Genomic DNA, 144,179 nt, shown 5'->3' on the forward strand with positions numbered 1-144,179 from the left:
CTCTCTAGTCAAAGGCCTCCTTCTACCTTTAATTAATTGATTCAAAAAACCTGCTCAGCTTTCTTATACATTTAGAAATGTCTCAAGGATCTGTAGTATTGTTTTGCCAATCATGTGCACGATATTTTCTTTCTTGTGTTAACCGCATTGGTTACCAATGCCCATATTTTTTGTAAGGCACATGTGCCACTGTCCTTTGAAATTAATATGTTGTTATGGTATAAAGTAGCCTAGCCATGTGCATAATGGAAGAATGGAGAAGTCCCATGAGTTTAGTTGTAACATTATGCATAGTGTGAAAATAGATCCTTTATATAAGTAATTTTGTAAAGTTTTTGTACGCACTTTCAGATTCAGAAAAGCACTCCCCATTTGAATAAGCTCGTTAGCTTAGTTCTTCTCCTTGTTTCTTGCTATCTATTTTGTTGGAATGCGTGTATGTCTAGAATGGGACTTGAAATATAGTGTGTGTGTGTGTGTGGATTGTGTATGAAGTTAGTCTTCAAACTAGGGATTTTTTTCTCCTTATGTTAATCTTTAGACTAGGGAATTTTCTTTCTCCTTAGTAGCCAGATTAACATTAAGTTAGATGATCTATATTTACCTTATCTTATACTACAACACGTCAGGGGCACAACACCATTTCAGCAGCGCTTTTTTTGTTGGGATGTTCGGGATTTCGTTCACTGCTCCGTATAATAGCGAAATGTTAATAGCGAAATTTTGCTACTCCATAGCATTTATAGCAACACAATTTTGTTGTATAGCAGTAAAATTTCACTGCTATATTGTGATTTTGCTGCTGAACATTGAAAATAGCAGCGAAATTACGCTGATATTTTCGCTACATGAAATTCTAGAGAGTTATTGGGTGCTGAATTCTAAAAATACATGTCACATACATACAAAAAATGATATATAGTTTTAAAAAAACATCCATTAAAACCCTTGGAGCCATGTTTCGAGCCAAAAAAAAGATAGTTGAAAACTTTTGAGAATCAAAACAATGTCAAGATCATGAATCTATCCCATCTTATAATAAACCCATATGTGCTCCACCTGATGTCTATATCTATTGGAAGCTCAATGAAAAGATGGGGTTCCATATCAATATCAATATCACTATCATGATCCAATGAAGCATTGTCCATGATTGATAGGTAACTCATCGTCTTCTTCCGATTGATGTTCCTCATGCTCTTCATTGCCCCATCCAAAATGTTTTCTTCATCGTCTTCTTCCAATGAGCTGATTTGAGGTAGTACTTGCACCTCATCCATAGATTCGGCCTCCATATCTTGATCTTGAAAGATTTGTTTTGAATGAAGGGAAACTTGTATAACATACCACCACTTTGGATCAATTCGCTTGGCGTGAAACACAACCTAATATCACAAAGCAAAGGGGTTACACTTTTATTATACAACATCAATATTTAATTTGGGGGGGATTGGTTGGGTTACTAACCTATTGACACTGTTGAGGTAGTATGAAGGTATCTTTCTCATCATTACAAAACTTGGTGGAATCAATTTCAAAGAACCCATTTGGATGTTTCATCACAGTTGCTTGAGCACCTCTATATATCACCTTGAACCATTTGACATCAAAGATGAATAGATTAAATGCTCTAAATCCAACCTCAAGAATATCATGAATAGTTTCACAACACTAAAAATTTTCCTCTATGACATTGGTATCACCTTTACTGGCTCGAATTTCTTTCTCAAAAGTTGGCATCACACCACAATCAAATGTGTTTCTTTTAGAATCCACACATTCCATGCAAAAGTACCTTCCCTTTGACCATATTGCATTATATAGTTTGTACTAACATCAAACAAAAGCATGACATTAGAATAGTACATTAAACAAGGTATATACGTGAGATAGAGATGAAGAATCTACTTACTTGAGGGTCACATCCTCTTGCATACTCACGCTTTTCTCTTGTGATCATCTCTCCATTTTGTGATACCATTTATATTGCCATACTACGAAGCCATTCTATATTGATCACATTTGGTAGAGATTCCAACCTAGGTGGGAATGGCAAGCATCTATTTGCTCTTCTGAAAGCTCTTCTCTCATCCTTTCATCTATTGATTGCATCCTTGTATCTCCCAATCCACTTCTCCATGATGGGACTATTTAGAATGCAGAATGTATTCACCTTGTGGCAGCGTAATGCTTCATTCAGTCTTTGTTGCCTTCCTTTTTCCTAAGGCACACGAGTGATTAGTCGGTCGTCCTCCTCATTTCTCCACAATTGTGGCATGAAAGGATCTATGTGAGGTAGATGTTTTGAGATATACACAAGAGACTCTTGCTTTAACCATCTCTCTGCCATGCTTGCTTTTGGCCTTGCTCTTTGTCTCACAAATTCCTTTAAGGTTTTCATAAACCTTTCAAGGAAAAACATCCATCGAACGTGAAAAACACCACACAGTGCCACTTCATCAACCAAATGCACCATTAGATGCAATTGTCTAATGAGAATTGTTCTAGGAAAGTTGTCCTCGATCATACACACTTCCTTAATAGCATTAACACGAGCCATCTCAATGGATTTAGGATCCATCTCCTTTAAGGATATGTACCTACATACATAGAAATTATGTATACTATTTACCAATACATAACTTGTGAGTGCATGAGTTTCCAAATAAGCAATATAACTTAGTGAATTGAAGAGAGGATTCATAGCCTCTCTCACCTTCTTATCTCCACAACCAACTATAGCAATTGGAAGAATAAACTATCCATAGAAAAAAATGGAAGTTAGTATATAAGCTTACAAATTATGTACCACAAAGAGAAAATGAATAAGCAAATATTTATATACTTGTAATATCTTGTGCCATTAATAGGCCATATAATTGTTCCTCTCCTTTCTTTTTGGTCTTTGTGAAGACACCCTTGAATGAATGCATTACTCTCATTGGTTTACGAAAAGAGGCAATCACACTTTTCACCTTATTGTGCTCCCTCTTGGTTAATACCCATGGTGCCTTTGGTAGGACTATTTTTCCACTCTCACTTTCAATTGGCCATTCACTTTGAAGGCATCCAATGTTTTGTATTTCATCCTTTGCACCCTTTTTATCTCTTTTACCAATTAAATGGTCCCAAATATTTGTTGCAACATTCTTGAAGATATGCATGGGATCTAACAGATGATTGATCTTCATGTCACACCAATATGGAAGTCGAAAGAAGATTGAATGTCTAGACATCCCATTTGGTGGTGGATTGGAAGTGCTTCTCCATGACTCAAACCAATCTCTACCTCTCATCACAAGTGGTGAGACATCATGTGGCAAATACTTGGGATGTGAAGGAGGGAGAAATCGATCATGTTTGTCATACACCAACTTCTTAAATGTAGAGGGTCTTTCTGAAACAAGTGATGGTCTGTAAATCAGGCATGCATGATGGTCTAGAGGTTGCCAAACCTATTTTGAAATTGAGATGATTGAGATAGAGATGTAAACTCAAAGTTTAAAGGCTAAATCCTTATGAATATAAGGTTCAAGTAGGTACCTGATCACTTCGAGAACCCGGGATAGCCATGCATCGTCCAAAGTAAAACTCCTTTCACCTCTGCCTCCTCATGCCTATTTATTAGCCTTGAAATGTCATGTTCTTTAATACCTTGCCAAAGTGTCTCAAGCTCCTCAAATCAAAGGCTCAAAGTACACATCCATGTTTGCCACCTTATACTTGCCTGGTAAAAGGAGAGCAAGCATGATATGACCATTCTTGATTGCCACCCATCAAGGGAGGTTGTAATTCACCAATACAATAGGCCAAGTAGACCATGATGTGGACTTGAAGCCAATACAATAGTCTAAGTAGACCATGATGTGGACTTGAAGCCAAATGGGTTAACAACATCCATGCCCAAGCCAAGACATAAGTGACATCGAGGCTCATCTTTAAACTCTAGCCCTCATTAATGCTCCACATGTTGCCATCAGTCGAGCGATGATCCTCATGATGCCATCGGTCGAGCGAGTAGCATGCCACATCATGAGTTCTACAATCCCCTATCATTTAAACATGTGTTGGATGCGAGGAATGATAGGGAAGTGTCTCAAATGCTTTCCGGGAACTTTATCTCCTTGCAAATCATCCCTATAGTGGCTCTCCCCACATTGTAGACATTGTGTTGCATCTTTATTAACCCCTCTAAATAGCATGCAATCATTGGGACATGCATGTATTTCTGTATAATCCATACCTAGCATAGAGAGCATTTTACGACACCCATCTTGTGAGTTCGGTAATATATTTGAGGGGGAAGAATCTTCTTGAGAAGCCACCCTATACCAAGTTTCCCTCTTACTTGGCATGTGACCAGTGCCTCAAGTCTCTAACTCATAGTCCTTGACACTCTCTCTCTATGTGTGCAAGGCTACTACAAGTGCCCGTGACCTTGACCAATGTGCTCACACATACATCTACCACATGATGGCCTACATCATCGGTGGCTTTACTCAATTGGGACAGGTTACATTGGGTTGTGGGTTTCTCTCTCTTTCTCTCTTAGAAAAGATGTCCTGAATCCTCTACCTTAGGAGTCTCCCATGAAGTTTGCCGATGTCGATCCTTCTTCATTTGGTTTGCTATGGAAGTCTCTAGCCATGTGTCTTGGCTTCCCAAATTTGTGGAGGTCCTTCCTCCTCTAGTCGTGCCTCTTCCTTGTCCTCTTCCTTGTCCTTGTTGAGATTCAAGCTCGATGTCAGTGTGAGCCAACTATGCTATGTGCTGGCACATTAGGTAGGAACATGTGTGAGACATAAATGACCGCGTGTCCATCTGGTCATAGTGTGTGGACATTAGCTAGGGTTAGTAGAGTGTAAACACAACTTATTGTGTGTTGTGTGGATTATGGATTAGTGCATTATGCTTTGTGTGAGAGTGGACATGGCTTCCCTCTATGGTTAGGGTTTGCAATATACATTAGGGTTTGCTCCTGTGTGTGTGTCTCCTCCTCCTCTACCATTCTTTCAACATGGTATCAGAGCCTTGTGCTGTTTATTAGGGTTTACGAGTGAGTGAGTGAAGAGGGAAAAGAAGCTGTGAAAAGAAGCTGTGAAGCTGGCCATTGGAGCTGTGAAGCTTGGAGCACACCAAATACTATCAGATCTGAGAGCTTGGCCTACCGGGTAAGGTCTTCTAAACATCCTTGAGCGGATTGCAGGTGATACAGGCAAAAACAAAGCAAAATAGAGCAAATCAAAGCAAAGAAAAATTCTGGTTTTTGAAGCTTTCCATAAAAGCTTGGGAACATCGATGTATGGTGGAAATACGTGTGATTTTGGCAAAAGACATATGTATTTGACAAAGAGGGATGTATTGGCAACCCATATACAAGCCTTGAACAAAATTTGGAGCAATTTACATGCATTTGATTGAGTGAAATTACTGGTTTTTTGAGCTCTCACAAAACAGAGAAAAGGAAGCCAAAAATTGATGAAATTGGAGCATGTATTTGGTAAAAATCAAAGCATTGATGGGTCATACACTTTCCTAGGTGTGTTGGGGACTTCATTAAATCATCAAATAGCACTTCAATCACTCCCAAAGGGCCCTACAGCAGGCGGCGCAGCCAGCAACAGAGAAACAGGGCAGTTTTTTGGCATTTTTCACACGGGGAGGTCAAATTTCACTTATGTGCTTGATTACTTCCACAATTGCTTTAGCAATTGGATGCTTTACACTTTGGAGAAGAGGGCTATGTGATTTGTTTGGTCAATGATGCTTAATTGAGCTGGGAATGAGCTGATTAAAACAGGCTGTCCATGGTTGCAGAGAAACAGGGTCATTTTAATTGAGCAATTAATCCTTGGTGTTTTACAATTGGACAAATTCCTCTTACATGGAGTTGATGGACACTAATGCTAAGCTAATGAATGCCTGGTTGCCCAATTTGGACAAATATTGAAGGAATTAGAGAAAATTTTCTACTGGTTTTTCTGGTTTTTCCAAAAACAGAGAAAGGGGTTTTCAAAAATTGATATGTACACATGTCAGATGGTGTTGATACTCAACATTGAGGCTGATTAGGTGTCAATGCAAGTTGCCCATACTTGATTGCATCATTACATTGTGATTTGGAGCCTTGGAAGGCGTGTCAATTCAGGGTATCCCGCACTGAGTGAGTCAGTATACAGGTTGATTATCTACATCAAATTTGGAGTTTGTTGGCTACCTTGGAGTATCTGGAACATTCATTGGAGTGTGGTTGAGCTGAGGAAGGCTCATTTACAGATTTGAAGTGTGCAGAAGATGTACGCATTGAGCAACATGTCGGACAATCCAGTTCAGATTGTTGGTGAAAAGCTGGATAGGAAGAACTTCCAGGCATGGAAGTACAGGATAAAGAGTTTCTTGAAAGGGAAAGGATTTTGGAATCTCATTATAGGTGCTGAGCCAGAGCCTGAGCTACCTCGGCAACCTACACAACAGCAGCTTATTGCTCATAAGCAATGGTCAGAGAGAGCATTCAAAGTGCTGCATTATTTGTCTATATGTATTTCTGATGCTATGCTCATACACATACAGGATGCTGAGAATCCCAAAGATGCATGGGATACTTTGGTCAAGATGTTTGATACAGATACGAGTGCTCGCAAGTCTCAATTGCGACAGCAGATACACAATGTGAAAAGGAATAAAAGGAGTATACATGATTATGTACAAGAAATCAAGAAGTTTGCAGATGCATTGGCCACAATAAATGCCCCCATGCCTGATGATGATTTAGTGGATATTACCTTGCGTGGTCTTGGCAAGGAATACAAATCTTTTGATACATCTATCTCAGTGAGGAGTACAGGTCTACCCGACTTCGATGAGTTGGTTTCACTCTTGTTGGTTGAGGAAATCAAGCTCAGTGATTCATTTCTGGATGCATCTACTAGCCATGATGATGGCAGAAATCAGGCTTTCTACTCGCAGAGAGGCTTTAGAGGCAGGGGGAGATTTGCATCACGTGGACGTGGTGGTAATGGTCATGGATGGCATGTAAGATTCCTCCCCCAACCCCTTTTTGATGTCTAGTATCTTCCCCTGTAATCAACCCTCTTCAGAAATATAAAGACCTTGTTTCTATCTGTTTTAGCCTAGAGAGAGAAAAATATTCTAGAGAGAGAATATTCAGATTTTGAATATTTTTGGATAGAAAAATATCTCTTATAATTCAGATGAGTTTCCCTGAAATAGAAATTCAAAAAGAATTTTCCAATGTGCAATTGGAATTAATTGGAAATAGGTATAAAGAACCTTAGTCTAAGGGTCTAGATTTTCAGAAATCTTTAGACTATGGTCCAATTAAGGTTCCTATGGGCCAATAGCATCAATCCATGTGTAGGGAAGAGATAAATCCAAATTTGTAAAAAAGAAGATACCCAAAAATGAGTAAATGCTCACATAAGGTGAAGAGTTGAAAATGTACAAGGTTTATTAGTAAAAAACTATGAGCAATATTAAAAATATGAGATATTTTGGGTATCCAAAAATGAGTAAATGCTCACATAAGATGAAGAGTTGAAAATGTACAAGGTTTATTAGTAAAAAACTATGAGCAATATTAAAATGATGCCATTATGACACATATGTAAGGAAGGGGAATTCTTTAAAGGAGGTGCATATTTCACATAAGATGAAGAGTTGAAAATGTACAAGGTTTATTAGTAAAAAACTATGAGCAATATTAAAATGATTCCATTATGACACATATGTAAGGAAGGGGAATTCTTTAAAGGAGGTGCATATTTCACATAAGATGAAGAGTTGAAAATGTACAAGGTTTATTAGTAAAAAAAACTATGAGCAATATTAAAATGATTCCATTATGACACATATGTAAGGAAGGGGAGTTCTTTAAAGGAGGTGCATATTTCACATGCTTGAATGAGTTTTAAACTCATAAAAATTGAGATATTTCATCTCTCCTCTCTCCTCATTCAAGTCTAGTTCCAAAAAGTTAGCTTAACTGACCTAAAAATGGTCAAATATTGACCAAACTGATTTAGAAAATTTTAGAATCAGTTTGTTTGGTTAGGAGCTCAATTTTTCCTATAAATAGAAGCCTCCCCCTTGTTGAAAAATAGTTAGTGTTCATGCATCGTTACTCTACTCCACCTAAGCCAAGAACTGTGAATTCATTTGATAATTCACTAGTTTTTGGAGCTTCCCTCTTTCTTCAATCCCCATTAGTGGCTCCATCAACATACTTAACCAATTGATTGGTTGGGGGCCTCTACCGTGAACAAAGAATCAAGCAAGTTGTAAGGTAATTAGTGAATATTGATCTTTCTATAATTTCTCAATGTTTCTCTCTTCTCAACCCCTCTCAAGCTTGAGAAGTTTAATTGGTATGGTTTTTTTTTAATGCTATTGAAGTTTGAATAGTAGTGAAGAGTTACATAATTTAATAAATGCTATTGAAGTTAATTTTCATTTATGATTAAATTCTAATGATTCTTATGTAAATTCTCTCTCTCACTCAAGAAATGGTCATACTCATGACCCGTTCTCAATCCAAATCAAGCTTTTCATAAAGCTTTTCCTTAACCCAAGATTAAGTTATGCTTGAGGCCAAATTAATGGCTTTTTTCTATGCTTTTAGTTTATGAATATTGATGATTCAATCCATTATGGATTAATAATCCAATTAGAGATCATTTTAATTATTTCCTTAATGATAAGCATTATCCCTTAGAAAAATTGAGATTTATCAGTCATAGCAGCGGAGCTATGGCAAAATTTTTATAAAAATTATGCATAAAATAATCTCATTCAAAGCATAAAAAGAGGACTTCCTACCATATTCTAGGAATTATCATCCTAGATTAATTGAAAGAATTTCATTACAATCATGGAGAAATTGAATTTTAATATTAGGCATAATGGATAAATTTTTATATTAAAAGTGTTATTTTTACCATTTTTATTTCGTGGATGTATAAATGAGGATGTGAAAATGGAGATAAGCATGTAGATGTGGATGCATGAATGTGGATGTATGGATGTGAATGAGGATATAGATGTGGATGTATGGATGTGAATGTGCATGTAGATATGGATGTATATATGTGAATGGGAATGTGGATGTGGATGTATGTATGCATGTGGATGTGGATATGGATGTGTATGTATGAATGTGGATATGGGATGTGGATGTATAAATGAGGATGTGAAAATGGAGATAAGCATGTAGATGTGGATGCATGAATTTGGATGTATGAATGTGAATGAGGATATAGATGTGGATGTATGGATGTGAATGTGCATGTAGATATGGATGTATATATGTGAATGGAAATGTGGATGTGGATGTATGTATGCATGTGGATGTGGATATGGATGTGTATGTATGAATGTGGATATGGGATGTGGATGTATAAATGAGGATGTGAAAATGGAGATAAGCATGTAGATGTGGATGTATGGATGTGAATGTGGATGTGGATGTGGATGTATGAATGTGGATGTATGGATGTGAATGAGGATGTGGATGTGGATGCATGGATGTAAATGTGGATGTGTATGTATGGATGTAGGCATGTAGATGTGGATGCATGAATGTGGATGTATGGATGTGAATGAGGATATAGATGTGGATGTATGGATGTGAATGTGCATGTAGATATGGATGTATAGATGTGAATGAGAATGTGGATGTGGATGTGGATGTATGTATGTATGTATGTGGATGTGGATGTATGAATGAGGACGTGATAATGAATGTATGCATGTGGATGTGGATATGGATGTGTATGTATGAATGCGGATATGGTGTGGATATGGATGTGTATGTATGAATGTGGATATGGGATGTGGATGTATAAATGAGGATGTGAAAATGGAGATAAGCATGTAGATGTGGATGTATGGATGTGAATGTGGATGTGGATGTGGATGTATGGATGTGGATATGGATGTGAATATATGATATGTGATGTGAAGGAATCTGAAGTGAAGAGATGGAAAATGATATGATTGGATGAGTACACATATAAATGAAATGTGGAATAAGTAATGTGGATTGCATGAGGGATAATGTGGAAAAATGAGAGTTAATATAGAAATTGTATTTGTAAACTGTTTGTAAATGCTGTTTGTAAATGGCTGTTTTATGTCAAGAATGCTGGGAAAGCATTTTGACCGTCTTGTGATTAAGGTCGTGGAGACCTAACTGATAAAGTTGCAACTGCTGGACGGAGAGTCAATGGAGGACGTCTCGCGTAGCAAGGTCGGCCGAGGTCTTGACCAGCCTCGGTTCGATTAAAATGGTGAGCTTCCGGTACGGTGGATGAGGGACCAAGGAAGCGGCCTATGAGTGAAGCGCTAGGTCACCTGCGAAGGATCCTAGAGGGTGCTGACCATACGGTGCTCGGGCTCTGGGTCGCCCAGGATACCCACGCGTGCGTCGAGGAAGATATTGGAACAAGGAGTAAGAGTTGTTTTCTGGAACCGGGCATGGATCTGGTTGACTGACCTTGCTGGTCCTCAACGGATGAGTCCATGGCTCTTTTATATGGATCTGTTGGTTGATCTTGCTGATCTTCAACGAGAGTCCATCTTGATAAGTGATTATATTGTTGAGTATTATGGGCTAGGAACTATTGAAACGGCCCCTGTGTGGACAGGTGGTGAGCGTTCTAGTTGCCAATGATGCCATAGATACTCTGATGAAGGAATGATGGGAAATTATGAATCAACTGGATAATTTGGGAGATTGTGATCAGTGGTACTATGGTTTCATTAAAGGATTGTTTTAAAGTTAGCTGATGCTAAGAAAAAGGCAATTTTCATATTGGGTGTGTAAGTGGTGTGGCTAGTTTTATGTTTGCATGAAATTCCGGCTAGGGGGCCTTGGAACTCTTTTCCTTGGTACCCGGGACAAAACCTAACCAAATTCCAAATTGGATCCCATCACTACAGTGGTTGGGCGGTTGGCTAACCCATGGGATCGGATGGGGTTAGGCTGGACTGATGGATCCGTAAATCGAGACTCAATTTCTGTTATTACGATAGATAAAGTAAATCTCGGATAGTAATTGTTCTATGGATAGGAATCAACGGCTGTGCCTCCTTGGTGGGGAAAAAAGCGTTGATCCCAATGATCCAAGTGCAAGTTTCTTCCTTGATCTGACCAAGTATCTTTATAGATGCAGTCGGATCTGTTTGATCAGTAAGAGTTTTGACTACGTTAGAGTAAAAATTATCCTGGTGGAATCGCCCGTGCTTTCCGGATAAGGGAAGTTTTTCCGGGTCTGGTTTTGGAAAAACCGACGGATTAGTCTTTTGTCCGGATATCCGTGGACGAGGCCCCGAGTGTGGGACCCTGCCTCGCACAAGAAGTGCTACTTCCGCTGCTAGTACCCCAAATCCGTTGCGCGGTGGGAACAGGGATCTCACATGGCAGGACAGGCCTCCACAACAGAATTTTCAGCCTTCATATGGTGCTCGAGGTGGTCGTGGATATGCACCTCAGCGAGGCAAAGGCAACCCCCGTGGTAGAGGACGTTGGCAAGGCCAACAAAATTCTATGCAAGATGTGGAATGCCATTATTGTGGCAAATATGGTCATATGGCGAGAGATTGTTTTCGCAAACAGAATGATTTGAGAGGGGGAAGAGCACAACGTGGTGGTCATTATGGTGGAAACTATGCACAACATGGTGGTAACTATGCATCAAGTAGCAATGATGGAACTGCAAATCATTTGTTTGCCATGAAGCATGTTGTGGGTTCTATGACAACAAATGCTGAGAATGATGACACATGGTATATGGACTCAGGAGCATCAAACCATATGACATGTCATGGTGAATGGTTTGAGCATATGAAGCCTATGGAAGTAAAAGGCTATGTGGAGATAGGTGATGATACCCAGCATGTCATTACACATGTTGGAAGTGTACCATTGGTCATGCACAATGGTCAGACAAAGTCTATGTCAGATGTGCTGTATGTGCCTTCGATCACTAAAAGCTTGGCCTCAGTTGGTCAAATGGTAGAACAGGGATTACAGGTTCGTTTCAACGAGCATGGATGCTTCGTTGAAGATTTCAAACATGGATGTAGAGTGATTGCTAAAGGCAAGAAAGAAGAAAGATTGTTTAAGCTGGATGCTGGAATTCCTGAGCTAAAATCAGCCATGTTCTCAAAGAGCAAGAATAAGGTACAGGACATTGATATGTGGCATAAGAGGATTGGCCATGTCAATATACAGAGATTAAAGAACATGCAAACAAGAGGCATTGTCAATGGATTGCCTAGGTTCAAATATGATGGACATATGCATGTTTGTGAAGCCTGTCAGTTTGGGAAGCAGGCAAGGTTGAGGTTTCCTAGAGAAGGAAATATGAGTAACAGGCCACTTGAGATAGTACACAGTGATGTATGGGGTCCTGCACAAAACCCATCTATCAAAGGCAGTTTATACTATGTTACATTCATAGATGATTTTAGCAGGATGACATGGATATACTTTCTCAAAGAGAAGAGTGAAGTGTTGGAAAAATTCATGGATTTCAAAGCTTTTGCAGAAAAGCAGTATGGCTGTTGGATTAAATGTCTGAGGACAGATGGAGGTGGTGAATACACCTCAAAAGCTTTTGAGCATTTCTTGAGGAAGCATGGAATAAGAAGACAATTGACTTGCAGGTATACACCTCAGCAGAATGGTGTGGCTGAGAGAAAGAATAGAGTCATATGTGAAGTGGCAAGGGCAATGCTTAATGAAAAGAGCATGCCAGATTACTATTGGGCAGAAGCATGTGCTACTGCAGTGTATATATTGAACAAAACACCTACAGCAGCCATTCATGGAAGCACGCCAGAGATGCGGCTTACAGGTTACAGGCCAGACATTGGACATCTTAAAGTTTTTGGATGCATAGCTTATGTACATGTGCCTGATGAAAGAAGAAGGAAGTTGGACCCTAAGGCAGAGAAATGTGTATTTGTTGGATATGCACAGGATCGAAAGGCATACAAATGTTATAATCCACAAACTAGACAAGTGGTCATCTCACGAGATGTGGTGTTTGATGAGCTTGCTAGTTGGTACAAAGCAAAAGATGAGGGAGTCATTGAGTCACTTGAGGCAGATGTGCCTATGAACTTGCCATCACAAGCAAGTTCTAGTTCTACTACTATGTCTAGGCCAGCAGAAGCTGAGAGTAGCAGTGTACGTCCATGGTCAGGACGTTTGAGGCATGAGAGTGTGAGCACTGGGAGTAGTGCTATGGATAAAGGCAAAAATAAAGTCGAAGGAATTGGAATCATAGGTTATGAGTCATCTAGTTCAGAGAGTTTGGATGAGGAGCTTGGCATACCTGTTTTACGCACACCTGGTGCTAGACAGGATAGATATGTGCCACCACATGCTAGAGTTACAGGTGTACAGAGTGACCCGCAGGCATTGCAGAGATCCCAGAGAGTCAGATATCCTGTTGACAGATTGACATATAGAGATTTTGCTATGCACTATGCATATATGACATCTATGGTGAAGCATGTGGAACCTACATGCTATACAGAGGCTATTGGAGAGCATGTATGGGAACAAACAATGGATGTTGAGATGGACGCATTGGTCCATAATGATACATGGGACTTGGTTGCACTACCAAAGGACAAGAATGTTATTGGATGTAAATGGGTTTACAAAGTGAAGTGCAAATCTGACGGTTCTATTGAGAGACATAAAGCAAGATTGGTAGCAAAGGGTTATGCACAGACCCAAGGTTTGGATTATGATGAGACGTTTAGTCCAGTGGCTAAGATGGGCACAGTGAGAGTAGTCATTGCTATGGCTGCAGCTAATGGCTGGGAAATGCATCAGATGGATGTCAAGAATGCATCAGATGGATGTCAAGAATGCATTTCTGAATGGAGATCTACAAGAGGAAGTGTACATGGCACAGCCAGAAGGGTATGTACACCCTAGATATCCCACTCACGTATGCAGGTTGAAAAAGGCATTGTATGGTCTAAAGCAAGCACCTCGTGCTTGGAGTGATAAGATGAGCAGATATCTTATCTCACTTGGTTTTCAGATTTCTACAGCAGATTCTTCACTCTATGTGAAGAAGACAGAGCATGGGATTGTTTTACTAGTCATCTATGTGGATGACTTGATTATCACAGGTGATCATGGTGCAGATGTGATGCATGTCAAGAAAGCTTTGAGTGGGCAATTTGACATGAAAGATCTTGGTGAGTTGAGATACTTCCTTGGAATTGAAGTGGTGAAAGATCATGCAGGTACTTGGTTAGTACAGTGCCTATGAGTACACCATTGGAGCAAAATGTGAAGTTGCGGGCTGATTATGGTGAGGAATTGGATGATCCTTCTATGTACAGAAAGATGGTTGGTAGTCTCATATATATGACTATCACACGCCCGGATTTGAGTTATGCTGTGGGGCTAGTCAGCCGTTTATGCAGAGCCCCAGGAAACCACATTTGGATGCAGTGAGACGCATCATGAGATATGTGAAGACCACAGCACATTATGGTTTATTTTATGAGAGTGGTAAAAGCTTAGACATACATGGCTACACAGATGCTGATTGGGCAGGTAGCGCATATGACAGGAGGTCCACTAGTGGATATGCTTTTACACTTGGAAGTGCCGTGGTGAGTTGGAGTAGCAAGAAGCAACCTACAGTTGCTTTATCTAGTACAAAGGCTGAGTACAGAGGAGCAGCCATTGCTACTTGTGAGGCTATATGGTTAAAGAGTCTCTTGGCAGATTTATGTGAGCCTCTTGATGGCAAAGTTGTCATTCATTGTGACAACATGAGCAGTATACAGTTGGCAAAGAATCCAGTGTTTCATGCGAGGACCAAACACATAGAGGTCCATTATCACTTTTGTCAGAGAGAAGGTGCTGGATGGTACAGTTGATCTTCAGTATGTGAAGACTGATGAGCAGGTGGCTGATATCTTTACGAAGCCACTTAGCAGGGAGAAGTTTGAGTACTTCCGGACTATGTTGGGAGTACATGGGATGAGCTTGAGGGGAAGTGTTGAGAGCCTTGATATCCCAAGCTCATCTACATCTTCATCGGCAGTACATCATGAGCTTGAGAGGGGCTGTTGAGATTCAAGCTCGATGTCAGTGTGAGCCAGCTATGCTATGTGCTGGCAGATTAGGTAGGAACATGTGTGAGACATAAATGACCGCGTGTCCAGCTGGTCATAGTGTGTGGACATTAGCTAGGGTTAGTAGAGTGTGGACACAACTTATTGTGTGTTGTGTGGATTATGGATTAGTGCATTATGCTTTGTGTGAGAGTGGACATGGCTTCCCTCTATGGTTAGGGTTTGCAATATACATTAGGGTTTGCAATATACATTAGGGTTTGCTCCTGTGTGTGAGAGTGGACATGGCTTCCCTCTATGGTTAGGGTTTGCAATATACATTAGGGTTTGCTCCTGTGTGTGTGTCTCCTCCTCCTCTACCGTTCTTTCAACAGTCCTCATCCTCGTCCTCGTGCGAGGCCTCCTCGGGTGTAGAATGCTTTCTCCTCTCCAGTTGTTGGTTCCAATCCTTTCTTCTCTGACCTTATTCTCTTGCTCGAGTAGAGCTCCTTCTATCTCATGTAGCTTCAAATATGGCATATTCTTTAAGGTTTCCACAATGTTCTCATACTCTCCCTTGTCCACACTCTTTAGAAGCACTGCTAGTGCCTCGTCATCTTCTACTTTCTTCCCAATGGCTGCAAGTTGTTGCTTAATGCTTTTGTATTTGTTCAAGTGTGTAGTTAGAGGTTCACTTTTCTTCATGTCAAGTTTGTAGAATTGCATTAACATATTTATCTTTGAATTCTTTGCTTGAGTGCCAAATAATTTGTTAATTTCATCCCATGCATCTTTAGCTTGTTGTATCCCTGCAATGTGGTGAATGATTTTATCATTTAAGCTAAGTGAAATGAGTCCTAATGCTTTCTCATTTCTATTCTTCCACTCATTCTCCCCACTCTTCATTAGACATTCATCTCTTCCCTCAATTAGCCCCCATAGATTCTTCCTCCTCATGAGCAAATAAATGGTCATGTATGGAACTTCTCCCCATTGAAACTTAGCCTATTTCTTATGCACTGCTCATGTATGGAACTGCTCCCCATTGAACTTAGCCTCTTGATCCAACTAAAGATTCAAGGGTAGTGTCTATCCTTTTACAACTCCATTTTGGTGTTAAATGATGATTATAACATATTTACAAGCATGAATACACAAACATTTGCATAAAGCCAAGGATAATTGATTTATACTAGATGGTTGGGATATCAAACCAAATTCAAATTGCAATCTAAAGTGATCAAGATCTGTATCAGATACCCAATGGTTAGTTTGAACCATCAATCGCACCAAAATATAGTGATTAGTGTTACTTAATCATTGATTAGTGAAATTAATTCCCTTGTTTTGCATGTAGAAAATAGAGTGTACAGGGAGACCAGATCTGGTGCCTTAGAGTTCAAATGAGCTCAAATATTTTTGAAGGGCATAAATAGAAGTTATTCTAGTAGAGGATCAATCCCAAAAATAAAATATTTGACCAACCATTGAATGCTTAATCTCTATTTTACCAAAGTCACTTCAGATTTGATGTAGGGCTTGATGTAGCTTCTCCTTGATGAATTTCAAGATTCTGTAAAAGAGAGTCCTAGGCTCAACTAAAGCATAAGACTTGAGCGGTCCACATAGGTGAATTATGGGGGTTGTGTTGTGGTTTCTAAGATATGGAAGGCTGATGGTAAAGGAGGTAGGCTCTGGATTGTGTTGTGTTCCATAATGACTACTCTATCGGTAGGTAAGACTTGCATTACTTGGTCATATACCCAGTGATTTTGTGTTATACAGTTCCCATTTATGGTCACATAACTATTGGGTTTGGGTGTAAGTGTACCATCTTCAGTTTCTTGATCCAACGAGTCTGCTTTAAATTGGTGTTGAGGTTCCCAGTTTGGTCTACTGGGATGATAAAGTATCTCGGCCCACGATTCCAAAAGTGATCTCTAGCCCATCCTCTTTGGATACGAGAGGGATATGGTAGGGAAGAATTTTTGAGGGTCTGCACCATGGTATCACGGAATTCAAAATTTGAAGAGTGACACGCTGTTTGGAAGACGTACTAGAAGACTACTAGGAATTTGGAATAAGTGTCTTCCTCTCCCTACAATCATTCAATCACCAATTCAAATTGTTCTAGTAAGATATTTTATCATTCAGCACTATGTTAGGTAAAACATACATTCCAAAACAATCTTAAATAACAAATCCTAGGAACTAAGATCGGCTCTCATAGGAATTGTAAGGTTTTGCCCATCCTAAATAGGGGAAACCTTAAGATAGTCTACTAGATCTAACAAGAAAATTTTGTTCCTACTTGTCGACACCTCGACCATGTAAAGATGCGAAGATACGACTAATAGGTAAGACCTAGTTCTATCCCGTAGGGGGAGTGTAGTCTCCTAAATAATTCTTAAAATCAAATCACCCATAGAATGATTGACCTTAACTTGGGTAGCCTCTATTCTTGATTCCTCAGCCATGTAAAGATGCGAAGATATGACTAACAGATAAGACCTAGTTCTATTCTGCAAGGGGAGCGTGGTCTCTGAAATAGTTCTTAAAATCAAATCACCCATAGAGTGATTGACCTTAACTTGGGCAACCTATATTCTTAATTCCTAGAGAGAATGCTTTTTTCCCCATCTATGCGAGGCACAACCGCGCTGGCCTAATCCTCTAGATTAGGGTTGTCCAGGGACCTATTTAACTAATGTAGAGCTTTCAATTCATTATGTTAGAAAGCTATCCAACTCATCGGGTCCATTGGTCCATAGGATGGTGTCGTCAGGGCACTCTATCCTCCCACTTTCCACCCAACTCATGCATCAACTTTGTTTTCTAATTAGTCCTACCATGTTGTGTCACATGGGGGGGGAGAGCAACTAAGGACATCGTCTCCTCAACACAAGGTTGCGATATTGAAAAAAAACTATGCATAGCTTACTTATAGAGCGACTGAAAAAAGCACTCGTCGCTGGGAGAGGGGGTGTAGAGGGTTATCAGGTACAGTCCGCACAAAGTGTCGGGTATGGACTATTGGGTGCAATCTCTACACAAAGTGTTGGGTACGAGCAGTGCAGGGTGTTGGGGGTATTGGCCATGAGGGAGATGGGGGGTTTATATAGGGCCTTGTATGGGTATACGGGTGCAAGGAAAGGAGAGAAAAGAGGAGTGCAAAGGACAGTGTACAATGAAAGTACACCAATCTATGGTTGCATGAGTCTGGGAAAAGGGATGGTGCCTGTACGTGGGCAAAAGGTGAGGTACGCATGTACCTTCTTGATCACTGGTCACATGGGTGTCCACGTGGTGGCTAGTGGGAACCGTACATTGGGGTGGTGGGCCTTTGGTCCTTGCACGACCGTTGTAAGGGCGTCGGTCATGTCTACATCTTTTTGGGACGGAGACCCCCCTTTTTGGGACGCAGCCTTGATATGCGTGCCGATGTGCTCGGCGGTTTGCGAAATTTGTTTTTGGCGAAATTGTTCGGGGTGTTTTCTTGGTCGAATGCAGTCTGTTCATCAATCAGACACCCAGACATGCATTTATGGTCGTAAGTTTATCGTACTTTAACTAAAAATCTTCATAAATCCGATGTCCATTTTAAATGTTGTAAAATCCTATATTAGGGAAAAATTACATGTAGATTCCAAATTTGGACTCAAAATTTTAGGATTCCAAGTGGAAATAGCTCAATTTTAAAAATTGATGATTTTTAAACTTTAAAAAGATCATAAATTCAACTATCAAATATACATATATTATTATTAAGATGGGCATGTTATATAGGTACATGTCATAGCTAGGGGAGGGTTTAAAACTTTGTCCTGTAAATGCATGGGAAGGAGGAGATGACAAGCGAAAGAGAAAGCACAGCACAATGTGTAGGAAGGAGGTATCTTATGTGGCTATGGGTGTGACTATGTGCATAGCTATGTACGTGGCAATAACTGCGTGCATCATAGAGGAGAACCCACCATGCATTGGCCCCCTTGTTTTTTGTAGCTTGTAGCAATATTTTTTTTAATCCAATGAAGTGGATTATTGATACATTTTTATATTCTAGATGTTGACAACTATGTGTCTACCCATGGATTTAATATTGATGTGATTACTTAAAAATTTGATGTTATTAACATGCCTAAATAAGTCAATAACACACCAACATCATTGACATAAAAAAAGTTGGCCTGTTGTGGTGCTTTGTGAAACCTCTAAAGCTCGTAGTGTTTTGTTTTTCTAGTCGAGCTCGTAATCCTTCTGCTATTTCCCCGCTCGCTCGACAATGTTATATAGATATCCCCCCTCCAGGTTCACCAGGCTCATTCTCATTGTATGAGAGATAGAGATCTATACAGAGAGAGAGTTCTAGAGAGAGACTTTTTGTAAAGAGTCAGCTATACATGCATTGGGTTGGTTAATTATCCAAATAGTAACCTTTTTGAATAAGAGCTTTGAGCATCGCACTAAAGGCAATCAAGAATTGCATCCCAATTGGGATAAAGTAGAGTGCATTTCCTTATTTATAATGTATATACATTTGTAAAGGAGAAGGTAGCTACAAAAAAATCTACTTGAGTTTTTTGAGATGTTAAAAAAGATTAATACCTATACTCAAGCAACGTGTTAAAAAAGATTAATACCTATACTCAAGCAACGTGTTAGCGAGGGAATTGACCACTTATTTCCTTGGCAACCTACTAAAGTTCATTGGTCATGCGCGCAACATATACCAAACTAACATGACGTTAAATCAATCAACAATGATAGTTTATAGGTTACTCGAACAATTACTAGATTGCCTATTCACTTCAGAGTGGAAGAACACAATACTATAGAGCTAATTTAATGAAGTTAATAACCAGACATAGACATCAAGACTCATAAACATAACATGATGACTCATGTAAAATGAAGCTAAAACCCAAAAAGGCAACAGTCTTACCTATATATATATATATATGCTAAGCAGAGCAATGATACAAAAATGGTAGCCAACCTCTGTAAGGCTCATGAATCATCCTTTTATACTACTCGCTTGCTGCATCTCTCACACTACTAAGATTTCTTCACGATGGTAATATGCATTATCGAGGTGTGCAGAAGGTGCCACTAAGTAATAATGACCTTTTATCTACCATCAGGTTGTCCGTGGTGCTGACTTGCAGTTGTGATAGGGTAGATATCCAGCTAGGCTATGGTCATTCGTCTCTGTGCCCTCCCTAAGCCTACGACGACTAACACTTGGCACGCTCGGTGGGTCGAATTCCCAATCTAAAGACTTGAACCCAAAATTATTTACAGTTTCTAGAATGTTAGCTGCCTCTTATGTTATGGGGGGATTTTTGATCATGGTCTTGGTAGCTACACCTTAGACTTTGAGATCCGGAAGGTGAAATTTGAAGGATGCCTTCCATGAAAATCCAAGTTAGGGAATTTGGAAAAATCCATGCATTTTGGAAAAAATAAAATTGATATCTTTAAATTAATTTTGGTAATTCTGATGAATTTGGTAATTTCATTAAATTTGAAAGAGAAAGTGTTGCTACTCAAGGTTGCTAATAACACATATGGGGTGTTTACAAACATCGTTTAAGTTACAATGTAGCCAAGAAAATATCCATAAAATTTTAAAGAAAAGTATAAAAAACAATCTAATTCTAAATAGTAGGAGACTAACATGTACTAACTCATAAACAAAAGGTGACCAACATAGATCCAAATAGTACTGTAATGATCTAAACTCGCTGGCCTTCATCACATTCCTCGGATGTTGCAAAACTCTCCTTTGCCTTAGCACACACATTTGCTAGAATCTTAATCTTTTGTGGCATTTTTTTCCCCTTAGTGATCCACGTAAAAACTATCATGTTTGATAGTTCCGAACACATAGGATCCTTCTTGTTACACATCCAAAATTTGTTCCAACAAATCTACAAACCTCAGCATCACTAACATTTCTCTTTTTGCATATTGGTGCCCAATATTATATTACAATCCTCTTGTAGTTTTCAGATGTTCTGTTGGCATCTATGTTACTTTGCGCTACACCCAACCATATAGGATATATTGGTTTTGGTGGTCGAATAAGAACAAACTCTCCCTTTCTAACATCAACCATGGGCTAAAAAGCTTGCTTTAGCCTTTTACTTTGTGGTCCTCCACAATAGTGATCATCAAGTTCCTCCAATCCTAAGAATTCATCTCATCGATATCAATAGTCATGTCATCCACATGTGTGCCTAGAGTTCTTGGCCAAAAGTTTTGATAGAAGCCTCCATCCTAGAAGGCTTGGTCTCTCTAGTGCCTAACCTATGGCCTCCCAATACTCAATCCACTGGGCTGATGTACAAGGTGGAATCTGCATCAGATCCTTGAAAATTAGTCCATCTTTTCCAATATTGTTTGTAATCCTTAATTCCTTTTACCACCTCTGAGTGATCTTTAATGTGCTCAAACATTGGAACAACACATGGAACCCATGTCGGTAGTATTGTGTTACCATCACTATCCTTCTTCCATAATTCAATACCACCATCCTTTGGTAGACATTCAATGGATTTAGGATGCTATTGCATGATTGGAACCTTTTCCTACATGAAGAATCTAAATTGTAATGGTTTTGAGTGCCCCACTAGCACATCTTGTCCATCAGACAAGTACCCATCAATGAATCCCTTGAAATCTAGGACATTTGTCATCAAGAATAGGGTTGGAGTAGATACTTGGCTATCCTTGAATATTTTCATTAAATGTGGGAAGGTGAATGTCTGGCTAGTCCTTAGTTTCTTAGAAAACCTGCTAAACATTGCATCAATATCCTCATGTGTATGACAAACCATCAGAAATCCTAACTGGATCATCTTAAATACTCCTTTGGCAACCAACAATGATAGATAGGAAAACAAATACCGATTCTTGTTCTCTGATGCATAATTATCCAATTACAACATCAAATTATCTGGTAACTTCTTGAATTCTAAACTAGCATTTGTGTTCAACACTTCTGTTGCTATCCCAACATCATTCAATGTAGTTGAGGAAGCTCCCATGTATCCACCCTCATGTGTGTAATGCTGATCAAGAGCCTTTCTAGAGTTTAAATCATTCAAAAATGTGCTAGTAGATCTGGGCATACCATCATTGGAAAGACCTCCATACTCATGTTTATCACACCTCCCAAGGTTTCTTAGACACAAGGCAAGAGAACCTATTGTGAAATTTGGATCAGATGGCCATAAGCTGATAGCAAAATGTCTGTAGTTCCCTTGTCCATGTCCATGGGTTATCATTCCTGTTAGTGACACTCGCAATTGTGTTGAGTTATCTGTCTCCTTGGAACGCACCTTCAATCTTAGGATCGTTGTTCTCTTTTGGTCATCTTATCATTTATTATGCATAAGTACTATTAGGATTTAATTGTGAGGTCAACCCGCCAAGCATAGTAGAGATTTCTACAACTAGGTTGTTGCAACATGTGGACCTTTCTTTGATGCATCAATCTATTACCTTCATCTTGGAAATTTGTGTCTCCCAACTCATCCTTTATTCCACTGCATATAGTGCACTTTGAAAACTCGCTTGTTTTGGCAAGGCTAACATGCTTGAAATCTGTATCCCAGATCCTACCAAATGTTGATGCCGACATTTATTTTTGATGATATTATTCAATGTCATATTAACCTCATTCAAAACGTCCACCTACTTGTTGTAGACATCTAGAACACCTAGTTGGGTTTCCCTAGAACCATCTATCATGGTCCACCTACTTGTAGACATTTGGAACACCTAGTTGGGTTTCCCTAGAACCATCTGTCATGGTCTTGCTCCTGTGGCACATCTTCTCAGAATTGTTTTGTATAAATTCTCGAATTATTACCCTTCCTAGTTCATTGTGAGCCCATTCCTTTCTTATAATCCCCTTGTTTCCATGCATTCACCTTCGTATACCATTCTCAAGCTTACCCCTATATCTGTAGAATGCTGGAGTTGGAATACCATGCATCTCATATACCATGCCCTTAAACATACTTCCATACCATTGAATGTGAAGCTATACTGTCTTGTCTCCACACCATCCACACGGCATGCCATTTCCATGGAATCATACACATAATCAGTGTGAGATTGCAAGCAACGCCCCCAAAAATCTTTGCGGAGTTGTATCATTGCATCACGATCAACAACTTGGCAACATTTTCTCCTCCAGCAATCAATTGTAGCTACATGGGGAACAACATCTAATGTTGTCCTCTTTGAATTACATGTTATTTCCAACACTTTGGTGGGCTGCCTCTTCATCATGTAGTATCTTCTCTTCTTAGTTGGAGCATCAACACATTCATCAATAAACTAGTCATCCATATTATTAGAATCCTCTTCAATGAGGAGCGTTGAACCATCCTCAATTGTGAGTCTTTTAATAGGCCACCTTATGAGATTAACACCAATATTTAAAGAAGGTACTGGTGACTAAACTTGTTGGATGGCTTGATAAACCACTGTGACACAAAGTTGAGGTTTTGACTTCGGTCACTTCTTAGAATCAAAACACACTTGTATGAAACCTCACGGCCTCCTCACCTCCCTTTCTCTCCCTAGGTTAAGATAAAGATAAACACATCAAAGGTGAGATCATAATTCATGGAAGGAAAGATGAAAGGCTCTGGAGAAGCAAGAATTTCTTCCAGTCTTGCAGCTCCAAACAAGAGGGAAATTCTTTGTTTGGAAGAAAATCTTCCGACTCAGGATTATGTGAACGGAAACATACGGGGAATGTTAGTAAAGTTCATCCGTTCAAATTGGACAATTTGGACAGAACATCTTAAAGTAAAAGAATATAGCAATCACTTACAAGAGGATAAGATACATGGGATTTACCTTTTGATAAGAGATTAAGAGAAATTAATCATTATTAAGAAGAAATAATGACCAAAACTCTATAAAAAATAGAGATACATAGAGAATTATAGTTTTAAATCCATATAGACTGTAGAAAAGAGAATTATATAGGTACGTAGAGCTTAAAGAGAGCTTCGTGTCTGAATAAAAACTTTCAAAAACGGGCAACCGAGCAAAAAGTTATGAGCATTTTACTACAAGACTATAAAACTACCAAAATTCGCCTAAAAGTTAGCAACTTTGGGAGAAATTCTGATCATCAATGAAGTAAAGGATTAATAAATTAGTTACATGAGTGGAAAGAGCATATAAAGAGCTTCCTAGTGATATGATCAATTTTAGAAACCAATACCCGAGTGATGAGTAATTATCAGTTGAAATTTGGGTATTAGACCACAAAAACTGCACTTCCTCTCTTTGCATGAAAACCCAATTTTCACATAGCCTCTTGCTTTTCATCTCCTTCATGATTCAAGCTAGAGGGTAAGGTTAACATTGCTCAGCGGACAATGGTAAAGATTTACCTATGGTCCCCAAAGTCTTTTCATATGCTCATTACCGCTAAAACCATTGGTACCTCCAAAGGAGGGCGGCGGCAATAAGGTAAGGGCTACCTTGAGAAGTCACAGGCCCACCAAGATAATAACTCCTTATCTCACTTATCATTCATGAATCATCAAAGAGGTCCAAAATTGGATTAGGCATGAGGAGCTAATGCTAAACGAGGCATTCACATGTAAAGAGAGTGTTTGAATAAGGGTTTGAAGATAAGAGAATGGCAATGACACAAAATGTTCAATTGAGGAGGCTTCATTCATTGATTTGAAAGGGAGAGGAGGGCTCCTTTCATAGGTGGAGAATCACCCTCTCTTCGATTGTTACAAATTACAACATAAAAATCTTCAACCCTTCAGTGACATAAGGGTATATGTCACCATCAATTGTCCTCTTAGGCTAAGTCTTCTATTGATTATTAAATTGAAGACTTTTTGACTTTGAAAGTGTGATTAGATAATAGCCAAGTCTATGTGGCATGTGGGTGGAGATTCCACTTACACATGGCAGAATTCTCCTCTTCCATGTAGGCATTCTAGAAGAATATTTTCCAATTATGCACCTACACACACTCCTCCACATGCCTTCCACACTCCTGAACTTGTAGCCTTATGGTGAATACTATATTAATAATACAATTAAAATCCATGTGAGCATTAAGACCCACTTTTATTTTCCACATCACTAGCCTATCTACCATACCAAAGTATTATCTGGCATTTACAATGTGTGCACCCTAAATCAAGTACAACCATTATATTTGAAGATAGAATGTTATTATCAGGGTAGCCGCCAAGCTACCGCATCACCACGTTGTTATTCCATTGTGGGTGCCGCAATCTTCTTGGATAAGCTTCCATCTTATTACCATTGAGAAACCATCAAAATATGTACAAAATTGAAAATGAAAGATATCAATTTTTAATGCCACATCTTTCCCCCCCAAGCAGATCCTCCATGTTGTTGGAATTAGGGTTGCAGGAAAGCACACAAAGCTTGGAGAAGAAGAAGCAATAATGCACACAACACAAAGTGTATTAGATTGTGTCAATGTACAAAAGATAAGTTAGCCCTAGAATGATGGGTGTATATACAAGCCGGAGGAAAAAACCTCCTAAAGAGGGAAAAAGTGCCCCGGCGGTCCTAAGTGTGTTCACACACATCACTGCCTATGTATATGGAAACAAATCCCCCCTGGGAGTGATGGTGTGAACGAGAGCTGGCACTCATGTATAGGGGAGTGCCATGCCAGAAGTAGATCAATCCACAAAGGGAAGCAAGCCCAAAGCTTTGCGGAAAGCTTTGAACTTCTCACGAGGAAGTGCCTTTGTGAAAAGATCGGCGAGGTTGTCCTGTGTTGGCACATAGGCCAAGCTGATCTCTCTTGCTGAGAGTCTCTCCCTGACATAGTAATAATGCACCTCAATGTGCTTTGTGCGAGCATGAAAAATTGGGTTTTTCGCAACTGCCAATGCGCTCTGACTGTCAGTGAAGATAGAGGTGGCAGACTCCTGTCCAACACCCAAGTCAGCCATAAGCCGTCTGAGCCACACACACTCAACCGTAGCTGTGAAAGCTGCCCTGTACTCAGCTTCACAACTAGAAGTGGCCACAGTAGGTTGCTTCTTGCTCAACCAAGATATGCATGAGCTACCAAGCATGAAACAAAAACCACTTGTGGACACTCTTGTGTCATAGCAACCAGCCCAATCTGAGTCCGAAAAAGCATGTAAATCTGGCGGCAACGATCTCCCCTTGGGATAAAACAACCCAAGATGTATGGTGCCACTCAAGTAGTGAAAGATGCGTTTAACTGCCCAATGCTGAGACCCTGGGCTATGCATAAACCTGCTCACCTGTGAGACTGCAAAAATTGAATGTCCGGCCTCGTAATGCATACATAAATGAGGCAACCAACAGCTGTCTGATAGAGTGTGACATCAAAGTGATCTCCAGCATCATGAAGACTCAACTTCAAACCTGTCTCCATTGGAGTAGCAATAGGCTTGCAGTCTTCAAGGCCAAATCTCCGCAACAATGTCTCAATATACTTTGTCTGACACAAAGCAATACCTCCATCACACTGCTTAAATTGTATCCCCAAATAATGATGCAAATGCCCCAAATCTGACATCTCAAAAGAGGCATTCAAGTCAGCCTTAAAATCAGCAATATGACTCTCATTTGGTCCTGTGAGCAGCATGTCATCGACATAGAGAGCAATGATTAGATGTACACCATCCACACATTTAACATACAAAGTGCTTTCTGTTGGACTATTCTGAAAACCATGTGCAGTCAAATATGCATGTATCTTTTCATACCATGCTCGTGGAGCTTGCTTTAAACCATATAAAGCCTTTTTCAACCTGCACACTTTGTTTTCCTGCCCTCTTTGAACAAAACCACGAGGCTGCGATACATACACCTCCTCATGCAAATCTCCATTCAAGAATGCAGTCTTGATGTCCAACTGATGTACATTCCAACCATTATGAGCTGCCAATGCACAAATGCTACGAATGGTAGTCATACGACAAGTGGGAGCAAAGGTCTCATCAAAATCAATGCCCTTTTCTTGAGCATAACCCTCTGCAACAAGTCTAGCCTTATAGCGATCAACACTGCCATCTGGCTTTCGTTTCAACTTAAAAACCCACTTACATCCAATGGCCTTTTTTACCAATAGGCAAATCACACAAAGACCATGTACCATTCTTCATTATAGCATCATATTCACTTTGCATTGTAGCCAACCAATTTTCTGAATTTTGTGCCTCATCAAATGAAAGAGGTTCTTCCTCTTCACACATACTAGACACAGCCAAAGCATAACAATCTGATGCATGAGAGGCATGCTGAAAACTTGAACGAGTACGACTAGATATAGGTGCATCAATTTTACTATCACGCAAGGTTTGCACCAGCCATTTAGGCATATTTCTAGCCTGCTCATTTTCAGCCCTATCCTCATGAATTATATTCTGTATATCTGCATCAGAAATAGGCTGATCTATGATGTCGTTTGAAATTTGCATAGGCTGAATATTTGCCTCATTAGGACTTACATTTGAATTCCCACCTGTAAATAGAGGCAACAATGTATCAAATACATCCCGTGAGCTCACACCTGTCTCTTTGGTACATGATAACAAAGGCTGCACATCATCTTCCACAAAAACAACATCTCGACTAATCAAGATACGCTTTGACTGCGGATGATACAATCTGTAACCCTTGCTCTCAGCACTGTAACCAACAAAAATGCATTTGATAGCCTTATCATCCAATTTTCTGCGTTGTTGCACAGGCACTAAAGCATAGGCCAAGCAACCAAAGACACGCAAGTGACCAATAGAAGGCTTCCTGCCATGCCAAGCTTCATATGGAGTAAAAACGCATGTGAGCCTCAAGCCAAAACGCATGTGGCAAAGCTTGGCTCTTGACCATACATCGTGCCATATCCATAAGTGACCTGTTTTTCCTCTCAGCAACACCATTTCGCTGAGGGGTATATGGCACTGTACATTGGTGTTTTATCCCACGACTAGCCAGAAATGCATCAAACTCTTTAGACAAGTACTCCCCCCCTCGATCAGAACGGAGGGTGCCCACAGTACAATTGGATACATTTTTAACCATAAGAAAAAACTGTTTGAAGCACAAAAACACTTCGGACTTTGCCTTCAGTGGATATACCCATGTATGCCTTGAGTAATCATCAATGAAAGTCACGAAGTACAAGTGTTTACCAAATGACGGAGTTTGCATAGGCCCACATACATCACTATGTACAAGTTGCAATTTGCGAGTGGCCCGCACAGAACCATCCTTTGGAAACGCAGAACGCTGCATTTTGCCCAAAATACAGCCTTCACAAACATGTTTCAATGGTGCCCAAGAGGGGGCAATGAAGCAACCATATCAAATTTCTGCAAACGCAGCAAACTAGCAAAGTTCAGATGACCAAAACGAGCATGCCATAGTTTTGCATCTGAAACTGCCTTTTCATCAGAAACTGCATTTGCTGAATCTTCCACACACTTGTCATAAGAATTGAGCCTATACAGCCCACGAAACAAGGTGCCAGATACAATAATCGTATCACCAGAAGTCAAATCATGAACAGTACATCTGTCATCCACAAATTTGACTACAAGTCCAAGTCTAGCAAGCACAGAGACAGACAATAGATTCTTCTTTATCCTTGGCACATACAAAGCATCTGAAAGTGTGAAAGCACTGTCATTTGCAGCAGTAAGCATAATTTTACCAACGCCCTTCACTGGGTAAGAAGCATTATTGGCACATGTGACAGTATTCCCATTAGGGACAGCCTCAAGAGAAGTGAACATATCACGATGCGAGGCAATGTGCTTTGTAGCACCACTGTCAAAATACCATACATGAGAGTCAACAGAAACTGCCAAACATGCATCATGTACAGATGGGTCATACTGGCAATACACGCTAAACGCCCATTCTGTATCCTGCATAACATTTGCAGAATCTGCATTTGTAGAAGCATCCGCTATTGTGGCTGCATTTGACTCTTTCTTCTTTGCCTCTTTAGCCTTTAGCTTAGGGCGATTCTTAATGACATGATCATTTGCCTTACAATAGTTGCACCTGGTCTTTTTCTTGCCTTTATCAAGAGCCTTCTCAGACTTATTGTTGCTACCTGTGGAAGGAGAAGAAGTTGCAGACCTACTAATAGGAGAAGAAACAGTGGAAGGGGCTGCCTTACCACTTCTTCTCTGCTGTTGCTGGGCAGCAATAAATGCTTGATCAACTGCATGCTGCCTGGCCCTGTTTTGCTTGGACTGCGCTTCTTGCAAGAGCTTGTTGACTAAAGTATCATACTTGACAGCATCAGGTCTGTCCTCATTAAGAAGTCTCCACGTGGAAGCAAAAGTCTGATATGTCTCAGGTAAAGCATCAAGAACAGTCTGCACAAGAGAATGATCAGGAATAATCTCACCTGCAGAAATCAACTGTTCTTTGAGATCTTTAATCTCAGCAAGAAAAACATTCATGTCATCATCTTCTTGCATAATCTTCAATTCTAGCTCTTTACGCAGGTAAGCGATTTTTGCCTCGTTACGACCTGCATACAAACCAGCTAGAATATCCCAAGCCTGTTTTGCTGTTTTAGCTGAACGAATATGTGGGGTGATGTTACGTTTGACAGAAAGTGCAATCAAGGCATGAGCCTGCGCATCTTTACCATCCCAACGAGCTTGTTCAGCAGTGGGTAAAACAGCACCAACAGTAGAGCTGCTAGAACCTGCAACATCCTCAACAGATCCTACATCCACAGAACCTGGACGTACATCCATACCCTGCACAATGTTCCACACTCCTTTTGCAACCAAAATATGCTGCATCATGTATGCCCAAAGTGGGTAGTTGCTGTCTCCATCCAGTTTGTCTTCAGCAGACAACATGCGAAATACATCATTGCTGTTATCAGCCATGGCCACTGACTGAAACTGATGCAAAAGCTGCCTGTAATGAAGCAAAGACTGAATAGAAAACAACTCGTGCTATGTAGCACGGTCCACAATAGAGTACGTATGCCTGTTTTGCAGAAAACTGCACTGTCGAAATTTCTGCAGAAAATGACGAAAACACCTGTGCAGAACTTGAAATGCAAAAACGGAGCCCGAAACGGAGCGTAGCCCTGAGCCGATGCCTGCTCTGATACCAATTGTTAGAATTAGGGTTGTAGGAAAGCACACAAAGCTTGGAGAAGAAGAAGCAAGAATGCACACAACACAAAGTGTATTAGATTGTGTCAATGTACAAAAGATAAGTTAGCCCTAGAATGATGGGCGTATATACAAGCCGGGGGAAAAAACATCCTAAAGAGGGAAAAAGTGCCCCGGCGGTCCTAAGTGTGTTCACACACATCACTGCCTATGTATATGGCAACACATGCTTGTCTTGGGGGTCTACTGGCCATGGTGCTCGAGGGTAAAATGTCTTTAGCCGACCGGTACTCATTGGCACGTCTGTCCGGGAACCTCCTGGCCACTTGCATCCTCTAGAAGATAGGTGTTATTTTTGAACTTTTGCTTTATCCTAAGGGGCCTTCCCAACGTCGAAGAAGCTTCTTATCTAGCCATTTCTCCACACGGCCATCATACTTCACGATGACTAAGCTTCCTTGCTTGAGTTCTGGCTTCTTCTGTTTCTTCGTGAGAGTGTCATGCCTTGCCTTGCGCCATTGTTGTGCAGTCTCCAAATTTTGAAGTACCTGAAGTCGCCTCTCATCCAAGGTCTCCAGTTGTACTACGCGTTGGGCATGTGTTTCTTCATTATTCAAGCGTGCAAAAGATGTGCGAAGGCTTGTGATTTCCAATTCTATTGGCAAAATAGCCTACATTTCATAAACTAACTGAAAAGGTGTGAAACCAAGAGAGAGTTTGTAAGTTGTCCTATAGGCCCATAGGACCTCTGGCAAATGCACATCCCACTTTCTCTTCATAGTATCTACTTGCTTAGACAAAGATCCACAAAGTAGTCCATTAGTTTTTTCTACTAAACCATTACATTGGGGATAATAGGGAGTTGACATAGCATGCTTTATTTTTAATTTCTACACCAAAGCTTCAATCAAGTCATTCCTAAAAGACCTCCCCCCATCCATAAGGATTTGTAATGAACACCCAATTCCCTGAGAAAGGATGCCACAGCCACACTGCTTTATTATTGACCATGGCCTTTGCTTCTGCCCACCCACCTTGTTGCATAATCTGTGGTGGCCACCAATATGTAATACTTCCCATGCGAGGAATGAGGAAGTGGGCCCACAAAATCTAATCCCCACCTTTCAAATGGACGATATGCTGGGATAGGGTTTAAGGGTCTGGGAACCAATTGCTTATGCCCATATGCCTAGCATACTTTACAGCTTCTTCTGCACCACTCATAGACATCTTTCCTAAGTCAAGGCCAATAATAACCTGTGTTGTTAAGGATCCTCGGATTTGTGCTGGCTGAGGCAAAGTGACCTGAACATTCATGACATAATTCCATAATCCTTTTAGATTCTTCCAGGCTCACTACCCTCCTAAGAATCTTATCCTTACCTTGCTTGTAAAGAACATCCCCTAGAATTGTGTAAGGATGAGCTTTCCTTGTAAGCCTTTGCTTCTGTTGAGGATTCAATCTAGGAGGGAAGTATCTTGTATCTAAATAGTATCTAAATAGTGTTGAACATCTTGGAGCTTAGGCCAACCTGTATCCATTAATGCAAGAATAGCTACTTTGAAAGAAGCCAAAGTTTTAGTAGCCAATTTATCAACCTTTTGATTATCCTTCCTGTTAACATGCACAAAATTTACAAAACTCAAAAGCTTCTTTTAACTCCATTGCCCTTTTATGGAGATTAGGACTCCTTGCCTTATATTCTCCTTTCATTTGTCGGATGACCGATTGCGAATCCCCTTTAACCTCTAACTCTTTAATTCCATCTTTTATGCAATATTCTAATCCCCAAATTAATGCATTGTACTCAGCCACATTATTTGATATAGCCTTTGGAAATTCCCTACCCTTGGCCCATACCTCTTTTCCTTCTGGATTAAATAAAACTATCCCCCCAGCCCCACATTGCCTGGAAGGGCTAAAGGCTCCATCAAAATGCATAGTGAAAGCAGATGGTGGTGTCTCCAAATCTTCATATACTTCTTCCTTTGTTCCTGTCCTTCTTCCTCTTCCTTCCTTGTAAGAAAATCTACAAGAGAGGCCCTAGTGGTGTTTTCTGTAATAAAAGTGAAAGAGAATTCTTGAAGCTCACAAATCCATTTTGCAAACTTCCCTCCTGCAGGATTGGGTTTGCGGATCAAGAATTGTAAAGAAGGTTGAGATGATGTGAGGAAGAAAAAAGGGCGAGGTAACAAGTATGACCTGAACTTCTTTATTGCAAAAACAAGAGACAAACCACCTTTCTCCATTTCACCGTACCTCTCCTCGGCATCAGTGAGTTGTCGGCTTGCATAATACATTGGTTGCATATGCCCTTGCTCTCCCTTTTGCAAGAGTATAGCACCCACTGAATGTGATGAGACACTTCGGTTCACATAAAAGTCCCTCCCCACCTAGGAGGTTGCATAGTTGGACTTTGACTCATGCATTCCTTGAGCAAACAAAAAGATTGAATTTGATCGGGCCCCCATTGGAAAGGAACATTCTTCTTTGTCAACAGATTTATAGGATACATCTTCTCAGAGAATATGTCAACAAAGCGTTGGTAATACTTTGTTTTATCCAAAATCTTCCTTACCTCCCTTACATTGGTAGGTGGTGGGAGGGCCACAATTGCTTGCACCTTCTCAGGATCCATCTCTATGCCTTCTTCTGAGATAACATGTCCCAAGAGAACCACCTTCCTTTGTCAAGCGGCATTTTCCAGGATTAAACACCCTTTTGCATCATCAATATTTTGCAAGGCCAACCTCAACTTTTCCAAGTGATCCATGCGGCTTGAATAAATGCAAAAATCATCCAAAAAGACCCTTATAAACTTTCCCAAGTAAGGTGCAAATACCTAGCTCATGAAGCGTTAAAAAGTTGCTGGGTCATTGGTGGTCAAGCCATTTTTCCTACACATAAGAGAACCGCCTTCCTTTGTCAAGCGGCATTTTCCAGGATTAAACACCCTTTTGCATCATCAATATTTTGCAAGGCCAACCTCAACTTTTCCAAGTGATCCATGCGGCTTGAATAAATGCAAAAATCATCCAAAAAGACCCTTATAAACTTTCCCAAGTAAGGTGCAAATACCTAGCTCATGAAGCGTTAAAAAGTTGCTGGGTCATTGGTGGTCAAGCCATTTTTCCTACACATAAAAAATACATAGATTTTGTCTCCAAATTAGATCAAGTGTCCAAATTTAATCCATGAGAAAATTGAGATGACATTTTTCCTACACATAAAAAATACATAGATTTTGTTCTCCAAATTAGATCGTGTCCAAATTTAGTTAGTAGAATATATCTTATAATCTATCATTAGTATCATCTTCTTTCACTTACCACTTGATAGAATTGATCAATTTTCCAAATCTATATACAAATGAATATTTTTGAGGTCACCAGGTGTGGCAAAATCCTTTAACTCCACATTCACATGGACTACTCCTTTTTCTGGGATTATTACCCAAATATTTATACATATCCCCTTCCTGCTTACAAATGCCACAACTCTCTAAAGAAATGGTCAGGTGTCCAAATCTATCTCTTAGAATTCTATCACATCCTAGTTTTATGAACCTAGCCATTTATATGTAAATATCTACATTTGGCCAACTATCCAAATCTATATATAATATGAATTATCTCATAAACATCTCATATGAACTAGCCAGTTTTACATACCCTCTCCCATCCACCAATGCTATTCGTTAGTATTTACCTAGGTGTCTAAATCTATATCTAAATGGACACACATGATACCATACTTTTAAGGACCTAACCATCCATATATACATACTCCTCTAAATGCGAATTCTCTCCAAAGATTTGACCAAGTGTCCAAATCTAAGAGGGCCTCAGTTTTGGACAAGTGTCCAAATCCACCTCAAAATTTGATTTCTATCACCTCCTAGTTTTGTAGACGTACCCATTAGTAAGGCCACCCTAATTTTGATCAAGTGTCCAAATCTACCTCTAACATTGATTTCTAACAAGGCCCTAGTTTTAGCCAATTGTCCAAATCAATGGGACTAATTCAAATTTCTAACAAAGGCTGTAGTTTTGGCCAAGTGTCCAAATCGACTTGTACCATGGAATTCTAGCAAGGCCCTAGTTCTAGTGAAGGGTCCAAATCAATGGGGCTAATCCAAATTTTTAACAAAGCCCTAGTTTTGGACAAGTTTCCAAATCAATGGGCTCACATGGATTTCTAACAAGTATTCAATGGCTAACATGTATTTCTAACGAGGCCCTAGTTTTGGCCAACTCTCCAAATCAATTTGTACCATGCAATTCCAGCAAGGCCCTAGTTTTAGCCAAGTGTCCAAATCAATGGGGATAATCTAAATTTTCAACAAGGACCTAGTTTCGGCCAAGTGTCCAAATCAATGGCTAACATGTATTTCTTAGCAAGGCCCTAGTCTTGGCCAAGTGTCCAAATCAACTTGTACCATGGAATTCTAGCAAGACCCTAGTTTTAGCCAAGTGTCCAAATCAATGGGGCTGATAAAAAAATTTAACAAGGCCCAAGTTTTTGCCAAGTTTCCAAATCAACTTGTACCATGGAAATCTAGCAAGGCCCTAGTTTTGTGAATAAGTGTGTCCAAATCAACCTCTAACATGGATTTCTAAGAAGACCCAGACACTTGGCCAAGTGTAAGTAAACCTCTAAGATGAATTTGTAAAACAAGGCCCTAGTTTTTGCCAAGTGTTCAAATCTACCTTTAACATGGATTTCTAACAAGGCCCTAGTTTTTACCAAGTGTCCAAGTCTACCTCTAACATCATGTAGATGTGTGTGTGTGTGTATGTGTGTGTGTGTGTGTGTGTGTGTGTGTGTGTGTATGCATGTGTATGTGTCTGTGTCTATATATGTATGTGTGTGTGTGTGTGTATGTATGTATACAAACATATGTGTGTGTATAAACCTACATACATACATACAAATAAAATATTATATATCTTTATGTGAGTGTATGTGTGTGTGTGTGTGTGTGTGTGTGTGTGTGTGTACATATGTATGTATGTATGTATGTATCTATATACATATATATATACATAAATATATACAAACAAAATATTATATATCTATATGTGAGTATGTGTATATAATATATATATATATATATATGCACACATACATACACACACATACATATATATACATACGCACACATACATACACACACACCTATATATATGCATATATACATATATACATATATGTATGTATGTATGTATGTATGTATGTACATATATGTGAGGGATATCCACCATCAAGCTCTTGAACATCTCCAACATATGTGCCCGAACAAGACGTTATGGGCCCAAAGAAGGGATGATTTCCCAAACTTTGTCCTTATTGTTGGTAATTGGCTTATCTTTTGGGGCGGTTGGGGCACCCAATTTACCATGAATTATTGAGGGTAGGGGGTCTAGGGGCCGCTAGGCCCCCCTATGGTAAGGTGCAGGGGCCACCATAGGCCCCCACCAATGACAAGGGTCTAGGGTTGCCGATAGGCCCTCCCAGCCCGACATTATGACCCATGTAACAGTTTTTGTGGCATGACATCATTGAAAAATCATTAAAACCAAATTAAAAATAATATATAATATAACAAAATTTGAAATATAGGTAGTTATTATAATTATGCTTGTGGTTATGTGTGTGTGGGGGGATGCAGCCCAAAAATTAAAAAAAAAGGCTTCTCTCTTTGCCTCTATAGCGTGGAGAAGAAAAAACGTAGGAAGAAGAAAAAAAACAGGAAGAAGAAAAATGCAGGGAGAAGCAAGGGTGCGGCACAGGCAGCACACATAAATCATTTTCTCTCTCTCTCTCTCTCTCTCAATTTTCCATATCAAATCGTCTAAATTGTTTCTCTCTCTCTCTCTCTATATATATATATCTATCTATCTATCTATCTATCTATCTATCTCCATAGAAATTTTTCTCACCCTAGCAGAGCCTTGCCCAACGAAAATAAATTTCATGATGGTAATGGTCATACCCTAAACCAGAATCAATCTTTCCCTCCCTCTTTCTGTAAGATTCCTCCATCCAGCTTTTGAGGTGTACATGTGTAAGAACCTCCCCTTCTGATCTTATAATTATTCCCCTCTCTAAAATAAAAGAAAGATCCTGTTTTACCCTATTTTGGTCTGGAGAGAGAAAATGTCTAGAGGAGGGAGGTAATCCAAAATTGAGATATTTTTAATTATAAAAATCCTCCTAGTGTCTAAAATGGTTTCCCCTGAAATAGAAATTCAAAAAGAACTTTCCAATGTGCAATTGGAATTAATTGAAAATAGGTATAAAGGACCTTAGCCTAAGGGTCTGGATTTTCAAAAAAATTTGGATTATGGTCCAATTAAGGTTCCTATGGGCTAGTAGGAATCAATCCAAGTGTGGGGAGGAGATAAATCCAATTTATGAAAGAAAAATATTTAAAAATGAGTAAATGCCCACATAAGATGAAGAGTTGACTGAGTACAAGGTTTATTAGTAAAAAAACTATGAATATTACTATAAAAAATGAGATATTTTAGGTATAATGATACATTTTTGACACCTTGGTAAGGAGAAGGAGGCTCTTCAAGGAGGTTCCTATTACACATTTGTGGAGGAGTTTTAAACTCAACAATAATAAGATATTTTTATCTCTCCTCTCTCTTGGATCAAACCAAATAAAAAAAGGAGCTAAACTTGTCCAAATTCAGCCAAACTCAACCTGGAAAATTCTAGAAACTAGTTGGACTTGGTTAGAGGTCTCCCTCACCTATAAATAAATCCTTAGTCCTTTGTAAATGTAACATACTCATCTTCACTAATAAAGAAATGTCCATGTAATAGAGTTTTTATGATATAAAAATCAATGATTTCATTAAATGAGTCATTTCTACTTAGAATCTTCAAATTTTGAGCCCAAATTACGTGCGATTTTACCCTAATATAGGATTTTATAGCATCCAAAACGGACACCGGATCAAGCTTATATGCAAATTTCAGTTATTTTTAGTTAAAAAGTGACGACCTTTAAACCTTAATAAATGCACGACCAAGCGTCCGATTGACGAACGGTCTGAACCCCAACGACCAGGAGAACCTCTTGGACAAAAAAAAAATTACCCCCTGGGGCACGCAAATCGAGACCGGCGTCCTAAATTTGGGGACCCCGTCCCAAAATTTGGACCGTACACACTTACCAGGGTGCCCGTATGATGGCCAAAGAAGAACCAAAGGATGGCCGCCCACTGTGTGGTGGTCCAAAAGTACCGCTACGTGGACACCCATGCTGCCCCTGACCAGATAAGGTACATGGGTACCACTCCTTTCCCTGTTAACCGACACCGTACCTTTCCTCTAGACCCATTCAGGCCACTGATCTATAGCCTTTTCTGGTACACCATCCTTTCGTCCTTGCTTTGTCGTACCCCACAGTTATATAAACCCCGAGGGTGCTCCATGGGCAACATGCATTTCTGCATAGCCTATACTCTGCTGTGCCGTCATCCGTCCCTGTGCAGTGTACTTGCTATACATACGCCCCTTGCAGCCACCCCTGTCACACCCCCTCATTTGCCACTTTTCAGATAAGGCAATTTTCCTCTATCCCCCTCTTGCTAGGAGGTAGTGTCCTTAACTCTTCTCCCCCTCGTGTGAAGAGACTTACAGCAGCCCTCAGCCCTTCTCCCCTTTTGCAAAACGTTTTTGTGTTAAGGACATCTCACAATCACCCCCCATTTACGTGGACTTTAGTAAGAGGTTTTAGCCTTAAGAGAGGATTCATGCGCTGTGGTCTTTTGCTCATACGGTGACCAAACGATCTCAGATTTGAGATCCGTCAACTGGAGCGTTTCGACCATGACAGCGAGCGCCACAGGATGACCTCCAAGATGGCCCCTTCTCGAAAACGTCAGAATATTGCCTCGGGAGGAGCGTGCAACAACGAGATTAGGGAAGATGATCCCAATGCGGCTCCAACCCCCCCTTCCAATCTCCTCAAGGAAATGGTGCATCTTATCATCAGAGCATAGGAAATTTGCCTACAATGCATCTTATCATCAGAGCATAGGAATGTCACCATTCAAAGCACTCTATGGCTATGGGGGCAAGGATGCTTGTCTCCTCTAAATTTCTCTGATCCGACCATAAGAGTTGAGGCATCTAGGAAAATGCTCGAAGAGATGGAGGAACAAACCAAGGCAATCCAAAAGGATATTAAAGCTACCCAAGATCGACAAAAACATTATGCTGACACCAAGAGGTCTGCTGAAAGGATCTTCAAGGAAGGAGGCAAAGTTCTTCTACGAGTGCGACCCAAACGAAGTTCTCTATCACTTGGGAAATATAAGAAGCTCAGCCCTAGGTATTGTGGCCCCTATACAGTTATGAAGTGTCTAGGTAAAAGTGCCTATAAACTCCAACTCCTAGCCCATATCAAAGTCCACAATGTATTTCATGTAAGTTTGTTAAAACCTTATGTACCCAGTCTCGATCATATTCTTGATGATGAGCAAGTTGTAATCCCTACTCAAGGAGTCCTTGAATTACAGCTCAGTAGCATCATAGATTCTAGGGAAACGCAACTCCGAAATAGAACTCTTGTAGAACATCTAGTACAGTGGAAACATTACCCTGAAGAGGATGCAACTTGGGAAGATGAAGCTACACTCTTAAAGGATTATCCCCAATTCATGACGAGATAAGGACATCTAAATTTCTTTAAGGGGGGAAGGATGTAACATATCCATCTTCACTAATAAAGAAATGTCCATGTAATAGAGTTTTTATGGTATAAAAATCAATGATTTTATTAAATGAGTCATTTCTACTTAGAGTCTTCAAATTATGAGCCCAAATTTGGAATCTTCACGTGATTTTACCCTAATATAGGATTTTACAACATCCAAAACGGACACCGGATCAAGCTTATACGCAAATTTCAGTCATTTTTAGTTAAATTTTTAGTTAAAAAGCGATGACCTTTAAACCTTAATAAATGCACGACCAGGCGTCCGATTGACAAACAATATGAACCCCAATGACCAAGAGAACCTTCTGGACAAAAGAAAATGCACGACCAGGCGTCCGGCACGCAAATCGAGGTCGACGTCCCAAATTTGGGAACTCCGTCCCAAAATTTGGACCATACACACTTACCAGGGTGCCCATACGATGGCCGCACAAGAACCAAAGGACGGCCACCCACTGTGGTGGTCTACACGTACCGCTACATGGACACTTATGCTGTCCCTGACCAGATAAGGTACATGCGTACCACTCGTTTTCTTGTTAAAACGGACACTGTACCTTTCCTGTAGACCCATGCAGGCCACTGATCTACAGCCTTTGTTGGTACACCATCTGTACCCATACCCCACAGTATCCGTACCCCACAGTTATATAAACCCCCGCTGGGGTGCTCCATAAGCAACACGCATTTCTACGTAGCCTATGCTATGTTGTGCCACTGTTCATCCCTGTGCAGCGTACTTGCTGTAGTACAGACGCTCCTTGCAGCCAACCCTCTCACACTCCCTCATTTGCCACTGTTCATCCCTGTGCAGTGTACTTGCTGTAGTACAGACGCTCCTTGCAGCCAACCCTCTCACACTCCCTCATTTGCCACTTTTTCCTCTATCTCCCTCTTGCTAGGAGGCAGTGTCCTTAACTCTTCTCCTCTTCCCCCCTGTGTGAAGAGACTTACAGCAGCCCTCAGCCCTTCTCCCCTTTTGCAAAACGTTTTTGTGTTAAGGATATCTCACAATTTTCCCCCCCACCCATTTGCGTGGACTTTAGTAAGAGGTTTTAGCCTTAAGAGCGGGTTCATATGCGTGGTGGTCTTTTGCTCATACGGTGAGCAAACGATCTCAAAATTGAGATCCAACTGGAGCGTTTCGACCGCGACAACGAACCCCACAAGATGACGTCCAAGATGGCCCCTTCTCAAAAACATCAGAATATTACCTCGGGAGGAGCGTGCAACAACGAGATTAGGGAAGATGCTCCTGATGCGGCTCCAACCCTCCCTTTACAAGCTCCTCAAGGAAAGCAGTGGCCAGGCTAGCTTGGTTATCTTTTAACGAAGAGTTTTTTTTTATATTAGTGTTAATAAATGTGTATCTTTTCCTTTTAAAATAATGACATAAAATTGTATGAAGTTACGAATTGTGTGATGATGTATTCAATAAATTGCATTGAAATTGGTATCTTTAAAGAGTGCAAGTTTTTCCTAGCTTCAACGCTAACTCCGTTCCGTGCTAATAAATGTGTATCTTTTCCTTTTAAAATGACATAAAATTGTATGAAGTTACAAATTGTGTGATGCTGTTAATAAATGTGTATCTTTTCCTTTTAAAATAATGACATACAAATGTATGAAGTTACGAATTGTGTGATGCTGTATTCAATAAATTGCATTAAAATTGTTATCTTTAAAGAGTGCAAGTTTTTCCTGGCTTCAACGCTAACTCCATTTCGTGCTTGTGTAGCTGGGCGGCGTCATTAGTAAAGCCCGAGAATGGCCCAAGGTATCCCTCATACCATTGGGAGAATAAGGTTTGTTGATTGAGGCGAGATTATGATGCTGCCTAGTTCTGAGGGCCCAGGCTAGTGCGGTGAATAAGCCCACCCTAGTGTGCAGACATCCCTTTGAGGGGCGGGAGGATCGAGCGATGGAGCCTGAGAGGGCGACAGGCCGGCTTGAGTCCTCGTCGTCGCCAGTGGCCGACGAGATGAGGTGTATGGTCTCGGTCCCCGTCCCATAGGGTTTTGCCCAGCATGTAGAGGCTGGAAGGCCGAGTTCTAGATCATCGGGGCAGTGTAAAGGAAAAGAATAAGAGAGCCGGTTTGGCTTGTATGGAATTGATTCATGTATAAACTTTCTTTTTTAGAAATCTTATTTTTGGCATTATTGTATTGTGGAAAAAGACTGTTTTAATAAACCCTGTGAAAAGGGCCTTAATTAAGGAACATGTTTATTTATGTCAAACAGTGTGGTAGGATTAATTAGAATTAAACAAATTGACAAGTGAGTAGGGTGGAAAGTGGGAGGATGGAATGCCCCGACGGCACCATCCTACAAAAACGGGTGGACCCGATTAATCGAGTAGCTTTCCAACAGATTAAGTGAAAGCCCTATGCTAGCATGGATGAGGAAAAAAGCGTTGCCTCTAGAAATCAAGTCTAGTAGTTGCCCAATTTATGATCAATTACCCTATGGGTGATTTGATTTTTAGAAGATTACGCTTCCCTTGTAGGATAGGACTAGGTCTTACCTATGAATTGTATCCTTGAATCTCTACCTGGTCAAGGTGTCGATGAATAGGAAATTTTCTCCAAGTTAAGACTTAGTGGACTATCTTAAGTGTTTTCCCTATTTTAGAAGGGGAGAACCTTACAATTGGTATCAGAGCCGATCTTAGCTCCTAGGAATTGCCATTTAAGGACTGTTTTGCAATGAATATTTTACCTAGCATAATGCTAATTAATAAAAACATCCTACTAAAAAAACAAGTTGAATTGATGTTTGAATGATTGTAGGAAGAGGAGGATGCCTACTCGAAGTTTCTAGTTTTCCAATGCATCTTTGAGACTGCTAGTCACTCCTCAAATTTTGAGTTTCATGACACCATTATAAGATCCCATACCCCACTGCGCAACAAATTCTGGGGTGCTAGCAGTGGAAGTAGCACTTCTTGCATGGGGCAGGGTCCCACACTCGGGGCCTCGCCCACTAATATCCAATCAAGAGACTAATCCATTGGCTTTTCGAAAACCGAACCTGAAAAAACTTCCTTTGCTCGAAAAGCATGGGCGATTCCATCAGGATAACTTTTCCCAACGTAGTCAAAAGCCTGAACTAACTGAATTGATTTGACCGAACTCGTAAGTTCCATAGTCAAATCAAGGGACAGATTGCACTTGGATCATAGAGACCAACGCTTTTTTCCTCATTGAGAGGCACAGCCGTTGATCCTTTTTCCATAGAACAATTTTTGTCCAGGATTTACTTCATCTATCCCATCCCCAGTCCCATGGGTTAGCCAACCACCCAACCACTGTAGAGATGGGATCCAATTAGGAATTTGGTTAGGTTTTGTCCTAGGTACTAGGGAAAAGAGTTCCCAGGTCCCCTAGTCGGATATTCATGCAAATTTAACACCAGTCATGCCACTTACACACCCAATATGAAATTGCCTTTTTCATAGATTCAGCCATCTTCAAAACAATCATTTAATGAAACCATAGTATCACTAATCACAATCCTCCAAAATATTTGGTTGAATCTGAATTTCCAATCATTCCTTCATCGGAGTATCTATGGCATCATCGGCAAACCAGAATGCTCACCACCTATCCACTCATCAGGGGTCTTTTCAATAGTTCTTAGCTCATCAGGGGTCTTTTCAATAGTTCTTAGCTCATAGTACCCGACAATATAATCACTTATAAAAATCAAGATGGAATCTCCGTTGAAGATCAGCAAGATCAACCAACCGATCCATATAAAAGAGCCATGGACTCATCTGTTGAGGACCAGTAAGGTCAATCAACCAGATCCATGCCTGGTTCCAGAAGACAACTCTTACTCCTTGTTCCTCTTCCACGACGCACGTGTGGGTATCTTCGGCAACCCAGAGCCCGAGCACCGTATGGTCAGCACCCTGTAGGATCCTTCACAGGTCACCTAGCACTTCACTCATAGGCCGCTTCCTTGGTCCCTCATCCACCGTACCGGAAGCTCACCATTTAAAATCTTACCGAGGCTGGTCAAGACCTCGGCCGACCTTGCTACGCAAGACGTCCTCCATTGACTCGCCGTTAGCAGTTGCAACTTTATCAGCAGGTAGGTCTTCACGACCACATTCTCAAGATAGTCAAAATGCTTCCCCAGCATTCTTGACATAAAACAGTCATTTACAAATAGTTCACAATACAGTTTCTATAATGAACTCACATCTTTCCAGATTGTTCCACATCAATCCATATTACTTAATCAAATGACTCATGGTATCCAAATTAAATTAATGGAGTTGTAATATATATACTCTAATTGAAGCAGTATGTAGTACCACACCCTAACATGGTGCCCTATGTGCGGCGAGAGCACGCAAAGCGTCGAGACGAGATGATGCTGGAGCTTCGGGATCTATTGTCAGAGATGAGTGGGAAAGAGATGACAATAGCCCTGCACCCCACGAAGTTGTGGAAGAGGAAGTGTTTGATGATATGGTGCGGTATCTTTTTAGGGATGATCCCAAAGGTATGGATGATGATGATATGGAACAAGAGCATCTTTACAAGGCTTCATCTCGACACCGGTTTTTGAAGGGTGCACATTCTCTATTTTACGTGCTTCACTTGAACTACTCAATATACAAACAGTTTATGGATAGAGCAATGCAAGTCTTGACGCATTATTGAAGTAAGCATTCTAACTTGCAAATTTGAATTAGTGGTTTAGGGTTTAGGGTTTAGGACTAATTGATGATATTGGATGCAGGCTATTATCAAACATGCTTCCAAAGGGAAATAGACTACCCACCTCAAGAGACATAGCGAGGCGCTATGTGACATCTCTTGGAGGATTGGATTATGATCGCATACATGCATGCGTCAATGATTGCATTCTCTTTCATGGGACGCATAAGGAGGCTCGACATTGTCCCACTTGTGGGAGTGAAGCAAGGTATAGAACAGATGTGAAGAGTTTTGATGTACCTCGTAAAGTCTTGCGACACTTTCCTATAATTCCTCACATCAAACACATGTTCAAGTGCAAATCCATAGCAGAGCTCATGTCATGGCATTTCTCACATCGATCGGATGATGGCATGTGGAGAATTCCCGCAGACACTCCTGCTTGGAAGCATATTGAAGATGAGTGCCCCAGCTTTAAAACAGAGCCCAGAAACTTGAGACTTGGCCTAGGTATGGATGGAGTGAATCCATTTGGTTTCAAAAGCACCGCATACAGTGTGTGGCCAGTTGTGTTGGTGAATTACAACCTTCCACCATCAATGGCGATCAAGAAGGGACATCTTATGTTATCCCTTCTAATTCCAAGGAAACATAAAGTCAAGCATATGGATGTTTATCTCGAACTATTGATTGACGAGTTGGAGGAACTATGGAGAGGTGTTGCGGTGGTGGACAATATGGCTCTCGTAAGGCGTACCCTAAACATCTAACAACACTTCTGAATGATATCCATGTTGATTGGTTGCATGAGGAAATGGAGAGAGCAGAGAGCGACGAGGGGCTGCATATCACACAGCAGAAGAATGGGAGTATGTGCACGAGGATGCATGTTAAAGGTACATAGAACTAATGTTTTGCATTAGTTGTAATTTGTTTTTAATATTTATTCACATTGCTTACACAAATATTGCTTCTATTTTGGTCCAGTGCACTATGTTCAATGCTATATGGTGTGAAGGCAAGCATTTTCGAACACAAAGAATTGATGAAAAGAGGAATACACAAGATTGCGGTGTCATTAGTAGCTTTGAGGGAGCTAATGGAAAAATGGATGATTATTGTGGCACAATCCAAGACATATTTAGGCTTGACTTTCGTCACTTCTTTGTGTATGTTTTGGATGTCAAATGGCAAATGAACGTGGTGGAAAAAGGGCCTAATGTAACGATAAAACGCCATGCAAGTGGCTATGTAACTATTGACTCTACAAAGTTTTGGCAACAAAGAAAGATAGGCTCGTATTGCCACAACAATGTGAGCAGGTATGCATTTTTTTACTAATGTGTTTCATGTACATATATATCTAAGCTCGCGTACCCCTTGACTTTTGATATGCTAATTAATTATTGCACTATGTGTATTTGAGTAGGTTATCTATCTGCCAATGGTGCATGACATTAAATGGTGGTACGTCATCCCTATTACACCATGTTCCAAAGTGATGTATAATACATTCACTGCTGATATGGAGCATATGGAGGATGTAACAAGCTGCAATGAAGATGATGTCGAACATGCGAGTGAAGATATTGTGATCGATGATCAAGAAATAAGAGATGATCATGATCTAATGAGGATGAGCGTGACATTTCTCATGATCATGAGAATGACCCTACCATTGAGGATGATGGTGATGTTGACGAGGATGATCAGGGCATCGATACCATTATCAATGGACATAATATCGATAGTGGAATAAATTTAATCGTTGTAGCCTTACAAATTGATCAAATGGATATTGATGTTGATCATTTGGCAAGGATGGATCTTATTGAAGATGAGATCGAACCCTAACCAATCCATCACTATACCGTTCTAAATTGATGACATTTCTATTGTATATGTTGTCTTTTAATTATCATCTCATGATTTATTTTTGAATATATTTCATTGTTGTAAATTCATGTAGTGGGATTGTGAAATGATATATACTGTAATGTACTATGAGATGGTTTAAAAAAATAGTTTTTAATTTTATAAAGGAATGGAGTTTTTCTTAATAAAGTTCTCGCGTGTAATAACGTGTGTATAATTGCGTGTATATACACGCGCTGATACACGCGTTTCTGAAACCAGTATACACACAAATTTAGATGCAAATATACACGTCCTGGTAGATGCGTTTCTGAAACTTCAATACACGCGAATTTAGATGCCAATATACATGGACCCTATACTACTCATATACATGCGCGACCATACACGAGCCCGTAACTTATCGCGTGTATTGAATGCGTGTATGGTAGCAATGTCTTGTAGTGATAAATTCCATTTTAAGGAGAATAACACTTTCGAAATAAAAATCAATCTTTTATGCATCTTCTTATACATAATTTCATTTAAAATGAGAATGACACTTTTGAAATAAAATTCAATCTTTTATGCATCTTCCTATGCATAAAATCAAAATTGAAGAAAATAACTCTTTTGAACTAAAAATAGATTTCTTTACGCATCCTTCTATGCATAAAATTAAAATTGATGAGAATAACACTTTTGGATTAAAATAAATTCTTTATATTTCTTTCCATACATAAATCCAATTTAATAGGAATTACACTTTTAGAATAAAAGAATTTCTCATGCATCTAATTTATGCATAAAATCATTTATGATGAAAATCACACTTTTAATATAAAAAAAATCTTTTATGCATATGTTTATGCATACAAATCATTTATGATGAAAATCACTCTTTTAATATAAAAGAATTTCTTTTATGCATCTAATTTATGCATAAAATCATTTATGATGAAAATCACACTTTTAATATAAAAAAATATCTTTTATGCATACAAATCATTTATGATGAAAATCACTCTTTTAATATAAAAGAATTTCTTTTATGTATCTATTTATGCATAAAAATCATTTATGATAAAAATCACACTTTTAATATTAAAAAATATCTTTTATACATACAAATCATTTATGATGAAAATCACTCTTTTAATATAAAAGAATTTCTTTTATGCATCTAATTTATAAATAAAATCATTTATGATGAAAATCACACTTTTAATATAAAAAAATATCTTTTATGCATATATTTATGCATACAAATCATTTATGATGAAATCACTCTTTTAATATAAAAGAATTTCTCATGCATTTATTTATGCATAAAAATCATTTTAAAATGACACTTTTAATATAAAAAAATATCTTTTATGCATATGTTTATGCATACAAATCATTTATGATGAAAATCACTCGTTTAATATAAAAGAATATCTTTTATGCATCCATTTATGCATAAAAATCATTTATGATGAAAATCACACTTTTAATATTAAAAAATATCTTTTATGCATATGTTCATACATAAAAAACGTATATGATGAAAATCACACTTTTAATATAAAAATATCTTTTATCATCATAAAAATCATTTATGATAAAAGTAACACTTTTATAATAAAAAGTACTCTTTTATGCATACTTTTATGCATAGAAATCAATATGATGAAAGTAACACTTTTATAATTAAAAAAAATATTCTTTTATGCATACTTTTATGTAAAGAAATCAATAATGATAAAAGTAACACTTTTATAATAAAAAAATATTCTTTTATGCATACTTTTATGCATAAAAATCAATATGATGAAAGTAACTCTTTTGTAATAAAAAAATATACTTTTATGCATTATTTTATGCATAAAAATCAATAATGAAGAAGGTAACACTTTCATAATAAAAAAATTATCAATAAGTATCTTTCATAGAATTTAATTCTATTGAAAATCATTCTTTTATAAAAATTAATCAATATGCATCTTTCTATGCATGAATAAAAATGACACTTTTAGAATACTCTAACGATGGGATTACTCTTTTTGATTAATAAAAGATGAAATTTATTTCACAAATTTTCAGTAAATTTTGCCATAACCTCCTTTGTATGGCTGACCATTTTAAGTATCTTAAATTCATTAGAAGTGCACTAAGAGTATTTAAATCATTCTAAAGTAAACATTTTTCTACTTATTTAAGAGAAACATTATGAAATACTTGATTTTTTTCATTAATCATTCATCTAGGATAAAGAATGGTTGGATTTGCTAGAGAAGAGAGGGGAATGCCTTTTTGCAATAAGACATAACATTATTTGATTTTAGAGAAGACAAAAATCATAAGAAAACCATAAAAGAATTTGAAAAGAGAAGAATCTCCAACTTACATAGATACTTTGAGAGCTTTCCATTGGCTTGATGGTTTGAGGGTTCTACTCTTGTTTGAAATAAGAGTGGCCCACACCAATTTGAAAAGAGAAGAATCTCCAACTTACATAGATACTTTGAGAGCTTTCCTTTGGCTTGATGGTTTGAGGGTTCTACTCTTGTTTGAAACAAGAGTGGCCACCAATCTTTTGGAAGAGGGAAGGTCAAAAACTAGTGAATTATGAATAAAATTCACTGTTTTTGGCACTTGGGAGAGATAGGGTAACAGTGCAAAACACTGTTGAGTTTCAACAAAGGGGAAGGCTTCTATTTATAGGAAAAAGTGAGCTTCTAACCAAGCCAACTGATTCTAGATTTTTCTAGATCAGTTTGGTCAGTTTATGACCATTTTTAGGTTAGTTTTGCTCACTTTTTGGATCTAGTTGAAACAGGAGAGAGGAGAGATAAAAATATCTCATTATTTGGGAGTTTAAAATTCATTTAAGCATGTGAAATAGGTGCCTCCTTCATGAGGGGAATTCCCCCATATTAAGGTGTCAAAAATGCATTGTTACTTCTAAATATCTCTCTTTTTTAACTATTTACCTTGTCCTTAGTCAACTCTTTATCTTATGTGAGTATTTACTCATTTTTAGGGAATTTTCCTTTTATTCTTCTATTTATCTCCTCCCTACATTTGGATGAATCTTATTGGTCCATAGAAACCTTAATTTAAAATTTCAAAAAAATCTTCACCCCCAGGATAATGCCTCTTGAACAGATTATACTTAATTTCTAATGTACCTTCTGAAAATCTTTTTGAACTTCTATTTTAGGGAAACTTATTCTAATAAGATGAGATATTTTTCTAACCAAAAATATTTAAAAATTGAATTTCCACTCTCTAGGAGGTTTTCTCTCTCTAAGCCAAAACTGGTAGAAACAAGATCTTTTATATTTCTGAAGAGGGATTTGACTACAGGGGAAGATACTGGACATCGTGAGAGGCTGGGGGAGGAATCTTACTGTTGTGTGACGAGTGGTGATCAATGCAAGGATGCAACACAAAGATGGAAGCAGGAAAACAAGAGATTGGACATTCTTATTTAGGGCTCTTGTAGAGAGTTCCAAGTTGTAGGTGACAAGAGTTCCAAGTTGTAGGTAAGTGTGGGAGTGAGCTTGAGAATAATCCCACATGGAAAGTTTTGGGAGTTTTAGGAGTTTTAGTATAAAAAGTGGCTCATTTGAGAGCTTATGGACACATTGGGCTACACTCATGTTTGAGCTCTCTTGCGACTAGCTCTCCCTCTTGTTCATAGAGGTGCAAGCTCTTCTCTCTTCCCATCTACACTATTGTATGAGCAATGCTCTTCTATTCAATGCAATGAGATGATGTTTTTTCTCTCTTCTCATCTCTATTCTCTAGTGTGCATGCTTCTTTGTTGATGCTTGTGGATTCTCTATTAGGCTTTGTGTGGTAGTGGATTCAAGCTTAAGCTTCTCCATAGCTTGTAGCTTATCCATGGGCAAGGCATGGCGTGAGTAGTGAATGAGAATGTATGTTTATTTCAAATTCCATTAAGCTTCAAGGTTTGTGTGCATGTTAGGGAAGTAAGTGCTTGAGAATGAAGGCCTCTTGAACAAATTATACTTAATTTCTAATGTACCTTCTGAAAATCTTTTTGAACTTCTATTTCAGGGGAACTTATTTTAATAAGATGAGATATTTTTCTAGCCAAAAATATTTAAAAACTGAATTTCCACTCTCTAGAAGATTTTCTCTCTCTAAGCCAAAACTGTAGAAACAAGATCTTTTATATTTCTGAAGAGGGAGTTGACTACAAGGGAAGATACTGGACATCCTGAGAGGCTGGGGGAGGAATCTTACAACCATGGTGTAGATACTAGAGAAGATGTCCCTCCCTCATTTCTCTCGTATTGAAAGAGGATGGGGTAGAGATTTTTGGAGTCATGGGCCGAGATATTTCTTCATCCGAGCAGATCGAATTGGGAACCTTACCACCGACCTAAAGCGGATTCATTAGATTGAAAAGTTGAAGATGATCCGTTTATTTTGGTTCGTCGGTACCCCCACGGCTGACACCTCTGTGACTATAGATGGGATTCGCATACCTCAAGATCGCTAGGTGTATGACCAAGTGATGCAGGTCTTACCTGCTCTGCTGGACAGAGTAGCTATGTTGGGACCTACCCCCAATCCAGAGTCTACCACCCTTACCATTAGTTTTTAGAGTCTTAGAAACTACAGCAGAACCCCCATATTTCACCTAGGTGTTGGATAGATGTCATCTCCAGATGGTGTCACGCCAGTGGCACACTCTTTAGCCTCTAGGCATTTTTGGTATTTATAGCATTCATTTCCATTTTTTTTCTATTTACACATTTTTGGGTGGAGGAACTTTTCTAGAGATCCGTTCATCTTGTGCCTATATATATGAGGCATTGTAGCTCATTTCTAATCAAGTTGGCTAGTGGTTCATTGATGAGTTCTTGAGTACATTGTCTCTTCTCTCATCTCTTCTTTCTCACATGGTATCAGAGCAAGGTGGTGGCACACATAAAGCCTCCTTATCCTTCTTCCTCTCTACCTCTAGTCCTCTTCAACAACCCCGCTTTCAATGGTGTATTTTCATTTTTTGATTTTCTGCTAAACGAATGCGTTTTCAAGTTGTTGACCTACTGGAATTATCGTATTCTACAACTTAGCAGAAGAAAGTTTTTGCAAATTCCTCACCGTTTTTGAGTTATTCTTCACAGGCTGCCTGTATGTAGAATTTTTGCTTGTGCTTTTTGCAGAATCCCTTACTCATCATCCTTGCACTCATTTAATGATGCAAAAGGCTTCAAACAGCCCCTTACCATCCTCTACAAGTGTGTTTTTAAAGCACTTCAATCCGAGTCCTATAACTCTACTTGCTGGGTGAAAACATTGCCAACTAGTTTTCCCTACATGCGGTAGCAATTTTTTGGCTTCTTGTGGAGGAGAGATTTGTAGCCATTTCTTGGCTGCGTTTTCATCATCAACTTCAGCCCTCTTCATAGTGTTTTGAGGTACATATTCATCCTCTTTTCTACACCTTTCTATCGGCTTAAAATTCCACTTTGCTACACACTTTGTGTTTGCGTTTTTGTGGACAATCAACTCCTCTATACTCCTTCTACCTAAGGCTACATTATCAGCCCTCTTTTGGTGGTTTTTACGGAGTCTATTGGTTCATATATCGGCTGCATTTTGTGGCTACGTTTTTGCACTATCTTTGTGCATATTTTGGAGATACTTCCTTGGTGGACAGCCCATCTATTGGCTGCGTTTTTGGAGGTACGACACTTCTTCCATTGTGTTTTCCCACCCTCCTCTCCCTATGGGATCTCGGAAGTCCTCTACTCCAAAAGACAAAGGCAAACTTGAAGATACTATGGATCCTACATCTCCTACGATGGTTGGACCGGCAACTACTACAATGGAAGTTGGTGCAATTCCTTCTTCGGTAGGTGCTTCTACTTTCTCTTTTCTGTCATATCCATTACCTTCTACGGATCCTTTCTCTCTTTCTTCTTTGTCCTTTATGCCTTCCTATCCACATACTTCTATGCCCTCTATGGTATATCCCCCTACATCATTTATGCCTTTTATGGCAACTTCATCTACTATGATTCCTCCTTCTACTACTTCCACTACTACTTCTACTATGATTCCTCTTTCTACTACTCCACTCCCCACTCAATCATATCATCCCTTTAACCCATTCACTCAATCTTTGAGCCTTCCAAGTCTTTCCGATTCACAAAAGCTTATCCCAAACAACTACCACACTTGGTCCTTATTTATGCAACTTCTTTTGGAAAGCACCGGGGTGTGGTCTATAATCACTTCACCTCATATGGTGCCTTCTCAATATCAAACCTATATGGATGCACGGGCCAAAGCTTTACTTGTGCATGGCATGTCTACATTGGTTGTGTCTCAATTTCTTTCTACAAGGAGTACGGCTCAACAATTATGGCACGCTATACAAATGCAATATGGAAGACTTTCAAACGGTTAAGATGGCTAAGTTGGAAGAAGATTTGGATAAGCTTTTTATCTCCGAATCCGACAACATAGTGGAGAAGCTTGGAGAATTCAATCGAATCAAGCGGCAACTTGAAGAGTTTGGTACATTGGTAAGCAATCCGGTCCACAAGCTACTTGGTAAATTGCCTTCTTCTTTTGAATTGTTCAAAGATAACATCTTTCTTCGAGTTCCTTTCCCTTCCTTTGAAGAGACTATGGGTCTTGCTTTGAAGAGACTATGGGTCTTCTTCATGATAAGTGCCTTACTCGTCGCAAAACAAAAAGGACACGGCTTTTGTAAGCTAAGGCAAGGGCAAAGGCAAAGGCAAGGGGAATGATCAACGCAAAGGCTCTAATTCCAATGCTAAAGATTCTTCAACCAAAGGCGACAAGGACAAATCAAAGGATTCTTCCAAGGAGTGCACTTTCTGTGGTCGTAGTGGCCATACAAAGGATCGTTGTTTTGCTAAGAAGGCGGCATCCAAGAAGGTAAAAGCTGAACTTGAATCCAAATCTAAGGGTTCTTCTATATCAACATCTTCTATCACGACAAAGACAAGAAGGAAGACGGTAACACCAAGGTTGCATATGTTGCTATGTCTTCTACTTCTTCATGTGACACATCACTTGTGGTAATCAAAGATCTTGATACGCATACTGCGGATGAGTGGATTGCTGACAGTGGTGCTACTTCTCACATGACGAATAGTTCTTCCTTATTGGAAAACCATAAGTCTATCTCTTCATCAATACACATTGGTGATGCTTCGTCTCTCCCTGTGATTGGTATTGGTGACGTTTCTTTTGGAGATGCTATCTTACATGATGTTCTGCATGTGCCTAAGATGTCTGCCAACTTATTTTCTATCTCTAAGGCTACTTCTAAAGGTCTTGGGGTTTACTTTGATGATAAAGTGATTGAAATCATTTATAGACAATCACTTTCTTTTGTGGCACATGGTTATCAAAATGCTGGGCTTTATCATATAAGCTCTTTTACAGCACAGTTTGCCACCACATGAGTCTCATCTTCATCAATTATTTACTTCTCCTGAAGCACTTGTTTCTAATGAAGATAGTGATCTATGGCATTTCTGCTTTGGCCATGTTCCTCTTGCTACTTTGCAACATCTTGTCTCACATGACATGGTTACAGGTCTGCCAAAGCTTCAGAAACCTTGCCACCATCACATTTGTTCTTCTTGTGCTCAAGGAAAGCAACATCGGGCTTCTTTTCTAGAGGAGGCTACTCATAGGGCCACATGCATACTTGAGCTTATTCATGCTGATCTTGCAGGACCTATGGAAGTATAATCGCTTGGTGGATCCAAGTATTATATGCTTCTTGTGGATGACTTCTCTCGCAAATCATGGGTTTACTTCTTACCTAAGAAGTCTGATGCTCTTTCTCATTTCAAGGTTTGGCTTACCCAAGTGGAGAATCAAGCAAGTTAAAAGGTATCTTTTCTCGGGACTGACAATGGAGGTGAGTTTACAGCATTTGAGGATTTTCTAGCTTCAAAATGCATACAACGACAAACCACCATACCCTACACTCCTCAGCAGAATGGTGTGGTTGAAAGAAAGAATAGAACAGTGAAGGAAATGGCCTACTCCCTCTTACATCATGTGACCCTACCTTCCTCCTTTTGGGGTGAGGCTATAGCTACTTCAGTTTATTTTCTCAATCGCTCTCTTATGAATGCAGTGGACGGCATGACTCCAAAGGAGGCTTTCATAGGCCACACGCCTACTCTTTCTCATTTTCATGTCTTTGGTTGTGTTTCTCATATGCATGTGCCTTCTTCTAATAGGAGGACTCTTGATGCTAAGTCCAAACCTATGATATTCACAGGATATGCTTCTCGCTCCAAAGGGTTCCGTTTTTGGGATCCTTCTCGTGTGAGGATATTGTTCTTTCACGTGATGCCATCTTTGATGAGCATGTTTTTGGTCTTGATGAGTTACCACCTTCTACATCTCTCTCAGATCCATTTCCATCTCTTGAGCTTGAGCCTCTCTCATTCCCTACAGTCTCATCCTCATCTACACCATCAGTTCCTACTTCCTCCCCTTCATCCATTTCGATTGGGACACCTACTACTTCATTGGATTCTACACAGACTTTTGGTCCTCCAAAATGGGTTCACTCTCTACTTCAAGATTCAGTTAAGGAAGCTCTTTCCTTACCACATTGGTGTGAAGCAATGCAAGCAGAGATTTTTTCTATTGAATATAATAACACATGGCAGTTAGTTCCATGACCTTCACATAAAAAGGTCATTGGTGTTAAGTGGATTTTCAAAGTCAAGTTTCATTTCTGATGGTACTCTTGATAAGTACAAGGCATGACTTGTTGCTAAAGGTTATGCTCAAAAATAAGGTGAAGCCTTTGATGAAAATTTTGCTCCTACTGCTAGATATTCTTCTATTCATGTTGTTTTTGCTCTTGCTTCACACTATGCCTGGCCTATATATCAAATGGATGTTAAATCTGCCTTCTTGAATGGAGATTTAGAGGAGGAAGTTTATGTGGCACAACCTGAAGGTTTTATTACACAGGGTCATGAACATGATGTGTATTTATTACAGAAAGCTCTTTATGGTCTTAAGCAAGCTCCTTGAGCTTGGTATCAGAAGATTGACAGTTTTCTCCTTTCTCTACATTTTGAGAGGACTCATGCAGATCCTAATCTTTATGTGCTTATTGTGGATGATGATATATGCATTCTTGTGCTTTATGTGGATGATTTGACACTCACTGGATCTAATTTGGACCTACTCAAATGGGTTCAAACTCAACTCACAACATCATTTGCCATGACTGATCTTGGACTACTCCACTATTTTCTTGGTTTAGAAGTGTGGCAATTTGCTTCTAGCATCTTTCTTTGTCAAAAGAAGTATACTTTAAGGTTGCTTTCGTGACAAGGGAGTCACCGAGCATTCTCAAACGTGGAAAGACATCAAGCAGGCCGTGAAGGAAAGATATCTTCCCCCATCCCATGAATCCATAAAGATGAATGAGTTTTTTAGTCTTAGGCAGTGCAGCTTAACTCTACTGCTATTCCAAATTTATCACTCTTTGGAAGTATGCCCCGGCTACTATGACTACTTCCGAGCAAGTGGCTCATTTTTACCAAGGGTTAAATGACCCCTTAGATTCTTGCCTTGAAGAAATGAGGCCAAGCACATTATAGGATGCTCTCATACAAGCAAAGCCCCTTGTGAAAGAAATGAGGACTGACAAACCTAAGCATCAAAAGAGATCTTACCCTGAGGAAAATCCTAAAGATCAACCCTACAAGAAACCCCAACAGAATTTTCCCTACTACAACAGAGGGCGACAAGGCAACTCTTTTGTCCCCCACTCGTATGCTGCTTCTTCCAGAGAATGTGTTTTCTGTCCCAAGATGGCAACATCATTTCCCCAAGGTGGCAGAGGAAATCAAGGCCGTGGAACCCCTATCCACCCCAAGGTGTGTAAGAGGCAGTGGGTGTGGCAGAGGCCGGAGGAGCAGTTGCTAGGACCGCCTATATTATAAGTGAAGAACCGATCTTGGAAATGGCTGAAGAAGAGCGCGCCACCGTCTATGCAGCAGTAGAACACCAAGGTCCGAATAAACAATTTTGTGTAATCCAAACCCCAACCACTCATCATGGTAAGCCATTTTAGCTTTTGATTGATTGTGGTAGTACCCATTCATTTCTTTCTCCTAGGTGTTTGCAAAAATTAAACTTGGGTCAAAAAATAGCTAGAAGAATGACTGTAGAGTTATCCAGTGGGGGAAAGAAGTAGTATCTCGCTACTCTATAGGAAACCTTGATTTTGAGCTGGGTAATGAGCAAACTCATGGCCACTTTAGAGTCTTGCCATAAGGATTTTATGATGGAATCCTTGGGATGGATTGGTTAATTGCAAACAAAGCTAGCATTCATTATAACCAGGGGAGTATCTGTTATATGTACATTATGTGTGCTATGTTATATACACATTATGTGTGCATATACTAGGAGGCTAACCCACATTAGACTTGTGAGCATGGGAGCATGGGAACAAGGTCTAGTGGAGCATGGGTTAGGACTAACCTTAAGGTTTAAGGTTAGGGTCAGGCATCCAAGGGTCACACATGAGGAATGGAAAGTCAAGAGTCACTTGAGGGCCCTCCTATATAATAGGGGCATGGGGCACACTCAAGGGAGCTTGGGGGCTTGGAGGTTTGGGCTCCATGAGGCCAAGGCTATGTTATGCTCTCTTTGTAGAGGTTCATATCTACTCACCTACCATTTCACACTATAGCTATATGCTATTGGATTGTGTTATACCTCTTGATGGTATGGGACATCAAGGTAGAGGTATGATGTATTTCATTCATTATTCATGTGTGCATCCCTTGGGCTCGGGGGTGGTTGGGTGGTTGAGTTTATGCCTGATTTATGCATGTTTTATGCATAACAATTATCTAGAGAGATCTTAGGGTTTTAACAGTGGTATCAGAGCAATCTCTATTTAATTGTTGATTTTTTTAGTAAATTTTAATATTTACTAATAAAATATTATTTTTTATTGATTTGTGTTGATGGATTGCACGTGGATCATCGATATGGTGATTGGAACGTGTGTAACTACAATTCAATGGACGAATCGACGTTGCGGGGGAATACCGTGAGTTAATGCTATTTTTTCCTATTTTTTATGGTTAAAATCGAGCATTAATGGATTTTTTTAACAAAAATACCATAAAGTTTTGGTGGATATTTTTGTAGGATGGATTCCCTGAATTTCTAGAATTTTTAGAAATTTTTTCCTAATTTTTTAGGAATTTTTTGAGCATTTTTATGATTAAAAATGTATTTTTATACATTTTTGCGGGTTTTTTCCGCGGGAATGCGATCAAATTTCTGTCAATTTGCTACTGAAATTCAGTAGGGGACAGCGTGTTGATGCATAAATTGCTCTCCCGTGTGCGTGGGGTCCTCTCCGCCTCTCAAATCTGATTTTTCTTTCTCTTTTCCGGGTGAAAATTCTCTTAAAAATGAATTTTTTTACATTAATCATAATTAATGCTAATTATGATTAAGGATTTAATTGAAAAAGCTTAATTAAAGATTAAGCTAATCTCTGATTAACAGAGAGAAGGGTGGAGAAAGAGAATGGAAAGGAGGTGAAGGAGAGGAAAGAGGGGAGAAGATGTTGTGACTCTTTCCATCTCTCTCTCTCTCAGGCGCAGGCGACGACGGGAGGGGGGGGGCTGCGCTGCAGCCGGGCGGAAAAAAACGCCCCCCCCAAGAAAAATCAAATTGGCTATAAGCCAATAAAGCCTTTTTTTTCATTTTTTTAAAAAAATGAGTTTTTTATTAAAAAAAGCTTTTTGAATTTATTTCAAGAAAAAAGCTTGGGAAAAAAGCCTAGAAATTTCTGAAAATTACTGGATTTGAGTAAAAAAAACTCTGAAAAATTCCTGAAAATTTCTTATTGAAAAATTTTGGCTTTTCATCTTCCGGAAAACCTTTGGCTTTCCGTTTTCTTGAAACCTTTTGGCTTTCCGAATTCCGGAAAAACTTTTGACCTTCCGTATTCCGGAAACTTTTGACCTTTCACATTCCGATTTTTTTTGTCTTTTCATTTTCCCAAAACTTTTGGCTTTCCGTACTCCGGGAAAACCATTGGAATTCCGAAATTTTTTGACCGTTCGTATTCTAAATGCGTTCGGGGTTGATTAAAAATTTCAAAAAATTCCTGAAAATTAGTGGAAAATTAGACAAAGGTTATTTTAAATTTTGGAAAAATGTGGGGTTGGTGTTTGGCACGTGGTGTGTCCATTCGGGCGCCCGTGACCATTCAAATTCCTTTTAAAATATATTTTTTGATAGAAAATTAAAAAATCCATTAAAATTAAAAATTTTCATTGGATTTGAGAATTGTCGGGCAAAATTGAAAATTTCGTGAACGATGGGATTCTCAGGGAAAATTAGGAATATTCTAGATATTATATTTAGAAATCCTAAAAATTGACATTTTTTAAAATATCAATGGTATTTTGGCAAATTAAATTGCTAAAATTTTTTTGGAAAAATATAGGTTTGGAATGCCATGAGATAGGTTTGGTGGAATTCAAAATTATTATATTTTGAGGCCCTATAAATTAGAAAAAATTAGAAAAAAATCATGATAATTCTTTTTCTCGAGAATTTAATATTTTCGAGGGTTATTTAATGTTGAAGTACGTTTTCTCGTGCTGACATTAGATAGATGCGTGTTATTCGCATATTATTAATACGATTATATCTCGTATTAATGGATATTTATGTTTGGATTAATTCTAAACGATATATTCATGATTTTTTACCATTTTTTAGCCATTCTTTTTGGACATGTTCCTTAATTTCTTTTGATGGCTATAATTTACGTTCAAAGTGTGTTTCACCTTTGACATTTTTCCATGATAATTTATTTTGCACTTTTTTAAGTGTGGTTTGTGCTTAATTTCTTAAGCCTCTATCATGGGTTAGTTGATCGGTCTGTTTTGGTGGATTTTTATTGGATATTTTCCAAGTCTTATATAGACTCATCAGGTTCTGTCTAGATCACTTATGTCTAGGGTTTTCTTATTGAGTGCTACACACATGTGTTTCACTTTCTTACTTTGGGGTTTTATTTGAACAACACAATGTTCATATACTCCGGATTGATGAGTTGGCCACCAATTTTAATGCTTCTTTTGGCATGATTAAATGTCCATTAGATGGTATGCATTGTTTTTTATGATCAACTATGTTATTTATGGATTGAAGGAGCTTCTATGCTTTTATCCATGGTTTTATAAGGATCTTTTGATCTTTTGAATAATTACATGTGCTTTGAAGGTAGCATTGGCCTTCGTTTTTTGCACATATTTTTGGAGTATATTTCTTGTACTCTTGTGCATATTTCAACTCAGATACCTAGTTACCTACATATCTAGGTGAGTTATTTTTCTACCCTAACTTTATTGTGTTTTGGGTAGTTATCATTAGAAAGGCGCCAATAATTCAATTTCTTTTCTAATGATGTACTCAGAAGGATTTATTCCTTGATGTACTCTGAAGGATTTATTCCTTGATGTAGTCTCAAGTATATAGAGACAGGTTTAGTATGTGAAAGTCTGGATAAGGCCATCTTATTCCTTTTATACAGGATTTTATTCATATTTTCCTAGACGGCATACTAGGGAGTTTCAAAGTTAAGGTATGTATGGGTGGTATCATGGTGGTATGGGACGCTAGGGATCCCTCACATATATTATCTTATGGGATAATTTGGGCTCAAGATTGTTGCTTTGCTTACATCACTTAGCATGTTGACCTCAACATTCAAAGACAATCTTATTTTCTAAATTCACTAGAAGTTATAGTGTGGGCATTCTCTAGATAAATTTCTTTTATCTATAACCTGCATGTTTTGATGAGGGTAATCTCATCGGCATTTTCACTTGTTGTGTTCGGATAAGGAAATTTGGATTCTTCCTTTGTTGGCATTCTTTCTCTAGTTCCGTACTTTAGGTGATTTACACAATCAACTTGATAGGCTTATGGATGGACATATGTGACTCATCGAGACGTTGATGACTCTATGTTGATATGGGTAACTCGAGACGTCGATTATTCCATATGCAGATGTGGGTATGTCGGGGCACCGATGAATCCCTGGTTTCTGCTGTTATAATGCCATGCTTTCCTACTTTATTCCGAAAGGTTTACAATGAAAAAGTTACTTTGAATGTGAATTGTTCTGATCATCCGCAGTAGTCTGATGGCAAACAGAGTGTATGAATCAGATTGTAGAGGATATGCTTCGTGCATGTCTTTAGAAAATCATCATATTGGGAAATATCTTCCAATGATGGAATTTGCCTATAAACAATTCTAAATTTACGGCTATTATTTTAGTCCGTGCATACTTATGTATGGGTATCAACTCAGGGCACCTATTGATGTCAGTCTTAAGGATATTGAGCTTGATGCATCGAGGGATTTCTTGCGAGATATGTAGGAAATTCTGACCGAAGCTCGGGATTCTATCAGGAGTGCTCATGATAGGGCACGATTTTATGCTGATAGGGGACGCTCATCTCGGTCTTTTGAACCAGGAGCGTTGGTTTATTTTAATGTTCCTAAAGATTTTCAGACTTTGTCAATGGGAAAATGCTCGAATTTATCTCCTAGATATTGTGGTCCATTTCGAGTTATATATCGGATTGGCACGGTTGCGTATGAACTAAAACTACCTCCAATTATTAGAGTTCATCCAGTCTTTCATATCGATAGATTGAAAGGGAAACTGGGAGGTGAGGATGACACAGTTACTCCTCAAGAACTCGTTGAAGTCGATGAATTATTCTATGTTCCACATGAACCTGATAAGGTACTTGAATTCAAGGAAAGGAAACTTTGTAGTTGACTAATCCTTGAGGTTAACATAAGGTGGAAAGATAGGGAAATTGAGAATTCGACTTGGGAGTCGGTTGAGATTGTTCAGCGCAGTTCTCCTTCTTTTCATTGCAAGAGTGCAATGTTTTGAGAGAGGGGAAGTATGTTATATGTACATTATGTGTGCTATGTTATATACACATTATGTGTGCATATACTAGGAGGCTAACCCACATTAGACTTGTGAGCATGGGAGCATGGGAACAAGGTCTAGTGGAGCATGGGTTAGGACTAACCTTAAGGTTTAAGGTTAGGGTTAGGCATCCAAGGGTCACACATGAGGAATGGAAAGTCAAGAGTCACTTGAGGGCCCTCCTATATAATAGGGGCATGGGGCACACTCAAGGGAGCTTGGGGGCTTGGAGGTTTGGGCTCCATGAGGCCAAGGCTATGTTATGCTCTCTTTGTAGAGGTTCATATCTACTCACCTACCATTTCACACTATAGCTATATGCTATTGGATTGTGTTATACCTCTTGATGGTATGGGACATCAAAGTAGAGGTATGATGTATTTCATTCATTATTCATGTGTGCATCCCTTGGGCTCGGGGGTGGTTGGGTGGTTGAGTTTATGCCTGATTTATGCATGTTTTATGCATAACAATTATCTAGAGAGATCTTAGGGTTTTAATAGTATCACTTTTGAAAATGAGCATGGCCAAGTAATATCCATTCAGGGGATAACAGGAAAACCTAAATCTAGGGTAGTCAAGGCAAAACATCTTCTCAAGGGAACACATAAGGGTCAGCAAGTTTTCTTAGTCAAGCTCAACAAAGCCATTGAACCTAGTAAGGAGACAGAACCCTCTTGGCTCCAAGAATTCTCTAACATCTTCCCTAATGAGCTTACAGGGCTACCGCCTCCTCGAGAAGTTGATCATGAAATCGAGGTGATCCCTAGAGCTCAACCCATCTCAAAGACGCCCTATAAAATGTTCCTTCTTGAAGCCACCATTGAACTTAAAGAGCAACTTTCCCAACTCATGAAGCAAGGATTCATATGCCCCAGTAGCTCTCCACCTGTCCTTTTCCAAAAAAAGAAGGACGGAACTCTCCACCTCTACATAGATTATCAAGGGCTAAATCAAGTCACTGTCAAGAATAAGTATCATATCCCTCGCATCGACAAACTTCTTAACAGGCTTCATGGGACCAAAGTCTTCTCAAAAATAGATTTGAGGTCTAGTTACTATCAGATCAAACTCAAGGAAGCAGATATACCCAAGAGAGCCTTCAATACCCGTTTACGGCCACTATGAGTTTACTACTGTAATGTCATTCGGGTTAACCAATGCTCCTGCAACCTTCAACCGCCTAATGCAAGATATATTTCGTCCTTACTTGGATGAATTTGTGCTTGTTTTCTTTGATGACATCTTAATCTAATCCAAATCAATGTGGAAGAGCATGAGAAGCATGTGTGTAGAGTTTTACAATTGTTGCACAGACACAAACTCTATGCCAAGAAGAGCAAATGTACCGTCTTTACTCATCAAATTGAGTATCTTGGGTTCACCGTCTCCAAAGATGGCATTTCAGTAGACCCCGCCAATCTCAAAGATATTCTGGAGTGGCCATCCCCTAAATCAGTTTGTGAAGTTCGTGGGTTTTTGGGAATCACAGGATGGTATAGGATTTTTATCAAAGATTATGCCTTGGTAGCTGCACCTTTGACGGATCTTCTTAAGAAGGATTGCAAAGTAGTGTGGCTCTGCCAATCCATCAAAATAGTTTTGATCAACTCAAGGTCATTATTACTTTTGCCCCAGCTCTTGAAACATCCTAATTTCACCAAGGAATTTGAAGAAGTTACTGATGCCAGTAGTCTAGCACTTGGTGTCTTAGGCCAAGAAGGAAGACCAGTCGCTTATACTTCCCGCAAGCTGAAGCAATATGAAGTAAATTATGCCACCCATGATTTGGAGCTCTTAGCAGTTGTTCATTGCCTCAAATTATGGAGACATTATCTCTTGGGGGGCAAATTCCAGCTTATAAACTAACCACAAAAGTCTAAAGTGGATCTTCACCCAGCCTAACATCAACATGCGGCAAAGGAGATGGATTGAAATTCTACAAGAATATGACTTCGATATCAAATTCTGCCCTGGAAAGATAATGTGGTAGCAGATGCACTTAGCCACCGCAGATCTTTCTTGAGTGTAATTTCAATGCCAAATAATCCCATGCTGGTCAAGGTGGAAGAAGTCTCATCTCATGATCCAGATTATCAGAGGATGATGAAGTGAGTAGAAGAAGGGGGAAATTCAGAGAAAGAGAAGAATCTAATCAAGGGATACTCCATTCATGAAAGAAGCCTCTACTTCAATCACAGGCTATGTATCCCTAAGGATCCTGTTTTAAAGAAACTAATCCTCCATGAAGCTCATGATAGTCCTGCTATTCTACGGGACACCCAGGCTATGCAAAAACATTAAATGCCATAATAAGAGGCTTTCATTGGGCAGGCTTGAAAAATGATGTCCTTCGGTACTTGAAGCAATGTCTCTCATGCCAAAGGATCAAAGCTAAAAGGGTCAAGATGCCTAGGAAACTTCAACCCTTAGATATTCCCCAAATGAAGTGGGAGTGCATTAGTATGGATTTTGTCACAAGTCTCCCCACTGTTCAAGGAGGATATGACTCCATTCTGGTAGTAGTGGACTTACTTACCAAAGTAGCTCACCTTATACCAGCAAAGAAGACCTTCAAAGCTTCTGATGTTGCTTGAATATTCATCAAGGAAGTCCTCAAACTTCATAGTCTCCCAAAAAGGATAGTAAGTGACCGGGATAGCACAGCTTATCATCCACAGACCGATGGCCAGATTGAGAGAGTTAATCAAGTAATTGAAGACATTCTCAGAGCATATTGTGGATGGCAACCAAGAAGGTGGATTCAATACCTTCCTCTGGTAGAATTTGCCTACAATGCATCTTATCATCAGAGCATAGGAATGTCACCATTCAAAGCACTCTATGGCGGGCAAGAATGGTTGTCTCCTCTAAATTTCTTTGATCTGACCATAAGAGTTGAGGCATCTAGGAAAATGCTTGAAGAGATGGAGGAACAAACCAAGGCAATCCAAAAGGATATTAAAGCTGCCCACGATCGACAAAAACATTATGCTGACACCAAGAGGTCTGAAAGGATCTTCAAGGAAGGAGACAAATTTCTTCTATGAGTGCGACCCAAACGAAGTTCTCTATCACTTGGAAAATATAAGAAGCTCAGCCCTAGGTATTGTGGCCCCTATATAGTTATGAAGTGTCTAGGTAAAAGTGTCTATAAACTCCAATTCCCAGCCCATATCAAAGTCCACAATCTATTTCATGTAAGTTTGTTAAAACCTTATGTACCCAGTCTCGATCATATTCTTGATGATGAACAAGTTGTAATCCCTACTCAAGGAGTCCTTGAATTACAGCCTAGTAGCATCATAGATTCTAGGAAAGGCAACTCTGAAATAGAACTCTTGTAGAACATCTAGTATAGTGGAAAGATTACGCTCCTGAAGAGGATGCAACTTGGGAAGATGAAGCTACACTCTTAAAGGATTATCCCCAATTCATGAGACAAGATGAGGACATCTCAGTTTCCTTAAGGGGGGAAGGATGTAACATACCCATCTTCACTAATAAAGAAATGTACATGTAATAGAGTTTTTATGGTATAAAAATCAATGATTTTATTAAATGAGTCATTTCTACTTAGAATCTTCAAATTTTGAGCCCAAATTTAGAATTTGCATGCGATTTTACCCTAACCTAGGATTTTACAGCATCCAAAATGGACACCGGATCAAGCTTATACGTAAATTTCAGTCATTTTTAGTTAAAAAGTGACGACCTTTAAACCTTAATAAATGCACGACCGGGCGTCCGATTGACGAATGGTCTGAACCCCAACAACCAAGAGAACCTCCTGGGTGGACAAAAAAAATTTGCCCCCCCGGGGCGGTCCGGCACGCAAAGCCCGGGAATGGCCCAAGGTATCCCTCATACCATTGGGAGAATAAAGTTCGCCGATTGAGGCGAGAGATTATGATGCTGCCTAGTTCTGAGGGTCCAGGCTAGTGCGGTGAATAAGCCCACCCTAGTGTGCAAACATCTCTCTGAGGGGTGGGAGGATCGAGCGATGGAGCCTGAGAGGGCGACAGGCCGGCTTGAGTCCTCGCCACCACCAGCGCGGCCGACGATGAGGTGTATGCTCCCGGTCCCGTAGGGTTTTTCCCAGCATATAGAGGCTAGAAGGCCGAGTTCTAAATCATCGACAGTATAAAGGAAAAGAATAAGAGAGCCGGTTTGGCTTGTATGGAATTGATTCATGTATAAACTTTTTTTTTAGAAATCTTGTTTTTGGCATTATTTTATTGTGGAAAAAGTAACAAACCTTGTGAAAGGGGCCTTAATTGAGGAACATGTTTATTCATGTCAAACAGTGTGGTAGGATTAATTAGAAAACAAATTGACACGTGAGTAGGGTGGAAAGTGGGAGGATGGAATGCTCGGACAGCACCATCCTACGGACGGGTGGACCTGATTAGTCGGGTAGCTTTCCAACAAATTAAGTGAAAGCCCTACGCTAGCATGGATGAGGAGAAAAGCGTTGCCTCTAGAAATCAACTCTAGTAGTTGCCCAATTTATGATCAATTACCCTATGGGTAATTTGATTTTTAGAAGATCACTCTCCCCCTGCGGGATAGGACTAGGTCTTACCTATGAATCGTATCCTTGAGTCTCTACATGGTCAAGGTGTCGATGATGAATAGGAAATTTTCTCCAAGTTCAGACTTAGTGGACTATCTTAAGTGTTTCCCCTATTTTAGAAGGGGGAAACCTTACAGTAAAAATATGTGTGAACTATACCATACCAGTATTATACTGAAATAATGATATTTTCTATTATCCTCTAAAAATCCTCTACATCTTGCAGAGAATGGAGTTTCTCTCTCTCTTCAACCTTCTTTGGAGTCTTCATCAACATACTAAACCAATTGATTGGTTGGGGGCTCCTTAGACTAAACAACCAAAATAAGAGGTAAAGTGTGATTTATGGTCTTTTTCTTAATCTCTAAATGTTTCTCTCACTTCTCAACCCCTCTCAAGCTTGAGAAGTATTTAATTGAATGTCTCTTTAATGCAATTGAAGCTCTCTAATGGATTTAAGTGTTTAAACACATAAAGTTTTCAATTAAAATATTTTTTTTAAAACATATCTCTCTCTCCCCAAAAGAATGGTCATTCCTATGACCTATTCTATATTCAATTAATGCATCTCATGGAGAAATTCTCTATTCACAAATCAAACTGTAGGCTTGTGAAGCTAGAGGTATAAGAAAATGGTTTTTATACTTATATGCTTGAAAAATATGGTAATACTATGGGATAAATCCATAAATTGGATTTAATGCTAAAAGATAGTTATACTATCATAATTATTTTACTATGTCTTATTCTTTTCATAAAAATTAAAAATTGACAGTAATAACAGCGGAGCTATGGTAAAATTTTTAAGAAATTGATACATAATTCATTCTTATGCATAACATGAAAAGAGGACTTCCTATCATATTCTAGGACTGAATATCCTAGGTTAAAGAATGGTTTTTGTCACATTCAATGGAAAACTAATTTTTAAGTTTATGTGTAATTAAATAATTAAGAAATGAGAAAATTATGATAATTATATTTAATGATAAAAGAGGAATTCCTATAACATTTGGAATTCAATCATTTAGATGGAAAAAGAGAAAGTCCTAGCTTATTGGAATTATTGGATATTTTATTTAAATTCAAAGGTAAATTTTAGATAAATTTATTTTATCTATGAGAAATATCTAAATGGTAAAAGAGGAATTCCTATGACAATTGGGATTCAATAATTTAGATGGGAAAGAGAAATTCCTAGCATATTGGAATTATTGGATATTTTATTTAAATTCAAAGATGAATTTTAAACAAATTTATTTTATCTATGAGAAATATGTAAATGGTAAAAGAGGAATTCCTATGACATTTAGAATTCAATCATTTAGATGGGAAAAGAGAAATTCCTAGCATATTGGAATTATTGGATATGTTATTTAAATTCAAAGATGAATTTTAGATAAATTTATTTTATCTATGAGAAATATTTAAATGGTAAAAGAGGAATTCCTGTGACATTTGGAATTCAATCATTTAGATGGAAAAAGAGAAATTCCTACCATATTGAATTAATGGATATTTTATTTTAGATGAATTTATTTTATGAGAAATATTTGATGATAAAAGAGGAATTCCCATAACATTGGAGTGCAAATAATTAGATGCAAAAAGAAGAATTCCCATGGTAATTGAGATCCAAGAAATCGAATGGGAAGAAGATGAATTTTTAGTATAATTCAATTTATGATTATTTATCATCAAAAGTGGAAATATGGGTAGAATTGATTTTTGTAAATCCCATGAATTCTTCTATTCCAAAAGAGGAATATTGAACATAATTCATTTGAGAAATTGAGAAAGAATATGGAAATATTCATCGAGAAAAAGAACCTTTATCTAGGCCAAGCAATTGGTAAAAATTTAGAAAAAGTCCCATTATCGGTATCAAAGTAGTAAAAATGGATGAGATAAAATGTAAATGGGATGCGATAAGATGTGAATGGATGTGATAAGATGTAAATGGGATGCGATAGGATATGTATGGATGTGATAAGATATAAATGGGAATAGGATGTGAATGGATGAGATAAGATGTGGATGGATGTGATAAGATGTAAATGGGATGCGATAGGATGTGAATGGATGTGATAAGATGAAAATAAGATGCGATAAGATGTGAATGGGATGTGATAGGATGTGGTGTGATGAAAATGAATGGGGATGAGATGTGAAGTAAATGGATGTGGATGAGAATGATGAGATGAGAATGAGATGAGAGGATATGTGAAAGAGTGAGATGGGAAGTACATGGATGTGGATGTAGATGTGTATGTGAAAGAATGGATGTGGATGTGGATGTAGATGTGTATGTGAAAGAATGGATGTGGATGTGTATGTGAAAGAATGTGATGTGATGTGTATGTGAAAAAATGTGATGTGATGTAAAGGGATGTGGATGTGTATGTGAAAGAATGGATGTGGATGTGTATGTGAAAGAATGGATGTGGATGTGTATGCAAAAGAATGGATGTGGATGTGTATGTGAAAGAATGTATGTGGATGTGTATGTAAGAATGGATGTGAAAGAATGTATGTGGATGTGTATGTAAGAATGGATGTGGATATGTATACGAAAGAAGGGATGTGGATGTGTATGTGAAAGAATGGATGTGGATGTGGATGTGTATGTGAAAGGATGTAATGTGATATAAAGGGATGTGAATGTGTATGTGAAAGAATGGATGTGGATGTGTATGGATAGATGTGGGTAGTCGTACATGTGAACGATTGAATGGATGTGGATGAATGAGATGAGATGTGTATGAATAAGACATAATGTAGATAGATGTGATGTGATGTAATGTGGATAGAATGTATGGGATGGGATGCTGATGAGAATGAATGTGATGGATATGAATGAATGTGACGTGATGGATGTAAATGGATGTGATGTAAATGAATGTGATGGACATAAACAAATGTGAATCGGGATGAGATGTGATGAGATGTGAATCAGGATGTGAATGAATGAGATGTGATGACATGTGAATCGGGATGTGAATGAATAATATGGGATGTGAATGGAAGAGATGTGATGTGATGTGAATCGGGATGTGAATGAATGAGATGTGATGTGACGTGAAATGGATGTGATGAAAATTGGGATAGATGTGAATGGATGATATGAGATGTGAATGAATATGATGTGATGAGATGTGGATATGATGTGATGAGATGTGGATATGGGTAGATGCGAGTGCATGAGATCTGGTAAGGATAAATGAAGAAAGATGTGATGAGATGGAAAATGATGTGATGAGAATGGGAATACATATGAAATGGATGTGGATTAAGTAATGTGGATTGATGTGGAACAATGTGGAAAGACGAGAGTTCGTTATAGAAACTGTATTTATGACCTATTTTTTAATGACTGTTTTATGTCAAGAATGTTGGGGAAGCATTTTGACCGTCTTGTGAATGAGTCGTGGAGACCTAACTGATAAAGTTGCAATAGGCTGATGGAGACTCAACGGAGGATGTCTCGCGTAGCAAGGTCAGTCGAGGTCTTGACCAACCTCCGTTTGATTTAAATGGTGAGCTTCCGGTACGGTGGATGAGGGACCAAGGAAGCGGCCTATGAGTGAAGCGCTAGGTGACCTGCAAAGCATCCTAGAGGGTGTTGGTGACCATACGGTGCTCGGACTCTGGGTCGTCAAAGATACCCACACGTGCATTGAGGAAGACAATGAAACAAGGAGTTAGATTTGTTTTCGGAAACCGAGCATGGATCTAGTTGATTGACGTTGTTGGTCCTCAACAGTTGAGTCCATGGCTCTTTTATATGGATCTGTTGGTTGATCTTGGTGATCTTCAACGGAGATTCCATCTAGATTTTTATAAGTGTATATTTCTGGGTACTATGAGCTAGGAACTATTGAAAAGGCCCTTGAGTGGACAAGTGGTGAGTGTTCTGGTTACCAAATGATGCCATAAGTACACCGATGAAGGAATGATTGGAAATTAGAATTCAACCGGATATTTTGGAGGATTATGATCAATGATACTGTGGTTTCATGAAAGGATTGTTTTTTAAAAATAGTTGAATCTGTGGAAAAAGGCAATTTCGTATCGGGTGTGGTAAGTGGTGTGACTAGCTTGAAGTTTGCATGAAGATCCGGGTAGGGGGCCTGGGAACTCTTTTCCTTGGTACCCAGGACAAAACCTAACCAAATTCTTAAATGGATCCCATCACTACAGTGGTTGGGTGGTTGGCTAACCCACGGGAGTGGGGTTAGTAGGCTGGACTGATGGATCCCTAAAATGAGACTCAATTCTGTTATGGTACAATAGATGAAGTAAATCCCGGATAGAAATTATTCTATGAAAAAGAATCAACGGCTGTGCCTCTCAATGATGAAAAAAGCATTGGTCTCTATGATCTAAGTGCAAGTCTTTTCCTTGATCTGACCATGGGACTTACGGGTTCGGTCGGATCAGTTCAATTAGTTAAGGCTCTTGACTATGTTAGAGTAAAAATATCCGTGGAGGAATCACCCATGCTTTTCGGGCGAGGGAAGTTTTTTCGGGTTTAGTTTTGGAAGAACCGAGGGATTAGTCTCTTATCCGGATATCCGTGGGCGAGGCCCCCGACGAGTGAGAGACCCTGCCCCGCGTAAGAAGTGCTACTTCCACTACTAGCACCCCCGAATTCGTTGCGCGGAGGGAGTAGGGATCTTTCACTTTCTGCACCAATGTTAGGGGTTAACTTTACCTAAGTTGGAATATCCGAATTCTATGTATGTGAATGATCCTTTTGGGTAGTTGCTTAGGAATTCATGAGAAGTGATAGATATGAAGGGATGTAGTTAGTTGATCGGGGGAAGGCGCATAACGGATATTCAGAATTGCAGAAGATGAAGAAGCGGAATGTAATCCCTTGCATGATTATGACATGAATGAATTCTGATCATCTGTTCAGGGTTATTGTGTGTTAGCGGATTTGCTATATGATGTTTTGTATTCCGTTTTACTGTTATGATTTTTTGCTAAAGGGAATGTCTTTGTGCTAGTGTTTGTTCTTGTATGAGATTTCCATTACCAAGTATCAGGCATTTAGTGCCCAGGTACACATTGGCGATCCTGCTAAAGGGAATGTCTTTGTGCTAGTGTTTGTTCTTGTATGAGATTTCCATTACCAAGTATCAGGCATTTAGTGCCCAGGTACACATTGGCGATCCTGTGATGTTCGCATACTCAGCATTGTCTTGTATTTGTTGGGTATGGGGTTGTGTTGTGTTATGCTGTTTGTGTTTCGCATGAATGTCAGATAGGGCGAGGCACACTAGTCCCATTCATTTCACGAGGGCTCAATCCAGGAAGCGCAGATATGACAGGTCGGGAAGCTTCTAGCAGTGGAAGCGGTGATGCTGCGGAAGCGCCACCTGTGGCAGTTACGTCGGTTTCTGCTGGCGTAATTGAGGGCCAATTGGCGCAGGCCGGCGTGGACGAGGCTGACGCTGTCGAGCATACAACACCACTTGCAGAAGGGCCGGGGCAGAATGTCGTTAGCCCGGAACAAGCCCGGCGGCATTTGCATCAATTTGTTGGTGCCCTATTTCTGTCTAGACCGCCTGTTCGGAGTCAGAGACGGTTGCAATTTGATCCATTGAAAAATCTGCCACCAGCTAATCCACTACCAGGAGTTGTGAACATGGCTGCACCACCACCCAATCCAACGGTTAAGGCTGCCAAATTTAAGGCAAAGCCTAAGGAAGACCCAGACTGTCACGTGGCTCAATTCGAGACCCGATGGAAAGCCAGCGGGTACCCTGCCCATTTTGGAGATCCGGTGAAATTGCAGCAGTTTGCCGCAACCCTGGAGGGGGTAGCAATGAGTTGGTTTAGCCAATATGGCTTGGCCCACTTTGCAGATTTCAATGCTTTGAAGGATGCGTTTTTGGCCCGGTTCAGGAAGGAGAAAACTCCTACTGATATCGTCAAAAAGATCAAGGCCATGGAACAGAAGCATCTGTTAGTGGAAGATTATGCTCAGAAGTTTCGAGGATTGGCTGCCAGACTGCAGGGTAATGAAAGACCCTCGGATGAAATGCTTGCAAGTTATTTTGTCAAAGGATTGCGGAGGAACTTGAAGAGTGCTGTCGCAAATGTGGATATTGCCGGCGGCTTTGATAACCTCGTGACAGCTGCCTCTCGGGTGGAAAAGTGACTGGGCATTCAGAAGGGCAAACGGAAGGGCAGGAAGCAGGATGACTCAGAGTCGGATAGTTCGACTAAGTCAGACTCGGATAGTGAGGCCGAGTCGGCATGCTCATCTGATGAATCGGAGGATGAGAAGCGTAGTGAGAAGAAAAAGGCCTCAAGGAAGGCTAAGCAGAAAAAAGATAAAGAGAAACAGGTTAGGGAGGAGAAGGAGAAAAAGCTTCTTCACAAACTTAAAGCCTTAGGGTATGCAGCAGTCTTGCCCAAGGAGAAACAGTACTGCCATATCTGTGAGAAGGAAGGCCATCTTACGGGTGCCTGTTGGTACAACCCTAACTACAGAGGCAAGGTGCCACCCAATGTGGTTCAGAGAGCACCACCTCAGCAAGTTGCAGAGGCTAATCCGGTGGTTCCGACCGTTCCGCATGTTCCCTATAATAGGCCTCCAAGACCATATGCTCCAAGACCTAATTGGCAGGGGCAGCAAGGGTTTCAGAGGGGACCTCAGGGTGTGCCACTGTGTGATTACTGTGGAAAAGACGGGCATCAAATTGGTCCGGCCTGTGAATTATGGTGTAAGCATAGGGAGGAAAGAGGGAGACCTGTCATTCGATTCAATGAGGGGAATCGGGGTCAGGGACCTGTCATTCGATTCAATGAGGGGAATCGGGGTCAGGGACCTCCCCAGGACCAGCAGAAGCAGAGACCTCCAGCTCAAGCAAATGCCATCCTGATCGAGATGGTGGGAGATAAAGCAGCGGGGGCTAGCACGGGGGTTTCACATCTTCAGGGTGTGCCGCAGCAGTTCCAAGTGCTGAAAGCTTCTAGCTCTGTTGATGCGCAGTGTGTTAGCACTAACCCTCGGGCTTCTTGCTGGCTCGGTGAGTGCTCCACGGGTATGCTCGTTGGGGATTGTAAGGGGCAAGATTTAGTGGATACTTTGGCTGTTACCCGTGCAAAGGGTAAGGGACCTATCAGTTGGGAGGACCAGGAGGTGGTTCGTAGAAAAGTTTCCAGTTAGGTTCAGAAACTCCAGCAGAAGCAGCTCCCGGTGGAACCGATGGAGCCACTGCTAAAGGCACAGTTGTCGGAGGAACCGATTCCAGCCCAGCCACCTTGTGATCCCCTTCCAGGAAAGATTGTGGTGGTCCATTCGGATCCAGTCCCTAAGGTAACTGAAACCGTACCAGGTTATTTGATGCACTAATGCATGCGCCTATTCAGATTTCCTTGGATCAGCTGTTAAGCATGGTACCGGCTTTTCGGGAACAGCTGTTGGGGAAGCTACAGGAGCCAGTTCCAGCAAAGATGGTGGAGGATCAAGCCCCGTTTGTGGGAGTTTCTCAAGCTGAGTCCGCAGATGTGGATTTTAAAGTCCCAGTGATTAAGGTGGCATTCCATGGGCACAATTTTGAAGAGGTTTTACTGGATGGGGGTTCCGGAGTCAATATTCTACCGGAGACCGTTTACCTCCGTATGAGGTTGGGAGCGTTAGCACCAGCACCTTTTCAAGTGAGGATGGCAGATCAGAGGCGACTTCAACCTTTGGGGATTCTCAAGAATCAATCTATTAAGGTGGGTGGTCTGTCGTTTCTTGTGAATTTTGTGGTGCTCCGGCGGATGCAGGGTAGCGGGTCTGCCTATGCCATGTTGCTAGGCCGCCCCTGGTTTAAAATTGCCCGAGTCAAGCAGGATTGGGAGGATAATACTGTGGTGATCAGGCAGGGCAAGAAGACAACTCGCTTGTCCATGTTATCCAAAGTTCTCTTGAAGCAGGGGCAGAAGCCTTTATGTGCTCAGGGCATTCATTTGGCAAGTGATGTAGGTGAAGATGAGGAGGAGGCATATATGCAAGCAAATCCAACGGTAGTACCGGTCTTTGATGTAGATGTGGAAGCTATTGTCACCAGATATCAGAATACTGGACACCCTGTATCGGCAGTTCTGCAGAGTGTCGAGGGTTTGGAACAATCATCGGATGTTCCGACGACTGAAGACAGTGTGGTGCCCGAGCAGGAGATCCAGGTGGTACCAGGCCAGATCATGGAAGGCCAGACTTTTCAGCGGGCTGTGGAAGAAGCTTTAGCTGCCAAGGCTCAGCAGGTGCATTCTGTAACCGAGCAGGAAGCCATTATAGCAGCTGAACAGCAATATGAACGGCGTTTGCAGAAGTCCATCAGGGTGGAGGAAGATGAATTACAGGACATGAATTTAGGTACTGCATCCGATCCCAAGGTGGTCCGAGTCAGTGTGTATGTTGAAGGTCAATTTAAGGAGGACTTGCAGCAGCTGTTAGTGGAGTTTCGAGATGTATTTGCCTGGGAGTATTCTGATATGAAGGGCATTGATCTAGCTTTACATCAGCACCGCATCAATTTGAAGAATGATGCTGTTCCTGTCATCCAACAGCGGTATCGAATGAATCCAAATTTCGCCAAGAAGGTCAAGGAGGAGCTGGATAAGCTATTACGGGTAGGGTTTATCAAGCAGGTCAATGAGGTGACTTGGCTGTCTCCCATTGTGGTCGTGCCAAAGAAGAATGGCAAGATCAGGGTGTGTGTGGACTACAGGAAGTTGAATGCTGCCACAATTACTGACCCGTTTCCGTTACCGTTCTGTGATACCCTCCTTGATGCTGTGGCTGGTCATGAGATGTATAGTTTTTTGGATGGTTTCTCAGGGTATAATCAGATAAGGATGGCACCGGAGGATGTGGATAAGACGGCCTTTATCACTGATGAGTGGGGAGCATTTGCTTACACGGTGATGAGCTTTGGATCAAAGAATGGCCCACCATCATTTTCATTTGTGGCTCAGAAGGCATTTGAGCCATATCTGTTGGATTTTATGCGAGCCTTTCTTGATGATTTTAGTGTCTTTGGTAAAATGGCTTTGCACTTACAGCACCTGAGGCTGTGTTTGGAGCGCTGTCGGATGTTCCGCATAGCTCTTAATCCCTTCAAATGTGCTATTGCAGTAAGGCGTGGGATTCTCTTGGGCCATGTGGTGTCCCGGGAAGGCATCTTGATTGATGCTAAGAAGATTGAGGCCATTCAGAAGGCTTCCGCACCAAGTACTCTCAAGGAGACAAGCAGGTTTTTGGGGCAGGTTAAGTGGCATAGTAGGTTTTTGCGATATCTTTCAGATGTGTGTGCACCCCTTACTCATTTGACCAAGAAGGGAGTGGATTTTGTGTGGTCTCCAGTTCAAGAAAAGGCATTTCAAATTCTGAAGAAGATGTTGGTGGTGGCACCGATAGTGCAACCTCCTGATTGGGGGTTATCGTTTCATGTTTTTGTAGATGCTTCGGACATTGCCATAGGGGCTGTCCTCATGCAGGAGAAGATTAAGGGTTGGTTTCGACCAGTGTACTATGCTAGCAGGATGTTGACAAGTGCTGAAAGGAATTATACCATCACGGAGAGGGAAGCTTTGGGGATGGTGTATTCTCTTCACAAGTTCCGGCACTATCTGTTGAGCAATAAGGTGGTTTTCCATGTAGATCATCAGGCCTTATTGTATTTGGTAAAGAAACCACACTTGACGGGTAGGTTAGCTCGGTGGATGCTTCTACTCCAGGAGTTTGACTTTCTGATCATACATACCCCGGGAAAGGAGCATGCTGTAGCGGATTATCTGAGTAGGTTGGAGATTGGGGAAGTAGCTGTAGGGGTGGATGATCACTTCCTTGATTCGGTTTTGTTTTCAGCTACTGTGGCGATATTGGATTCTTGGTATGATCAGATGTTGAGTTTCTTGACAGATGGCACCATGCCAGTGGAATTTTCCACTGATCAACGGAGAAAGCTGGCACTCAGGAGTAAACCTTTTTTGGTAATTGCAGGTGCTCTGTACAAGCGAGGGATAGATCAGATTATCCGTCGCTGTGTCCTAGAATTTGAGCAATCAGCAGTTCTGCAAGAGGCTCATGGTGGAATTGCAGGTGGGCATTTTTCTGGAGACATTACAGGTAAGAAGATTCTTCAATCTGGGCTTTGGTGGCCTACCGTGCTGAAGGATGCACACAATCATGCTAGGAGTTGCTTGGTATGTCAACAGTTGGGGCAGCCTGGAGCTTCAGACCGCAATCCGATTCTGCCCTTAGATCCTTTTCAGAAGTGGGGTTTGGATTTTGTTGGGCCAATCAAGCCTAAGTCCAAGCGGACAGGTTGTCGTTATATCTTGGTGGCTACTGATTATTGTACGAAGTGGGTGGAAGCTGTTGCCTTGAAAGATAATACCGCCAAGAGTGTGGCTAGGTTTCTGTATCACAACATTATGACCAGGTTTGGGTGCCCAGTGGAATTGGTTAGTGATCGGGGTACTCATTTTCTCAATGCTGTCATTGCGGAGTTGACCAAGACTCATTTGATTATGCATAAGAAGTCTACTGCCTATCATCCTCAAGCCAATGGTCAAGCAGAGAGTTCCAACAAGATCTTGGTGAAGATTTTGAAGAAGACAGTAGCAGAGAATAGGGATGACTGGGATGTGAAGCTTGATTCTGCTCTATGGTCATTCCGTACAGCTTTTAAAGTCACTACAGGTCTGACACCCTTCAAGCTGGTGTATGGCTTGGAGGCGGTGGTTCCAATGGAATATGTAGTTCCTAGTTTGCGGGTGGCTATTGCTGATCGGTTATCGCCGGAAGAATCTGTTCAGTTCCGACAGCGGATGCTGTATCAGCTCGAAGAGGATCGGATTGTTAGTGGGTATATCACAGAGGTGATTCAGCAAAGGCGGAAGGCTTGGGTAAGTAGGCAGATCAAATTCAAAGTTTTTCAGGTTGGGGATTGGGTTTTGTTGTATAATTCGAAGCTTGGTCCTCATCCGGGTAAATTAAAGCTGAGGTACATAGGGCCGTACAAAATCATGGAGGATTGTGGTCAGGGTACTTTCCGACTTGCTGATATGTTTGGAACTCTGGTCGAGAAACCGATTAATGGATTCCGACTGAAGAAGTTTGTGGGTCAGCCACCAGTGGGGTCGGAGTATCCGCAGAGGTCGGAGTTTTAGCAGACGGAGGAATATCCGCACCAGTGGGCAAATCAGGCGAAGGTGTAAGTGGGGATGTGTTAGAAAATTTGGGAATGTCCGCTAGTGTACAAGTGGAGGATACTGATGGAAAGTCGGGCATGTGTGGTAGATTTGGTCGACTGGGTGACGTTGCATTTTATATCACCACGTGTGGGGGTCTTTTCATGCACATTTCAATTTTGGCATGCTTTAAGGAGTCTTTTTGCATGAATAACGCAGAGTGCTTAGCAAAGCTGAATTCCCTGCGTCAAGTGCTGGCTGAGATGGGGCGTTCGACGCCGCTTAAGGTGGTTCCTGTGGAGCGCTCTTCTCCCTGGCGACTGCGTCAGCAATCCGCCGCCAGTAAGGAGCTTTCTGTCCATGCGTCTGTCGAGGCTGATGAAGATTTCGAGCCTGAGGATGCGCTGTCTGCTGAGGTAGGGGGGTTGGAAGCTACTACTTTGCAGGCTTTAATGGATACTTTCTTGGATTTTGGTGTTCATCTGGATCTGTCATCATCAGAGGAGGTGACTACTCAGTGGTTGCAGACCATTGGGTTATGGGAGTTTGCATCTTTGCCGTGGGACAGATGGTGGGAAAATGTTTATGCCAAGATGCAGTTGGAGGTGATTCGTAAGAGGAATGGTTACCTCTCTGCGACTGTGGGTTTGACACCTCAATTGATAGCAGAAGTGTTTCATCTCCATTATGAAGAAACTGTGGCTGTGGCAAAGTGTTCGGATGTGGCCATGAGGAAGGAATTTGGGCTTCCACAGGGGTCTCGAGCCTATTACATGGTGAAGAATGTCGCTGAACCCCGTCGTCAGCACTTAAGATGGTACCTTGAGCGAATTTGTCAGGTAATTAAATTGGAATACATGTCAAAAGACAATTTTGCACCTTTGCTGTATGCTGAGCAGGGGGGGAAAGTTAGTTGGGCTTCTTTGGTGCACACTAGAATTCTGCAGGAGGTGGAAATCACTGATAAAGAGGAAGTCTCAAGTGACTTCTCGGCTGTCGGCGTTCTTAGCAGCTTTGTTTGAGAAGGTTCCTATTATGTCTGCCAGCAAATTGCCTCTTTTGCCGCCTCAACCAGGTTTTTCTGGGGGTGTGCATGGTGGTCATGAAGAACCGGGTCAGGTTGACGTTGTCCCGGAGGGGGCAGTGAATTCTCCATTGGGGTTTGAGCATCAACCTGACAAGATGCATGTGTTTCAGTCTTTGGTGGAAGCAGGCTATACTCGCTCCGAAGCCAAGGAGGTGTTGGTCTCACCAGATGTTCCGAAAGGGCTGGATTTGTTGCATCAGGCCACAGAGTCTGTTGGTACTGATCCATCACTACTTTCAGTGGGTAAGAAATTCACTTTTAGCAAGAAAAGAAAATTGGATGTGGATTCATCTACGATCAAATCTGTGGTTCAGACGATGGATTTTACTCCTGTTAAGTCAAATCAGTGGGATTCCGTTTTAGTCGTAGCCAAGGAAGCAGAACATAGTGTTTTGAGTGGATCTATTTGTGGGGGAGAGTTGCAGGATGTGCTCTGGTCTTTGACTAAGGTCCAAGAGTATGTTCGGAAGCAGGAGAGTAGTATTGCAGATTGGAAACACCAGGTTCGGGTAATCCAGGAGCAGTCGAGATCGGAAGCTACTTATCAGCTTAAAGTCAAGCATCAGGAGGAGGAGTTAGTGAAAACTAAGATGTTGTTAGTTCAGGCTCAGGAGGCAGTGGTTAAAGAGAAAGACCAGGTAGCAGAGTGTCAGAGAAATTTGGTGAAGACAAAGATGTCGTTGGGATTGTTTAAAGAATGGACATATCAATTGCAGGAGAAGATGCATATGGAGTTGGCTGTATTGTCTGAGCAAAATGTGGGTTTGCAGGTGGAGAATCAGATGTTAGCCCAACGTATTCAACCATTGTTGGCTATTGAAAGACAGATGTTATCTCAGAGTATTGAAGATGTGGAGGGAGTGTTAGTTTCAGAGTCTGATTTAGCAGTGATTAGGCAGAGCTTAACTGAGGTGGGAGTCAAGCTGTGGCAAGGTATCCAAGATCGGATTGAAGCCTGGGTGATGAAGCCATTTAATACTTTAAGTGGAGCTTTCATTTCTGAATCTGAGCAGATATTGTTGGATCAAGTAGCAGGTTTACAGTCTGAAAAGGGTGCTTTGATGTTGAAATTGTTGGAGATTGAGAAGCAAGTTCAAGCCATGTGTTTTATGGAGTTGCCTAATGAGGGACAGTTGGATACAGAGCAGGTTACTGTGGGGGATAATGGACAAACTGTGGAGATTATGTCGGAGGTTGAAAAGGAAGCAGTTGGCCAGGCTGAAGTCATTCAGATGGTGTCACAGGATATACTGCCTGCAGATCAGATTGCTGTTCCAGTGGTCAATCTGGAGCCGGTGGAAGATTCAAAGACTAAAGATGATCCGCCGAAGCTGTTGGAGCCGGTGGTGTTACCTCAGTAATTTACGCGCTTTTCTAGTGTTTTAGGATTTCCAGTTTAGTAGGATTTTGCTTTCAGTTTGCAGTTGTGTTTTCTTTTTGAAGCAATGTAAAGACAATGGATGGTTTGATCAGGGATTTATGGGTCCGAGTCGGGTTTTCTTGAAAACCCAAACCACCGGGCTGTGCCATGTGTTAGGGGTTAACTTTACCTAAGTTGGAATATCCAAATTCTATGTATGTGAATGATCCTTTTGGGTAGTTGCTTAGGAATTCATGAGAAGTGATAGATATGAAGGGATGTAGTTAGTTGATCGGGGGAAGGCACATAACGGATATTCAGAATTGCAGAAGATGAAGAAGCGGAATGTAATCCCTTGCATGATTATGACATGAATGAATTCTGATCATCTGTTCAAGGTTATTGTGTGTTAGCGGATTTGCTATATGATGTTTTGTATTCCGTTTTACTGTTATGATTTTCTGCTAAAGGGAATGTCTTTGTGCTAGTGTTTGTTCTTGTATGAGATTTCCATTACCAAGTATCAGGCATTTAGTGTCCAGGTACAACCAAACATAATCTAAAAAATATCTTGTTGTGCAGAGATTTGGTAGAAGGAGAGTTTACCTCCTCTCTCTCTCTCTCTCTCTCTCTCTCTAATTAATATATTAAACCGATTCATCACTAATTAAATTGGTTATACTAACTTTTCATTCACAGTCACTAATTTAACTAACCTTTAAGATTAATGCATTTAATCTATCACTTTTTATTAATGCATTAATCTATAATCTATTGGCAAGTCATTTAATCTAAGATTAGTCTTATGTTAGCATGCTTTCTTTCTTTTGATGAGTCCTGTAAATAAGAAAGATGTATTGCATACTTGTATATGGATTCACGTTTGGCTCTTTTGCTCTTTGAATGGATTCGCTCTTCAGCTCTTTTTCTCTTCAAATAGATATCTTTGTCTTTCGAGTTAAACTAGAAAAAAACTCCTCCATAAAAATGAAAACCACCTCTTTCAATCTAGAGCCATTCACACATAACATGAAGATTTAGATAGTGGACTATTACCTTGGTCACCCACTTGGCCAAATCCTTGGGTATCCACTTAATAACCAAATCCTTTGGATACCATAATGGCTAGACATGGGAATTGGACAAAGATATGGACAACTATTAAATTTGTCCAAATCCCTTACATATCCATGGAACCTAGACTATAACCTTTCTCACCCACTTAGCCCGCCAATCCTTAGGTATCCATTTAACCAAACCCTTGGACAAAAGTTCTAGCTTTACATGGGAGTTGGACAAAGATATGGAAATTCATTCAATTTGTCTAAATCCCACCAACATACATTTGGCCAATTGTCCAAATCTCATTAGAAATTCATAATGACCATCACATGTGACCTTACTCTTTTGGGGAACTGCCTAATGGTAACCCTAATGGGGGACTTATCTAATGCTCATCTCACTAGATTTGGCGAACTCTTCAATATAGATTTGTACAATTTTACAAATCTAACTATAATTTGTATCTCAATTCTATTGGGGACTTCCATAATGCTCCTCCCACTAGAATTAACCCCTATTGGAGACTTTCCCATGGCTAATCCTTATTAGGAATTTGTCTAATGCTCATATCACTAGGTTTAGCCAACCATTCAATATATATTTGGACAATTGTCCAAATCTAACTCTAATCCATAGCTCAATTCTATTAGGGACTTCCATAATGCTCCTTCCACTCACCACTATTGGAGACTTCTCTAAGGCTAACCCATATTATTGGGGATTTGTTTAATGCTCATATCACTGTATTTGGCTAACCATATTATTGGGGATTTGTTTAATGCTCATATCACTGTATTTGGCTAACCATTAAATATAGATTTGGACAATTGTCTAAATCTAACTACAACTAATATCTTATTTCTATTGTTGGGGAGACTTCCATAATTATCCTCTCATTAGGCCTCAACCCTATTGGAGAACTTGCCCTTAATATGGATTTTTCTAATGCTCTTCTCCTTGGATCTAGCCACAACTATTCGTTGATATATATTTGGACAAATCTATACACATACATACACCACTCTTATTGGGGATTTACCTAATTCTCCTCTTACTAGAACCATTCAGTAAAGATTTGGACAGTTATCTAAATCTATATAACATTTATAGCTCACTCATATTAGTAGCCAATACTCTTCTCAAAAGATTTGAATAACCATTCAATACACAGATTTGGACAGTTTTCCTAATCTATGTATGGTTCATATCTCACTCCTAATGGGGATTGGCCTAATACTAAGCTTAGCCATGGACATGACTAATGCTCCTCTCACTAGATTTGGCCAACCGTTGAATGTAGATTTGGACAATTTCTCAAATCTATATTTAATTCATAGTTCACTCATATTAGGTACTTTCCTACCTAATGCTCTTCTCACCACATTTTACAAACCAATTAAATAAGTATTTGATGAGCCATTAAATATATATTTTGATAATTGTCTTAATCTACCTACATTCCAAACCTCAACCCTTTTGGGGACCTCTATAGTTCTCCTCTCACTAGACCTCAACTCTATTGGGCACCTTTCCTAAGGCCAACCTTGAATGGGGATTTCTCCAATTCTCTTCTTTTTGGATTTAGCCAACCATTCATTGATATAGATTTGGAAAAATTTATATACATACATAGATCACTCCTATTGGGGATTTGCCTAATGCTCCTCTTACTAGAACCATTGAGTATAGATTTGGACAATTGTCCAAATCTACATACAATGCATAGCTCACTCATATTAGTAACTAATTGTCTTCTCACACAAGATTTGGCAAACCATTCAATATACAGATTTGGACAATTGTCCAAATCTATCTATAGTTTAGAGCTCACTCCTAAGGGAGATTAGCCTAATCCCAACCCTAACCATGGACTTGACTAATGCTCCTCTCACTAGGTTTGGCCAAGTGCTCAATGTAGATTTAGACAATTTCCCAAATCTATATTTAATTTATAGTTCACTCATATTAGGGACTTTCCTACGTAATTCTCCTCCCACCACGTTTGACTAACCCATTGAATGTAAATTTGGTCAACCAATAAAATGTAGATTTGGCCAACCATGAAATATAGATTTTTATAATTATCTTAATCTACCTACAATGCATAACTCAACCCTGTTTGGGACTTCCATATTTTACCTCTCTCATTGGATCTAGCCAATAATTCATTGATATAGATTTGGACAAATCTATATACATACATATACCAGTCCTATTGCAGATTTTCCTAACTAGAACCATTAAGTATAGATTCGGATAGTTGTCCAAATCTATATACAATGCATAGCTCACTCATATTACTAACTAATGCTCTTCTCACAAGATTTGGATAACCATTCAATATACAGATTTAGACAATTGTCCAAATCTATCTATTGTTCATAGCTCACTCCTAATGGGCATTGGCCTGATGGTAACCCTAACCATGGACATGACTAATGCTCCTCTCACTAGATTTGGCCAACCACTCAATGTAGATTTGTACAATTGCCCAAATCTATAATTAATTTATAGATCACTCCTATTAGGGACTTGCCTATACTACCTAATTCTCTTCTCACCACATTTGGCTAACCATTAAACACGTAGATTTGTCGAACCATTAAATATAGTTTTTAATAATTTTATTAATCTACCTACAATCCTAAACCCTTCACTTATGCTTATCTCACTAGATTTAGCCAACCATTTGATATAGATTTGGGCAATTTATCCATAGTTCATAGCTTCTATGACTACATCCTTATGCTAACCATTACCACAATGGACTTGCCTAATGCTCCTCTGACTACACCCTTATGCTAACCATTACATTGGACTTGCCTTGCTCCTCTCACTATATTTGACCAATAACTCAATATATATATTTGGACAATTGTCTAAATCTATATGTACTTCATAGCTCACTCCGAACTTGCCTAATGCTCTTCTCAATACCTTTGGGCAACCATTAAATGTATATTTGGATAATTACCCATAATTACCCAAATCCATGACCCTTGGATGCTATTTAGCCAACCATTCAATATAGATTTGGATAATCTTATGCTAACCATTACATTGGACTTGCCTTGCTCCTCTCACTATATTTGACCAATAACTCAATATATATATTTGGACAATTGTCTAAATCTATATGTACTTCATAGCTCACTCCGAACTTGCCTAATGCTCTTCTCAATACCTTTGGGCAACCATTAAATGTATATTTGGATAATTACCCAAATCCATGACCCTTGGAGACTTGCCTAATGCTATTTAGCCAACCATTCAATATAGATTTGGATAATCCAAATATATCTATAATTCATTGCTCACTCCTATTGGGGACTTGTGTAATGCTCATATCACTATACCTCACATTCCTATTTTTGGGGGCTTGCCTAATACTAACCCTTATTGGGGATTTGCCTAAAGGTTCTCTCACTATTTTTGATTCATAGCTCACCCCAATTGGTGAGGATAATTATCCAGATCTAACTGCAATTCATAGCTCACTCCAAATGGGGACTTTGAAAATGCACCTCTCACTAGACCTCATCCCTATTAGAGACTTGTCTAAGGCTAACCCTTATTGGGAATTCGTCTAATTCTCCTATCACTAGATTTGACCACCCATTAAATATAGATTTGGACAGTTTTCCAAATCTATATAGGTCACTCCATTGGGGACTCACAAAATCCTCCTCCCACTTGATTTTACGAACCATTCAATATAGATTTAGACAATTCTCCAAATCTATAACAATTCATATCTCATTCCTATTAAGGACTTAACTAATGCTCTTCTCAATAGATTTGGCCAACCATACAATATAGATTTAGACACTTATCCAAATCTATTTATAATTTATAAGTTACTCCTATTATTGGAGACTTGCCTAATGATCCTTTAACTAGACCTCAACCCCATTAAAGGATTTCCTAATACTAACCCTAACCACAAAATTGGTTAATGCTCCTCTCTCACTATATTTGACTAACCACTCCATGTAGATTTGGAAAAATGTCCAAATCTACCTACAATCCATACCTATCTCCTTTTAGGGATTTGCCTACTAATGCTCCTATCACTATATTTGGCAAACCATTAAATATAGATTTGGACAATCCAAATCTATCTATAATTCATAGCTCACTCCTATTGGAGACTCTCCTAATGATCATCTCACTAAACCCCATGTCCCTACTGTGGGGGCTTGCTAATACTAACCCTTATTAGGCAGTTTCCTAATTCTTATCTCATTATTTTTAATCAATATCTCACCCCAATTGGGGACTTGCCTAATACTAACCATAGGGTCTTGTCTAATACTAACCCTTATTAGGAATTTTCCTAATGCTTCTCTCACTATTTTCAATCTAAAGCTCACCCCAATTGGGGACTTGCCTAATGCTTTTCACACTAGATGTGGCCAATCATTCAATATAGATTTGAACAATTGTCTAAATCTATCTACAATTCATAGCTCAATTCTATTGTGGGGACTTCCATAATGCTCCTCTCATCACCACTACACATCACCCCTATTGGACTTGCCTAAGGCTAGCCCTTTTGGGGACTTTCCTAATGCTCATATCACCACATTTGGCCAACCATTCAAAATATATTTGGACAAATGTCTAAATCTAACTACAATGAATAGCTCACTCCTATTGGGGACTTCCAAAATGCTACTCACTAGACCTCACCCATATTGTGCAGACCTACCTAAGGCTAACCCTTATTGGGGATTTTTCTAATGCTCCTCTCACTGGATTTGACCAACCATTTAATATAGATTTGGACAATTGTCCAAATATATATACAATTCATAGCTCCCTCTTATTGGGGACTCACCTAATGCTCCTTGTACATATTTGACCAACCATTTAATATAAATTTAGACAATTCTCCAAATCTATAAACAATTCATATCTCACTCCTATTAAAGACTTGCTTAATGCTCTTCACAATAGATTTCTCCAACCATTCAATACAATTATCCAAATATATATACACTTCATAGCTCACTCCCTCTCATATCCCTATAAAGTATTTAACTAAGTCTAATATTTTAACTTCATCCCTCTAGAGTACTCAATCATGATATGATTAATATATTATTTTTTCTATGTAAATGTTAAATGATTAAAAATTTTAGAGATCTACAAAATGTATGAAACTAAGTAAGTTGATGATATCAAACTTTTAATAGGTTCAAAATATCAAAGAGGAAGACATCATCCATTGCTGCTAAAAGTTCCAAGGGAAGCTCAAGCACAACAACACAAAGCAACTATAGACGCGCTTCATAGACACGCAAAATAGCGGGCGCGTCTATAGGCATTGCTTAAATAGAGATATTACGGGCGCGTCTAACAGTGCGTCTAATAGCGTGTGTATTTGTGCGTGTATTGACGCGTGTATTAGCGCGTCTACACTGAGAATCTAACACTGCATCTAACACTGCGTCTAATAGCGCGTGTATTAGCGTGTCTATTAGTGCGTCTACACTGAGAATTAGATGCGTATTTAGACGCAAAACAAAGAATACAAAAAGTGAGATTTTGGTGTAGGCTGGTAAATGTATATCACTGCTTTCCAAAAATTGCCCATGATTACCAAAGCACATAATTTTAACAAAAACATCAATGCTTTTTTGCAAACCCACATATACAAAAATTAAGTGAGGTGAGGAGAATGAGACAATATGTAAAATAGTTTTGCCAATATCAATGATGGGCTACGATTAATCTCATCTTCAATGAGATCAACCCTTGCCAAACTATCTACTTCATAATCCAAACAAGTGTTTAGATCTACAAATACATTCAACCCACTCCTGCTTGTGCTACTCATGTGCTATCAAAATCAGCATCACCAATGGTAGGCTCGTCCTCATGGGTAATGGCCTCAATATCTGTATCTCCTATCTCATGATCATCCTCCTCTCTCGTATCACGGTCACATCATCATCACCTCCATGGCCATGATCATCCTCCATACACTCCATATTCGTAAATGTACTATACATCACTTTGGAACGTGGCATAATAGGTATGACATGCCACCATCTATTATTATCCACCATTGGTTGATAGACAACCTAATTCAAACACAAATACAATCATGTTATTTTCCTTGCATCGAAGGTATCAAATATTTAAAAGTGAGTATTTTTATATGTGTGTACAGTACCTGTTCACATTGTTGCGGTAGTACTAGTGTGTCCTTCTTACTTTGCCAAAACTTTGTGGAGTCAATAGTTACAAAGCCACTTGCATGGCGTTTGATTGCTGCATTAGGGCCTCTTTCCACCATGTCCTTAAATCACTTTACATCCAAAACATACACAAATATGCGTCGAAAGTCAAGCTTAATAATATCTCGGATTATGCCACAATAATCATCCATGGCTCCATTGGCTCCCTCAAAGCTAGCAATGATGCCGCAATCTTGTGTGTTTCTCTTATATCATCAATCCGTTGTGTTCAAAAATGCTTGCCCTGACACCATATAACATTGAACATAGTGCACTACACCAAGACAAAATCAATTAAATAGGCAATCTAAATTATTGAAAGCTCCTAACTTATGCATAACATTCTATATACCGACCTTGCTCATACATCTCCTAGCATACTCCCATTCTTCCATTGTGATATGCATCCCCTCGTCTTTCTCTGCTTTCTCCATTTCGTCCAACAAGTAGTCCACATGAATATCCTTTGGAAGTGCTCTTAGATACTGAGGGTATGGCACACGAGATCTGTGGTGTGTACGAAAGAGTGCTTTTTCTTCTTGTCTTCTTGCCTTTGCATCCTCGTATCTTGTCACCCATCTTTTCATCACATCACTATTAAGCACGCAATAGAGATTGATATTATTAAGCAACACCGTGTCTATTACTTTGTTGCGTCCTTTCCCTTGAGGCACAATAGAGGTCATCCTTAGGTCCACATCATCTCTCCAGCTATCCACATCAACAAGAAACTCATAAATATATACAAGTGACTCTTGTACCAACCAACCCTTGGCCATGCTACCTTCGGGTGTCTTGCATTTTGTCTCACAAAACCCTTCAAGGTCTTCATGAAGCGCTCGAGGAAGAACAACCATCGTGAATGTATAGTACCGCATATAGCAATCTCATGCACCAAATGCACTATGAGATGTATTTGGCTTGTGAGAATAGAACGTGGAAATGTCTCCTCCACCTCCACTGACATAACTCGAGCATTCACAACAAGAGTGGTGGGATCTATTTCCTTTGAGCTCACATACCTAGAAATGAAAAAGTACACCATATTAGCAATATGAACACCTTGCATGGATCATTGATACGCATCACATTTTGTATCATGTAAAGTACCTCACAAGCTCACCCATCTTGTAAATACAATCTTTCACATCCTTCGATGCACTATGAGAAATGCTAGTAGGTAGTATGAACTGAACACACGAGGAATGGTTGATTAGTTGCTTCTAATTCACTCACAAATTTGAAAGGATAAAGATATTATGCACATAAAATACTTACTTGGAGCATCTTGTGCCAATCATGAGATTTCAGGCCATATAATTTCTCTACATCTCTTTTCTTTCTCTTTGTAAAGGCCCCCTTCAAACACCTCATGCATCCCAGTGGGAGTACGAATTGTAGTAATAGCACGCTTCACCGCCACCATCTCTAGCTTTGATAACCTCCACGGTGCACGAGGTAAAAAAAACACGCCCATTTGGTCTCTCTTGTGGCCAAGCTTCATGCATCCTCCCTGTGGTACATAGATCCTCCCTTATGACTATGGAATCTCGTGTCCCATTCAAATGTTCCCAAATGGTAGATGCCACATTCTTGAAGATATGCATGGGATCAAGCAGGTGATTGATCTTGAGGTGGGACCAATATGGTAAACGATAAAAGATGGAGTATCTAAACAAAAGCTGGTGTTAGCGGGCAATCTTTATTTCCAGCCAATATAGCACACAATAGTTACAAACCCTTACCGGCTCATGCCAAGTGGTGGAGGAGTCGTGGAACCGTCCCAAATTCTCATCGAATCTCCTGCAGTGAGTGATTGTGGGAGGACTTCATTCCAAGGGGAAACATATCTAGGATGATCAGGTGGGAGAAATCGATGGTGATTCTCATAGATGACCTTATTCAATGTGTTTGCCCGTGAGGCAACAAGAGGGACCACAAACAGGACATGCATGGTGATTCTCATAGATGACCTTATTCAATGCGTCTGCTCGTGAGGCAACAAGCGAGGGACCACAAACAGGACATGCATGGTAACCCGATGTACTGAGACCTGACGCAATTAAGAGTTGAAGGTGGGTTTAGGGTGCCACATCCTTTGCCTACTCATAATTAGAAGTGCAATGCTTACTTGAACACTCACCATAGCCTGGGAAGTCATGCATCATCCACATCAAGACTGCTTTGCACTTGAAGTCTCGTGAGTGACGAGGGAGGCCTGCTCACATCATGCACCTCGATACCTCTCCAAAGTATCTCTAGCTCGTCAATCAAAGGCTCCAAATAAACATCAGGATTTTTGACTTTATGTTTCCCTGGAATTAGAAGGGATAACATAACATGTCCTTTCTTAATCGCCATAGAGGGTGGAAAATTATAATTCACCAATATCACTGGCCATACACTGTAAGAGGTGCTTTTGAGACCAAATGGGTTCACACCGTCCATACCCAAGCCAAGTCTCAAGCTCCTAGGTTCTTCCTTGAAGCTTGGCCATGTGTCTTCAATATGCTTCCATGCAAGAGTGTCTGCGAGAGTTCTCCACTTGCCATCGGTTGATCGATGGGAGGAATGCCATGACATGAGCTCTGCAATGATTTGTTGGTTTTTGAGTATCCATGCCTACATTAATCTATTTGCTAATTACCCACTAATTACGTCTTAATTATTTACTAATCACTTTGTTAATGATGTTGATTCTAGTGTTTGATCCACCATAGCTCATCATAATGCTCAAATTTCAACATGGTATCAGAGCCATGCCTAGAATCCATCAGGTTTATGAGCCCATTATCTAATTAATTAGGATTAGTAGATAATTAAGAAATAATCAAAATTTTAGTTATTTTTCACTTCACCCCTTCACCCCCAGCCAGTGGAGGATCTCATTCTCCTTGCACACTCAACCATTGCCCAAACCCTTCTAGCCCAAGATATCTAACCCATAGGAGCTCCAGCCCATCGAATCAGAAGCGCAAACTGCCCACGCAAGCTCCCGATTTTTGCTAATTAAAAAGCTACATTTTTCTGAGTAAATCAATGATTTCTACTTCATCAAATCAAATGGGTCTAATTTCTCTTAGCCCCGGGGGTTTTCAAGCATGATCTACAAGCTAGTGAAGACAAAATTCAGTTTCATCAAGTCTACAGTGAGATCCAAGCTCTTCATCAAATCTGCAGGTGACTTTGGTAAAACAGAGATTAAGCTTTCAATATTTGGTCAAATCTTGTGTTTCTTGGCTTAATCCTCTACTAGACTCATTGCTATTGATGGCTTTGAAAGCATTTGAGCTCATTTGAAGTCTAAGGCACCAGATCTAGACTCCCCGCATACTCTGTTTTCTGCACACAAAATAGTGGATTAATTTGCTAATCAGTGATTAATCAGTACTAATCACTATATTTTGGTGCAATTGAGGGTTTAAATTAACCATTAGGTATCTGATACAGATCCTTATAGCTTCAGATTGCAATTCGGAGTTGGTTTGATACTCCAACCATCCCGTACAAATTGGTTACCCTTGATTTAATGTAATTTCTAGGAAAATTGTGCTGTTAAATTTGTGAAAATCATCATTTTGCATTTAACCCTTGGTTAATGCCTGTAAATCTCACTCAAATTCAAGATTATTCACAGCCAGAGTTGCATTTAGGAATGTGCATAAGAATGAATGCTATACGCATTATGTATTGGGCACATTACATCAGTGTAAAAATGGGAACAGACACTGCCCTTGTCCAGAATAAGGCAAGAGGTAAGACCTCCCGCATAAATTTGGGTTTGCATTGCATAATGACACAAGATGAACATCAAAAGCCCAAAGGAATTGTCAGCAAAACATTGAAACATGTTGCTCACATGGAGCAAGAAGACCTGACAGACAAGCTCATGGCCCCAGCCATGAAAGAAGAAGAATATCTCTTTCCAAGAAGAAGATCCACACCAAGAAGATCTAAAGGAAGAATTGAAGGAAGACATGGACACGAGAAGAGAAGCTGCCCCAAGAAGACTGAAAGAAGAGACGGACGCGTGGAGAGAAGCTGCCACGACAAGAAGACTGAAGAAAAGAGAAGATGTGAGGCTCCAAAGAGTGAGGAGCCATGTGAAAATCTCTGAGAGAGAGAGAGAGAGAGAGAGAGAGAGAGAGAGAGAGAGAGAGACCCCACAACCCAATGTAACCTGCCCCAACAAAGTAAAACCACCTCTGAGCCACCGATGATGTAGGCCACCTGGTAGATGTATGTGTGAGCACTTTAGTCAAGGTCCCAGGCACTTATAGTAGGCTTGGACACATAGAGAGAGAGTGTCAAGGACTATGGAGTTTAGGGACTTGAGGCACTGGTCGTCTTGCGGACTATCAAGTAAGAGAGAAACTTGATATAGGGTCCAGGTGTGCTAAGATAACTTGAGGGGAGGTATGTAGACACTAGTCGCAGACTATCAAGTAAGGGGAGGCAAACTTGGTATAGGGTCTAGGTGTACTAGGAGTATTCACTTGAGGGGAGGTGTTGAAAATACAAGTGAATAGGGTGTGTGCGGGAACAAGCCCTTGGTTAGAGGCTGTAAAAGAGAATGAGTAAATGTGAAAGAACCTGTGAAAAGGTGAGAAGAATCTACTGAGAGAGAATAAAGGGTAGCATGAGAAGATTTAGGAAGTGTGGAGATATTCTGGGAAAAGTGAAGAGGTGGAGAGAATCAGGGAAAAGAGCTGGAGTGAATCATGGAGAAATCAGTGGGATTAGATGCTTGATGTAAACTCTATAAATTGAGGCATTGCCCTAATGAGAATTTGCTGGTTTTTTAGTATCCATGCCTACATTAATCTATTTGCTAATTACCCACTAATTACGCCTTAAATCCACTAATTATATCTTAATTATTTACTAATCACTTTATTAATGATGTTGATTCTAGTGTTTGATCCACCATAGCTTATCATAATGCTCAAATTTCAACAAATTTTTCATGCTCGCACGAAGCATATAGAGGTCCACTACCATTTTTTCAAAGAGAAGGTTTTGGCAGGAGACGTTGACCTTGTTTATGTCAGCACACACACAGTATCAAGTCGCTAACATCTTCACCAAAGCATTGGGTACAGAGAAGCTCCGCAGATTCATGGCTTTGCTTGGTGTACATGAGATGGAGTTGAGCTCGAGGGGGAGTAATGAGATATCAAGCTCATCTAGTGAGGCGGTGGACACTGAAGATGACTCGCTTGGGGGATAGGCCCCACACTTACACCACTGGCATGGTTGGTGAGATCATCGGTGATATGCAGCTAGTGGGATGACAGGCTATGTGTGTGACAGCCATTCTAGAGACTGGAATAGTTATAGCGCCAACTCATTTAGTTAGGTTCACACTATAGAGAACCCTAGTATGTATTTGGTTGAGTACCTTTTCATATTGTGTGTACTCTTATCTTTGTATATGGTGTGTTGAGTGTTGTGTGAAGAAGAAGAAGAAGATTTTCAGCCTCTCACCTTGTGTGTTCTCTTTTAGGGTTTTGTGAGTGTGTGTGTGCTTGCAAGAGCTCAAGCTCTCTTCTCCCTTGCATCTTTTCACATATTCACCTATGAATATGCATGGATATCATTGATAAATAGATGCGTAAAGAATCTTTATATCAAAATTAGAATTCTCTTAAATTCTATATTTAAATTCTATGTTTAAATTCTATGAATAGATATGATGATATGTGATGTGAATAGATGTAATGAGATGTGATGAGAATCAGATAGGTGTGAATGAATGGATGGATGGATGTGATATGAATAGATGTAATGAGATGTGATGAGAATTAGATAGGTGTGAATGAATGGATGGATGGACGTGATGTGAATAGATGTAATGAGATGTGATGAGAATCAGATATAGGTGTGAATGAATGGATGGATGGATGTGATGTGAATAGAGGTGATGAGATGTGAGGTGAATAGATGTGGTGAGATGTAATGTGAATCAGATAGATGTGAATGAATGGATGAGATGTGATGTCATGTAAATCAGGATGCATATGAATGATATGGGATATGAGTGGATGATATATGATGAAAATGGATGTGAATGTATAAGTGAAGAATGGATATGAATATGTATGTGAAAGAATGGATGTGGTTATGTATGTGAAGAACGAATGTGGATGTGTATGTGAAATAATGTGATGTGGATGTGTATGTGTATGTGAAAGAATGTGATGTGATGTGAGATAAATATATGTGGATGTGAAGTGATAGATATGAATGTATGAATAGATGTAGGTAGTCGTACATGTGAACGATTGGATGGATGTGGATGAATGAGATGAGATGTGTATGAATGAGATATGATGTGGATAGATGTGATGTTATGTATGTGATGGGATGGTGATGTGTATGAATGAGATATGATGTGGATAGATGTGATGTGATGTTATGTATGTGATGGGATGGTGATGAGAATGAATGTGATGGATATGAGTGAATGTGATGTGAATAAATGAGATGTGATGTCATGTGAATCGGGATGTGAATGAATGATATGGGATGTGAATAAATGAGATGTGAAGTGAAATGGATGTGATGTGAATCAGATAGATGTGAATCAAATAGATGTGAATGAATGGATGAGATGTGATGCCATGTGAATCAGGATGTGAATGAATGATATGGGATGTGAATGGATGAGATGTGAAGTGAAATGGATGTGATGTGAATCGGGATAGATGTGAATGAATGAGATGTGAGGTGAAATGGATGTGATGTGGATCGGGGTAGATATGAATGGATGAGATGTGAATGAATGTGATGTGATGAGATGTGGAGATTGGGTAGATGCGAGTGGATGAGATCTGATGAGGATAAATGAGGAAAGATGTGATGAGATGAAAATGATGTGATTGGATGAGAATGGGAATACATATGAAATGGATGAGATTTAAATAATGTGGATTGATGTGGAACAATGTGGAAAGACGAGAGTTCATTATAGAAACTATATTTATGACCTGTTTTTAAATGACTGTTTTATGTCAAGAATGCTGAGGAAGCATTTTGACCATCTTGTGAATGAGGTCAGGAGACCTAATCTGATAAAGTTGCAACAGCTGACGGAGAGTCAATGGAGACGTCTTCGCGTAGCAAGGTCAGTCGAGGTCTTGACCAACCTCGGTTTGATTTAAATGGTGAGCTTCCGGTACGGTGGATGAGGAACCAAGGAAGTGGCCTATGAGTGAAGCACTAGGTGACTAGAGGGTGACCATACGGTGGTCAGGCTCTGGGTCACCGAAGATACCCATACGTGCATCGGGGAAGATATTGGAACAAGGAGTAAGAGTTGTTTTCTGAATTCGGGCATGGATCTGGTTGATTGACGTTGTTGGTCCTCTCAACAGATGAGTCCATGGTTCTTTTATATGGATATGTTGATTGATCTTGATGATCTTCAACGAATATTCTATTTTTATTTTTATAAGTGAAAATATTGCCAGTTACTATGAGCTAGGAACTATCGAAAAGGCCCTTGAGTGGACAGGTGGTGAGCGTTCTGGTTGCCAATGATACCATAGGTACACTGATGAAGGAAAAATTGGAAATTAGGATTCAACTGGATATTTTGGAGGATTATGATCAGGAACACTATGGTTTCATTAAATGATTGTTTTAAAGATAGCTGATTCTATGGAAAAGGCAAATTCATATTGGGTGTGTAGTTTTAAGTTTGCATGAATATCCCGCTAGGGGGTTTGGAAACTCTTTTCCCTGGTACCCGAGACAAAACCTAATCAATTTTTAAAATAGATCCCATCACTACAATGGTTGGGCAGTTGGCTAACCCACGAGAATGGATGGGGCTAGGTTGGACTGATAGATCCCATCACTACAATGGTTGGGCAGTTGGCTAACCCACGGGAATGGATGGGGTTAGGCTAGACTGATGGATCCCTAAAATGAGACTCAATTCTGTTATGATATGATAGATGAAGTAAATCCCGGGTAAAAATTGTTCTATGGAAAAGAATCAACGACTGTGCCTCTCAATGAGGAAAAAAGTGTTGGTCTCTATGATCCAAGTGAAATCTTTTCCTTGATCTGACTATGGGACTTACGGGTTTGGTCAGATCAGTTCAGTTAGTTAAAGGCTTTTGACTACATTAGAGTAAAATTATCTTGGAGGAATCGCTCGCGCTTTTCGGGCGAGGGAAGTTTTTTCGGGTTCGGTTTTGGAAGAACCGATGGATTAGTCTCTTACCCTCCACTGCCCTAGACCACTTCATCTCAACAGGGAGCTCAAGTACCCACGGTAGCATACAACAATAACCCTCATCCCAAAGCAACCCTAACATACAACCCCCTGCCTATGCAAATTCCATATCAAGCAAGCACTTTCCCAACCTATCAATAGTACCTCCCACCAGTGCCTGTGGATGTGGATGTATGAATGCGGATGTGAAAATGGATGTATGAATGTGAATGTGGATGTGGATGTATGAATGTGAATGTGGATGTGTGGATGTGGAAATGAAAGTGTGGATGTATGAATGTAGATGTGGATGTATGAATGTAAATGTGGATGTGCGGATGTATGAATGTGGATGTGGAAATGGATGTATGAATGTGGATGTGGAAATGGATGTATGGATGTAGATGTGAATGTGGATGTATGGATGTGGATGTGTGGATGTGGATGTATGGATGTAGATGTGAATGTGGATGTATGGATGTGGATGTGTGGACGTGCATGTATGGATGTGGATGTGGATGTGGATGTATGAATGCGGATGTGGAAATGAATGTATTAATGTGAATGTTGATGAGAAAGTGGACGAAAAAGTGGATGTATGAATGCAGATGTGGAAATGGATGTATGAATGTGAATGTGGATGTGGATGTATGAATGTGAATGTGGATGTGTGGATGTGGATGCATGAATGTGAATGTGGATGTGAAAATGGAAGTGTGGATGTGGATGTGGATGTGGATGTATGAATGCAGATGTGGAAATGGATGTATGAATGTGAATGTGGATGTGGATGTATGAATGTGAATGTGGATGTGTGGATGCGAAAATGGAAGTGTGGATGTATGAATGTAGATGTGGATGTATGAATGTAAATGTGGATGTGTGGATGTATGAATGTAGATGTGGATGTGGATGTATGAATGTGAATATGGATGTGGATGTGGATATGTGAATGTGAATGTGAATGTGAATGTGGATGTAGATGTGGATGTGGATGTATGAATGTGGATGTGAAAATGAATGTATGGATGTGGATGTGAATGTGGAAATGGATGTATGGATGTGGATGTGGATGTATGCATGTGGATATGGATATGTATGTATGAATGCGGATGTGGAAGTGGATGTATGGATGTGGAAGTACAAATGTGGATGTGTATGTGGAATAATGAATGCGAATATGTATGTGAAATGATGTGACGTCGATATGAGTGAATGGATGAGATGTGATGGCATGTGAATTGGGATGTGAATAAATGATATGTGATGTGAATGAATCTGATGTGATGAGATGGAAAATGATGTGATTGGATAAGAATGAGTACACATATGAATGGAATGTGGAATAAGTAATGTGGATTGATGAGGGATAATGTGGAAAGATGAGAGTTCATTATAGAAACTGTATTTGTAAACTGTTTAAAATAACTATTTTATGTCAAGAATGCTGGGGAAGCATTTTAACCATCTTGTGATTAAGGTCATGGGGACCTAACTGCTGATAAAGTTGCAACTGACGGGGAGTCAATGGAGGATGTCTCGCGTAGCAAGGTCATGGATGTGGATGTATGGATGTGGATGTGGATGTGGATGTATGAATGCGGATGTGGAAATGAATGTATTAATGTGAATATTGATGACAAAGTGGATGTATGAATGCGGATGTGAAAATGGATGTATGAATGTGAATGTGGATGTGGATGTATGAATGTGAATGTGGATGTGTGGATGTGGAAATGGAAGTGTGGATGTGGATGTGGATGTATGAATGCGGATGTGAAAATGGATGTATGAATGTGAATGTGGATGTGGATGTATGAATGTGGATGTGGATGTATGAATGTAGAAATGGAAGTGTGGATGTATGAATGTAGATGTGGATGTATGAATGTAAATGTGAATGTGCGGATGTATGAATGTAGATGTGGATGTGGATGTATGAATGTGAATGTGGATGTGGATGTGGATGTATGAATGTGAATGTGTATGTAGATGTGGATGTGGATGTGAAAATGAATGTATAGATGTGGATGTGAATGTGAAAATGGATGTATAGATGTGGATGTGGATGTATGCATGTGGAAGTGGATGTATGGATGTGGATATGGATATGTATGTATGAATGCGGATGTGGAAGTACGAATGTGGATGTGTATGTGGAATAATGAATGCGAATGTGTATGTGAAATGATGTGACGTCGATATGAGTGAATGGATGAGATGTGATGGCATGTGAATTGGGATGTGAATAAATGATATGTGATGTGAATGAATCTGATGTGATGAGATGGAAAATGATGTGATTGGATAAGAATGAGTACACATATGAATGAGTACACATATGAATGGAATGTGGATTGATGAGGGATAATGTGGAAAGATGAGAGTTCATTATAGAAACTGTATTTGTAAACTATTTGTAAATGTAAATGACTGTTTTATGTCAAGAATGCTGGGGAAGCATTTTAACCATCTTGTGATTAAGGTCGTGGGGACCTAACTGATAAAGTTGCAACTGAGACGGAGAGTCAATGGAGGACGTCTCGCGTAGCAAGGTCGGCTGAGGTCTTGACCAGCCTCAGTTCGATTTAAATGGTGAGCTTGTACGGTGGATGAGGGACCAAGGAAGCGGCCTATGAGTGAAGCGCTGGGTGACCTGCAAAGGATCCTAGAGGGTGCTGACCATACGGTGCTCGGGCTCTGGGTCGCTGAGCGGGTATAGATTGTGTACTGTAACCTTTTGCAAAACAACTACCCTGCTCTACGAACATAATAAAGAAGCACATAAATTGGTATCAATGCCTACATGGAAGTGAGATGATTCCATATCCTTTTGAAGAAATGAAAACCCTCAAACACTACACTTGGATTCATTTCCAACTATTACAATCTCCCCAAAGTGGAGGATATGGTGAAACCATGAAAGGCATCTTACAGACTCAAACCATATTCATATTTAGGAAAAAATTATAATGTTGGGATTCATATTCATACACCTTCTCTACATCATTCAACGTGTCCTGCAATAAACGAGACATGTCAATAGAGACCTATTGTATAATACTAAAGTAAGTGCTATATATCATAGGGTAACTGTGATATGGTAGTGTATATTGATGTAGAGCACTATAAAAAGTAATATACATCAATCACTATTGTTATATAGCAGACATTGTTGCTATATAGTTCTATAAATGCTATACATGTATAATTGTTATATAGCAGACATTGTTGCTATATAGCTCTATAAATGCTATACATGTATAATTGATATGGTAGACATTGTTGCTATATAGCTTTATGAAAATTCTAGACATGTATAATTGCTACATAGTAGACATTGTTGCTATATAGCTCTATCAAAATGCTATATACCAAGGCACGCAAGATACAGTTGAAGAACGAACTTCATACTGTGGAGAAAAAGAGCATGTCTGTGAATGACTATGCATTGAAGATAAAGGGTATTGTGGAATCCTTTGCATCTATTGGTGTGTCAGTAGATGATGATGATAAGGTGGAAGTCTGTCTACGTGGTCTCGGGCCACAATACAAGGCGTTCAAGACGTCTATTCAGACTCGGGAAAGCATTCCCAACTTTACAGATTTGGTGTCTATGCTGATTATAGAAGAGAAGAGCTTGGGTGAAGACCAACAGTCTTCACAAAACAAAAATAGTTCAGAACAAGAGGCCTTCTACATAAGTTTAGGAAGAGGACGAGGTAGAGGAGGCCGTGAATGCGGTCAAGGAGATGGCCGAACAGGTAATCAGAATTATGGCCAGCACAGCAGCAATAACAACAGTCCCAGAATACACAACAACAACAACAACAACACGTAGGTGGAAGAGGCAAATTCAGAGGCAGGGGGAGTCAAAGAGGGCATGGAAATTGGCAAAGGTAGTATAATGATGCACGTGAATGCTATTATTGTGGTAAGCTTGGACATGTGCAGGCAAAATGTTATAAGCAGGCTGTTTGTTTCATAGAGTTTAACCAAGGTGTCCCTTGCCTCCTTGGGGGACTTCGCATCCTGAATATGCCCAATCATGGTGTCCTGTATACTAATGGAGAGCCAATACATTACTTTCCTGGCTCCTTGGTTCCAGTCTTTAAACTCTTTCACATCTGCAGAGCAGTCGGATTTATGTCCGGTATCTCTGGTGCCTCTTCATGCTCACCTTCTATGTAGTCCCAATAGCCCTTTCCCATCAGGAAATTTGTCAACCTGAACCTCCAAGCATGGAAGTTATTCTTATCAAGCTTCTCAGCCACAATCTGGGTTATGCCATCATTTGACATCTTGCCAGATACACAAATTTACCAGAAACAGCACTCTGGTTTTTCCTGCACAAACTGCTGTATTTTCTGAAGCGGTACTGTAGTACTCTCAAATGTCACAACCAGTGACTTCAATGTGCATACATACACCCAATGGCAACTGTTGACCTCTTTGCAGCACCCACAGTGTCTGCACAGTCAATCTGTCTTCCTGCAGTTCTTAAAACCGAGTTCTGCAGAGAATCGATGACTTACCCGTAGTGCTCGAAATCGCCTGCTTTCTGAAAAACGGAGGTCCAGACGCGCTCGAAACGCATTTTCGGCCCAAAAAATGAAGTCCGATAAGACAATACAGTTGCCCTAAAGCTTTACTCCCGTGAAGAAAGCTCCTCAATCAGAGATTGTTTGCCGGTGCCTCCCGTAGAGCTCCTGACAAGGGTGTAGTCACCAACACAAATAGGGAAGAGTAGTTGAAGCTCTTACCCTCGTACCGCTTCCTGTGGTTCTCTTGCTTGCAACTCAACCCTTAGCATGAACCAGGCTCTGATACCATGAAAAGATGCAGGGGGGAAGAGAGCTTGAGCTCTTGCAAGCACACACACACTCGCAAAACCCTAATAGAGAACACACAAGGTGAGAGACTGAAAATCATCTTCTACTTGACTCAACACTCAACACACCATATACAAAGATAAGAGTACTCACAATATGAAAGGTACTCAACCAATACATACACGGGTTCTCTATAGTGTGAACCCAACTAAATGAGCTCGTGCTATAACTATGGTATAACTATGCTAGTCTCTAGAATGGCTGTCACACAGCCTGTCATCCCACTGGCCACATATCACCCAAGAGCTCACCAACCATGCCAGTGGTGTAAGTGTGGGGCCTATCCCCCAGGCGGGTCATCAGTGTCCACCGCCTCACTGGGGATGAGCTTGATATCTCAACAAACCCATCAACGATGCTCCACCAATGAAGATGACAATGCCCGAGATGGTAGATTTACAAACTCACCACTTATACCACTGACTTTTGAAGATCCCATTCAACTTCTCCAGAATCTTATACTTCAAGATGAACAACAAAAGCGCCTCACTCTTGAGTAACGGTTTGATGGTAATGAAGCTGCTACTCCACAAACTGAAGATGCATGCATTGCCGAAATCATCAAGGCTCTATTCGATGCTTAACAAATAAAAAAGGATAGTAAGATTAGTTGTCGTACTTTTTTATTTTAGATAATTTGATGGTAAAAAGGATTCTTGTCTCGTACTTTCCTAGTTAAGTCAACTCGATGATTATTTCTATGAGGAGACCTTTTCAGAAAGAGATAAGATCCAATGTGCTGCCAATGACTATGTATTGTTATGGTCGAATGTTCTTATGAAAGCAGTGATAAACCAACTACTCGTCAGGTAGACTTCCAATGTAAAGTGAAGTCCAACTTTTTTCCACCTTAATTTACTCTCCATGCATGCCATGGATGTGATACTTTGACCATGTCCAATCAGAGATGTTATCACAACACAGCACGGAGAAATTTTAGCAAACTCTATGTCAACTCTGTATGGTTAAGGAAGTCCCTGAAGATACAATTGAACGTCGTTATGAATGAGGACTCGAAGAGACTATTCAAGTTGAGGTAAATATGTTCAATTCTTCTACACTTGATGAAGTTATTTCTTTAGCCCATGATGCAAAACGCAAAAGAGGTTTGCACAAAACCCCTTGACAATTCAATGCACAAAACCTCTCGACAATCCAACAATTCGCAACCCTCAAGTTTCAATAACAATTGACAACCAATACCTCGTCATTATGGTACTCCCACTAGGCCATGTTCTTTTAACAATTCTCATGCAAATAGAAAGCCTTGGGTAGCATCTTAGCAACTATTAATGATCAATGCAATGTATCTCAACCCAAGCCCATTAGCCACAACACTAATACTACAAAGAAGCCTCGCCCTACACGTTACAAGTGCAACCAACCAGGCCACTTTGCTACTCGATGTTGGAAGAATATTAGACCAACAATGGTCAAAATTCCATTGAATAAACTGGGTGAATACTTTCAAGGTGATGAATCCAGTGCATTACTACTGCTCCCATCATCATGCCATATAAAACTTCAGGCTGTGCCATATAAACCTCTTCTTGTAGATCACCATTTAGAACTGCATTTTTCACATCCATTTGATGCATTTCCCAACCATTAGCTGCATCCATAGCAATGACTGCTCTCACGGTTCCCATCTGTGCCACTGGACTGAATGTTTCATCATAGTCCAAACCTTGGGTTTGTGCATAACCCTTAGCTACCAATCTTGCTTTATGTCACTCAATGGAACCATCTAACTTGCACTTCACTTTGTAAACCCATTTACAACCCAATGACATTTTTGTCCTGTGGTAATGCAACCAAATCCCATGTGTCATTATGAACCAATGCATCCATCTCAATATCCATTGCTTTCTCCCATACATGCTTTCCAATAGCTTCTATATAGCATGTAGGTTCCACATGCTTCACCAAAGACGTCACATATGTATAATGCATAGCAAAATCACAGTATGTCAACCTGTCAACTGGATATCTGACCCTTTGTGATCTTCGCAATGCATGCAGATCACTCTGAACACCTGCCACTCTAGCATGTGGTGGGACATATCTATCCTGCCTTGCACCAGGTGTGCGTAAAACAGGTATGCCAAGCTCCTCATCCAAACTCTATGAACTTGATGACTCATAACCTATAATTCCAATTCCTTCAACCTTCTTCTTTCCTTTATCCATAGCACTACTCCCAGTGCTCACACTCTCATGCCTTAAACATCCTGACCATGGACGTACAGTACTACTCTCAGCCTCTGCTCTGCTGGCCTAGACATAGTAGTAGAACTAGAACTTGCTTGTGGTGGCAAGTTCACAGGCACATCAGCTTCAAGTGACTCAATGACACCTTCATCCTTTGCCTTGTACCAACTAGCAAGCTCATCAAACACCACATCTCCAATCCTGTGCATATCCAACAAACACACACTTTTCTGCCTTAGGATCCAACTTCCTCCTTCTTTCGTCAGGCACATGTACATAAGCTATGCATCCAAATACTTTGAGGTATCCAATGTCTGGCCGAAAACCTTTAAGCCGCATCTCTGGCATACTTCCATGTATGGCTACTGTAGGTGTCTTATTTTGTATACACACTGAAGTAGCACATGCTTCTACCCATTAATAATCTGGCATGCTCTTTTCATTGAGCATCGCCCTGGCCACTTCACAAATGACTCTATTCTTTCTCTCAGCCATACCATTTTGCTGAGGTGTATACCTGCAAGTCAATTGCCTTCTTATTCCATGCTTTCTCAAGAAATGCTCAAAAGCATTTGAGGTGTATTCACCACCTCCATCTGTCCTCAAACATTTTATCCAAGAACCATATTGCTTCTTTGCAAAAGCTTTGAAATCCACAAACTTTTCCAACACTTCACATTTCTCTCTGAGAAAGTATATCCATGTCATTCTGTTGAAATCATCAATGAATGTCACATAATATAAACTACCTTTGATAGATGGGTTTTGTGCAGGACCCCATACATCGCTATGTACTATCTCAATTGGCCTGCTACTCATGTTGCCTTCTCTAGGAAACCGCAACCTTGCCTGCTTTCCAAACTGGCAGGCTTCACAAACATTCATATTCCCATCATACTTGAATCTAGGCAGCCCACTAACAATGCCTCTTGCCTGCATGTTCTTTAACCTTTGTATATTGACATGTCCAATCCTCTTGTACCACATATCAATGTCCTGTACCACATTTCTGCTTTTAGAGAACATGGCTGATTTTAACTCAGGAATCCCAGCATCCAGCTTAAACAACCTGCCTTCTTTCTTGCCTTTAGCGCGATGACTCTACATCCATGTTTGAAATCCTCAACGAAGCAACTATGCTTGTTGAAATGAACCTGTAATCCCTGTTCCACCATTTGACCAATTGAGGCCAAGCTTTTTGTGATAGAAGGCACATACAATACATCTGACATAGATTTTGTTTGACCATTGTGCATAACCAATGGTACACTTCCAACATGTGTAATGGCATGCTGAGTATCATCTCCTGTCTCCACATAGCCTTTCACATCCATAGGCTTCATATGCTCAAACCATTCACCATGACAAGTCATATGGTTTGATGCTCCAGAGTCCATATACCAAGTGTCATCATTCTCAGCATTTGTCATCATAGATCCCACAACATGTTTCATGGCAAACAAGTGATTTGCGCTGCCATCATTACTGCTTGATGCATAATTTCCACTACCATGTTGTGCATAATTTCTACGATGTTGTGCTCTACCCCCTCTCAAATCATTTTGTTTGCGGAAACAATCACGTGCCATATGACTAAATTTCCCACAGTAATGGCATTCCACATCTTGCATAGATGTTTGTTGGCCTTGCCAACGTCCTCTACAACGAGGATTACCTCTACCTCTCTGAGGTGTATATCCACGACCACCTCTAGCACCATATGAAGGCTAAAAGTTCTGTTGTGGTGACCTGTCCTGCAATCCACGACCATTACCAGGGCCACATGATGATGTGAATCTCCCCCTGCCTCTAAATCCTCTTTGCGAATAGAAAGCCTGATTTCTGCCATTATCATCATGGCTAGTAGATGCATCTTGAAATGAATCACTCAGTTTGATTTCCTCAACAAGCAAGAGTCAAACCAAGTGATCAAAGTTAGGTAAACGTGTACTTTGAACCGAGATGGATGTATCAAAAGATTTATACTCCTTGCCACGCAGACCACACAAGGTAATGTCTACCAAATCATCATCAGGCCTGGGGGCATTTATTATTGCCAATGCATCTGCAAACTTCTTTATCTCTTGTACATAATCATGAACGCTCCTTCTATTCCGCTTCACATTATGTATCTGTTGTGGTGCAACTGAGTATCAAACAACTTTACCAATGTATCCCATGCATCCTTGGGATTCTCAGCATCATGTATGTGTATGAGCATAGCATCCGAAATACATATAGATAGATAATGCAACACTTTGAATGCTCTTTTTGACCATTGCTTATGAGCTATAACCTGCTGTGCTGTGTAGGTTGTCGGGGTAGCTCCGGCTCTGGCTCAGCACCTATAGTGAGATTCCAAAAACCTTTTCCCTTCAGAAAACTTTTAATCCTGTACTTCCATGCTTGGAAGTTCTTCCTATCCAGCTTTTCACCAACAATCTGTACTGGATTATCTGACATATTTGCTCAATGCATACACCTTCCTCACACTTCAAATCTGTAAACAAGCCTTCCTCAGCTCAACCACACTCCAATGAGTGTTCTAGATACTCCAAAGTACACAACAACCTTCAATTGTGATGTAGAAAATCAACCTGTATGCATCCAAAATGAACTGGGCTCACACAGTCCAAGATTCCCTATTTTGATGCACTTTCCAAGGTTCCAAATTACAATGTAGTGGTTCAATCAAGTGTGGGTAACTTGCATTGACACCTAAACAACCTTAATGTTGAGTATCAACACCAACCAACATGCATACATATCAATTTTGTCAAACCCCCTTCTCTGTTCTGAGAGAAAAAACCAGAAAAACCAGAAAAACCAATAGTAAATTTGCTCTAATTTCTTCAATATTTGTCCAAATTGAGCAACCAAGCATTCATTAGCTTAGCAATGATGTCCACTAACTCCATGTAAAAGGAATTAGTCCAATTGTTTAAGACCAAAGAGTAATTGATCGATTAATCATACTGTGTTTCTCTGCAACCAGTAGACAACCTGTTTATTCAGCTCATTTCCAGCTCCATAGATGATAATTGCTCAATCCAATCATATAGCAACCTCCTTGGGCATGTGAATTACAAATTTGCTAAGCCAATTGTGGAATTAATCAAGTGAAAGAGTTGATTTGTGGCCTTCTCGCATCAAAAACTTAAAAATTCTTCCATGTTTCTCTGTATGAGCTATGCCGCCTGCTCCTGAGGGCTTTGGGAGTGTTTATGTTGATAATTGATGATGGTATTAAGTCCCCAACACGCCCGATAGGCCAAGCTCTCAGATCTGATAGAAATCGGTGTGCTCCAAGCTTCACAGCGGCAAGCTTCACAGCTTCTTCTCCCTCTTCTCTCACTCACTCATAAACCTATATTGCAAACCCTAACCATAGAGGGAAGCCATCTCCCTTCTCACACAATGCATAAAGCCATAATCCATAATACACACTACACTCTATGAGTTGTGTCCACACACATCTAACCCTAGCTAATGTCCACACACATCTAACCCTAGCTAATGTCCACACACTATGACTAGCTGGACGCGGTCATTTATGTCTTACACATATTCCTACCTAACATGCCAGCACATAGCATAGCTGGCAGACACTGACATCAAGCTTGAATCTCAACAAGTTTTACATTTTTTAATTCAAAAGAGTAATTCCCATCGTATATGTATTCTTAAAGTGTTATTTTTCATCCTAGGTATAAGAAAATGCATTCTAAAAATATTTGATTAAAAAAGTGTTACTTTATTTAGAATTAAATTATATGCATAGAAGGAAGCATATTGAAATCGTTATTTTGATTATAAAAGTTATTAAGGGACTAAGGTTACGTAGAAGGGTAAGAGAAGGGTGTGAGTGTGAATGGACTTGAGGTCCACTTGCTCACCTATTTAAAGGTGGAGTCATGAGGCATTTTGTATTGAGCAAGGCCTAGTTGTATTCATAAACAACTTAATAAGCAAGAGTTTGTTCTTGTATTTTGTGAGCTCTTTTCCTCCACACACTTGATCTAGCATGAGCACCATGTTTTCTCAACATGGTATCAGAGCCTAGGTTGATTAGGACTCTTGTGATGTAGATTAGGTCACTTTTTTGCCTCATTTTCCTTATCTCTTCACTTGTGGAGCTCAACCCCCTGGCAATGGAGGAGCTCTACCAGCTTGTAGAGGTAATATTTTGAGGAGATTCCAACTTGGGAGATGAAGAGCAGGACCGTGCGCATCAATTCATATGGCTAATTCCTGTGTTTCTTCATTCCACGCGGTGGCATTACGTCTGCAGCAACCTGGCATCATTTTTCTATGCAGCGCTAGGCCGTATAGCCATACACCGGCTGTAGGCCATTATTAGTCAAGGTTCTTGAGGGCTTTGGTAGTCCACTCAATGAGGACTCCACAGCTCAAATCTGAGCTCATTTGATGCATTGAATCGTCTGCTACAATCAAAAAACCAGTCGCCTCTCTCTTTCTCCATGGAAGCTTTCCATTAAAGCTTCAACTTTGATTTTTTCTTGCTCAAATCATCTCTTCCCTTGCTTTAATCACTAAAGTGATGTTGTGAATGTGTGTTGCTGAACCTTCATCTTGATTTTGAAGAGTGGCCAACCACATGAGGTATCCATAAACCTCATGCTCAACAAGCTTCATCATCAACATCAACTTTCAAGCTTTCAAAGCTTTTGAAATGTGCTTATGAGCACTGATAGTGTTGTTTAACACTAATTAAGCTATTAATCCAACAAAGGGAAGTAATTTTAAAGTGTTCTTAAACACTAATAGTATTATTAAACACTAATGGTGAACTAATCACCATTAAACACTAATGGTGAACTAATAGTGTTATTAAACACTAATGGTGAACTAATCACCAAAATACTAAAAATGTGCTCTTAAGTACTAATTGTGTTTTCTACACACTAATGGTGATCTTAATCACCAACCAAAGTGTTGCTTAACACTAAGGTGGTCTTAACCATCAAAGGAGGAGGTCTTTTACACTAAGGAGGCTCTTCTTCATCAACATTGGAGTCCGGGCACACACCATAAGTGCCACATTACAAGTCTTCATCGTCAACCCGTTTCTTCCAAGGAGAAATGGTGCAACCATGAACCAATTGTCTTCATCTCATAAGCCAAAGAGGTTGAAGATTTTTGTTTTTTTCATCAACAAACTCAATATCTGAGTGGTTTAAAGCTGAACACATGTACACTAAGTGTTCATCTTCAATGTTGTTGTGTATTACCCTTGAGGCTCTTATTTGTAAGAGGCATAGGCATGTCATAAGCCGTATGCTCTCATTTCCCAAGCCCAAGGCATGTTATTCTACTGCATATTCAACTTTTTCATCGTCTAAGATGAGTTGTAAGGTTGAGCATAGCATCACTAAGTGCTCTACCTTGTTGTTTGTCATGATTTTAAGCATCTTTTGGCATTGTTTTTGTAAGAGGCATTGTTTTTGTAAGAGGCATTGGCAACATTATGAGCCATGCCCTCTCCTTCTTGAGCCAAGGATGATGAACCTTATTGGTTTGAGCATTTACCTCAACCAATTACTCACTACCTTCAAACCCTAATGGGTAACCAACATGCACAAAAGTTGTTATAATTGTGGAGTAGACACTGCCCTTGACCAATTCATAAGGCAAGTAGTAAGACCCTCCCTTTCCCTTTCCCATATAAATCTACCTCATAACCATTACTCTAAGAAGGAAGACCCTCATTGCCCATGGAGGAGGTATGGTATTCAAGGAAGCATCAAGCATGTTGAAGGAACATCTATAAGCAAACCACTTAAGCAAGGGTGGCAGCCTTGTTTTGATCATTGTGTGAGAATGGTCAAGGTGGAAAGCATGTGGTGGAAGCAATGGCATGTATGTCTAAAGCATGTCATCTTCATCTCGACAACACATAAAGACTTAGATGTCATCTTCATCTCGACAACACATAAAGACTTAGATGGCATCATTGTATTAGCCTCTAAGGCTCTAGGAACATAGTTGTAAATCCTAGATAACCATACCTATATTCCAAACCTTGTACGCCTAATGTTATAAAGGCATCCTATGTCCAATACCACCTATTCTATCCTTCCATAGTTGGTATTGAGGGGGGGTATTAAGGGACTAAGGTTATGTAGAAGGGTAAGAGAAGGGTGTGAGTGTGAATGGACTTGAGGTCCACTTGCTCACCTATTTAAAGGTGGAGCCATGAGGCATTTTGTATTGAGCAAGGCCTAGTTGTATTCACATAAACAACTTAATAAGCAAGAGTTTGTTCTTGTATTTTGTGAGCTCTTTTCCTCCACACACTTGATCTAGCATGAGCACCACGTTTTCTTAACAAAAGTGTGATTTTAATCATAAATGATTTTATGCATAAATTAGATGCATAAAAGAAAATTTTTTATATTAAAAGTGTGATTTTTATCATAAATGATTTTTATGCATAAATGGATGCATAAAAGAAATTCTTTTATAATAAAAGAGTGATTTTCATCATAAATAATTTGCATGCATAAACATATGCATAAAAGATATTTTTTTATATTAAAAGTGTGATTTTCATCATAAATGATTTTATGCATAAAAGAAATTCTTTTATATTAAAAGAGTTATTTTCATCATAAATGATTTGTATGCATAAACATATGCATAAAAGATATTTTTTTATATTAAAAGTGTGATTTTCATCATAAATGATTTTTATGCATAAATGGATGCATAAAAGAAATTCTTTTATATTAAAAGAGTGATTTTCATCATAAATGATTTGTATGCATAAACATATGTATAAAAGATATTTTTTTATATTAAAAGTGTGATTTTCATCATAAATGATTTTATGAGTGTGATTTTCATCATAAATGATTTTATGCATAAATTAGATGCATAAAAGAAATTCTTTTATGTTAAAAGAGTGATTTTCATCATAAATGATTTGTATGCATAAACATATTGTCATCATAAATGGATTTTAAGCATAAATTATATGCATAAGAGAAATTCTTTTATTCTAAAAAGTGTAATTTCTACTAAATTGGATTTATGCATGGAAAGATACATAAAGAATTTATTTTAATCCGAAAGTGTTATTCTCATCAATTTTGATTTTATACATAGAATGATGCATAAAGAAATATTTTTATTTCAAAAGAGTAATTTTCATCAATTTTGATTTTATGCATAGAAAGATGCATAAAGAAACCTATTTTTATTTCAAAAGAGTTATTTTCATCAATTTTGATTTTATGCATAGAATGATGCATAAAGAAATCTATTTTTAGTTCAAAAGAGTTACTTTCATCAATTTTGATTTTATGCATAAGAAGATGCACAAAAGATTGAATTTTAATTCAAAAGTGTCATTCTCATTTAAAACAAATGTATGCATAGGAAGATGAATAAAAGATTGAATTTTATTTCAAAAATGTTACTCCTTAAAATGGAATTTATGCATAAATAGATGCGTAAAGAAATATTATATAAAAAATAAGAATTCTCTTGTATTCTATAAATAGATATGAAGATGTGAAATGAATCAGATAGATGAAATTGAATGAAGAATGGATGGAGATGTATGTATGTGAAAGAATGGATGTAGATATATGTATGTGAAAGAATGGATGTAGATATATGTATGTGAAAGAATGGATGTAGATGTATGTATGTGAAGGATGTATGTGAAAGGAAAGATGTATGTGTATGTGATAAGTATGGATGTGGATGTATGGATGTAGATGTGAATGTGAATGTATGGATGTGGATGTGGATGTGGATGTATGAATGTGGATGTGGATGTGGATGTGAAAATGGATGTATGGATGTAGATGTGTATGTGGAATAATGAATGCGAATATGTATGTGAATGGATGTATGGATGTGAAAATGGATGTATGGATGTGGATGTGAAAATGGATGTATGGATGTATGGATGTAGATGTGTATGTGGATGTGTATGTGGAATAATGAATGCGAATATGTATGTGAATGGATATGACGTCAAAATGAGCGAATGGATGAGATGAGATGTCATGTGAATCAGAATGTGAATGAATGATACAAGATGTGAATGAATGAGTTGTAATGAGAAATGGATGTGATGAGACGTAATGTAATTTAAGAAAGTTAAGAATGGATGTTATGTGAAGTGAATGAATCTGATGTGATGGGATGGAAAATGATGTATCTGGTTATACGCATATGATTTGGATTTGGATTAAGTAATATGGATTGATGTGAAACAATCTGGAAAGACGAGAGTTCATTATAGAAATTGTATATTGTGAACTGTTTGTAAATGACTGTTTTATGTCAAGAATGCCGGGGAAGCATTTTGACTGTCTTGAGAATATGTTCGTGGAGACCTACCTGATAAAGTTGCAATAGGTAATGGAGAGTCAATGAAGGACGTCTCACATAGCAAGGTCGACCGAGGTCTTGACCAGCCTCGGTTTGATTTAAATGGTGAGCTTCCGATACGGTGGATGAGGGACCAAGGAAGTGTGTCGTAGAAGATATTGAATCAAGGAGTAAGAATTGTTTTCTGAAACCGGGTATGGATCTGGTTGATTGACCTTGCTGGTCCTCAACGGATGAGTCCATGACTCTTTTATATGAATCTGTTGGTTGATCTTGCTAATCTTCCACGGAGATTCCATTTTGTTATGTGAATTTATTGCCGATTACTATGAGCTAGGAACTATCGAAAAGGCCCCTGTGTGAATAGGTGGTGAGCATTCTGGTTGCCAATGATGCCATAAGTACACCGATGAATGAATAATTGGAAATAAGGATTCAACCAGAGATTTTGAGGATTGTGTGATCAGTGACACAATGGTTTCATTAAAGGATTGTTTTAAAGATAGCTGATGCTGAGAAAAAGGCAATTTCATATTGGGTGTGTAAGTGGTGTGACTAAATTTATGTTTGCATGAACATCCGGCTAGGGGACTTGGGAAATCTTTTCCCTGGTACCTGGGACAAAACCTAACCAAATTACTAATTGGATCCCATCACTATAGTGGTAGGGTGATTGGCTAACCCATGGGACTGGATGGGGTTAGGTTGGACTGATGGATCCCTAAATTGAGACTCAATTTCTATATAGTACGATAGATGAAGTAAATCCTGGACAAAAAATGTTCTATGGAAAAGAATCAACGACTGTACCTCTCGATGAGGAAAAAAGTGTTGGTCTCTATGATCCAAGTACAATCTGTCCCTCTCGATGAGGAAAAAAGCATTGGTCTCTATGATCCAAGTACAATCTGTCCCTTGATCTGACTATGGAACTTACGAGTTCGGTCAGATCAGTTCAGTTAGTTAAGGCTTTTGACTACGTTAGGGAAAAGTTATCTTGGTGGAATCGCCCGTGCTTTTTGGGCAAAGGAATTTTTTTCGGGTTCGGTTTTGGAAAAATTGATGGATTAGTCTCTTGTCCGGATATCCGTGGGGGCAAGGCCCCGAGTGTGGGACCCTGACCCGTGCAAGAAGTGCTACTTCCACTGCTAGCACCCCTGAAATTTGTTGCACGATGGGGACAGGGATCTTACATATTAAATGGGTCATTTATACTTAGAATCTTCAAATTCTGAGCCCAACTTTGGAATCTGCATGCGATTTTATCCTAATATAGGATTTTACAGCATTCAAAACGGACACCGAATCAAGCTTATACGTAAATTTCAGTCATTTTTAGTTAAAAAGCGATGACCTTTAAACCTTAATAAATGCACGACCGGGCGTCCGATTGACAAACGGTCTGCACCCCAACGACTAGGAGAACATCTCGGACAAAAAAAAAATCACCCCCCGAAGCGGTCTGGCACGCAAATCGAGGCCAGTGTCCCAAATTTGGGAACCTTGTCCCAAAATTTAGACCGTACACACCTACCAGGGTGCTCGTACGATGGCCACACAAGAACCAAAGGACGGCCGCCCACTGTGTGGTCCATACATACCACTACTACGTGGACACCCATGCTGCCCCTGACCAGATAAGGTACATGCGTACCACTCCTTTTCCTGTTAACCGACACCGTACCTTTCCCCCTGAGCCATGTAGGCCACTGATCTACAGCCTTTGCTAGTATACTGTCCTTACGTCCTTGCTTTGTGCAGCTCCCATACCTGTACCCCACAGTTATATAAACCCCCCATGGGTAACACGCATTTCTGCGTAGCTTATGCTCTGTTGTGCCGCCGTCTGTACCGCTGTCTATCCCAGTGTAGTGTAGTTGCTGTAGTACAACCGCCCCTTGTAGCCACCCCTCTCCACACCCCCTCATTTGCCACTTTTCAGATAAGGCAATTTTCCTCCATCCCCCTCTTACTAGGAGGTAGTGTCCTTAACTCTTCTCCCCCCCTGTGAAGAGACTTACAGTAGCCCTTCTCCCCTTCAGCAAAACTTTTTTGTGTTAAGGACATCTCACAATTCCTCCCCCTCCCCCCCCGCCCCCATTTGCATGGACTTTAGCAATGGGGTTTTTACCTTAGAGAGGGTTCATGCGCTGTTGTCTTTTGCTCATACGATGAGCAAACGATCTCAGAATTGAGATCTGACACTGGAGCGTTTCGACCGCGATAGCAAGCCCTACAAGACGACATCCAAGATGGCCCCTTCTCGGAAACGTCAAAATATTGCCTTGGGAGGAGCGCGTAATAACGAGATTAGAGAAGATGCTCCTGATGCGGCTTCAACCCTCCCTTTACAAGCTCCTCAAGGAAATGGTGGCTAGGTTAGCTTGGTTATCTTTTAAAGAAGAGTTTTTTTTAATTAGTGTTAATAAATGTGTATCTTTTCCTTTTAAAATAATGACATAAAATTGTATGAAGTTATGAATTGAGTGATGCTGTATTCAATGAATTGCATTGAAATTGTTATCTTTAAAGAGTGCAAGTTTTTCTTGGCTTCGATGCTAACTCCGTTCCGTGCTTGTGTAGCCGGGCGACGTCATTAGAGCAAAGCCCGGGAATGGCCCAAGGTATCCCTCATACCATTGGGAGAATAAGGTTTGCCGATTGTGGCGAGAGATTATGATGCTGTCTAGTTTTGAGGGCCTAGGCTAGTCCGGTAAATAAGCCCACCCTAGTGTGCAGACATCCCTCTGAGAGGGGCGGGAGGATCGAGCGATGGAGCTTGAGAGGGCGACAGGCCCCGGCTTGAGTCCTCGCCAGCGACCCAATGAGGTGTATGGTCCTGTAGGGTTTTTCCCAGCATGTAGAGGCTGGAAAGCCGAATTCTAGATCATCGATAGTATAAAGGAAAAGAATAAGAGAGACGGTTTGGCTTGTATGGAATTGATTCATGTATAAACTTTTTTTTATAAATCTTATCTTTGGCATTATTGTATTGTGGAAAAAGACTGTTTTTAAAACCTTGTGAAAAGGGCCTTAATTAAGAAACATGTTTATTTATGTCAAACAGTGTGGTAGGATTAATTAGAAAACAAATTGATGCGTGAGTAGGGTGGAAAGTGGGAGGATGGAATGCCCTGACGGCACCATTCTACGGACGGGTGGACCCGATTAGTCAGGTAGCTTTCCAACAAATTAAGTGAAAGTCCTACACTAGATAAATAGGTTCTTGGGAAACTCTATTCTAGAAGACTAGGCTAGCGGTGGTTGTGCCTTGCATGGATGAGGAAAAAAGCGTTGTCTCTAGAAATCAAGTCTAGTAGTTGCCCAATTTATGATCAATTATCCTATGGGTGTTTTGATTTTTAGAAGATCACGCTCCCCCTATGGGATAGGACTAGGTCTTACCTATGAATCGTATCCTTGAATCTCTACATGGTCAAGGTGTCGATAAATAGGAAATTTTCTCCAAGTTAAGACTTAGTAGACTATGTTAAGTGTTTCCCCTATTTTAGAAGGGGGAACCTTACAATTGGTATCAGAGCCGATCTTAGGTCCTAGGAATTGCCATTTAAGGAATATTTTGCAATGAATGTTTTACCTAACATAATGCTAATTAATAAAAACATCCTACTAAAAAAACAAGTTGAATTGATGTTTGAATGATTGTAGGAAGAGGAAGATGCCTACTCAAAGTTTCTAGTTTTCCAATGCACCTTCGAGACTACTAGTCACTCCTCAAATTTCGAGTTCCATGACACCATGGTGCAGATACCAGAAGATGTCCCTCCCTCATTTCTCTCGTATTGAAAGAGGATGGGGTAGAGATTTTTGGAGTCGTGGACTGAGATATTTCTTCATCCGAGCAGATTGAATCGGGAACCTTACCACTGACCTAAAGCGGATTCATTGGATTGAAAAGTTGAAGATGATCCATTTATCTTGGTTCATCGATACCCCCAGGGCCGACACCTCTGTGACTATAGATGGGATTCGCATACCTCAGGATCTCTGGGTGTATGACCAACTGATGCAGATCTTACCTACTGACAGAACCTACTGATAGAGTAGATGTCAGTAGGTCTTACCTACTAAGAGAGTAGCTGTCTTACCTATTGACAGAGTAGCTATGTTGGGACCTACCCCAATCCAGAGTCTACCACCCTTACCATCAATTTTTAGAGTCTTAGAAACTATAGCGAAACCCCTAGATCTTTGTAATAAAACTCATCCTTGTAAATATTTGGAAATAAAATGATTTCAAATTTTTACTCTCCAAAATAAGCGTTGTGCAAGTATGAATCTTGTAATCTTAAAATTATTTTTATAATGATGGCCAGGACGATCACCCTCCACTTCCCAATGCGCTTTACACTAATATCCAAGAGAAGAAGCTCTTGCTCAAGCAAATGCAACCTCCCTCCTTTAAAGGAGAAAGTTCAAAGATTGAGAAGGATGCTGAAGTCTGGATTGAAGCGATGGAGGATTATTTCTCTGTCGCCGGTACTGGAGTAGCAAATCAGTCTATGCTTGCAAGGTTTCGCCCTCATCAGAGATGCTAAACTTTGGTGGAAACAGTGGTGGACAAGGGAGTCACCGAGCATTCTCAAATGTGGGAAGACATCAAGCAGGCCGTGAAGGAAAGATATCTTCCCCCATCCCATGAATCCATAAAGATGAATGAGTTTTTTAGTCTTAGGCAGTGCAACTTAACTCTTGAGGACTACTATTCCAAATTTATCACTCTTCGGGAGTATGCCCCAGCTATGACTACTTCCCAGCAAGTGGCTCGTTTCTGCCAAGGGTTAAATGAACCCTTAGATTCCCGCCTTGAAGCAATGAGGCCAAGCACATTACAGGATGCTCTCATACGAGCAAAGCCCCTTGTGAAAGAAATGAGGACTGACAAACCTAAGCCTCAAAATAGATCTTACCCTGAGGCAAATCCTAAAGATCAACCCTAGAAACCCCAATAGAATTTCCCCTACTAACACGAAGGAGAAGAAAAAGAAAGAGAAAGAAGGATATATGAAAGACAAGGCATGCCAGTTGGTTGATGAGACAAATAGCAAAGAATATGACATGTGGGAGGATCTCAGCAGTAAGATGAAATTAAATATCACTCTAGATCAAATGTTGAATCTCGTTCCCAACTATAGACAAAAGTTGCTCTGCAGGCCATAATACCATGTGAGAAACTGGCACATATGTCTTTGCAGGAGCCGGAAATCAAGCGACAAAATGCAAAAATGTGGCAACTGTGTAGGATTGTGATACCTCCATTTCAAAAGTGACCATCAAGATCAGGGGAAATATAGTAACAAGACGTCATTCTGGATGGAGGATTAGGTGTAGACTCTTTTGTCCCCCACTCATATGCTGCTTCTTCCAGAGAAGGCCCTCTGTGTTTTGAGTGCAATGAGCCGGGACACTTTAGGGACAACTATCCCAAGATGGCAACATCATTTCCCCAAGGTTTCAGAGGAAATCAAGGCCGTGGAACCCCTACCACCAAGGTGCAAGAGGCGGTGGGCGTGGCAGAGGCCGGGGAGGAGCAGTTGCTAGGACTGCCTATATTATAAGTGAAGAACCAACCTTGGAAATGGCTGAAGAAGAGCGCGCCACCGTCCATGCGGCAGTAGAACACCAAGGTCCGAATAAACAATTTGGTGTAATCCAAACCCCAGCCACTCATCACGGTAAGGCATTTCAGCTTTTGATTGATTGTGGCAATACTCATTCATTTCTTTCTCCTAGGTGTTCGCAAAAATTAAACTTGGGTCAAAAAACAGCTACTAGAAGAACGACTGTAGAGTTAGCCACCTTGATTTTGAGCTGGGTAATGAGCAAACTCATGGCCACTTTAGAGTCTTGCCATTAGGAATTTATGATGGAATCCTTGGGATGGATTGGTTAATTGCAAACAAAGCTAGCATTCATTGTAACCAGGGGAGTATCACTTTTGAAAATGAGCATGGCCAAGTAATATCCGTCCAGGGGAGAACAAGAAAACCTAAATCTAGGGTAGTCAAGGCAAAACATCTTCTCAAGAAAACACGTAAGGGTCAGCAAGTTTTCTAAGGCCAGCTCAACAAAGCCATTGAACCTAGTAAGGAGACATAACCCTCTTGGCTCCAAGAATTCTCTGACATCTTCCCTGATGAGCTTACAGGGCTACCGCCTCCTCAAGAAGTCGATCATGAAATCGAGGTGATCCCTGGAGCTCAACCCGTCTCAAAAACGCCCTATAAAATGTCCCTTCCTGAAGCCATTGAACTTAAAGAGCAACTTTCCCAACTCATTGAGCAAGGATTCGTACGTCCCAGTAGCTCTCCTTGGGGGGCACCTATTCTTTTCCAAAAAAAGAAGGACGGAACTCTCCACCTCTTATCGAGGGCTAAATCAAGTCACTGTCAAGAATAAGTATCCTATCAAGTCACTGTCAAGAATAAGTATCCTCTTATCAAAGGCTAAATCAAGTCACTGTCAAGAATAAGTATCCTATCCCTCGCATCGACGAACTTCTTGATAGGCTTCATTGGGCCAAAGACTTCTCAAAAATATATTTGAGGTCTGGTTACTATCAGATCAAAGTCAAGGAAGTAGATATACCCAAAACAGCCTTCAATACCCGTTATGGCCACTATGAGTTTACTGTAATGTCATTCGGGTTAACCAATGCTCCTGCAACCTTCGATCACCTACTAATGCAAGATATATTCCGTCCTTACTTGGATGAATTTGTGCTTGTTTTTTTTATGACATCTTAATCTACTCCAAATCAATGGAAGAGCATGAGGAGCATGTGTGTAGAGTTCTGCAATTGTTGCGCAGACACAAACTCTATGCCAAGAAGAGAAAATGTACCTTCTTTACTCATCAAATTGAGTATCTTGGGTTCATCTTCTCCAAAGATGGCATTTCAGTAGACCCCACCAAGGTCAAAGATATTTTGGAGTGGCCACCCCCTAAATTAGTTCATGAAGTTCGTGGGTTTTTGGGAATCACGGGATGGTATAGGATTTTTATTAAAGATTATGCCTTGGTAGCTACACCTTTGACGGATCTTCTTAAGAAAGATTGCAAAATAGTGTGGCTACGAATCCATCAAAACAGTTTTGACCAGCTCAGGGTCATTATTAATTCTATCCCAATCCTGAAACTTCTTGATTTCACCAAGGAATTTGAAGTGGTTTACTGATGCCAGTAGTCTAGCACTTGGTGGTGTCTTAGGCCAAGAAGGAAGACTAGTCGCTTATACTTCTCGCAAGCTATATGAAGCAAATTATGCCACCCAAGATTTGGAGCTCTTAGCAGTTGTTCATTGCCTCAAATTATGGAGACATTATCTCTTGGGGGGCAAATTCCAGCTTGTAAACTGACCACAAAAGTCTGAAGTGGATCTTCACCCAGCCTAACCTCAACATGCAGCAAAGGAGATGGATTGAAATTCTACAAGAATATGACTTCGACATCAAATTCCACCCTGGGAAAGATAATATGACTCCATTCTGGTAGTAGTGGACTTAATTACCAAAGTAGCTCACCTTATACCACCAAAGAAGACCTTCAAAGCTTCTGATGTTGCTCGAATATTCATCAAGGAAGTCCTCAAACTTCATGGTCTCCCAAAAAGGATAGAAAGTGACCGGGATTCTGACTTCACTTCAAAGTTCTGGCAGTCCTTATTTCAAGCCCTAGGAACTCAACTTTGCTTTAGCACAGCTTATCATCTAGAGACCGATGGCCAAACTGAGAGAGTCAATCAAGTAATTGAAGACATTCTTAGAGCATATTGTGGATGGGAACCAAGAAGGTGGGTTCAATACCTTCCTCTGGTAGAATTTGCCTACAATGCATCTTATCATCAGAGCATAGGAATATCACCATTCAAAGCACTCTATGGGCAGGGCAAGAATGCTTGTCTCCTCTAAATTTCTCTGATCTGACCCCATAAGAGTTGAGGCATCCATCGAAAAGATGGAGGAACAAACCAAGGCAATCCAAAAGGATATTAAAGCTGCCCAAGATCGACAAAAGCATTATGCTGACACCAAGAGGTCCAAAAAAAAGGATCTTCAAGGAAGGAGACAAAGTTCTTCTACGAGTGCAACCCAAACGAAGTTCTCTATCACTTGGGAAATATAAGAAGCTCAGCCTAAGGTATTGTGGTCCCTATACAGTTATCAAGTGTCTAGGTAAAAGTGCCTATAAACTCTAACTCCCAGCCCATATCAAAGTCCACAATGTATTTCATGTAAGTTTGTTAAAACCTTATGTGCCCAGTCTTGATCATATTCTTGATGATGAACAAATTGTAATCCCTACTCAAGGAGTCCTTAAATTACAGCCCAGTAGCATCATAGATTCTAGGGAAAGGCAACTCCAAAATAGAACTCTTGTAGAACATCTAGTATAGTGGAAAGATTACCCTGAAGAGGATGCAACTTGGGAAGATGAAGCTACACTCTTAAAGGATTATCCCCAATTCATGAACGAGATGAGGACAACATCTCGATTTCTTTAAGGGGGGAAGGATGTAACATACCCATCTTCACTAATAAAGAAATGTCCATGTAATAGACAAATTTATGAGTTTTTATGTTATAAAAATCAATGATTTTATTAAACGAGTCATTTCTACTTAGAATCTTCAAATTTTGAGCCCAAATTTAGAATCTACACGTAATTTTACCCTAATATAGGATTTTACAACATCTAAAAGGGACACCGGATCAAGCTTATACGTAAATTTCAGTCATTTTTAGTTAAAAAGCCACGACTGAAATTTTCAGTCATTTTTAGTTAAAAAGCGACGACCTTTAAACCTTAATAAATGCACGACCATGCGTCTGATTGACGAACGGTCTGCACCCCAACGACCAGGAGAACATCTTGAGAACAAAAAAAAAATTCACCCCCAAGGCGGTTCAGCATCATGCAAATCGAGGTCGGTCCCAAATTTGGGGACCCCGCCCCAAAATTTGGACCGTACACGCTTACTAGGGTGCCCGTACGATGATTGCCCCACAAGGACTAAAGGACAATCGCCCACTATGTGGTCCACACGTACCGCTACATGGACACCCATGCTGCCCCTGACTAGAACCTTGTGAAAAGAACCTTAATTAAGGAACATGTTTATTTATGTCAAACAGTGTGGTAGGATTAATTGGAAAACAAATTGATGCGTGAGTAGGGTGGAAAGTGGGAGGATGGAATGCCCCGATGGCACTATTCTACGGATGGGTGGACCCGATTAGTCGGGTAGCTTTCCAACAAATTAAGTGAAAGCCCTACGCTAGATAAATAGGTTCTTGGGCAACTCTATTCTAGAAGACTAGGCCAATGGATGTGCCTTGCATGGATGAGGAAAAAAGCATTGCCTCTAGAAATCAAACTTAGTAGTTGCCCAATTTATGATCAATTACCCTATGGGTGATTTGATTTTTAGAAGATCACACCCCCCCTGCGGGATAGGACTAGGTCTAACCTATGAATCGTATCCTTGAATCTCTACATGGTCAAGGTGTCGATAAATAGGAAATTTTCTCCAAGTTAAGACTTAGTGGAATATCTTAAGTGTTTCCCCTATTTTAGAAGGGGGAACCTTACATGCACTGACTGGGATTCTAAGCTCATAGTAGCTTTATGGGCCTATTGTACATCATACAAAGTTCCAATTGGTTGCATGCCCTTTAAGATTGTGTATGGACTTAAGGTAGTAATGCCTTGGGAGTTCATGATCCCTAGCTTAAGGGTAGCTATAACTAAAAATCTTAATGGTGAATTGGCTAATTTGTTATTTGTTTTAGAACAACTTGAAGAGGAAAGAAAAATTGTAGTGCAAAACATGATAATGATAGAGAAGGATCGTACAAAGAAGTGGGTTGACCAAAATCTAAGGATAAGGAGATCAAGGAAGGAGATCTTGTACTTATATAACATTCCCCCCTTCCTGAATGACGATCGCGTCCTCATAATCACGTTGAAGACTTTTGTGTGGGGAGAATGAACAAGCTTTGTCGATGGCTTTGATGTTGAATGACGTTCAATGGTCTGTGTTCCTCCAGAAGGAATAAGAAAAGCTATGTACAATGGTTACACAACCAAGCAACAGTTACACAGTTTGACATTTCAAATGACACTCTATCTGACAATTGAGATAATCTGAATTTACACAAAACTTTATTCACACATCACAGACATTTCTCTATCTACATCACTGCATATCTACTACACTCAACGAATTACATAGAAGATCTAAAACACAGAATAAGACAAACATATTGACAAACTGCATCTTGCATTCAGAAATCCGCCATAGCTACACAGAAAATCCGCCTAGAACCATCTTCATCTTCTTCTTCTTGTCTAACCACCAAGAACTACCCCATACATAAAGACTCCCACGACTTCTAACTTCCAAGATCCCAAAAATGATCAAAATAGACAAACGTCAAAAATAGACTAAAGACCATACATATAATAAAAGTAATTCCTCCTAAGGTCTAGCCTAAACACATGGCATAGCTCCGGTGGCTTGAGCCAAAGGCTGACCTCGGACCCACAGTCCCCTGATCCGCTTAGCCACTTTCTTTATCAGTAGCCTCCGATGACTTCTTCCCTGCATCCTCTGTTCTTTCGCTGCTTGACATTCGACTAAATCCAACTCTTCCTCCTTGTCTTCAATCAGCACATCCACCTTCTCAGCATCCTCCTTTCCGCACGCTTTATCATCCACATTCTGCTTATCCAATGCCTCCAAAGACATCTGCATCTTTGCCTCTTGCTTTGCTGCTTCTACTTGCATCTACAACTCTGCAACCTTTTCCTTCAATTCTGCATTCCTCCATCCGCATCCAATCCACATTCTACTGCAACTCTGCAGCATATGTCATCATTTTTGCCTTGACAAACAGTCACATCCGCTGAATCTTCCACTAGAACTTCTGGCACAACATCCACCCATTTGACTGCTATGTCCTCAGCTTTATTCACCATCCAATGAGGGATTTCAAGGACCTTTCCATAGAACTTCTTCAGTCGGAATCCATTTACTGGTTTCAGAACCAGAGTCGCAAACACATCCTTCAGCTTGAAACTACCTTGCCCCAATTCTTCAACAATCTGATAAGGCCCAAAATACCTCAGCTTCAGCTTACTTGGATGTGGTCCCAGCTTTGAGTTGTATAGCATCACCCAGTCGCCTTTCTGAAATATCTTGAATTTCACCTGCCTTGAAATCCATGCTTGTCTTCTGTTCTCACTTATTTCCACTGCATAAGCACTCTGAATCCGATCTTCTTCCAACTTTAGCAACTCTCTTTGTCTATGCAAAACTGAATCCTCTGGGCTTAGCCTATGCTGTACTACTAACCTCAAGCTTGGAACTACATATTCCATTGGAACAACTGCTTCAATCCCATAAACTAGCTTGAAAGGTGTCATTCTTGTTGCAACTTTGTATGCTGTACGGAATGACCACAATGCTGAATCCAACTTGTCATCCCAATCAGACCTATTCTCTGCCACTATCTTTTTCAGGATCCTTATCAACACTTTGTTGGTACTCTCTGCTTGCCCATTCGCTTGTGGATGATAGGGGGTTGACTTCTTATGCATGATCATATGCTTGCTTGTCAATTCTTCAATGACTGAATTCAGAAAATGCACACCCTAATCTGACACTAATTCAATTGGACATCCAAATCTTGTCATAATGTGCTTGTACAAGAATCTGGGCACACTTTCTGCTTTGTTGTCCCTCAAAGGTATTGCTTCTACCCACTTTGTGGCATAATCTATTGCAACTAGAATGTATCTTGCTCCTGTCTTGCTAGCTTTTGGCTTTATGGGACCAACAAAATCTAATCCCCACTTTTGGAATGGCTCAAGTGGCAATACAGGGTGATCCTGCATCCTATCCATTGAACTTGCTTGTCTCATCTTCTGACATTGCAAACATTCCCTAGCAAACTGTTGTGCATCCTTAAGCAACGATGGCCACCACAAACCTGCTTGCATAATTTTTCTTCCTGTAATCTCTCCTGAAAAATGTCCTCCAGCTGTTCCATGATGTGCCTCCTGCAAAATCACCTTTTGCTCCTCATCCGGAACACATCTTCTAATGATCTGATCTGCTCCTTTCCTATACAATGCTCCAGCAATAATTAAGTATGGCCTACTCTGCAAAGCAAACTTCTTCCTTTGCTCTGTTGACATAATAGAAGGCAACAATCCATCTGTCAAAAACTGTACCATTTGGTCATACCAGTTGTCAAAAGCTTGCCCCTGTATTTGAAACAATTCTGCATCTGGAAGCTGATCTGATACTCCAGGAGTCTCCTGCACATGCTCCAATCTGCTAAGATAATCCGCCACTGCATGTTTGTTTCCTGGTGTATGCAACACTGTATAATCAAATTCCTGTAGCAAAAGCATCCATCTGGCAAGTCTGCCTCTTCCAGCTTTGGCTTCTTCACCAAGAAAATGAGCACTTGATGATCCACATGAAAGATCACTTTATTCGCTAGCAAATAATGCCTGAATTTTTCCAATGCATAAATCATCCCCAAAGCTTCTTGCTTAGTGACCGTGTAATTCTTTTCAGCCGGTTTCAGCATCCTACTGGCATAATACACTGGTCTGAACCATCCTCGGATCTTCTCCTGCATCAAAACTGCTCCGACTGCCACTTCCGATGCATCCACGAAAACATGAAATGGTAGCTGCCAATGTGGATAGGGGAAACCACAAGCATCTTTTTCATGACCTGAAATGCCTTCTCCCTAAGCATCTCCCCATACAAACTCAACATCTTTCTTTTATTAGATGCATCAAAGGTGCACTAACATCCGCCAAATACTACAAATACCGGTTATGCCACTTAATCTGCCCCATGAATCTTGACACTGCCTTCAAGTGGTCAAGTGCTACTGCCTTCTGAATTGCACTTATCTTGTCAGAATCAATTGACATACCTTCCTGTGAGATGATGTGACCCAGCAATTTCCCTCTCTGCACTGTAATTACACACTTGTAAGGATTTAAAGACATCCAAAATTGTCGGCATCTCTCCAAACATTTCCTAAGATACTCTAGATGCTTTGCCTTCTCTCCAAACACAGAAAAGTCATCCATGAAAATCCGCATGAATTCTGTCAGGTATGGCTCAAAGGTTTTGAAAGCTGCTTTTGAAAATGATGGTGGCCCATTTTTCAATCCAAAGCTCATCACTGTATATGCAAATGCTCCCCATTCAATTATAAATGCCGTCTTGGCAACATCCTCCTCAGCCATTTGGATCTGATTGTACCCTGAAAATCCATGAAGAAAGCTATACATCTCATGCCTTGCTACATCATCCAGAATTGAATCCACAAATGGCAATGGAAATGGATCTGCAATTGTTGCTACATTCAGCTTCCTATAATCCACACACACCTGAATTTTGCTTGACTTCTTTGGAACAACCACTATTGGTGACAGCCATTCTGCCTGATCTATTGGGACAATGAAACCCACTTGCAAAAGCTTATCTAACTCCTCCTTCACCTACTTTGCATAATTCAAATTCATCCTGTAGCGCTGCTGAATTACTGGCACTGCATCTTCCTTCAAATTAATCTGATGCTTATACACTCATGGATCCATGCCTTTCAAGTCAGAATAATCCCAAGAAAATACATCCATAAACTCCTGCAACAACTTCCTAATATCCTCCTTGAATTTGTCATCCAAGTGGACACTGACTTTGACAATTTTTGGACTGACTTCAGATCCCAAATTCAAATCTTGCAAATCATCCTCTTTTACCCTTGAAACCTTTTCCATCAGCTTATCATACAAGAACTCTGCTCTGGTTATTGCCTCCTTTGGTGCAACCTCCCCTTATGAACATTCCAAATCCTCCTTCAACTTTAGCTGATGAGAAACTGTTGACTCCTGAATCGGATTATGCTCTACATCCAAATTCTCTGACTTACTAGATGACTCCTTGGCTGACTTCTTAGATTCCTCCTGACAAACATACTTTTGCACAATCCTTTCCACATCAACTTCAAACACTGGTACCACTCTGGGATTAGCTTCCAAAAAACATGCTTCCTCCTCATCTTAAACTTCCTCAGCCAAATTAAGAGTCTGAGCCATCATTGGCCTTAATAATGTTGACAATCTTTTCTTAGAAGCCATTGGAATCCTTATTGAATTTCTTCCTTTCTTCAAAACCACTTCATTCTTTTCCCAATCCTGCTTAAGCTTTGCTGTCTTGAACCAGGGTCTTCCTAACAGCATTGAGTAAGCATTACCTGCATCCTACATTTTTAAAACAACAAAATTTGCTTGAAATGGCAACCCATGCACTTTGAGGGTTTGTCCTCTCAGCATCCCAATCGGCTGCACTCTTCGTTGATCCACCATCCTTACTTGAAATGGTGCAGATTCAAGCTTCACATCTATCATCCTTGAAAATTTAGTTTCTGACAAAATGTTTACTCCAGATCTGCCATCTAGTAGAACATCTGGAAATATGCGACCATCAAACTCAAGCTTAACAGTTGGGATGGTAAAATCAACATCATCACGACTGATCTGATAACTTCCAACACTCTCTTTTAATGCACTCTGAATCTCTGGAACAGTTGACTTCCTTGTGGCCTATCCCTGAAAATTGGAATCAATGAGAGCAACTGATCTAATGTAAAATGCATAGGAGTATTCAACAATTCTTCAAACAGTGCTCCTAATGTCAATTCAGAATTCTGCACTTCCTTCATCTGCTTTTTCTTCCGCTTGGATGTCATCTCTTCTCCTCCTGACTTCTCCACTTCTTCAACTACCTCATTTCTAACTTCTTTTTGTTCCTCCCAATACAAAGGTGGTTTTAGCTTTGCTTTAGAGCGTGTGACTGCAAATACTTCTGTTTCACCTATCTTGCATTGCGAACAATCACACTCCTGCTGCTAACACTTGATTTGCCCCATGATCCTGAGAAATTTCAACATCAATTAAATTGCTTTGAGGTGCTTTCTCTACTTCCCTCTGCTGCACAGGTGGTGCAGGTAACTGTGGTAAACTGCTCATTTGGTGGTTGCTGATTCCATCCTTGTGGATTCCACCCTTGCTGATTCCAATTTTGCTGACTCCAATTTGGTGGCTGTTGCCATCCTTGCTGCTGCCAACCTTGCTGGCTGATTCCAATTTCCTCCCCATGGTCTAGAATTCTGAAATCCACCAAATCTTGGTCGGAACCCTTGATTTAAATTTCCTCTAAATGGCCTATTTTGATTAAAAGGTTGTCTCCATCCAGAAAATTGTTGTTGCTGCCTTTGCCATCCCGAATTGTTAAATGGCCTCTGCTGTCCTACAGCATCTAGAAACACTCCACTTGCCTGGGCCAAATTCTGTTGAATCTTTTGCTGAACCCGCTCCGAAATTTATCCTCTGAAGTTTGAGTTGTACCAGTAGTTAGTTGTCAAATGACCATCCTTGTCACTCACAAATATCACATTGCTACCTGACTCCTGCTTGACCCCCATTTCCTTCAACTTCTTCTCCACCATCTTCTAAACTACACTCCCCTTGGACTTTTCTTTACCCTTCTTCTTATGCTTCCTCTTCTTATCTCCTTTATTTGAACCAGAATCTGAGTTTGAATCGGAATCGAAATCTAAACTGCTACTTGCTTCTGAATCAGAATCCGAATCTGTATCTGAATCAGAACCATCATCACTGCTGTCATCCAAATATTTCTTCTTCTTCTTCCCCTTCTTTCTCTTCCTTTTCACCCTAGAACTCTTCTTTGAGGAACTCGGATTTATTACTCCAATCCTCTTCTCTGCTCTTGTTGCAGTATCCACCAAAGCATTAAAACCAACTTTGACATCTACTCCTGCTACTATGTTCCGTAATTCTTTCCTCAACCCCTGCATGTAATATCTAGCCAACATTTCATTTGTAGGCCTCTCTGCATTTGTAAGCCTCTTCAAATACTGATTAAACTTCTGAGTGTAATCCTCCACAAACATTTTCCTTTGCTTAATCTCTTTGATTTTTGTAAGCACATCATTCAGAGTTTTCTCCTTCCGAAATCTATTCAAAAATGCATTTCTCAAATCTACATAATCAGCAAAATACCCCACATTGAAATTACTCAACCACTGCATGGCTTTTCCCTCAAGTGTCGCTTGGAATTGTCGCATCTTGGCTTGCGCGTCATACACTCTGTCAAATCCTCTGACCTGCCACCTTGTCTCGAATTGAGCTACGTGGCAATCGGGGTCTTGTTTAGACTTCCCGAAATAGGTCCTGAACTTGACGCGTAAATCTGCTCTAGCCGTTGCTGCCATATTCCTTAGCGTATTTGGGGTTAAATGCCCTGCTGATGATGATGTTGATGCTGTATGTAATGAAGGGCGTATTGGTACACCTCTTTGAATATCCAAAGGGTCAAACTGCAATTGTCTTCTCACCAAGAATGCTTGCTGCAACACCACGCCTCCAACAAAAGTCAGATCCAATTGCCTAACTTCTCTAGGTTCATTGAAGAGTTCTCCATAACTTTCTATATCCTCCAATTCCTCTGCACCCAAGTCTGACTCATCCTTCGAATTGTCACTTTGCATCCCACTATCTTCACCACCGTCATGCCCTTTTGCACTCTGGTCATTGCTGCTGCACACCTCGCTGCCTCACTGCTAATCTTGTGAAATACGGATGAGCAGGCTACTGTGAATTCTCCAGAATGAACACTCATTCAATATCTGACTTCCAAAAACCATAACTGTCAGCGTAACTATTACCAAAACCACTACTCAACATCATTTTTGGCACTCGTCCTTCTCACAGAAGAGAGCAAACTTGACCATGAACACCCTTCATAAGCATCATGATCGCCAATGTACAATGGCTACACAGCCAAGCAGCAGTTACATAGTTTGACATTTCAAATGACACTCTATCTGACAATTGAGATAATCCGAATTTACACACAACTTCATTCACACATCACAGACATTTCTCTATCTACATCACTGCATATCTACTGCACTCAAATACGAATTACACAGAAGATCTGAAACACAGAATAAGACAAACAGATTGACAAACTGCATCTTGCATTCAGAAATCCGCCATAGCTACACAGAAAATCCGCCTAGAACCATCTTCGTCTTCTTCTTCTTGTCTAACCACCAAGAACTACCCCATACATAAAGACTCCCACGACTTCTAACTTCCAAGATCCCAAAAGTCATCAAAATAGACAAACGTCAAAAATAGACTAAAGACCATACATATAATAAAAGTAATTCCTCCTAAGGTCTAGCCTAAACAAGCTAGTTAATGAATAAAGAGGTTAATGGTGTATTGGGAATTCCTAATGGGGTGGGGGAATTTTTATATTTGTGTAAGCCATTTTTTTTTGGCAATCATCGGCAAGGTTACATGTGATTTTTGTTAGTGGGGACACTAAGATATGTTAATAATGGGAGAGAAGAGAGAGAAGGATCTAGAGGAATGTAGACGTAATCATCAGTGTACGAGATAGTGATTCTCTATAAGATTCTTCCCTCCATATTTTGAGGTGTGAAGGTATAAGAACCTCCCCTTCTGCTCTTATAATTATTTCCCTCTCTGAAATAAAAGAAAGATCCTGTTTTACCCTATTTTGGCCTGGAGAGAGAAAATGTCTAGAGGGAGGTAATTCAAAATTGAGATATTTTTGGATATAAAAATCCTCCTAGTGTCTAAAATGGTTTCCTCTAAAACAAAAATTCAAAAAGAGCTTTCCAATGTGCAATTGGAATTAATTGAAAATAGGTATAAAGGACCTTAGCCTAAGGGTCTAGATTTTTAAAAAAATTTAGATTATGGTCCAATTAAGGTTCCTATGGACCAATAAGATTAATCCAAATTTAGGGAGGAGATAAATTGAAGAATAAAAGAAAAAACCCCCCAAAAATGAGTAAATGCTCACATAAGATGAAGAGTGGACTAAGGACCAAAGAAAAGAATTAAAAAATTAAATTTTGACACCTCTCAAAGAGTGGGGATCTCCCCTCATGAAGTAGGCACCTTTTCCTCATCATTATCCCCAATTCTTAATCAATAAAATGAGATATTTTCATCGCTCCTCTCTCCTGTTTCAAAACTAGATCCAAAAAGTAAGCTGAACTGACCCAAAAATGGTCAAAAATTGACCAAACTAATCTGGAAAATTCTAGAATCAGTTTGCTTGGTAGAGGCTCACTTTTTCTTATAAATAGAAGCCTCCCCCTTTGTAAAATCTTAATGGTGTTTATGCGCTATTACTCTACCCCTATCGTCCTGAGCCATCATTGAATTTTTAATAATTCAATTACTTTTTGCCTAATCCTCTCTAAAGTGAATTGGTGGCCACTATTGCTTCAAACAATAGTAGAACCCTAAATCCCTCAAGCCAAAGGAGAGCTTACAAGCTCCATGTAAGCTAATTTTTTTACTTTGTTTACAAATTTTAATGAAAAATCTATGGTTTTCTTTATTTTTATGAATTATAGATGATTGGATTAAATTCAAATGCTATGCCTTTGATGAAAAGGCCACCCCCTTCTCTTCTTTACATTCCAACCTTTCTTAATCCTAGAAAGATTAACTAAGTGATTAATTAAACTCTTCTTATTGTTTACTCTCTTGAATTTAGAAAGTTGTGTGGATTAGAGTTTTATAATTCTAAATTGGGTTAATTAAGTTAAGTGTAGATAGATAAAAATGAGAAATGGTCAGCCATACAAAAAGGAGGTTATGGTGGTAAAATTTTCTAAAACTTTGTGAAAAAGAAAGTTTGTTTTTATATTCCAAAAGAGTAATTCCCACCATTTTTGCATCTAAAAGAAATATTCTAATTACTCCATGTACATATTCACCTATGAAAATGCATGGATATCACTGATATTAACTATTAAATTTGATTTTTATGCATAGAAAGATGCATGAAGGAAATTTTTTTATTACAAAAGTGTTATTCTTATTAAATTTGATTTTTAAGCATAGAAAGATGCATAAGGAAATTTTTTTATTATAAAAGTATTATTCTTATTAAATTTGATTTTTATGCATAGAAAGATGCATAAAGGAAATTTTTATTATAAAAGTGTTATTCTTATTAAATTTGATTTTTATGCATAGAAAGATGCATAAAGGGATTTTTTTATTACAAAAGTGTTATTCTTATTAAATTTGATTTTTATGCATAGAAAGATGCATAAAGGGATTTTTTTAATTTACAAAAGTGTTATTCTTATTAAATTTGATTTTTATGCATAGAAATATGCATAAAGGAAATTTTTTAGTACAAAAGTGTTGTTCTTATTAAATTTGATTTTTTTATGCATAGAAAGATGCATAAAGGAATTTGTTTTATTACAAAAGTGTTATTCTTATTAAATTTGATTTTTATGCATATAAAGATGCATAAAGGAATTTTTGTATTATAAAAGTGTTATTCTTATTAAATTTGACTTTTATGCATAGAAAGATGCATAAAGGAATTTGTTTTATTATAAAAGTGTTATTCTTATTAACTTTGATTTTTATGCATAGAAAGATGCATAAAGAAATTTTTTATTATAAAAGCGTTATTCTTATAAAAATTGATTTTTATGCATAAATAGATGCATAAAGAAGTTATTTTTTTAAAAGTGTTATTCTTTTTAAATTTGATTTTATCCATAAATAGATGCATAAAAGGATTTTTTTTATAAAAGTGTTATTCCCATTGAAGTTGATTTTTATGCATAAATAGATACATAAAGAATTTTTATATCAAAATTAGAATTCTCTTAAATTCTATGTTTAAATTCTATGAGTATTTGATAAATGAACAATTAAATACTCTAAGAGAGAAATTTCTATTGTTTTATATTCACATGGATTGTAAAAAGAAAATTCAGGAAATCTATCGAGATCGAAATATTCAGATAAATGATTAATTTATTCCTCATTGGAATTGGTAACTAATTTAGAAATTAGTTAAGTGAATATTTAAAGAAAGAAATTCAATAAAATAGTAATTGAATTATCAAACCTTTTCGAGAAAGATAGTTCAGGAAAAATCTTATCCGACTCGAACCTAATCAGACTATGACCAAGACCAAACTCTTTCGTTAGTTTTGAGGAAAGAAGGTGTGACCAGTTTAGAAAAATACACTCAAAACTCCCGCCAAATCTGAAACTAAGTTTGAGACCCTTCGAATTAATCTGTAGATCAAGGTTATAGAATTCGATGAATTTTGGTATGAAATTCCAAATTCCGATCAAGAAGTTTTGGGGATACTGATTCAAGAAATACTCCTTGTATTCAAAAGAAAATCAAACTGAAAACTTGCATAGAAACCCTGTTTTCCTAAAGGATTGTCTTATGCCAGAATGCTGGTGGAGGGAGCATCTGGTATATGTTTTTCTAAGGGAAGTTAGGTTGCAATCAGCTCTGGCAGGGCAGAGTGTTCAAAGGACGGCTCGTGCGGCAAAGCCTGCCCAGGTCTTGACCAACCTCGGTATGGTTGAAAAATGGTGCACTTTTGGTATGATGAGCGGGGGCCGACAAAACGGTCCCTGAGTGTTTTAGATGTGATGACATGCAAAGCAGATAGATGTGAATGAATGGATGAGATGTGATTCCATGTGAATCGGGATGTAAATGAATGATATGAGATGTGAATGGATGATATGTGATGAAAATGGATGTGAATGTGTATGTGAAGAATGGATGTGGATGTGTATGTGAAAGAATGGATGTGGATGTATGTGAAAGAATGGATGTGGATGTGTATGTGAAAGAATGTGATGTGATGTAAAGAGATGATGTGACATGAATATATGTGGATGTGCAGATGTTGGTAGTCGTACATGTGAACGATTGGATGGATGTGGATGAATGAGATGAGATGTGTATGAATGCGATATGATGTGGATAGATGTGATGTGATGTTATGCAGATATAATGTATGTGATGGGATGTTATGTGGATAGAATGTATGTGATGGGATGGTGATGAGAATGAATGTGATGGATATGAATGAATGTGATGTGATGGATGTGAATGGATGGAGGTGATGTGATGTGAAATGGATAGATGTGCGTGAATGAGATGTGATGTGAATCGGGATGTGAATGAATGTGATGTGATGTGATGTGATGTGAAGCGGGATAGATGTGAATGAATGAGATGTGATGTGAATGGATGAGATGTGATGGGATGTGAATCGGGATAAATGTGAATGAATGAGATGTGAGGTGAAATGGATGTGATGTGATGTGGATCGGGGTAGATATGAATGGATGATATGTGAATGAATGTGATGTAATGAGATGTGGATATGGGTAGATGCGAGTGGATGAGATGTGAATGATGTGATGAGATGTGGATATGGGTAGATCATCATTTCCCATTCTCATCCAATCACATCCAATCACATCATTTCCAATCTCATCCAATTCTCATCCAATCACATCATTTCCAATCACATCCAATCTCATCCAATTCTCATCCAATCACATCATTTCCAATCACATCCAATCACATCATTTCCAATCTCATCCAATCACATCCAATCACATCATCACTTCTTTCCTCATTTATCCTCATCAAATCTCATCCACTCGTATCTACCCATATCCTCATCAAATCTCATCCACTCGCATCTACCCATATCCTCATCAAATCTCATCCACTTGTATCTACCCATATCCTCATCAGATCTCATCCACTCGCATCTACCCATATCCTCATCAGATCTCATCCACTCGCATCTACCCATATCCACATCACATTCATTCACACTCATCCATTCATATCTACCCGGATCCACATCACATCCATTTCACCTCACATCTCATTTATTAACATTTATCCACATCACATCAGATCTCATCCACTCGCATCTACCCATATCCACATCACATTCATTCACACTCATCCATTCATATCTACCCGGATCCACATCACATCCATTTCACCTCACATCTCATTTATTAACATTTATCCCGATTCACATCCCATCACAGCTCATCCATTCACATCTATCCCATTTCACATCACATCACATGGCATTCATTCACATCACACATCATCCATTCACACCTATCCCAATTTACATCACATCCATTTCATATCACATCTCATTCATTCACATCCCGATTCACATCTCATCCATTCACATCCCGATTCACATCCCATATCACATCACATCACATCTCATCCATTCACATCCCATATCATTCATTCACATCACATTACATCACATCTCATTCACTCACATCTATCCATTTCACATCACATCACCTCCATCCATTCACATCCATCACATCACATTCATTCATATCCATCACATTCATTCTCATCACCATCCCATCACATACATTCTATCCACATTACATCACATCACATCTATCCACATCATATCCCATTCATCCCATCCACATTACATCACATCACATCTATCCACATCATATCCCATTCATCCCATCCACCACATTACATCACATCACATCTATCCACATCATATCCCATTCATCCCATCTACATTACATCACATCCACATCATGTCTCATACACACCTCATCTCATTAATCCACATCCATCTAATCGTTCACATGTACGACTACCCACATCTATCCATACATTCATACCTATCACTTCACATCCACATATATTCATGTCACATCACATCACATTCTTTCACATACATATCCACATCCATTCTTTCACATACATACACATCCATGCTCTCACATACACATCCACATCCATTCTTTCACATACACATCACCCATTCTTTCACATACATCCACATCCATTCTTCACATACACATCCACATCCATTCTTCACATACACATTCACATCCATTTTCATCACATACATATCCACATCCATTTTCATCACATACATATCCACATCCATTTTTTCACATACATCCACATCCATTCTTTTATATACACATCCACATCCATTCTTCACATACAAATCCACATCCATTCTTCACATACACATTCACATCCATTCTTCACATCATTTTCATCACATACACATCCGCATCCATTTACTTCCCGTCTCACCCAAGTTTCACATATCCTCTCTTCTCATTCTCATCTCATCATTCACATCCATATCCATTTACTTCACATCTCATCCACATTCATTTTCATTACACCACATCCTATCACTTCCCATTTACATCTTATCACATCTCATTTACATCTTATCACATCCCATTTACATCTTATCACATCTATTCACATCCTATTGCATCCCGTTTACATCTTATCACATCCATTCCATATCCTATTCCCATTTAGTAAGTTTTTCTACTTTGATACCAATAAAGGGACTTTTTCTAAATTTCTACCAGTTACTTGGCTTAGATATTCTTTTTCTCGACAACTATTTTCATATTCTTTCTCAATTCCTCAATTGAATTATATTCAATATTCCTCTTTTGAATAAAAGAATTCATGGGATTTACAAATATCAATTTTACCTATATTTTCACTTTTAATGAATAATCATAATTGAATTATACTAAAAATTCCTCTTCTTCCCATTTGATTTCATGGATCTCAAATACCATGGGAATTCCTCTTTTTGCATTTAATTATTTGCATTCCAATGTCATGGGAATTCCTCTTTTATCATCAAATTTTTCTCATAAAATAAATTCATCTAAATTAAAATAGCCATTAATTCATCTAAATTAAAATAAATTCATCTAAATTAAAATAGCCATTAATTCAATATGCTAGGAATTTCTCTTTTCCCATCTAAATGATTGAATTCCAATTGTCATAGGAATTCCTCTTTTACCATTTAAATATTTCTCATAGATAAAATAAATTTATCTAAAATTCATCTTTACAAATAAAATATCTAATAATTCCAATATGCTAGGAATTTCTCTTTTCCCATCTAAATGATTGAATTCCAATTGTCATAGGAACTCCTCTTTTACCATTTAAATATTTCTCATAGATAAAATAAATTTATCTAAAATTCATCTTTGAACTTAAATAAAATATCCAATAATTCCAATATGCTAGGAATTTCTCTTTTCCCATCTAAATGATTGAATTCCAATTGACATAGGAATTGTGAGGTCCCTATCCCCACCACGCAATGAATTCAGTGGTTCTAGTAGCGGAAGTAGCACTTCTTGCGCGGGGGGCAGGTCTCACACTCGGGGCCTCGCCCACACGGATATCCGGACAAGAGACTAATCCATCGGTTCTTCCAAAATCGATCCTGAAAAAACTTCCCTTGCCCGGAAAGCACGGGCGATTCCTCTAGGATAACTTTTCTCTAACGTAGTCAAAAACCTTAACTAATTGAACTGATTTGACCAAACCCGTAAGTCCCAAGTCAAATAAGGAAAAAGATTGCACTTGGATCATAGAGACCAACGATTTTTTCGTCATTGAGAGGCACAGCCGTTGATTCTTTTCCATAGAACAATTTTTGTCCGGGATTTACTTCATCTATCGTGCCATAATAGAATTGAGTCTCAATTTAAGGATCCATCAATCCAACCCCATCCATTCCCGTGGGTTAGCCAACCACTGTAGTGATGGAATCCAATTAAGAATTTGGTTAGGTTTTGTCCCAGGTACCAGGGAAAAGAGTTCCCAGGCCCCCTAGCCAGATATTCATGCAAACTTAAAACTAGTCACACCACTTACATGCCCAATATGAAATTGCCTTTTTCTCAGCATCAGCTATCTTTAAAACAATCATTTAATGAAACCATTGTGTCACTGATCACAATCCTTAAAATCTCCGATTGAATCCTTATTTCCAATCATTCCTTCATCGGTGTACCTATGGCATCATTGACAACCAGAACGCTCACCACCTGTTCACTCAGAGGCCTTTTCGATAGTTCCTAGCTCATGGCAACCAGCAATATATTCACATAACAAAATGGAGTCTCCATTGAAGATCAGCAAGATCAACCAACGGATCCATATCAAAGAGCCATGGACTCATCCGTTGAGGACCAGCAAGGTTAACCAACCAGATCCATGCCCGAATTCAGAAAACAACTCTTACTCCTTGTTCCAATATCTTCCCCGACGTATGTGTGGGTATCTTTGGCGGCAACCTAGAGCCCGAGCACCGTATGGTCAGCACCCTCTAGGATCCTTCGCAGGTCACCTAGCGCTTCACTCTCATAGGCCGCTTCCTTGGTCCCTCATCAAATGTACCTGAAGCTCACCATTTAAATCAAACCGAGACTGGTCAAGACCTCGGTCGACCTTGCTACGCGAGATGATGTCCTCCGTTGACTCTCCATCAGCAGTTTCAGCTTTACCAGATAGGTCTCCACGACCTCATTCACAAGACAGTCAAAATGCTTCCCCAGCATTCTTAACATAAAACAATCCTTTAAAAACAGATTTCACATACAAATACAGTTCCAACAATATTTCCATTTTTTTCTCATCACTGCACATCCTTTCACATGTCCACATCTTTTCTGATCTTCCCATAATTTTTTTTTCTTCATCGATCCCTATTACATCATATCATTCCCACATCAAATCACATCCAATCGCATCATCCACACATCAATCCACATCATCCATACATCCATCCACACCAATCCACATCATCCATACATCCATCCACATCAATCCACATTATCCACACATCCATCCACATCTTCCATACATCCATCCACATCAATCCATACGTTAATCCACATCATCCATACATCTATTCACATCAATCCACATTATCCACACATCAATCCACATTATCCATACATCGATTCACGTCAATCCACATTACCCACACATCAAACCATATCATCCATACATCCATCCACATCATCCACACCAATCCACATCATCCATACGTCCATCCACACCAATCCACATCATCCACTCATCCATCCACATCAATCCACACGTCAATCCACATTAGCCACACATCAATCCACATCATCCATACATCCATCCACATCATTCACATCAATCCACATTCCCAACCATCAATCCACCTCATCCATATTACCCACACATCAATCCATATCATCCATACATCCATCCTCCACATCAATCCACATTATCCACTCATCCATCCACATCAATCCACACGTCAATCCACATTACCCACACATCAATCCACATCATCCATATATCCATCCACATCATCCATATCAATCCACATTATCCACTCATCCATCCACATCAATCCACACGTCAATCCACATTACCCACACATCAATCCACATCATCCATACATCCATCCACATCAATCCACATTACCCACACATCAATCCACATCATCCATCCACATCATCCACATCAATCCACATTACCCACACATCAATCCACATCATCCATACATCCATTCACATCAATCCATATTACCCACACATCAATCCATATCATCCATACATCCATCCACATCATCCACATCAATCCACATTATCCACTCATCCATCCACATCAATGCACACGACAATCCACATTACCCACACATCAATCCACATCATTTTATAAGTATTCCCATTCTCATCTAATCACATCATTTCATAAGTATTCCCATTCTCATCAATCCACATCATTTCATAAGTATTCCCATTCTCATCTAATCACATCTTTTTCTAACTCATCAGTTATTTCCTCATTTATCCTCATCAGATCACATCTACTTGCATCTATCCATACATCTCATCACTTCACATATATTAACATCTATCCAGTTTACATCGCATCTTATCACATCCATTTTACATCACATCTCATTTATTCATATCCCGATTCACATGCTAACACATTCATTCATGTTCCTTATCGTTCATTCCCATTCCGATTCACATGTTATCACATTCATTCACATCCTATAGCATTCATTTACATCCTGATTCACATGACATCACATCTCATCTATTCATTCACATTTATTTGATTCGCATCACATATCATCACATCTATTTACCTTTCATTCTTATCACTTCTATTCTCATCACATCCATCCATCCATTCCTTTCCATCTATCTGATTTGCATGACATCTCATCACATCTATTCACCTCACATTCTTGTCACTCCTATTCTCATTGCATCCATCCATCTATTCATTCCCATCTATCTGATTCGCATCACATATCATCACATCTATTTACCTCTCATTGTCATCACTTCTATTCTCATCACATCCATCCATCCATTCTTTCCCATCTATCTGATTCGCATCCCACCTCATCACATCTATTTACCTTTCATTCTCATCACTTCTATTCTCATCACATCCATCCATCCATTCATTCCCATCTATCTGATTCGCATCACATATCATCACATCTATTTGCCTTTCATTCTCATCACTTCTATTCTCATCACATCCATCCGCTATTCATTCTCATCTATCTGATTCATATCACATCTTATCACATCTATTTATAGAATGTAAGAGAATTCTTATTCTTGATATAAAGATTCTTACGCATCTATTTATGCATAAGGGAAATAACACTTTTATAAAAATCTGTTTATGCATCTATTTATGCATAAATTCAATTTCAAGGAGAATAATACTTTCAAAATAAAAATAAATCTTTTATGCATCTTTCTATGCATAAATTCAATTTCAAGGAGAATAACACTTTCAAAATAAAAATAAATCTTTTATGCATCTTTTATGCATCTTTCTATGCATAAATTCAATTTTATTGAGAATAACTCTTTTGAAATAAAAATACATTTCTTTATGCATCTTTCTATGCATAAAATCAAAATTGATGAGAATAACTCTTGTGAAATAGAAATAAATTTCTTTATGCATCTTTCTATGCATAAAATCAAAATTGATGAGAATAACTCTTTTGAAATAAAAATAAATTTCTTTATGCATCTTTCTATGCATAAAATCAAAATTCATGAGAATAACTCTTTTGAAGTAAAAATAAATTTCTCTATGCATCTTTCTATGCATAAAATCAAAATTTGATGAAAGTAATGCTTTTATAAAAAAAATTCTTTTATGCATAAATTCAATTTTAATGAAAGTAACACTTTTATAATCAAAAAATTTCTTTTATGCATCTATTTATGCATAAAAATCAATTTTGATGAAAGTATCACTTTTATAATCAAAATATTACCAATATGCATCTTTCTATGCATAGAAATTAATTTTAATGAAAATAACACTTTTATTATAAAATATTTCTAATATGCATTTTTCTATGCATAGAATAAAAATAACACTTTTAGAATACACAAGAGGTGGGGATTACTCTTTTTGAATAATAAAAAAATAAAACTTATTTCAAAAAATTTAAGAGAATTTTGCCATAACCTCCTTTGTATGGCTAATCATTTTTCAATTTTTTTCATTTTCAAGTTACTTAGAAATTATCCCAAATGGTTTAAAGCATTCTAAACTAATCAAATTTTACTTTTTTAAAGAGAAATAATATGAAAAGTTTAATTCTAACAATTTGATTACATATCTAGGATAAAGAAAGGCTGAATTCAAGAATGAAGAGAGGGGAAAAGCCTTTCCAACAAGGCATAGCATCATTTCTCATTTTAAAGAAAATAAAAATTAGAAAACCATTAAATGGAATAAAGAAAAAGTAGGATTTCTAGCTTACATGAATTTTTGTGAGCTTTCCTTTGGCTTGATAGTTTGAGGGATCTACTCTTGTTTGCAACAAGAGTGGCCACCAATTCTTTTGAAGAGGAAATGGTCAAAAACTAATGAATTATCAATAAATTTATTGTTTTTGGCTCTGGGAAGGAGTAGAGTAACAGTGCATAAAACACTATTAACCATTTACAAAGGGGGAGGCTTCATTTATAGGAAAAAGTGAGCCTCTAACCAAGCAAACTGATTCTAGAATTTTCCAGATCAGTTTGGTCAATTTTGACCATTTTTAGATCAGTTTAGCTTACTTTTTGGATCTAGTTGAAGCAGGAGAGAGGAGAGATGAAAATATCTCATTATTTGTGAGTTTAAAATTCAACCACACATGTGAAATAGGCACCTCCTTCATGAGGGGAATTCCCCCACACTGAGGTGTCAAAAATGCATCATTTCTTCTAAATATCTCTTCTTTTTTTAACTAATAACCCTTAGTAAACTCTTCATCTTATGTGAGTATTTACTCATTTTTGGAGGGATTTCCTTTTATTCTTCAATTTATCTCCTCCCTACATTCGGATTAATCTAATTGGTCCATAGGAACCTGCATTCAAAAATTTCAAAAAATCTGGACCCTTAGGCTAAGGTCCTTTTTACCTGATTTCAATTTATTCCAATTGCACATTGAAAAATTTCTTTTTGAATATCTATTTCAAGGGAAACCATTTTAGACACTAGGAGGATTTTTATATCCAAAAATATCTGAATTTTGAATTACCTCCCTCTAGACATTTTCTCTCTCTAGGCCAAAACAGGGTAAAACAAGATCTTTCTTTTATTTCAGAGAGGGGAATAATTATAAGATCAGAAGGGGAGGTTTTTACACCTGCACACCTTAAAAGCCGGAGGGAGGTTTTGACACCTGCACACCTCAAAAGCCGGAGGGAGGTTTTGACACCTGCACACCTCAAAAGCCGGAGGGAGGAATCTTACATCCTACCCCACTTAAAAAACGTGAGATGTCCTCATCTCGCAAACTTAGAGGAGAACTCTTTTCCTTAAGATCCAACTGATTCTGAGGTTTCTTATAGTCTGGTGAGCCCAACAAAATCCTGGGATAAAGATCCCTTATATAAAACTCATCATCAGATAATAATTCACGCAGATCGTATGATTCAAATCCTTATCACAATAATGGTCCATTAGACCGAATTTTTATCTGAACAGTCCTTCATGGAAATTTTCAATTATACAGATTTTTAATTTGACATCCCTTAACTTGATCCACTGGGTCAAGTGTTAACAGCATCAATCTGCCACAGCACAATTATACAGATTTTTAATTTGACATCCCTTAACTTGATCCACTGGGTCGTCAAGTGTTAACAGCAGTAATCTGCCCAACACAATCCACTAATCTCATAGTGATTTGCTGAAGTCATTAACGTCATTCTAGCTGCGAACATCATCATAGGGACTCGTCCCATTCATCCTCATTGTGGTTTTACTTAGTTTATTACATTTCAACCAAAATTCAGGAATCTTCATTTTTCAATCAGAATCTCATATCAACCACATTCGAATTCATCATCTGGATAGTATTAATGCTTATAATTTCAAGTCTTAGATTTATTCGTATATACTGCCAATAAAGAGCTGTAGTTATACCCTCGGTATATACGGGTAGTCACGGTCCTTGGAACTATAAGGTAAATACCATCATGTCTAGGCCTCAAGAAAGTCATGCATTCCATACAATTGCGGTACTTCCATCTGAAGACCCAACTTAGCCAATTCGCTTTGATACTAGCTGTGAGGTCCCTATCCCCACCGCACAACGAATTCAGGGTTCTAGCAGCGAAAGTAGCACTTCTTGCGTGGGGCACGTCTCACACTCGGGGCCTCGCCCCCACGGATATCCGGACAAGAGACTAATCCATCGGTTCTTCCAAAACCGATCCCGGAAAAACTTCCCTTGCCTAGAAAGCACGGGTGATTCCTCCATGATAACCTTTCTCTAACGTAGTCAAAAACCTTAACTAACTAAACTAATCTGACCAAGCCCGTAGGTTCCAAGTCAGATCAGGGAAAAGATTGCACTTGGATCATAGAGACCAATGCTTTTTTCCTCATTGAGAGGCACAGCTGTTGATTCTTTTCCATAGAACAATTTTTGTCCGAGATTTACTTCATCTATCGTGCCATAACAGAATTGAGTCTCAATTTAAGGATCCATCAGTCCAGCCTAACCCCATCCAGTCCCGTGGGTTAGCCAATCGCACAGCCAACCGCCCAACCACTGTAGTGATGGGATCCAATTAAGAATTTGGTTAGGTTTTGTCCCGGGTACCAGGGAAAAGAGTTCCCAAGCCCCCTAGCCGGATATTCATGCAAACTTACACGCCCAATATGAAATTGCCTTTTTCTCAGAATCAGCTATCTTTAAAACAATCATTTAATGAAACCATTGTGTCACTGATCACAATCCTCAAAATCTCCGGTTGAATCCTTATTTCCAATCATTCCTTCATCGGTGTACCTATGGCATCATTGACAACTAGAATGCTCACCACCTGTTCACTTAGGGGCCTTTTCGATAGTTCCTAGCTCATGGTAACCGGCAATATATTCACATAACAAAATGGAGTCTCCATTGAAGACCAGTAAGATCAACCAACAGATCTATAAAAAAATGCCTGATGTACGTGTGGGTATCTTCGCTGACCCAGAGCCCGAGCACTGTATGGTCAGCACCCTCTAGGATCCTTTGCAGGAGGTCACCTAGCGCTTCACTCATAGGCCGCTTCCTTGGTCCCTCATCCACTGTACCGGAAGCTCACCATTTAAATCAAACCAAGGGTGGTCAAGACCTCGGTCAAGCTTGTTATGCGAGACGTTCTCCGTTGACTCTCCGTCACAGCAGTTGTAACTTTAACAGGTAGGTCTCCACGACCTCATTCGCAAGCCGGTCAAAATGCTTCCCCATTATTCTTGACATAAAATAGTCATTTAGAAATAGATTTCACATACAAATACAATTCCAACAATATTTCCATTTTTTCTCATCACTCCACATCCTTTCACATTAGTCTCCATCTTTTCTCATCTTCCCATAAATTTTTTTTCTTCATCCATCCCTATCACATCATATCATTCCCACATCAAATCACATCCAATCGCATCATCCACACATCAATCCACATCATCCATACATCCATGCCTATCATCCACACTAATCCACATCATCCATACATCCATCCACATCAATCCACATTATCCACACATCAATCCACATCTTCCATACATCCATCCACATCAATCCACATTATCCACACATCCATCCACACCATACATCCATCCACATCCATCCACACGTCAATCCACATTACCCACACATCAATCCACATCATCCTTACATCCATCCACATCAATCCACATTACCCACACATCAATCCACATCATCCATACATCCATTCACGTCAATCCACATTACCCACACATCAATCCATATCATCTATACATCCATCCACATCATCCACATGAATCCACATTATCCACTCATCCATCCACATCAATCCACATTACCCACGCATCAATCCACATCATCCACATCAATCAATATTATCCACTCATCCATCCACATCAATCCACACGTCAATCCACATTACCCACACATACATCCATCCACATCAATCCTTACATCAATCCACATTACCCACACATCAATCCACATCATCTATACATCCATCCACATCATCCACATCAATCCACATTACCCACACATCAATCCACATCATCCATACATCCATTCACATCAATCCACATTACCCACACATCAATCCAAATCATCCATACATCCATCCACATCATCCACATCAATCCACATTATCCACTCATCCATCCACATCAATCCACATGTTAATCCACATTACCCACACATCAATCCACATTCATTTCATAAGTATTTCCATCCTCATCTAATTACATCTTTTTCTAACTCATCACTTATTTCCTCATTTATCCTCATCAGATCACATCTACTTGCATCTACCCATACATCTCATCACTTCACATACATAAACATCTATCCAGTTTACATTGCATCTTATCAAATCCATTTCACATCACATCTCATTCATTCACATCCCGATTCACATGCTAACAAATTCATTCACGTCCCTTATCGTTCATTCACATCCCGATTCACATGTTATCATATTCATTCACATCCTATATCATTCATTCATGTTATCACATTCATTCACATCCCGATTCACATGTTATCACATTCATTCACATCCTATATCATTCATTTACATCCTGATTCACATGACATCACATCTGATCTATTCATTCACATTTATCTGATTTGCATCACATATCATCACATCTATTTTCCTTTCATTCTCATCACTTCTATTCTCATCACATCCATCCATCCATTCTTTCCCATCTATCTGATTCGCATCCCATCTCATCACATCTATTCACCTCACATTCTCGTCACATCTATTCACCTCACATTCTCGTCACTCCTATTCTCATTGCATCCATCCAACCATTCATTCCCATCTATCTGATTCGCATCACACATCATCACATCTATTTACCTCTCATTATCATCACTTCTATTCTCATCACATCCATCCATCCATTCTTTCCCATCACATCCCATCTCATCACATCTACTTACCTTTCATCTTCATCACTTCTATTCTCATCACATCCATCTACCATTCATTCCCATCTATCTGATTCGCATCCCATCTCATCACATCTATTTACCTCTCATTCTCATCCCTTCTATTCTCATCCATCCATCCATTCATTCCTATCTATCTGATTCGCATCCCATCTCATCACATCTATTTACCTCTCATTCTCATCACTTCTATTCTCATCACATCTATCCATCCATTCTTTCCCATCTATCTGATTCGCATCACATATCATCACATCTATTTACCTTTCATTCTCATCACTTCTATTCTCATCATATCCATCCTCGATTCATTCTCATCTATCTGATTCATATCACATCTTATCACATCTATTTATAGAATGTAAGAGAATTTTTATTTTTGATATAAAGATTCTTTATGCATCTATTTATGCATAAGAACAAATTCAGTGGAAAATAACACTTTTATAAAAATCCGTTTATGTATCTATTTATGCATAAATTCAATTTTAAGGAGAATAACACTTTAGAAATAAAAATAAATCTTTTATGCATCTTTCTATGCATAAATTCAATTTTATTGAGAATAACTCTTTTGAAATAAAAATAAATTTCTTTATGCATCTTTCTATGCATAAAATCAAAATTGCTGAGAATAACTCAAATAAAAATAAATTTCTTTATGCATCTTTCTATAGGCATAAAATCAAAATTGATGAGAATAACTCTTTTGAAATAAAAATAAATTTCTTTATGCATCTTTCTATGCATAAAATCAAAATTTGATGAAAGTAATGCTTTTATAAAAAAAATTCTTTTATGCATCTATTTATGATAAATTCAATTTTCATGAAAGTAATACTTTTATGATAAAAAAAATTCTTTTATGCATCTATTTATGCATAAAAATCAATTTTCATGAAAGTAACACTTTTATAATCAAAATCATCCCAACATGCATCTTTCTATGCATAGAAATTAATTCTAATGAAAATAACACTTATTAAAAAAATATTTTTAATATGCATAGAATAAAAATAACATAAATCATTTAGAGATTAAGAA

This window comes from Cibotium barometz, chromosome 13 (genome assembly GCF_041138505.1).
Source record: "Cibotium barometz isolate CiBa-2024 chromosome 13, ASM4113850v1, whole genome shotgun sequence".
In the NCBI taxonomy this organism is placed as follows: Eukaryota; Viridiplantae; Streptophyta; class Polypodiopsida; order Cyatheales; family Cibotiaceae; genus Cibotium; species Cibotium barometz.